This window comes from Cricetulus griseus, chromosome 4 (genome assembly GCF_003668045.3).
Source record: "Cricetulus griseus strain 17A/GY chromosome 4, alternate assembly CriGri-PICRH-1.0, whole genome shotgun sequence".
In the NCBI taxonomy this organism is placed as follows: domain Eukaryota; kingdom Metazoa; phylum Chordata; class Mammalia; order Rodentia; family Cricetidae; genus Cricetulus; species Cricetulus griseus.
In genome coordinates, this window is record NC_048597.1 from 197,251,018 (window position 1) to 197,395,196 (window position 144,179).

General features: G+C 40.9%; 2 protein-coding genes across 5 annotated transcripts; one reads left to right on the forward strand and one right to left on the reverse strand.

Annotated features, from left to right (window-relative positions):
• The first annotated feature begins 2,880 nt into the window (after positions 1 to 2,880).
• Mrap2 (melanocortin 2 receptor accessory protein 2) lies at positions 2,881 to 20,835 on the forward strand. Its single transcript, XM_035443477.1, has 3 exons — positions 2,881 to 3,013; positions 12,777 to 12,876; positions 20,442 to 20,835. The coding sequence occupies exons 1-3, from the start codon at positions 2,881 to 2,883 to the stop codon at positions 20,833 to 20,835; spliced, it is 627 nt and encodes a 208-aa protein (XP_035299368.1).
• Positions 20,836 to 23,366: 2,531 nt separating this feature from the next.
• Cep162 (centrosomal protein 162) lies at positions 23,367 to 86,298 on the reverse strand. Of its 4 annotated transcripts, none has more exons than XM_027410993.2 (27): positions 86,053 to 86,297; positions 84,700 to 84,816; positions 80,243 to 80,354; positions 77,380 to 77,538; positions 76,917 to 77,100; positions 75,447 to 75,514; positions 71,812 to 71,930; positions 70,284 to 70,314; positions 69,754 to 69,870; positions 63,671 to 63,862; positions 63,047 to 63,128; positions 59,463 to 59,745; positions 58,100 to 58,361; positions 53,254 to 53,384; positions 52,730 to 52,945; positions 52,125 to 52,265; positions 51,092 to 51,204; positions 49,052 to 49,157; positions 47,930 to 48,056; positions 46,823 to 46,986; positions 46,026 to 46,130; positions 43,788 to 44,000; positions 39,366 to 40,018; positions 37,149 to 37,290; positions 35,057 to 35,155; positions 30,647 to 30,781; positions 23,367 to 28,641 (listed from the first exon to the last, which is right to left on the reverse strand). In XM_027410993.2, the coding sequence occupies exons 2-27, from the start codon at positions 84,754 to 84,756 to the stop codon at positions 28,435 to 28,437; spliced, it is 4,218 nt and encodes a 1,405-aa protein (XP_027266794.1). In that variant the 5' UTR covers positions 84,757 to 84,816; positions 86,053 to 86,297; the 3' UTR covers positions 23,367 to 28,434. The 4 variants fall into 4 exon arrangements, with proteins under 4 accessions (XP_027266794.1, XP_027266795.1, XP_035299755.1 ...); XM_027410994.2 differs by having other exon boundaries at positions 28,435 to 28,641; positions 77,380 to 77,526; XM_035443864.1 differs by lacking the exons at positions 84,700 to 84,816; positions 86,053 to 86,297 and having other exon boundaries at positions 28,435 to 28,641; positions 77,380 to 77,516.
• Positions 86,299 to 144,179: the final 57,881 nt, after the last annotated feature.

The window sequence follows — 144,179 nt, forward strand, 5'->3', positions numbered from 1 at the left end:
CAAATCCTTTGGTTTTGTCCTTTGTATTTAAAGTAACACTTTCATGTGTGACTTTGTGAAATTAAAATAATTAAAACCTAGTGTGTTTTAAAGAAGTAAAGGTGGTAGGTGGAGGAAAAGGGTACTTGGAGTTTAAAGAGTGTGGTTGAGTCAGTGGCTATCTAGCTCATGGTTCTACCCAATAGGAAAACATAGAAAATATATGTTATAAATAGTAGGATGAGAAGGCCAATATTTATAAAAATCAATATCTTTTTGACATTTAGATATAGCGTAGGCATAAAGCCCAATCAGTTTTAAACACATCCCAATCTCTGAGTTTCCCAAGCAGTCCTTTTGATTAAATACAACCGCTTAAGTCAGTATTGTTACCTTGAGCAAATCAAAACAACTGTCCATCATTGAACACATCAGCCCTGTTTCATCTTTCACATTCCTCACGTGACTTACTCAGATCTTCAGAGCAAATGGGACATTTGAAATGTCTGTTTGTAAGCATACATCATTGCCTTGGTGACTGGGAACTGTGGATCTGGCTGGCTGGAGCCTGAGTCAGTCAAGGTTCTCTTGAGCTTTGTCTCAAGACATCTTAGCTTAGTTCCAGCTCATAGAAGCCCTTTAAAAAATGTCTTGTTACATCCTTGGAACATTATTTCTACTATTTTTTTCAATTTATTTTGTTTGTTAATATCATGAGACTTAGTAGCAGTAACAACTTAATTTGTCAGCCTATTAAAAAAAAGATTTCCCTTCCCCCAAATTAGGTTTGTAGCAAGAGCTGTAAGAGTGATGTTAATCTGCCTTGAATCATAGATTACTTATGCAGAAAGGCAAAAAAGCAGGTTGGTCATATTTCATGAAAACTACTTTTTTGAATAAAAAAATTACATTAAATCAAAACACAGAATTTGTGTTGTGAGGCACAAAAATACATAAAGCATGTTATAAAAATAAGTTATTATTGGAGGCAATTTTGGAAGTTTGAAATGTCTGTTTGTAAGCATACATGATGACATAAGCCTGGTGACTGTGGAGCTGGTGATCTGGAGTCTGGACCAGTCAGGGCAGCACACAGTTCCTGATACAGGAAACATTGGGAAAGGGTAATTTTCCATCAGAAAGAATTATCCTCTGAAAGTCTGGCCCCCTTTGGAGTCAGTCAGCCGAAAGGCAGCCGGTATCTGCTAAAAGCCACAGTGGGCAGAGGAGGTAGAAGCAACCAGAGAATGTGGTGAGAGGCAGGCTCCACAATGCAGTACCAACTTCTGGCATCAGTTAAATTTCTTGGCGTTGTGACAAAACACCCAACAAGAATAAGGTAAAGATGGAAATGGGACAGACACAGTGACAGGAGAAAGAAGCAGTTGCTCACGTTGCTCCCCCTGTCAGGAAGCAGAGGCAGATCAAGGCTGGGGCTTGGCTCTGTCTCCTTTCTACTCAGTCTGGAACCCCACCCATGGCCCGGCATCACCTACGTCGTGGATTTGTCTTCCCTCCTCAGTTAAGCCTGTCTGAAAGCATCATCACAGATATACCCAGAGTTTCGTTTCCATGGTGATACCAAATCCAGTCAAGTTGGTAAGATTAACCAGCACATGTAATGACTTTACATTATTTTGAGCTGACATGCAATGGGTAAATGAACACTTAACTTAGGTAAAGTTCAGCTTTCCTTTTAGTATATGGAGCCTTCTTCCCCATGTAAGAGCTGACATCTCGGTTTCTGCCTGTCTACCCATAGGGGAGTGAGGGACTTAATTCCTAACACTGGCAGGCATCTCTGGACCCCAGCACCTTATGCTTTGGACATTGTTGCATTGAATTCTCTGTGAGTCTCAGGTGTAGGCACAGGGAGGCAGGACTATGAAAGTAGAGATGCATGCCTTAGGGCAGAATGGTGGTGATGATTTTGTTTGGCTATCCCAGTGGCTCTACCCTAAAGTTGGCTGTGGGTGGCTCTGAGCTCCTGGCAGGCAGAAAAGGCAAATTTGAGAAAGTTCTTTTATAGACAGAAATGCGAAGGTGGAAATTGCCTAGGGAATCTTGATTTGGATTGGTGTTTTATCCAAAACGCCCCCTGCCCCTAAATGGCTTCTGTTTATCTGTTTGTCTGTGGGGCCCTGGTCTCTTCCTCCTGAGTCCCTGCCCTCAAGGGCAATCCCACTTGCTTTAGACACTTCATGGTAATTATACAGAGGCTGCACTCACCATCCTCCCAGATATACATTCTAACATCTCCCAAAGAAGATATTTAAATTAATCCCAATAAACAAACAAACAAAAAAGGTGTTAGGCAAATCCTGGAAGTATGGCTTACTTTAGGAATAAACAAAGGTGACGAGTGATCTCCTCTGAGGATTCCCCCACTGTGCAGTTGCTGTTGCCCACTTCCCCACTGAACATCTGCAACAGATGTATGTCTGCCCTGCTATCCATAAGTGCTGGAGACAGACATGCTGTCACTTCCGTTCTGACACTGATGTTACTTAGTCCACTCAGGACTAGGTGATGAAGCTGATGAAAAATCTTGGAGGTGTTGCCATAGTCTCTTCTTCCTCTCCCCCCTTCCACCTCCCAGAAGTTCACACTGGTTGCATGCCAAGCATTCAGTACAGTTCCTATGCCAAGCGTCTGGTACAGTTCACACACACACACACAAATGCAGAGTCTGCTCTCACATATGCTCTACACTAGTAGGGAATGAAAGGAAATAGTCACTAGGTTGTGTGAGGTCTAGGCAGCTGGTGACCCAGTTAAGAACTGGTTAAGAACTAGGGACTTTTGACCCTGAACTCTTGAATGCATCCACAATCAACTGGGGAACTGTCTATCTGTGAATGAACTGATGAGTTCCAAACTTCCTTTCTCCGTGTGTGCAGGATGGAGATGTCTGCCCAGAGGTTGATGTCTAACAAAACATCCCTGCAGTCAGCATCTAATTCTGATTACACCTGGGAATATGAGTACTATGAGATTGGACCAGTTTCCTTTGAAGGACTGAAGGCTCATAAATGTAAGTCTTGTGCTGCTCCCTGGGGTAACCATCCTATGTCTGTATTAACCTGTGAAATCCCTGTGACTGCTTTTTCCTAATATCCTATCTTCTTACAGAATGGTCTTGTATCTCTAAATACCCAGTACTCCTTCACATAGTCTCATTGATCTGGGGTGGTATGATACAAGGATGTTGGTAATTCTGATTTTCAAAGGACTTAAATGACAGGCCCTTGGTGGAAGAATGTGGATTAGTGTTTTAGCCTTACAGAGATTTTTTTAAAAGAAGACATTAACTATTCTAGCTCCCTCAAAGCCTCAGTATTTGAGTAACAACAAGAACAACAACAATAAAAATGTGTCTAGAAACAGGATCTAGGGCAATTGCATGAAGATTCTTCTTTTGTACTAGCCAGTAGTATCATTTATTTATTTTTTTCTTCATAAATTTTATTTAAATTGGACACAATTTTATACATTTTATGTAAATAGAAATGATTTTATACATTTTATTTAAATTAGAAACGATCCAATTTCCTTCTCCCTTCCATCCAAATCTGTCAAGTCATTTGGGACAGGGCCTCGGCACTCCCACTATGGCAATTCTTGTAACACAGTTTGTCCAACAAGCTTACACCTACTCTGAAAGGCCACACCTCCCAGTAGTGCCTCTCTAATGACCAAACAGTCAAATATGAGCCAGTGGAGGCCATTCCTGATCAAACCATCACACAGACACACCAGAAAGTCTCAATTTAACACCAAAGAAGACAGCCTTATATCCTAGTACATGGAATGCTCTAAATTCTGTGGGAACTCCTTTCACCATAAGATCAGGTGGTTGCAGCTGGGGCAGATTTACATACAGCTGGCAGGGAGGCACAGGCTAGAGTGACTGAAGTCTCATGTTCGAAGTCAAGTTAGATGATCCTACTCATCCCGTGGTTCTAGGAGGCTCTTATACTCAAGAGGACGGCATCCTAGGATACACATAGGAAGCCTAGTTTCAATTCCCTAGTGTCAATTCAATAATAAAATAAGTAAGTTCTAAAAGGATGTATCCCAACCTGTGGAAATAGGAAGTCGCAGGACAGCCATGAATTCTAGGTCATCTTTGGTGTACATAGTATTAGGCCAACCAGACTATAGGAAGATCCAGTCTCAAAAAAAATTAAAAAAAACCCAACAAACCCACCCCACCCCAAAAACATGTCAACTATGAGTCATCCTTCTTTCTAGCTTCTTTAACAGGAAGTACTAGAGGCATTTGCAAGCCCTCAAGATGGGCTGGAGCCAGTATATGGAAGAGTCCTGGCAACAACCAAAATGGACCATCTTATGGCCCTCAGGGGGATACTTGGAGTCCTAAAGTCAGGGTACAGGCAGAGTTGGAATGAGGGCATCACTTTGTTGGTATAAATGTGGGCTTCGGGCAGGATGCTGGTAGGGCCTTCTGGTGGTGTATTTTCCTTACTCTGGGATGGACTGGCATTGACTCCACCATGAAGTGACCACTGGCATTGAACTTGAGGTGACAACTTGAGGTGACTGCTGGTGTTGGGCTTGAGGTGACAGCTGATGATGGACTTGTGGTGACAGCTGATGATGGACTTGAGGTGACTGCTGGTGTTTGTCTTGAGGTGACAGCTGGTGTTGGACTTGAGGTAACTCAAGTGGGACTTGAGGTGACTGCTAGTATTGGACTTCAGGTAACTGGAGTAGGACTAGAGGTGACAGCTGGTGTTGGACCTGAAGTGACTGCTGACTTTGGGCTTGATGTGACAGCTGGTGTTGGACTTGAGGGAACTGAAATGGGACTAGTGGTGATGGCTGGTGTTGGACTTGAGGGAACTGGTGGTGTTGAACTCGAGATGATGGCAGATGTTGGAGTACAGGGGAAGGCTGATTTTGGAGTTGACATAACTGCTGCTGCTGGACTTGAGGGAACTGCAGGTATTGAACTCGAGGTGACAGCAGGTGTTGGAATACAGGTGATGGCTGACATTGGACTTGAGGTGATTGTTGAAATTGGAATCGAAGTAACTCCTAAAGCTGTAATTGACATTATCTGCTGGTGTTGCTCTTTGTCTTGGGGTGACTGCTGGTGTTGCTCTTTGTCTTGGGGTGACTGCTGGTGTTGCTCTCTGTCTTGGGGTGACTGCTGGTGTTGCTCTTGATCTTGGGGTGACTGCTAGTGTTGCTCTTGGTCTTGGGGTGACTGCTGGTGTTGCTCTTGGTCTTGGGGTGACTGCTGGTGTTGCTCTTGGTCTTGGGGTGACTGCTGGTGTTGCTCTTTGTCTTGGGGTGACTGCTGGTGTTGCTCTCTGTCTTGGGGTAGACTGCTGGTGTACTTGTTTCTGCTGAGTGTCACATTTGAGTTTCTCACATTTTGCTCATTGGTTCTTGAACCAAACCTTCACAACTGTGGGATCCAAAGTAAGTCCTGAAGCTCTTTCTTTAACACTGTCATTTGGATATAGGTTCTTTAAGAATTGCTTGTTCGGTACAGCCACTTGTTCCCGAGTGAATGTAGTTCGTGTCCTTTCTGGTTCTCACCTTTAATTCCAGCACAGTAGTTTCATTTATAAACCCAGTGGAAGGATGAGGAGATGGCTCAGCAGTGTAGAGCACTGGATGCTCTTCCAGAGGGCCCAGGTTTTATTCCCATCACCCACAAGACTGCTCACAACCATCTGTAACTCCAGTTCGAAGGGATATAATGCCCACTTCTGGCCTTCGTGGGCACTGTGCACACATGGTACAGGTAAACATGCAGGCTAAACACAATACACATAAAATACAAATAAATAAATATTTTAAAACATTTCACAGATCCCATTGGACTTCTGGATCCCTGAAGAGCAGTGTCCACAGAGCCCCATGAGAACAGCCTCCCATCGAATACCATTGGAGGTGTAGATATCAGTTGCAGTTCAGGAAATTGGGGTGATTAGTGATCTGCCACAAAGCAATGCAACTCTGTAAAAGGTTACTGTTGCTCTCTTCTCAGACTCAATGCTATCTGACTTACAGGAGGCATCCTTATTTTGGAAGGCAAAATTGATATAGGCAAGCACTGCCAACCACTCTGGGTCATGCTATAACTGGCCCAGTTGTTTCAAAATGTATACATAAATACTGCAAACATTTTAGACTCATTGCTAAGATTTATTGTTTTTTATTTATTTATGTATGTATCTATTTATTTAGTGTGTGTGTGTGTGTGTGTGTGTGTTTGTGTGTATAGTTCCTTAAAAGGCCAAAGAGGAGGTCAGTTCCTGTAGTTGGAGTTACAGGTGGTTGTGAGTTACCTGATCTGGGTGCTGGGAAATGAACCTAGGTCTGATGCAAGCACAGTGCTTGCTCTTAACTGCTGAGTCATCTCGACAGCCCTCCATTTTAGGCTCTTAACTGATCCAGACCAAGTGGTACATTGGGAAATGTGAGAGATCAGCATTGCAGGCACAATGTAGCACAGGCATCTTCCCTCCCTCCCTCCCTCCCTCCCTCCCTCCCTCCCTCCCTCGCTCCCTCCCTCCCTCCCTCCCTCCCTCCCTCCTTCCCTCCTTGGCAGCAGAGATACATGTACCCACCAGCAGTGCCCATTCCCCCTTCACTGCCAGGAGGACAATCTACTTCTCTTCCTTAAGCAAAGACATCAACTAAATCACATACCCTTCACACTTACAGTAATAACGAAATGCTTTTCTTCTTCCTTTGTTGACATCTGCTCAGTATTTATGGGGATGACGAGAAAGTGCATGAACCTCTTAGCATATGCTGCCATTAGTTATCTGAATAAGGGTCTTGGGGTCTGAGTATGAAATCACCTAAATCCACTAAGTTCTTTAATCTGTTGTTTTCAATGGGATAACCTCTAGGAAAGGACACTTGTCTGCTATGAATTTTGGTGAAAAGTGGAGAGACTGGCGGAGTGCCACGTTCCCTGTCATGGGAGCCTTTCCATCAGTGCAATGCCTGTCTGGTCCTGTCCCTTCTCCATGGTCTAAGGGGCTCCACGGACAGCCTTGCTGCTATAATTTTCATTGGCACATTTCCAGAGACAACCAAGGCAGCTCTCTTTTGAGAATTTTTTGTTTGTTATAGAAATGATTATTGTTTTAAAAAAGAATTTCCTACAGAAACCGAGGCCAAGCTATGGTACCTTGCATACAATTAATGAGAATGATTTTGTTTCAACACTAACATCATGAAAATACAAAAATGTCCAGGCACTCGCTGCTCAGTGTAAGAAATCTGACTCAAGTACAGGGCTCTTGGCACAGGAACCCGACAATACATGAGAGGAGACTGGAATATAAACAGATACGACTGCCCCCTTGATATACAGGAAAGTAAGACACCCCAGGAATGCCAATCATGGCAATGTGAGCATCTGTACATTCTTTCATTTTATTATTTTATTTATTTTATGTGTATTGATATTTTGTCTGCATGCATGTCTGTACATCAAGTGTGCCTATTGCCTGCAGAGACCAGAAGCAGGCATCAGGTCATCTGGGACTGGGGTTACAGATAATTGTGAGCCATCCTATGGGTACTGCAAGAACACTGTGTGCTCTCAGCCGCTGAGCCGTCTCTCCAGCTCCTGGACTTAAAAGAAACAGTAACCCTTTCTGACATGCCGTCTTACTGTGTGACATAGAAAGCTAGTATGGCAAACAGAATGGCCTCGGATCATTTTCAGAGGAAGGGTGTATTGTAGGTGAGAGTGGTCATTACAGTCAGCTCCCTTTATGTGTACCGCATTTGGCAAGAGCAGGTGCATCCTCAGATGGACTTCTTCAGCCTACACAAAATAACAAAACAAAATAAAAAAACCATGGTTGCTTCTTAGAGTAGAAATTACTCATTTGTGATGTCAGTATGTTTCCTGAGCACCTACGATGAATGGAATCATGTTAAGCGCTGGAGAGACAGCAGTGAGCAGAAAATCCAAAAGTACTTCTCACAGCTTGGATTTGTGGCACACCGTGGAAGGCCTTGCTGAAAGGGAAAGATCTGAGGGAAAGATCTGAAGGAATTGTGAGATTGAGCCATGCCTGAGGGAAGAACATGCCAGAAAGTGTTCCATGACCGGAATGAATTGGAGCATGCTAGAAAAAAAAGGAGATCATCCCTTATGCCAGGGGTGTGAACTCCATACAGAGCAGCAGAAGCCAAGTGCAGAACTGTCAAGGAGAGCAGGACAGGGGGAGGGACATAGAGATCGGGCTAAGACTATTATATTGGCTTTTCTCTAAAAAGTCAGATAAGGGCTTGAAACAGAGAAACAGCCTCTGCTTTAGGTTCTACTGGTGATCGAGATTAAGAGCAAAGACCAGTGAGGTACTCCTCTCCATAGCCTTTGATGTGCCAAGGTGCATGCCTTTCAGATGTTCATAAATGTGGGCTCTTTCCAGATTGTTCAGTGGCTTCACATGGGCTCAAGAGAACAGGCAAGATTGCTTTGATGTTTTGTGACCGGAGTAATTGGTGGAATGGAATTGACATTAACTGGGATAAAGACGTGTAAGGGAGAGATGTCAGGGAGGAACATCAGGGCTCAGGTTTGCACCTGTGAAATTAAGACACCTCCCAGACATCCAAGGAGACAAAGGGGGAAGGATGAAGGTGTAGATCTGAGAGTCATCAGCATTTAAATGCCTTTCAAGGCCAAGAGGCTGGTGAGTGAGTGTGATTGGGAAACTGGGGGTAGGGGGAGGGTCCTGTGTTTGAGTCCTAGGATACAATTAATGTCAGAAGGTAGGCATCTGTGTGACTTAGTGTCTGTTAACTTGACACACACTGGGGTCACCTGAGAACAGGGAACTTCAATTATTAAGGACTCTCTGCTATCAGATTTGGCCTGTGTGCAAGTCTGCAGGGCATTTTCTTGATTAGTGATTGATGTGGGAGGGGCCTAGTCATTGTGGGTGGTTCCACCCCTAGCAGGTGGTCTAGAGGAATAGAAGAAAGCTGGTTGCGCAAACTGGTAAGCAATGTTCCTCCTCTAAGGCTTCTGCATCAGTTTTTACCTCCAGGTTCTGACCTCCCTCCCTTGGCTTTCCCCTGATGATGGACTCCATGTAAGGTAAAATTAGCCCTCCCTTCCCCAGGGAAATGGAGTAATGCTGTTTTTGACTTGACTGTGTGTTTTGTTTTTGTTTTTTTGTTTTGTTTTGTTTTTTGTTTTTGTTTTGTTTGGGGTTTTTTTGTTTTGTTTTGTTTTGGTTTTTTGGAGGCAGGGAGGACTATGAGACAGGATTTTGGTGCTTTGGGCTGAAAAGCCACCGAATGCTCAGAGCTCAGTGAACTGTTGTGGGAAGGTGATTCTGCTCACAGTGCAGATGAAAGCAAGTCTGCGCTGGGAAGTTTCAGAAGGAACAAAGCTCTGCTGGGCTGTTTGTGAGATATATCTGAATTAAGACTAGAGAAGCAAAACCATTGTTTTACTGGGGAAATAGATGAATGTTTCACTGAGGAAATTTCTTAGCCCTATCTGAGAAATCAACTGTGATTGAGACTGGCTTCCTCAGGGTAAAATCTTCTGGGAACCCGGGAGGAGGTGGTGGCTCATGCCTTTAATCCCAGCATTCAGGGGGCAGAGGCATGCAGATCTCTGTGAGTTTGAGGTCAGTGTGGTCTATAGAGCGAGTGCCAGGATAGGCTCCAAAACTACACACAGAAACCCTGTCTTGAAAAACAAAAACAAAAACAAAACAAATCTTCTGGGAAGTATTTCCTCTGGGTCGACCCATGGAAGCTGTGGTCCAGAGGGCCCAAGGGAGTTCCAAGTTGGCACCTGAACTTGATAATATGTGAGTCTCCCACATGGTACTGGTTTTTAAAGGCGTCAAGTGATCAAGTAAAAGGGCCGAGGTTGCACTGTGGGACAGGGTTGGAGTCACCCCAAAGAGAGCCCAGGAGAGGCCACTGGTGAAGGTGTGGCCTCAGAAACAGTGGTGACTTCAGGATTTTAGAGATTGGAGTACCATGGAGTGCCACAGAGGGCGGCAGCAGTTTCCCTTCCTTCCCAGCATCCCTTCCTCCTTCTCTGCCCACTCCCTGCTTAGGAAAGTGGAAGCAAGCTGTGGACCAGTCCGCTGATCCCTATGGAAGCTGCTGTTGTGGGTTCTGAACAAAGAAACTGGGTACCAAGGCTTCCCTGGGAAAGCAGCTTTTAATTACGATGACCATCTTGGTCACACTCTTGTTACCAACAAAAACCCAGAGCAACAAATACAGTAAAATGGGTCCTTATATGACTTTTGTTTTCTGTCTCTCATATATGCAAACACATAATTTTATTGACCATTTTAAATCCTTAAGGTGGGAGTCTAAAGATGGCCTCAATGTAGAAGAGAGGGCTGCTCCAAGATGGACCAGCATCTCATTTAAACATTTTAGTAGAGTAAAAAACCTCAGGGCAGCTGCTCTGCTTGTCTTTAAAGGTCTTTAGGAAGGCTTATTGGGTAATGAGGGGGTTACAGTAGCGAGATGGTCAAGTTAAGGACATTGCTCAGCTCACAAGAGTATTTTCTTTTTCTGGCTCTCAGGGACCCCTAACCACACTGTCCTTAGGAGAGAGCTTCTTAGTAAACAGATTTGGAAACGTCACATATCATATTGGGATTGCATTCTAATTCTGGGACTGAAACATGACACTGGCATGTCGTTTTAGGTTGTGTTGGCAATGTTACTTTAACTAGTCAAAGATGTGTTCCACTTGTTTATGCTTGGAGTATTACTTTAACTATGTAAAGATGTGTTCCATTTGTTTATGCTACATTTGTTTAACTATGTAAAGATGTGTTGCTGTTTCACCTTGCCCTCCTAAGTCACCTGATTGGTCTAATAAAAAGCTGACTGGCCAATAGCTAGGGAGTAGAGGAATAGGTGGAGCTGGCAGGCAGAGAGAATAAGTGGGAGGAGAAATCTAGACTGGAGGAGTGAGAGAGAGGAGAGAACAAGGAAGAAAAAGAGGAACACACCTGGACCAGAAGCCAGGCAGCCGCCAGCCAGCCAAATGCAGAGGAAACAGGAAAGTAACATACAGAATGAAAGGTGAAAAGCCCTAAGGCAAAACGTAAATAAAAAAAAAAAAGATTGAAACAAGAATTAAGATAAGACAAAGCAGTCATAACAAGAAGTCTCCATGTCATGATTTGGGAGCTGGTTGGTAGCCCAAAAGAAAGCCTGTTACGGGAGAAGGGACTTACATGTGAAACAAGCTTGTTCCCTAACTAGAACTAATAAATAAATTAAAAAAAAAAAAAGAAAGCCTGTTTTAGGGTTTGCTCTTTCTATGAAGCAGGTGCTAAAATGCATGGGTAGAATTGAAGATAACCATACACCATTTTGTCACAGCACATAACCGGATAATTGAGACTTATAATTTCAAGTCAGCTGTGCTTGAATACATGGTTTTTTGGTGATTTGCTTTATGTCTTTTTATTACAGCGTTTGTGCGTGTGATGTGCGGGTGGGTGCACACACGTGCCTTGGTATTCGTGTAGAGGACAACTTGTGGAGTTGGTTCTCTCCTTCCAGATTTCATGGGTTCTGGGACACAAACCAGAACTCAGCAGCATTTCTCCACAAGTGCCTCCCCTCTCCAACCATCCTGAAGACATCTCCCCTCACCCACTTTACCTTTAGGCTTTATTTCCATTGTATTAAAAGGCAAGGTCTAAAGAAATTGCTGTTCTTTAGCACTTGGAATTAAGATACTAGGAAGGAGACATTAATTTTTGTCAACATTTTTAATCCAGAGTGCTAAATACACAGGGTGGGCCCTGCAGGGCAGACTTTGACCAGATTACAATGGTGAGAAATTCTGTTCAAGTGTTGCTGTGAGGAAGCTGTAGCCAGGAGCTAAAGCAAACTCGGCAAACAGAACACAATGTCCCTTAGTCCAAATGGGATTTAAAGTAGGAGTCAAGGAGACTAGGATGACCATGGTAATGATAAAAGCCAGCCCTGCGGGATACCTTCTCAGCTACTGACACCGAGTAAAGTGCTCTGAGAGGCACTTTCAACCTGCCAGTGTTGGCCAGCCTCAGCCTCAGCTGGGATAAAACTGCTTGTGCACAAAAGGAGCCAGGCAGGGAAAGCAGACAGTATTCATTTGTGGTGGTCAGGATGCCAGCTATATGTCCTTTCCAAGAGTGACCAATACCTGAATTGTATCAACATGAACATGAATAAGATGGAGTAGAGTCAACTCATTTTAAATATCTCTGAAAAAACAATCTAGTCCAGGGCAGCAGGTTTGAAGGTTGAAGCTTGGGAATGTTCATATTCAGGCATCTGTACTGGCCTGCCTTTGGAGTTCTGACAGGATATACCTTCAACTGCTGCCACTAAGAGAACCACCCGTGCCTGTTCACTGCGTTCCCTTTTGAAAGGAGCCCTGCCCACCTTCCGTCCCTCTTTCTTTCTCTCCCACTCTCTGTCTGCCCCCTTCTCTCTCTGCCTCTCTTTCCTCTCTCCTGCTCCATCCATAGAGGTGTTCTCCCTCCTCCCCTTTCCCTTTTTTACAATCCTTTCCCCCTAATAAAAACCCCCTCCACTTGAACTCTGTTGCATGGTGTCTTTCTCTCTGGAGCTGCTTTTTAAAATTACTACGGGGAAAACCTGTGACCTGTCTTCACACCCCTATTGTGATGGTTGACTGGCTTCTTGTTATATTCTGTGCACCCAGAAAGCTCCAAACCCTGAAATGTCTATACACTAATTCAAATCCTGGAAACACTAATTTCACTTTACCTGTCTTGCAGATTCCATTGTGATTGGATTCTGGGTTGGCCTTGCCGTCTTTGTGATCTTCATGTTTTTTGTGCTGACTTTGCTGACGAAGACAGGTGCCCCACACCAAGAGTAAGTGTGGGCTGATGTGTGGTTCATGTAGAACTAGACTGGGAACCAGGGATGGGGAGGTGGGCGGGGCATGGATTGCTACCCAGATCCAGGTCCTGTCTAGGAGAGATGGAACTTTGTCCCTTCTGCAAATCAGGCTTCTTGGCCCTTCCCTTCCACCTTCATGCTAATCCCAGATTTGATTTTTATATTGAAGTTAAGATCATTCCCTCCCTTTTCTGGGAAGGATTTCTGTGGAAGAAATTGGCTGCAAATGCTGGTGTGTCTACAGAGTTGAGCCTGGCAGCAGCACTCCCCTGCCTGAGTCTCACCGCTTGGTCTCTCCTGCCTGTTGTGGGTTCTTACTTCTATACTTCAACTATAACAAAGATTCCCAGTGAAAGGGAACTGTTCAGCCCATCACTCAGTTTGCTTGAGACTTCAGGAGCTAGAGAAACTAGATACAAAAGGGCAAATGCTGTTATTTTAAAGTATACGCTGACATTCGGGAAAATAAAAGCCACTAGAAATACTCATTTTCCCTCTCTCATCTTTCCCCTCTTCCTTTTCTTCATCCTCTTTCTCTCAAAAACAGCAACAACAAGAAAAACAAAACAAAACAACCTCCCCCCCCACACCTTTGCTTTTCATATTATTGTTCTAGGAAATCAAAACATATGGTGTGGTTTGTAATAGGAAGAAAGGACAAGGTTAAAACAAAGAAACCAACCAACCAAAAACAGATGGCAAGATAGATCAGATGTTAAGAGCATTGACTGTTCTTCCAAAAGACCCTGGTTTGATTGCCAGCACCCACATGGCAGCTCACAATTATCTGTAACTCTAGTTCAGGGGATATGATGCTTTCTTCTGGCTTCATTTGGCACCAGGCATACAGGTGGTGTACATACAAGCAGGCAAACCATTGTACATATACCTAGCTAGGCCACGAAATCTAGCTATTTGGCCAAACACTACTCTAGGTGTTTCTGTCCAGATATTTTTTTTTTAGATGAAGTTAATACTTGAATCTGCATACTTTAGGCTAGGGCTGGACAGATGGCCCTCCGGAAGGTGGGTGGGTTCAGCTGAGCACCTTTCTAGAATCACATTGACACCCAAAACAAGAATTCTTCCCTGAGTCTACAGCCTTTGGAGCTGACAGAGTATGAAAGAGACAATTCTTGAATGAAATTTCTCTACACACACACACAGAGAGAGAGAGAGAGAGAGAGAGAGAGAGAGAGAGAGAGAGAGAGAGAGAGAGAGAGGGACGAGAAGAGAAGCTAGGCACGAAGTGCGGACGAGAGAGAGAGAGACTAGGGACAGAGAGAGACCGAGAGTTTAGGGAGAGAGACGAGAGAAGAAGGGTAGGCGAGAGAGAAGAGCGAAGAGAGGAAGGAGAGAGAGAGCAGAGGGGACGGTGAGAGAGAGACGAGAGACGAGAGAGAGGAGAGAACGAGAGAGTAGAAGAGACGAGAGATGAGAAGACTGGAAGGAAAGGAAAGAGGGTGAGGGAAAAAGGCGAAGAAGGGCCAAGAGGAGAAAGTGCGCGAAGGTTTCTCTGGAGATTCCTTTCTAGCTCTACTTCTTTTTTTTTTTCTTTTTTTTTCTTTGGTTTTTTTTTTGGGTTTTTTTCGAGACAGGATTTCTCTGTGTAGCTTTGGAGCCTGTCCTGGCACTCACTCTGGAGACCAGGCTGGCCTCAAACTTAGAGAGATCCGCCTGCCTCTACCTCCCGAGTGCTGGGATTAAAGGTGTGCACCACCAACGCCCAGCGTCTAGTCTACTTTCTAAAGGAGTCATTCTGAACTGTGCTCAGAGACCAGGGCTCAACTGGGACCCTGCACACTTCTATCAAAGTGAAGGGGGACTGTTATTCACTCTCAGGAAGTAATGGATCCACCCAGAGCTACAGTCTAAATACTTCTTCACAAAGTCTGGGACCACGTTAAGACATGGCACTGGGCCGGGCAGTGGTGGCTCACGTCTTTAATCCCAGCACTTGGGAGGCAAAGGCGGGTGGATCTCTGTGAGTTCGAGGCCAGCCTGGTCTCAGAGCGAGTGCCAGGAGAGGCTCCAAAGCTACAGAGAAACCCTGTCTTGGAAAACAATCAAAAACAAACAAAAAAGCTGTGGCACTGGAAGGGACTCATTGGGCTAACTGGGTTATGGGACATCAGAGCCGGTGGGATGCTGGGATGTCAATCAAGCACAGCAGAGGCTGACTCTTCCTCAAGTGACATGACAGATTGGCAAAGGACAGACAGAGGCTTCTCCATTATGGCTGTCTCTAGCTAGGAAGTAGTGCCCATCATTTTCTGCTGGCTCTCATTGGTCAGAGCCAGCTGGGCCCACCTGCTGCCTTGGCAGGGAATGGTGCTGAGCTTCCTGTCTAAAGAGGAGAGCCAGGTGCCTGTGGGCATGGGGAAACAAAGGCTTGGAGGGAGAGATCTGGTATAAAGTTGGTGTCCTCTTTCTTGAAAGCTTTTAGGCCCCAGAAGCAGCTTTGATGGTGATAATTTCCCCTATGAAGTATTTTTCGTGTTAGCAGGGAAGCTCTTACCTGGATGTTGTCGAGACAGTGAAAAGTCATTTTGTCCTACTTATCAGCGGTGAGGCTGAGTGCTATCTTGGAGCATTATGGCCCATTAGCACACATCTTTCAGAGAGAGGTGGGTTAGGGTTAGAGAGGTCTCAGATTCATCTTTATGTTGGATATTTTGGACTTCATAAAAAAAAAAATCCAAGCCTCAGACATCCACCATAAATGGCCTCCTTTTTGTAGCCTTTGCTAAATGGCCCATATCCAGGGAGAGGCAGCTTTTATTTAAGGGTGAATACAGGCTTGCTCATGATCTTATGAAACGGGCAATGTCATTTTCTCTCAAATTGTAATTTAGCAGAATATGGCACTCACTACAGGATGGGGGTGTGTAACAAGAACAAGCATGAAAATGTCAGCGCTGGGAGTCATTGGTGCTGACCGAAGCCAAGACTAGCTGGCAGGGTGAGTGGTTGCTAAGGAACCCTGGGATCTCAAGATGCTATGACCACTGTCAACAGGTAGAAAAGCTGTGTTAGGTCCAACCCAGAAACATTTACCAAGTTGCCTTTGTTTTACCATCAATTTGGAGCTTTTACTAAGTGGGTAGTTACTGCTTGTCCAGGGCCATGCTGACAGGAATTTTAAAGGTAGACTTTTCCCTGCCCACACAGCCTGACATCTCCCTGCTAATCAGCAAAAGGTGTACATAGAAAGACTTCCACAGGAGTTGTGCCTGGCACCCCATCAGACTAATTTACACTGTGTATAAATTCTGGGTGCAGGCTGTGTCTCCATGAGTGGTGGTGTTATTTTCTCACAGAATTTCATTCTTAGGAAGATGTTTCTCAGTTTGTAAGAGGCTTATAAGAGCCCCAGGGAAGTGACTGCTGGAAATGGCAGGTGTCACCACTCTGCTCAGCCCAGTCCTTCCCTGAGTAGGTGAGGAGGGTAATTGATGTGTGGTGACTCAGGTTAGCAGCAAGCATTTCATTTGTAGGAAATCCGGGAAATTCTTCGGACTAACTCAGGGCATACCCTGTGTTGTCCTCTGAAGCAGAGAGGTGTATGTGGGGTCCATCTTCCAGACTTTATTTTTGTTTCTGTCACAAAAAGACAAATCTGGAGATGGCTGTGTGTCTCATAGTAGTCAGGGTTTCAGATAAGCCTGGAGATACAGTCTTGTGTTCTGTGTTTCATACAACATCCATTGAGGCCATGTCTTCCAAAGCCCTCTGAAGGACACAAATATTTAGCAATGTGCAAAAAGACCAGAGGCAAATGGCTCCCACAGAAGGCAGAAAAGCATGACCTGTGAGAGACCAGAAAATAATGGCAGGAGGTGGGTGGATGGACAGATGACTTCCTGTTGAGTCTTGGCATAGAGGCAGGGACCACATCAGGACAGAGGACTGCTGGATATTACAAACAGAGGGATAAAGAGGGGTAATCAGGTTCACTGTAGCTATACTTTGAGTGAGTGAGGGACTGCTGAGAGAGAGGGGACATGGGAAGGGATGAGGGTATTGAGGAGCAGGGTTTGGAATATCAGGCAGAGGGTGGTGGGGAGTTTAAAGTAGGTGAGCAGAATGAGAGGGAGACATGGTGAGTAAGGACAGTCATGGCATGGGTTAGAGAACTGTACAGGACCTTCTGGGAGTTGCAGTCTATGCTGGTGCTGATTAACCCCAGAGGGCTGGAGAATATAGTGAGAAGAAGCCAAGGCTTAGAACAGTAGGGTCTAGCCAGGGAAATGGGATGTTGGAGATGATTATAGAAATCCAAATTAAAAATAAAAAATACACATTCCAGCTGGGTGTTGGTGGTGCATACCTTTAATCCCAACACTCAGAGGCAGAGGCAGGTGGATCTCTGTGAGTCTGAGGCCAGCCTGGTCTACAGAGTGAGTTCTAGGACAGGCTCCAAAGCGACACAGAGAAACCCTGTCTTGAAAAACCAAATTAAATAAATGAATGAATGAATAATGCACATTCTCAAAACAATGAGAAAATGGGTACAGGTTTCTAGCAAAATAGTCTTTATTTCTCATACCTTAGGATGCTTTGGGAAGACTTTTAACACTCCAGCCAGATCTTGGCTTCAGAACAGTGCAGACTGGGTATGAACTGTCACAAATGAGGAACTGGGATTCCTGGGGATATTTTCTGGCAATACTCTTTGAGTGCTCTCTTTTCATGATGGTACCGGTCATTACTCCACCCTTTCAAGGTTCCAGTTCTGAGTCTTGTAATTTTCTATTTTCACAGGATAAGCAGAGCTATGGAAGAGTTGGCTGGTTTTAAACTTCTTTTTTAACTGCTTTTGTAGATGTTGTGAGCTTTAGGACGTCCCAAGTTTGGGAGTTAAAGTTGTATCTAGCCCTCCTCTGTCATGAGAGAATATACCTATGGAGTGGTAGCCAGGCCATCATAGGCACACATTTTATGACTCCAGTGATCATGTGTGTATTTTGTTCCTGAATCCTGAAGGCAGGGTGCAGCTGCAAGCTCTCCATTGCCTGGTAGAGGGCATCTTTTGATAGCCCCTGCATCAAGTACCTAAGAGTAATCCCAGGTCTGACTCAACAATGACCAAGCTGCTTTCAAGATTGGTACCTTCTATCATGCCAGTGTCAATTGTGACCTGTAGGCTGTATGTTACTGAGGATAGCTGTGCGTATGTCCCACAAGATTATAAACTTACTGAAAACATATTTTTTGTAACTTGAGGTTTTTTTTTAAATACTATGTTTTTTTAAAGATTTTATTTATATATTATGTATACAACATTCTGCTTCCATGTATATCTGTACACCAGAAGAGGGCACCAGATTTTATAATGGATGGTTGTAAGCCACCATGTGGTTGCTGTGAATTGAACTCAGGACCTCTGGAAGAGCAGTTGGTTCTCCTAACCGCTGAGCCATCTCTCCAGCCCCATAACTTTCGGTTTTTAATTAAAATTTGTTTGTGTTTATGTGTGTATATGTATGCCCTATATATGCAGGTGCCCACAGAGGCCAGAACAGGGTGCCAGACCCTTGGATCTGGAGTAACAGGTAGTCCTAAACACCCAGGTTCTCTGGAAGAACAGCCAGTGCTTGCTCTTGGCTGCTGTACCTCTCTCTAACCTGTAACCCAAAGTCCTCAAATGTGCACTTTGTGCACGGCAATGCTGTGTTATAACACTGAACATGACTGCAAGGTTTTCACCACCTACCTTGAGGTCCATTCACACTAATAAATAGCTGGAAGGTAGCCCACCACTACCGTGCAGTCTGATCCTGTGCAAGCACCCAGGCTGGCCAGTGTGGAGGGTGCAAAGTAACAGATGGTCTGTGCTTGCCAAGAATCCTGGGGAGGAAGCCCCATGGCAGACTCTTGAGCAGCTCCTACAGATGTTGGGAGCAAAGTCAAAGTGGTTACCTGTAGTCAAACACAGATAGAGGACAGACCCCCATGGGATTGATGGTTGGCCCTCTCATATCCCTGCCTCTGGAATTTATACTCAGTGTCAATCATCTCTCCCTTCAGATTCATCTGCTTCTGGTTATAGGCCTGAAGTTGAGCATGCCTTTATTTCCAGCCTGTAGCATCTGTAGAAGAGGTATCTTGCCAAGCCAAGATTTGCTTTAATTTCAGATCTCTTCCTAACTGATACATTCATTCATTCATTCAGCCAACAAAAAACATGCTGAGCAATTGGTATATACCTCCTGCTGTTCTTGGAACTGGGGATGTAGTGGGCAAGAAAGCATACAGTGCCTGCCCTGGAGAGATTACAACCTAAAGGAGGTGACAGAGAGTTAGAGACAGGCCTAACACAGAGGAAGATGAATGAGGAGAAGCACTCTGTCACTGGAGAGCGACTACCCCAGGTCATAAGATTCGGAAAAGGTTTCTTGCAGAGATGGATCCTAGATGACTCAGGAGGGACTGAGAGGAAGAAGGCAACTTGGCAGATACTGACAGGGCTCCTACCAGGAAGTGCTAGAGGCCCGTGCTGCATACTAGAGGTCTGTGATTTTGAACATCACTATAGCAATGATCATTGGGGATTCTATGAAAATGTGGATTATTGACTATCTCCAGAGATCCTAAAGGTTTGCAAGACAGGACTTTCTTTCTTCAGAAGCACCTAAACTGACTTTGATGTAAGGCTGGGAGATAGCCTACTTGCTCAAGTGATAGCCACACAAGTTTGAGGACCTGATTTTGGATCCCTAGAACCCACATAAAAACTGTGTGTGACAGTAATCCCAGCACTGGGAAGATGGAGGCAGGAAGGAGGATTCCTTGGTTCTTGCTGGGCTGCCAGTCTAAGCTGACTCAGTGAGCTGCAGATTCAGTGAGAGCCCCTGCTTCATAAAAGTCAAAAACAATACAGAAAACAAAACTAAAGCATAGAGATGATGAAAGACACTGAATATCAGCTTCAGTTCTCTGAATGTATCTGTCCACATATTCACACACACAAGCACACACATAAATGCCACATGTACATAAGCACAAAATAAAGATTAAAACTTCAGGAGAGCTAAGAATGCCTGGAGAGCCCCGGAGTGCTTACAGGATGCTGGGGAGTCCTGCACCCTCTCTGTCCTTGGGAAAATCCAGGGGCTTTCATCAGGAGGATTTTGCCTTGGAGTCCAGCTATTTATTAGTGTGAATGGACCTCATGGTAGGTGGTGAAAACCTTGCAGTCATGTTCAGTGTTATAACACAGCATTGCCGTGCACAAAGTGCACATTTGAGGACCTTGGGTTACAGGTTAGAGAGATGGTACAGCAGCCAAGAGCAAGCACTGGCTGTTCTTCCAGAGAACCTGGGTGCTTAGGACTACCTGTTACTCCAGATCCAAGGAGCCCTTCTGTGTTTAGAAGTGATGCATCTCACTTCTGGTGCTGGTCTGCATACACTTAAGGAACCCCCAGTAGTTGCTTCATGGGAATTTCCTGGCCATCCCTCCATGCAGGAAACCATGAACTTACAGGAAAGTGGACTGAGGATCTGTGTGTTGCCCTCTCCTCCTGTCTTTACAGCAATGCAGAGTCATCAGAGAAGAGATTCCGAATGAACAGCTTCGTGTCAGACTGTGGAAAGCCACTGGAGTCAGATAAGGTGTTTTCTCGTCAGGGCAATGAGGAGTCCAGGTCTCTCTTCCACTGTTACATCAATGAGGTGGAACACTTGGACAGGGTCAAAGTCTGCCACCAAACAACAGCGATTGACAGCGATGTCCAGCTCCAGGAAGCCATCAGAAGCAGTGGGAGGTCTGAGGAGGAGCTGAGCAGGTTTATGAAGTTTGACATCCCCAACTTCGTGAACACGGACCAGAATTCCTCCTTTGGGGATGATGATCTTCTGATTTCAGAACCAGCTGTTCTTCTAGAAAATAAGCCAGTTTCCCAGACCTCATGTATAGACCTGGACTGAGAAGCACTGTGGGCCTTTTCCTGAGGATGTGTTCTGTCTCTGAATAGCCAGACTCTCCCACCCCCAGTGTGTGTGTGTGTGTGTGTGTGTGTGTGTGTGTGTGTGTGTGTGTGTGTGTGTAGAGGGGAGGGAGAGAGAACAATGTTTAAAGTTGAAGGCCTAGGCTAGGGCTGGGACTTAGTGATAAAGGTATAGAGTTTGGAGATCCGGAAGGCACCATTCTCCCCCCCCCCCCCCCGGAGGTGCGGTGGTAGTGATTTTTTTTTATGCATTAAAAACCACACAATTACAGTATTAAAGCTTCCTTATTGAAAAATTTGGCTACATATGCAATTGCGATCCCCTGAGGTGAGGGTTAGGTCACTGCATCCTGATCTAGCCATTTGCCACCATTCTCTGCCTGTGACAAGCTGCTTTCCCTCTCTAGACTGCCATGGCTTTAAAGGTAATGTGGCATGTCTGGAGTAAACGACCCATCCCAGCTCTAGTATTCTGTGACTTTCAGACTTAGCATCCAAGATAAGCTAATGTATACATAAACAGTAGAAAGCAGAACATGGCGGCCTGGCTCTGATTGCAGGCTCTCTAGGTCTTGGTATTCTCCCTCCACTCAGTCCTTCACTAAGTCATATTTAGTTAGGGGACCTTTACAAGGATAACCAGGAGACTCTCACACTGGGACAGTGTTTCTGCTGAGTCATGCTGAGGCAGTTTGTTTGAGGAACTCCATCCATCTGAGCTCTAAACCTGGGACAGCTCTGACTCCAGTGAGTGCTCACAAGCACCTGAGCTCTCAAAACAAACAAGAAACAGTAAGGCAGATTGTCATCTGGCTGATGTGGGTCCCTCTGGGTTTCTCTGTGTTTGCATCGCCGTGGTCACACTGCTGAACTATTGGGCTTCAGAATGACACTATTTGCCATGCTGTCTCTCTGCTTGGCAGGTGTGTAGGTGTTGACTGCTTGGCTTGGAGCTGAGATGGTCAGTGGGTTGTGTGTACCCCGAAACATGTTGAGGATGGGGTAATGTTCATGTAAGCAACATGATGTTCATTTCGAAAAGGAGTCATCCCTACTTTGCTGATGTTGGGAACAGCTCAGTTTTGCACACAATGAGTTGTATGCATGGCCAACTGCTAATCTCTGGGTAGCATCGTAGTATATGAGTTTGTCCACCATTTGTCTTGCTTAAGTTGCAAAATAAATGCATTTATCGCACGGGAACTTCCTCTGGTTTGATTTTTACACGGGCAAGTTTTCATTTCTCTAAAATGCTATCCCATGTCTTCAATGTCTCTTGGTTTCTGAGAGTGTGTGCTGGCAATGTTGTCTCAGGGGTCCTAGACTCAGTCATACAGGAGCTTAGTTTGGGAATGACTCCACCCAAGTAAATTCCTTTCCCAAAATGTCTTTGAAGGGAAGTTCAGTTCTTGAAGAGACCAACACAAAGTAGAACAAATCAAGGACGATTTAGTATAATATAATTAAAGCCACTTTAATGAAACCTTACAGATACATGCTACCTTCATGTATATTTTTAAGCAACATAACAAGATTGATCTTATTAACTTGAAAGAGTGGTAACAATTTATTCAATTAATTATTCAATTTGTTCAATTAAATCATGGGCTATTACTTTTTTCCCCCTCCAGACAGGGTTTCTCTGTAGCTTTTGGAGGCTTTCCTGGAATTCATTCAGTAGATCAGGCTGTACTCAAACTCAGAGATTCGCCACCTGTCTCTGCCTCCGGAGTGCTGGAGTTAAAGGCATGCGCCACCACCACCTGGTGGGCTACTACTTAATAATGGTTGAAAGTATTTGAGATTATATTGTGAAGCTGATTAGCCAGATGAGGACTTGGAGTACTAAACAGTAGGAGGAATGTTCCTGATAGCATCATAATTTTAAGTACCAAATGTTAAGAACCATGAAAAGCCCAAGGCTTTACAACCTCTTACAAGTTAGCAATATTAGGCTCTTGTAACCTCATGGATTTCTGAGCAAGACCAAGAACTTCATATCAGCCAAGCAAATTTCAGGAGAATCACATAGATTTTGGTTGCTGAGTTAATTTTCCACTGCTGTTATAATCAGGGTGGACAGTGGCTTAAGGTAATACAAACTTCTTTATTTACCATCTTAGTATACAAATCTAAAACCAGCCCCAGACAGCTAAAAACAAAGTATTAACAGGGTTGTGTTTCACCTAGAAAAGCTGTGGTTTGGATTTGGGATGTCCTCCAAGGTCTCATGGTCCCCAACACAGCAATGACCAGAGGTGGGATTTTGGGAGGAGGTGACTGGATCATGAGAGCTATGAGCTCATTCATAGATTAATGGGACTAATGGAGGTCATAGAAACTTAGGAGGTAGAGAACCTGGTTGTTAGTATACTTGGGAAAGCTGGGTCTTATTGCTGGCCCGTCTATTCCCTGGTCACCATGAAGCGAGCATCCTCCTCTACCATACACTCCTGCTGTCAAGATGTGCCCAGAAAGGATGGAACCAAACCCATGGATTGAGGCCTCTGAAACCAAGAGCCAAAATATTCTTTTAATTTCTTTCATGTATTTTGCACAGCAAGGAAAAGTGGCTAACATAGGAGGCTCTGGGAAGAATCCATCATTTTGCCTTCATCAATTTCTACAGGTGGTTAATCTTTGGATTATGATCTCCTGTTACTATGACATCTTTCACCATCTGTCTCTGGCAACCCTGCTTTCCTGACAAGGAATCTGGTTTACTTCCATTGGATCACCAAGGATAACTTACTCCAAGTCTCCCCCTTCTTGATCTTGTCTGCTAAAGTCACTTTTGTCATGAAAAGTAACACAGGACCAGTTTCCAGAGATGAGGATGTGGATGTGTTGAAAGCCAGTAGCATTTCCTGTCTTCTTTGGCCAGTTCACCTCCATTTAAAATATAATTCTCAACATGCTAGAGTTTCAGTCCATAACAGTATCAACTCCAAGGTGCATATTGTCATTTTTTTTTAACCATCCCAGCCTATGTCAGTCCTGGGTAAAAAGTTATTTCTACCTGCAGACCTGTAGAACTAGAAAAATATTTTTGGTCCCTTGGTGTGAAAAGTCTGAGATACAGATTATAAAATTTCTGTTCATGGGTCACAGGTTCCAAAAAATTTCAAAATTTAGTGGAGAAACAATTCCACTAAGATTCAATGTAGCTTGACTATAATATCTGCTCACCTAAGAGCTAACCTAGCCTGATGTTGAGCTTCCAAGATCAGACGAGATAGGGCATATTCAGCAATAGACTGTAACATATTCTGAGCCTAAAACTCTACTTTTGGAATGGTTCTTTGTCCTTTGATCAGAGAATGTGGCATAAACTTAGTATTTACCATCCTGTTTCTTTGTGAATAATTTTACCTTGCTTTTTCTTTTCCACTTTAGCTTTATCCAGAGTCAATTTCCTGCATAATGTTAGGGCACTTAACATATTTGAAATTGTTTAGCTCATTGTTCAATTTTTCCAGCTTTTCAGTATTTGCTGTTGCTGCTGCACTTTCAGGAATAAGGGGATAATTATTTGCCAAAGTACTCAAACTCTAAATGGCTTGTGATGACAATGTGTGGCTGTAACTCAGGGACATTCCCTGTTATCACCATACTCTTGGAGCAATCAGGTCCTTAGTGGTATCAATACCATCTGGCTAGTAGTTCCTGCCTCTGAGCTACTGTGTTTCCAGCCCTGTTCTGGCCCTCCTTTGGGAGCAGTCACTACTGTGCTCCAGCTCTTAGAATCCTGCTGCTGTCTGAAATTTCGGTCATATCTTTCCCAGTGACGTACAGCTGCCTTTTGTGTAGCTTAAACTACTTAGACTGACTAGAATCAACAACATGGGTTTAGCATCACTGCATGAGAGACTGGGCCTTCCCACCATGCTCAGTGATGCCAGCTAACACTCTCACCTGGGTGATGATGCTCACTTGGGTGAGCAAAGACAAAGTCATGCTTCTGTTCTTCCTTACCACTCTCATTACTCCTGGTGGTATTATGAGAACCTACTTATTTGCATCACTCATTGGTCCTCAGAAAAGCGCCACGATTTAAAGGCTGCTTTATAATTAGAAGAGAAAAAGCACCCCCAGAATTTTGTCCTAAATAGAATCTTGGTTAATGGTTTGAGAAATCCAGAGCATTTTGATTTTAAATCCAGAATGGCATGCCTATAATTCCAGCACTTAGGAGGCTGAGACAGGAGGAATGCCAGGAGTTCAAAGCCACCCTAGATCACATAGCAAGATGCTGTTAAAAAAAAATCTTAGAAAACTTAGTAAACTTAATTTTATAGAACACTATAACAAAGTAGTCATTGCCTTGAAGCCACTTATTTCGGTGGCACTTTTGCAATGGGTTCTCTTGTAAAAGTCATAAAACTATTAGGAAGTTAGTCAGAAATTAGGCTTGAAAGTCATCCAGGATGACCTAGTCAAGCGTCTAATCAGTGCCTGGCCCCTATCTCATGTCCCTGGTAACATAATCAGTTTTGCAAGTGATAGGCCAAGGACTATACCTGCCTAAGGACAGAGTAGGATCACAATGCCACTTATAATATTAAGATACCATGTGGAAGGAAGGTGAAGGCAACAAGGGCTTTGCTGAGGCCCATTAGAAGGTTCTTTCCTCCTGGCCAAGCGTCACTGTTCTTACACATTCATACATATTTTTCTTGCTAACAATTGCTTTTGGTCAGAAGAACGGGATCTGAATTGTTTCTCAGGCCCCGAATGGAGACATGACTTTCTGAACCACCCTGGAGATTATAAGAATACTTTTGGACAGGAGGTTTTCTGGTAAAGAGCAAAGATGTACATTGTCCCTTCCTTTGGATTTACTCCAAAAGAGGCCATCAGTCATCAGGATGGAAAAAAAAAATGTCCCACAAGAAGCTGTCTGTTCCAAAAACTTAAAATAGCAGAAAGCCCACCAATAGTAGAAAGCTATGAAGGCTGGCAGTGGTCTCTTGGACCCTTGCAGCGTATTAATACAAGTGACAATTAGATGGTCACATTCTATCCCTAAACTTCTCCAATTTGCTACCAGTCGTTTTTGATCCATGTTTCAGCCAAACTATTAGGAGCCCTTTCTAATTCCTTGAAATACAGTAGCTCACCTAATCCAGTGCTGGGATTAGAACTCAGGTCTTTGTGCACACTAGATAAGCACTATTGAAACAGTTATATCCCCAATCTGATACGTTCTTTATTTAGAATGTTTACTTTGTGGATGTGTATTAGTATGCTTGGTCTGATTCAACTTAATGTCCCATCATAAGCATTTTTACAACAATCCCTTAGATTCTACTTGTATAAACTGGAAACCTACATGTCTTTGTGGGTTATAGTTCATATCTCACCTTTGGGAGCTTGTTGGAACTTAGGTCCACATATAGGTATAAAAGCAACCAAGGTTGGTGGCTCCGTCCCCAGGTACACAGCATTGTCTTGCTTTACACCTGCCTTAGGATAGGCCATTAATGTTTCAATCAATGTGGGGTAATCCCCTCTGGTGGTGAAAAGCTTCTATTGCCACTTCTGAATAGAGTCCATCAGCCTGGGGATGTGATGTATAGTTCAGTAAACCCAGTGCTTGGCTAGCATGCACACAGGGTTCAAATCCCAGCACTGGACCAGATGAGATCCTATCTCAAAACTAAAACACTACCATCAGCAACACAATCAGAAACAAAAAGCACTCACTGGAAGCCCACTTAGGTCATACACACTTGCAGTCCTAGCACTGAGGAGACTGAGGCAGGAGGATTTCAAGTTTGAGTTAAGCCTGGCCCACACAGCACAACTGTCTCAAAACAAAAAAGGGGCACTTATGGTGGATTGGATTCCCTGTACTGTCATAAGAGGAAAAAAAATCTCACTGGAATTTAGCAGCTCCACATCCCCAGCTCTGTCAGAGCCTTCACCCATGCCATCCCAAATTATAGGGTCACATTCTTTCCCAAGCAGCTCCTCATCCTATTATTAAAACTTTGTGTTCTATGCTCTTCACTACTCTCTCACTATCTTAAGCCATCTTAACCTCTAAATGTAGTTGCACCAATAAAGCCAGGATGCCTCCACTTTTGTTCTCGAGATGAAGCACAAGGGAAATAGACTTTAGGGACCACATAGTAGTGAATAGGGCAGGGCATCCATGGGCACACAGAAACAATGTGTTTGGACTTGGCTTACTAGTCAACACCAACCTTTTCTGCATGTTTCTCTTGAGTTTTAAAACCAGCTTTGTACTTTGAATGGCTCATATATAGAATCAGTCAAAAGGACAGGGGGTAGGGTGGGAAGCTATGTATTCAGAGGCATGCATACCCATAAACACAAAACACCTAAATATAAAATAAATTATTTGTATTATAACTCAAAAATCAAAAAAAAATACTTTTTTTACTCCCCTCTCAGAAAGAAAACACATTACAAAATGCTGGCATTAAGACAATAATTACACTTCCATATTTAACAGGTATTATATATACTTCACATCCTTTGATCATGAGATCACTAGACTCGCTCGCCCGTCCCTTATGAAACATTCTTCTTTGTAAGTATTACCCCAGAATTGCATTTACTGGCACATACAGCTTCAATGTAGGCCAAACCGAAATGTGCTATTAATGTAAAATGCAATCTAATGACTTAGTTCACAGTTTCTTTTTACATTAAAGTGGCTAAAAATTAAAATTTACGGTGCAACTCCTCTGCTGTCCTGGATGGCTGGGAGCACCCAGTGTAGATACTACGTGTGTCATGTCTCCATGGACAGCAGGCTCTCCAGCAAGGCGGACGGGGAGAGATATGAAGCAAACTGGCCGCAGCTTTGATTTACCGCTATGCCACACATTTCTGATCTGCTTTTAAAAATGGGATTGTAAAATAAGCTAGAGCTATTTTTATCATATTTTTATTCTTTCTAATGGACATAGTATTACTTTTTCAATAGAAAAGGTAAAACTTCTTATATCGTTTATAACTTAAGAGCTGCCAAAAATTAGGACTGTCATTTACTAGATCTGGCCTACAGTAATGGATACACCAAACTGTGCCATTAGCTGTCACTTTCCATCAGGCCCCAAAAAGCCCAAGAGAACAGAGGTTACAACTGTCATCGAAGTTACTGAAGAGGCTCTGCAGCCCAGGTGACAGCTGATGAGATGAAACTGTCCCCAGCACAGGGGCTCACATTCCTTTACCCTTCTCATGAGAAAGCTGATTTTCTGTCATATGGAAAATGAAAAGTTCATCTATAAGACGTGGCTGAGGATGAGCGATGCTTCCCTTCCACCGTAGTCTGGGAGCGAGCCCTTCTGCAGTTAGCCTTGCTAGTTGCGACATTACAGACCCTGCTCATCAGTCATCTCCAATGTGATCAGTTAATAGTTTTCAGTAAAACACACCATGACGTATGTTCTTTTCCTTGTTGGTCCAGGGCAGTTTATTCTGACAAAGTTACTCTGGTGCTGTTCACCCATGTCTGTGTGGTAGAACTTTATCTCTCAAAAGCTGTCCCGACAGTGGCACATTTTCATGTTTTCCGACGAGGTCGCTCAGATCCAAGTTCTGACTAAAACTCTGCTGTATTCACTTCATCTGCAAGAGCAACTGGAACAACCACCCCCTGTCGGTGCAGCTCCCGCAGGACGTCCAGGATGGAGTCCAGTTCTGTGCGGAACTTGTCCAGCTCCCGATTCTTCAGCTGTGCAAGTCTCTTCCACTTCTCAACTTCCTTGTTTTGCTCAGTTTCTACTACTTGGCGTGTTTGCTGTATTATCTGAAAATATGAAAATTTCACACTATTATTCTAATTCATAGTGGAAATGTGGGACATTTAACAGTTTTAAAGAGCAGAACAATACTGAGTAGATATACCCAGGGCTTCTTGTGGGAAACTCAGACCAACCAGAAAGCTTAATGTGTCTGTGTGTGTGTGTGTGTGTGCTGTGTGTGTGTGTGTGTGTCTGTGTGTGTGTGTGTGTGTGTCTGTGTGTGTGTGTGTGTGTGTGTGTGTGTCTGTGTGTGTGTGTGTGTGTGTCTGTGTGTGTGTGTGTCTGTGTGTGTGTGTCTGTGTGTGTGTGTGTGTGTGTGTGTCTGTGTGTGTGTGTGTGTGTGTGTCTGTGTGTGTGTGTGTGTCTGTGTGTGTGTCTGTGTGTGTGTGTGTGTGTGTGTGTCTGTGTGTGTGTGTGTGTCTGTGTGTGTCTGTGTGTGTGTGTCTGTGTGTGTGTGTGTGTGTGTCTGTGTGTGTGTGTGTGTGTGTCTGTGTGTGTGTGTGTGTTCTGTGTGTGTCTGTGTGTGTGTGTGTGTGTGTGTGTCTGTGTGTGTGTGTCTGTGTGTGTGTGTCTGTGTGTGTGTGTGTCTGTGTGTGTGTGTGTGTGTGTGTCTGTGTGTGTGTGTGTGTGTCTGTGTGTGTGTGTGTGTGTCTGTGTGTGTGTGTGTGCTGTGTGTGTGTGTGTGTGTGTGTGTGTGTCTGTGTGTGTGTGTGTGTGTGTGTGTCTGTGTGTGTGTGTGTGTCTGTGTGTGTGTGTGTGTGTGTGTGTCTGTGTGTGTCTGTGGTGTGTGTGTGTGTGTGTGTCTGTGTGTGTGTGTGTGTGTGTGTGTGTGTGTGTGTGTGTGTGTGTTCAAAGGTTTATGTACATTTCTCACTATCTGTTATGGACTGAATGTCACATCACCCCCCAAACCACATGCTGTAGCTCTAACCCTTGGTGTGGCTATATTTGGAGTGAGGAAATTAGGTTGTATTGATAGGGCCCTGAGCTGAAAGGATTAGTGTCCTCATAAGAAGAGACACACATCAGAGAGCTTCCTTGCCTCAAGAATGCAGCTTGCACACCAGGATGGCAGCCTCATTAGAAACCAGATCAGCCAGAGTCCTGCCTTCACCACAGTCTAATCCAGGAGACCCTTGTCGTGACCATGTGAGCCGGCTGACTGCTCTAGAGTAAAGCCAGTCCTAAAACATCACATCCTTTCTTTTAAATGCAGTAACCTGTTCTAGTGGTAGATATGCAATACATCAATGACCATCTTACTAATATAAATTTTATAAATATGTGAAATGATTTGAATATAGAATATTGTTCTCAGGGTACCTACTAATATAAAACTTAGTAGGTACCCTCAGTGTTTAAGGACACAATATGCTTTCTGTTTTAAAATATAAGGAAAATTAATATAAAGTATTTGGGATTTTAAGTTTTTTCTTCAAAACTACACTCTTTTTTTTTTTTTTTTTTTTTTTTTTTTGGGTTTTTCGAGACAGAGTTTCTCTGTGGCTTTGGAGGCTGTCCTGGAACTAGCTCTTGTAGACCAGGCTGGTCTCGAACTCAGAGATCCGCCTGCCTCTGCCTCCCAAGTGCTGGGATTAAAGGCGTGCACCACCACTGCCTGGCAAAACTACACTCTTAAGGAATTAAAAAGTCAATGGTAGTGGTTGCTGGAGAGGTGACTCTGGTTAAGAGCACTGGCTGCTCTTCCAGAGGTCCTGAGTTCAATTCCCAGCACCCACGTGGCGGCTCACAATTGTCTATAACTGTCACGTGGCGGCTCACAATCGTCTATAACTGTAGCCCCTATGGGATCCGATGTCTTTTTCTGGAGTGCAGACATACACACAGGCAGAGTATCCATATACATAAACTACAGAAAGACAGACAATGGGAACATGTGAAGAAGTGTTTGGTAGGGATGTAAAAGTGACAGCAACAGAAGGTGCTTAAGTAAAGGCTGCGGTAACGCACACACACCCCTGCTTTCTATTTAATGATTTAACCACTTACCTGCTGGAGTTCCTGCTCTCTCTGCTTGTGCCTCATTTCCATCTGCTTGATCTTCCTTTCTAAGCCCATGAAATGTTTCATCTCTGGTGTGTGGTTTTCTTTGGCTTCTTTCAATTCTTCCAAGAGCTTTGTAATCTATGATGGAAAAGCCAAAATCACAAGGAAAGGATTATTTTCAAATTGTATAAATTTCTCAAGTGGCACCCTGGATTCATCTAGAAACTAACAGCTTTCATTCTCGTGTCCAAGGGGTGAAGAGGCACCCTAGCTGAGCTGACCTCACAGTCTGACTGGCTCCAGATGTCTGGACCACCTTCCTTCCAGGGCTGTGTGGGTTCAAGTGAGGTGGGCGCTTTCCTCGGCTTCAAGGTGTTAGTGGCTGTGTTCAGGATTACAAGTACAGCTCAGCCATGCAGCACTGCAGTGTTCAATGCACGGGAAGAAGGCAGACATTTGGTTTGTAATTCTCTCATGACCCTATTCGCCTTTGTAGTTTTAGTTCTTTGCTCCCCAGATAAAGTTGCTTGTCACAGAACGGAGCAGAGGCAGGTGGGGAGGTGTCTGTCTTGGTTGACACTCTTTTGGGACCCCGGATGCAGAGGGTGAAAGGCACAGTCCTTGTCCTCATGGGCTTAGTTACAGCAGCACCTCTGTTTTCTCACCTCACAGAAAATGGAGCTATTGTTCTAGCACTAGGAATAAAATGGAGGGGCTTTGAGAGGCTTCCTTATGAGGGCTGGTGAAGCAATTAACTGCACTTTTCTCTCATAAAGTAAAAAATATCAGATCTGGTTCCACTAATTGCTGTATTAAAGGCAATAATAAGAAAATGAAGGTGGATAAATTAACAATTCAATCATGTTTTATATAAAATACCCACTGACTAATAATAACAAAACTAATCAATCTTACCTAAATTAGTAAGAAAAAAGGTGAATACTATATTAAATGAGAAACATTCTAATGACATCACAGTCACCACAGAAACATGTGGTCTGGAGCTGGAGTGATTTGCAGAAAACTTAGGGAGCGCCTAACTGCTGGGTATGAAGATGGTATATACTATATGATGATTACTAAACGTTATTTAGAAAAAAAGAAAAAACCCAGGCATGATGACTGAACAGAAAGCTGTTGGAGTTACAATCATATACAGAATGATCAAACATTTCAATTTCTGTAAACTCATTTTTGAGAGTGAGTCCTGAGGAATGAATCAGGTTTCCATGGATACTGGTGTATGCTGTACCTCTGAGCTACATCAGCAGCTTCTTATAAACTTTTCATGGGTGGAAAATGATTTTGTCATTCTAAGTCATTGCTGCCTTCTGCAACACCTGTAGCGCATTCCTGGTCTTTTGAAGCAAGCAAGTATATGAGAATTCTAACATGGCCAAGTGTCTGTAGGGTGGGAAAAAACTCTTAAGAGGTGGGTGGCAGGATTCCTAAGGCAGAAGCCACTGGCTTGAGTCTTAAAGTCAATGGACAAACAACAGTGAGTTAGTGCTAAAAACTTTCTAGATCCCAGCCTCAGCTTATTACATTTATATTTGTTTACTGTGATTCCACAAAATGTTAGAGGGCCACAAGAGCAGGGCTTTCCCTGCTTTGTTCTCAGTATTTCTAGAACTTAAATGTTTTTGCTACCGATGGGTCCAATGCTAGCATTTCTTTCTTATGCTGGCTGGGAACAAAGGTAAAGTTACTTCATTTTCTTGATAAAAACTTTACTTTTATAATGGAAAAAGCAGTACCCACTCCTTGGTTATGATTAGAATCAAATAAATTAATCCATGTACTTAGCATAGTTCATTCTGACCAAACAATACATACTTGTTTCTAGTATTGTCAATTTTGTTAAATGGCATAAGAAACAGCTAATGGAGCTATACATCGGCAGAAAAAAAAAATCTATTTAAATATACTCTTAGGTAAAAAGAGTTAAACTTTTAAAAATCATATGCATCCACACAAAAATGATTGCACCTCTATACTGTTTGCATTCCTGCCTGTGTGAATAAGAGAAGCTGTAGCAAAATATATTGTGGGGCTACAGCTGATTTACAGCTTGCTTTCTTATAGAATCCCGGACAAACATCCCAGGATGGAATGAACTGGGCCCTTGCCTGTCAATCACTAGTTAAGAAAATGCCCTGTAGACTTGCCTACAGCTTGATCTTATGGAGATATTGTCTCATTTGAGGTTCTCTCTTCTCAGATGGCCACAATTTGTATCAAGTTGACCTGAAACTATCAAGTACATGTAGACTCTATCATCACCCCATTTTACACCTGAGGAAGCAAAGGTACATATGCATTTAAGTTCACTTTCCAAGATGTCCTAGCTATGTTGTAGTAGAGCTGGAATTCAGGCTGGGCAGCCATGGGATGATGCAGTATAGAGGCCCCCATCATATACTGGCATGATGTTCTTAGATGTTTGAATTAACAATGCTTTTTGATAAATTATCAAGTCTCAGGTATGCTTTTTAACAAGACTATAACCTGGTTAACATTGACCTTGTTTTTTTGGCCCTGCAAACATGAACATACTATTTCCTTATATATTTGGTTGTGAGCCTAGTCTTTAATGGCTGAGCCATCTCTCTAGCCCAAATATACTATTTCCTGTCTCTGTTTGTTTTAAAAGCTTTATTTCAATTCTGTGAGAGCCTGTAAGCTTAGTGATTAAGGCTAACAAGGTTCTGTGTGCATCTTGAATACTGAAATGAAAGCATATGCATAGTTATTATTATTTTTTAGTCTTCCTAGAATCAGTGGGACCTTGGGCCAATAAACAGTGGTGGTTTTCCATAGAAGCCTGTGTCTAATGATATTGCTGCTGGTGACACAGCATGACTGTCAGTGTGCCTCTCTGATAACTGTGACACAGCAAACAGAACACGCTTTCTGTGCCTCATTTTCTATCTAAAGGCAGGATATGGAGTCTTATTAGTAACAGTTTGGCTCCCCTATCAGCCCAGAGAAGAAGATACCAGATGAATCTGAAATCAAATCTCACTCCAAAAGTCTTTTCCCATTTTTTCCTTCCCTCAGTTCCCTGCCTTTGGAACCCTGTGTCTTACTGTGTTCTTTGCTGAAGGCAGAATTCTAAGCCACTGCACAGCCACTTTCTACTGAGTTTTCTCCTGCTTGGTGAGCACTGTGAGGGTTAATCCACTGGTTTGCTTTTCTCAAATCTAATTAATCTGTTATTTGTTACAGGAGCCTGTCCCAACTAAGAATTCACAGAGCTGAGGAGCATTATTGTCTTTGACAGTTTCTAGGGACTCAGCGCTTTTTGGGACCTCAACTCTTCCTGGAACCTATGGGTGGGGTCCTAGGGAAAGTAGCAGCAGCTAGGATAACAGAGTTCCCACTAAAACCATTTCTTCCACATCTGCCTATCTCTGTATCTCTCTGGCCTTCACCGGGGCTGGCCTCAAACTCGTGCCTCAGTCTACAGAGTGCTAGGGTTACAGGCATGAGCCGCATGACTAGCTCCCAGATGAGAGAGAAAGGCACAGTCTTTTCTTGCCCCCTCCTTTACAAATTCCGATTATCAGGAGGAAACAATGTAAAACTCAGTTCTTGATAACTGTCTCTTCCAGATTTAGTTGCATGTGGACTTTGAGGCTCCCAGAGAGGCCACTGTTTTCATTGTTTTTTTGCCATCTGCTGGAAGAGACACATAGGTCGAGCACCCCCTGGGTCTTACAAGCCTTGCTGTTCAAGCCAGGGTACGGACTGGGGAGTGAACAGTTTTTACAAACAGACACATTTCCTCCTTTTTTCTCTATTCTGACAGCTTGGCTTTTGTGGCTAATGAGAACACTAGTTTCTGCTAGCTAGAGAGATAAATGTTGGCTTGTGTCTGACAGTTTACTAGAGGGGCTGGGACAGACATCCCCTCTCTCTGCTGGCTCTGGGTCACTAGGAGCCTTTGTCTTCTCTGTCTTTGTTGCTTGGTTGGTGCTGCCAAAGTCCCACCCAGGAATAGCTGTGACTGCATCTACAGGTCTGACTGGAGTCTGCCTACGTTCCTCAGTAACCTGAAACAATATCCCATAAATACCATTCTCACCAACTGTGTATACGTCAGGTCTTTGATGTCTCCACCATTTTGGGAAGGACTTTGGATCTTGAGGGGGCCACATTGTTAGCATTTATGCTTAGGAACCCTGTACTATACACAAGTTAAGCTACAAGACTTACTAGTTAAAGACATATGAAGGTTGATTGAATAAGTCACATTAAAACAGATTTCTAGACTGATTACTTTTTAGAAAGCAGACTTTACATTAAGTTACTAATGATTTTTGTATATGGACAGACTTCTATAATAAATATTAACATAATTGAAATCCCTAACAAAAACTTATTTAGTCTAATATTTCTGTTACTTTTTACCTGTTTCTGTAGGATTTCTTCTCGAACTTGAGAAACTGCAAGGGATTCTTGTTTACCCTGCAGCTCATTAACTTGACCTTGGAAATGTTTTATAAGTACCTAGGGAAAGATGACAAGTAGGGTTAGTGTACAGCCACACATCCCTGAAAGTGCCCAATCTTGTCTGAGCTTGGACGCTGAGCAGGGTCAGTGCTTGGGTGGGAGAAGGCTTTGGTTAATAAGGCTCCCCCTTGAATACTATGTAGATAATATAAGCCAACTCAAGACTGAAAACAGCCTTTAGAAGAAAATCTCTGTAAATTCAAAGTTTGGAAGTGGACAGTATTATCTTCATAATTTGTGACTAAGAAGGATACTAGGTTTTTAAATAAAGATATTAGTCATAATCTCTGAACTAAAAATGTCACATCATAATTTTAGACACAGGAATTTGGAATCCATGGACAGATTTCCATCAGGCATTCTAAGAACGTGTGGAATGCCTGGCTCTCTCCTCTGCGACATTTCACCTTCACTGTTCTAATGAGCAGGCAGCACTGACTTCCATGCAACTCTATCACATTTATCATCGCAGGAAAACACATTGTCTGTGTTACTATGGTATTTGAAGAACACTGTTCGCTCACTGTCCCAGACTATCCTTGAAAATCACTTGGTGCAATGCCAGCTGCCTTCTGACACTCAGTGAGGATCTGCAGGGCTACATTGGGTGGTATTCTGAAGAATCCTTTAGAAAAGCATTTAAAACACTTCTTACTACATTATGAGGATTGTCCTGACTTCCTTACCCTTCAGTTCCCACATGCTTCAACATGCACCTCTTCCTAATAGGGCACTTCTCAAAAGTCACAACAACATTTTTACATCTGATAATTCACAATGATTTAAAATACTTAACCTGTCCCTATTTAAATTTTCCTGCTTCTTTCTGTGCCTTTATTGTTCCCACCAACATGGTGAATGTTCCTAAGAAATGTGGCAAGCACCAACCCCACAAAATGAAACAGTACAAGAAGGGCAAGGATTCTTTGTATGCCCAGGAAAAGAAGCCCTATGACAGGAAACAGTGGCGATGGTGGGTAGACTAAGCCTATTTTCTGCAAAAAGGCTAAAACTACAAAGAAGATTGTGCTGAAATGTGAGGGTGTTGAGTCCAACCACAGATCTAAGAGGGTGCTAGCTAGTAAGAGATGCAAGCATTTTGAACTGGGAGGCGATAAGAAGAGAAAGGGCCAAGTGATCCAAGTTGTAAGCTGATCTTGTTATGAATACAATAAAATCATGAGCTTTTACTCGAAAAAGAAAAAAAAAATTCCCCAATGAAGGATTCCTTTGTAATTATAATGGTGGGAAGTGGCTACAGATGGGAGAGATGGTAGTGATTTCTTAAGGCCTCCCCTTAAGCTTGTCTTATGAAAAAATGAAAACCTCAGGAAGGATAAGGGCAAAATAAACACTCAGCCCTACTCACCACTGCTTACATTTCCCGTTTTTAACAAAAGTTCTATTTTCATCCTAATCGTACAGAAAACAGCCACAGGGTAGCTATTTTCAGATTGTCTGAGTAGATGTACCTGCTATCCAAGAAGAAAGCTGCTGATTGGCTGTCAGCATTCCCTGTCACAGCTGTTGGAAGGCTGTGATTCCCATGGGCTGGAGCTGTGTGTCTCTGTTCATTACTTTATCTCTAGTGCCTCACTGACTGGAGCATTTGTTCCATGATGAAAGGTAACAAACAGGAAGAATGCATGAGGATAACCACTTGTCACTGGGACTTGGGGTGGAGGGAGGTAGGTCAACATGCAAGTTCAGCTAGACACATACTTCAGCTATCTGTGACAGCCTATGTAGAGGAAGATCTGACAAAGGTAGGGACAAGTCTGTATAAATACTTATTTATAGGGCATAATTTTAAGGTAAAATGTTAAAAATATGGTACTGGTATCCCCTCTATATGTATAAAAAAAGTCAATAATTATTTTCCATTTGTATCCTCAACCTGCAAAACTGAAGTTAAAACATTTCTAAATGAAATTATGTTCTAAACAATAGTCTTAAAATACACTATTAGCATCTAAGAAGGACCAGCTACCTCTTGAGTGATTATTTTGCGATTCAGTTCAGCTACTTTGGAAGAGGAATTTTCTAGTGCATTCTGGCAAAGGATTTTCTCCATTTCCCTCTGATGAGATGCTTTGAGGGACGCGATGTGTGCTGCAGTGTCGTCCTTGACCCTGTGGAACAGACACGAGAGAACATGGAAAGTGGCTCTCACACCTCTAACTCAGGAAGCCTGGACAGTATTCAAAGCCCAGAAGAGAGGCAGCAAAGGTGAGCTACTACTGGCTGCACATCCGGTATTCAACAGAATGCTGGGAGCTCCTGTAACCACTCACTGGGTAACATTTTCCAGGTTTTGTAAGAGTAGCGCATTTAAGAAAAGTGACACATAGAGGTCACACCAAGGGTGCAGATCTGTAAATCGTCCAGCCTGAGATCAAGTCAAGCACAAATGGAGTTTAAATTTTGGGCCTTCCCCTCTCCTCTATCTGAAGCTATATTTTCTAAGGGACTCCAAGGTTCCAAAGCACCAATCTGAATTTTAAGCAAATGTCTTTTAAAGTACTCGCAGACTTCTCACTTAGGTTCTTGTTTGGATAGCCACAATTCTTAAAATTCTTAATGGTTTTTATTGGCAGCTCACCAATATTTGGGCATGCAAATGATTATAGGGACAGTTGTGATAGACTGTGAGAATACAATAATTTGATTGTGATCCTCAGACACAGAATTATTTGCTTCATTTGGATGGTACATGTGATGATATGCTTGTCTTGGTGACAAAGTGCATGCATTACAGGCAGTTAAGTAAGTGGTGTGGCTACATATCGCTGCTGCTAAAACTAACATGCCAACCTACAAATGACAGACAGGCATCAGTTGCTTATTTACTATTTCTCCAAGGAAGCAGTATAGTTAGCATTCTAGGAAATGGATTAAAACCAAAATCACTCATAATGTAACTCAGTTAAAGTAAAGGACAGCCCAAATCCGGGACTAGGAAGACTCTTAGTATCAGAGAAACAGACCGATATAAGAAAAAACTTAAAATTTTCCTACAAGAAACTGGAAACAATAAACCTGAATTTTAAAGTATTTCTAAGAAAGAATAGTAACTAGATTCAGTACTGGAGAAACCAGTTTCATGGTGCTGCCATACTGACTTAGTTAACAACACTGCTGTCAATCGATCAATAAAATAAGCATTGTGGGTGCTACTCCCATGGTCATCCTGCTGAGTGAAATAAGGTAGTTTCAGGCATGGGCATGCAAACAGTGCAATCTTCTCTGTTCTTTGGGAGCTACAAGGCGGGTGATGCTTAATGCTTATGTAGGAGTTGTGGGTCGGACGGAGTAAGCAATTTTCTGAGATATGCCAACCAATGTTTTGTGAAAGAAGCAGAACTTCAAACACAACTGAGCAAGAGGCACAGAGAATAATATGAGAGTGGCCATGGATTTGAAATGCTAGGCAGAGAAATTTAGAAATTGAAGGAAGTTGGGAGTTACTAAAGGAAACAATGACCAGATGACTATGAGAACATTTAAAAAATATACATCACACACACACACATACACACACACACACAAGTACGTACATACGTAATGTTAGATACAGAAAGAAGGGTGGTATGGGGGAACATTTATAGGCACTATCCTATAGACAATGAACTCAAGCAATAAAGGAGATAGATAAAACTGACTGGCAGTTGGAATTAGCATTTAGCAATCATGGGCAGCGATGGGAGCCTGGGGGGGAGGGAAGAACTAGCTTATGAGTAGAGAGAGGAAACTTGCCAGTCACCCCAAAGACATGGCATGGAGGCTCAAGTCATCAGGATCTGGTGCTTCAGCAGGTAGAGGAGCCTCACTGAAAATCCTGTCTTCACATATTACTACTACCACTACATACACACAATATAATATTTTTTAAGACCAGTCCAATGTATCCTAAGCTGGCCTGTAACTTGCTACGTAGCTGAGAATGACTTTGGACTTAGGATCCTCCAGCTTCTACCATGTGTTTGTGTGTTAGGAGGACATGGATGGACTACCCACCCTGTTTCTGTGGTGCTGGGATCAAACTCAGGGTTCCACATACACTAGGTAAGCATTCTAGCAATTGATCAACTATAGTTTCTTATGTTATAGATGTGTTTCAAGGTCAAGTTACAGAGAAAATACACCATATAGTTAAAAAAAAAAACCTGTTTGTGTTCCCATGTTTATGAACAATTTAACCTTTTACCTTTTCATGGAGTTTTCAAATTGGTATACTGCTGCTTCAGAGTCCATCTTCAGCTTATTCCTCTCTAGAATCAATCCCTCTAGTTCTTTTCTCAATCTGTAGTTTTCTTGTAAAACCTCTGAAACATGGGAATCAGTGAAGGTGTGTGGGTGGTACAGTTTGGCATCTAGGGTTCCAGAGAAGGAGTTTGCATTCCCTCTACTGGGGTGTAGAACTTCTTTCTTCACCTGTTTGGCAGATGTTTCCTCTCTGCTCCTGGGGCCCTGCCTAGACAGCATCATTCTTCTCTCCTTCTGGAGCCTCTCCACAGTTTTCGAAAGGTCCTGTATCTCTCTCCCCTTTGCCGCCAGTTCTTCGTTGAGTCTTGCCAGCTTTGCTTTAGCATGCGCCTGCTCTACCTGGAATTCTAGGGACTGGAGGTCCTGATCCTCTCTGTCATTTTTCTTGTGTTCTAACGCAGCATTCTGATGTTTGAGATCACTGATTTCAGCTTCTAGCTTTCTTACAGTGACCTCATGGGCTTCCTTTATTTCCCCAAGTTCTGTCTCAAGTGCCTTAAGTCTGGCTGAGCTGTTGCGCTGGTTCTGTGGAGCTTCCTTCAGTCTGTGGGCAAGCAGCTGCTCCTGCTCCTCCAGCCGCTGTTCGTACTGGATCTGAGGAAAGAATTCAGGTCCCGTCAAAGCCCATTAAGCACGCCATTACTTCCAGAAACCCTGCATTTTACTATGCGCATATAGTCCTCTATCCAAACACTCACATATTTCTTTGCAAATCAGATGTACTGAGGTCTTATTCTCTGAAGGGTGAAACTATATCATTTATTAGATAATACGTGTGCTTATGCAGTCCTTGGGTAGTTAAAATTTTAAAGTTTAAGAGCTGTGCATGGTGGCACATGCCTGCAACCCCAGAACTTGAAAAGGTGGAGGCAGGAGGATCAGGAGTTTAAGGTCTGTCTACATAGTGAGTTCAAGGTCAGCCTGAGTTGATGAGGCACTGTCTCAAAAAGAAAAAAATAGTTGAGGCTTACTAAAGTAATAGTATTGATACTTCATACTGTTAAACTAATTAAATTAATGTCAGTCTATGATGCTGCTTCTCCAGGCAAGCTGTCATACCCTGAGGATAAACACATAAAGCAACTGGAGGGACTGAAGTGTTTGAGAAACACTTGATCCTCCTAGTATTTACAATTAGTGGCTAATTGTTTAAAAAAGTTATTAAATATCTGGTCTGGATATTTAATGTGATCACACAGAAATGGTTCTAGGGGAATCAACAAACGTGGATGTGCATGGTGCTGGGCTGTAGCTCAGTGGTAGAGCACCTGGCTAGTACACTTGAAGCCCTGAGTCTAACCCCAGGACTACCACTTAAAAGGGATGGTGGTGGTATGCACACATGCATATAGAAGACAGAGACGTGAGTTGGGACAAGAGGACCCCGATGGAGCTGGAGTGAACACTTTGATTCATTTCTGTCCCACAGAAGAATGGAAAATCCAGGAATTAAGAAATTCCTGGGCTAGGATGCTCTTCAGGAACCCATCCCACCTCCAAGGTGGCGCCTAGATGAACATCAGTGGAAATATTTCAATAATGGCAGTGTCTTCTCTCCTTTGCTTCTGAAATACAGCAGAGGTGTTTTAATCTATTTTCCTCTGACCCTAACACTGACAGGAGTGCATAAAGATATCTTGTACAGAACTTCAAATCTTTCAAGAATGGAACTGAAGAAGATAGAAAGATCTCCCATACTCACGGATCAGTAGGATTAACATAGTAAAAATCTTACCAAAAGCAATCTACAGATTCAATGCCATCCCCATTAAAATCCAACACAATTCTTTACAGACCTTGAAAGAACAATAATTTCATATGGAAAAACAAAAAAACCCAGGGTGGTGTAGGGGAAGCTGTAGCCACGCCTTCTTAGGGGCTGGCTACAAGAATACCTAAGGGCTTGTGAGGGCGTGGTCAGAATGAGTAGGGGGACTGCGTTTTCGGTTTCAGTTTCTCTTTGCTTCTTGCTGTACAGACTACCACCGGCTGGCTGGTTCGCTCTGTAAGTAAGGCTTTTCCCTATTAAATACCCTTATATTTCTACCTGACTCCGTATTGGTAATTACCTACTATAGGGTGGATAAAACAATCATGTACAATAAAAGAACTCCTGGAGGTATCACCACCCCTGACTTCAAGCTGTACTACAGAGCTATAGTAATAAAAACTGCTTGGTATTGGCTTAAAAACAGACATTGGGTCAATGGAATTGAAATGAAGATCTAGATGTAAATCCACACACCTTTGGACACCTGATTTTCAACAAAGAAGCCAAAATTATACAATGGGGGGGAAAAAATCTTCAACAAATGATACTGGCATAAGTGGATGTCAGCATGTAGAAGAATGCAAACAGACCCATATCTATCACCCTGCACAACTCAAGTTCAAGCAGTTCAAAGACCTTGACATACATCCAAATACACTGAACCTGATAGAAGAGAAAGTAGAAAATAATCTTGAATACATTGGCAGAGGAGACAACTTCCTGAAAAGAACACCAATAACATAGGCACTAAGATCAACAATTAATAAATGGGACCTCATGAAATTGAAAACTTTCTATAATGCAAAGGATACTGTCAACAGGACAAAATGGCAGCCTACAGAATGGGAAAAGACCTTCACCAACCCCACATCTGACAGAGGGCTTATTTCCAAATTTTATAAAGGACTCAAGAAACTAGATATCAACAAACCAAATAATCTAATTTAAAAATGGGGTATAGATCTAAGCAGAGAATTCTCAACAGAAGAATCTCATATGGCTGAGAAACACTTACGGAGATGTTTAACATCCTTAGTCATCAGGGAAATGCAAATCAAAATGACTCTGAGATTCCATCTTATACCTATCAGAATGGCTAAGATCAAAAACACAGTGATATCCCAGGCTGGAGAGGATGTGGAGCAAGGGGAACACTCCTACATTGGTAGTGGGAGTGCAAACTTATACAGCCACTTTGGAAATCAATATGTTGATTTCTCAGAAAACTGTGAATCAATATACCATAAGACCCAGCTATACCACTCTTGGGTATATACCCAAAGGATGCTCAATCATACCAGAAGAACACTTGCTCAACTATGTTCATAGCAACTTTACTTGTAAAAGCCAGAACCTGAAAACAACCTAGATGCCCCTTAACCAATGAATGGATAAAGAAAATATGGCACATTTATAAATGGAGTACTACTCAGCTGTTAAAAACAAGGCAAATGGTGGAACCAGAAAAAAATCATCCCAAGTGAGGTAACCCAGACCAAGAAAGACTAACATGTTATGTACTCATTTATAAGTGGATATTAGCTGTAAAATAAAGAATAACTATGCTACAATCCGCAGATCCAGAGAGACTAGGTAACAAGGAGGGCTCATGGGGGAATCCTGGATCTCCCTGGGAAGGGAAATAGAGATTTTGTGAGTAGACTAAGGGTGGGTGGGGATGGAGGGAGAGAATACTTGAAAAATACTAAAGGGAGAGGGGGGTACATTTCAGGGCCAGGTAAAACCCTGGAGCAAAGGAATTTGCTAGGAATCTATAAGGATGAAGCCAGCTAAGACCCCTGGCAATAGCGGACACATAGCCTCAACTGCCCATCTCCTGTGACCAGATTGGTGCTTAGCCCAATAGTCATAAGAGAGGGTTCATCTAGCAATTGATGGTAACAGATACAGACTCACAGCCAAACATTAGGTTGGAGTTTGGAGAATCCTGCAGAAGAGGGGGAGAAAGGATTGTAGGAGCCAAAGGGGTCAATGACACCACAAGAAAACTCGAAGAATCAGTAACCTGGGTTCAAAGGGACTGACAGAGACTGAACTGATAACCAGGGAACCTGCATGGGACTGACCTAGGCACTCTGCATATATGTGACAATTCTACAGCTTGGCCCTCTTCTGGGGCTGTCTCTGACTTTTTTGCTGACTTTGGGACCTTCTTCTCATACTGGGATGCCTTGTTCAGCCTTAATACATGGGGAGGTGCTTAGTCTTACTGCAACTTTATATGCCAAGTTCTGATACTCATGGGAGACCTGCCCTTTCCTAAACAGAAAGGGAGGAGTGGATTGGGGGATGGAAACAGGAGTAAGGGTGGGGGGTGAGGGCCTGGGAGGAGAAGAGGGAGGGGAAACTGGCCAGGATGTAAAATATATTTATTAAAAAAACATATCTTGTGCTTGATTATTCTGTCTGAAATAGAAGGGAGAAGGGAGTTGCTGACAGTTCAAGAAGACACGATGGACCTAGACTTCTTTTATATGGAATTGCACTGGTGGGCAAGGATGCTCAGAGCTGTTAAAGTGAGGGCTGGGAACGACCTGCTCCCTTGCACCACCTCTGCTACCTTGCACTTGCCTTCATTTTCTGAAACTGCTGCTCCATGGTGCGCAGGCTTTTCTTTGCTTCTTCATCTTTGCCCTCCAGATCAGCTTCTAGCTTTTTTATCCTTCTTTCCATAAATTCCACTGTGTTTCTATCTGCGGAATCACCAGCTGCTGAGGCAGCCAGTATCAAGGCAGGTAAGGAGTTGGGGTATCTTCTCTTCAGAATCCCTTCCATTTCTTTAACCTATGAAAATGTGTTAAATATATGTAAGTTGACAAATATACATAAATAGGCAGTTTACTATCTAAGCTTAGATGGTCATGTCAAGGATGGTTACATCCTACCGCCATGCTGGATCAAAGGCACAGGAGTGCCGCCATTTCACAAGATTACCCTCTTAACATCTAATTAACCTTATGGGCATCTCTCACAGCCACTCAAAGCACACCTCCAGTCTGTCTGGAGTAGAGCGTTCTTGTTCTGCCCATGGACCCCTCTGTGTCACTGCACTTCTAGAACCCACTGCACAGAGAAGGCAATGCACTACCGCAGAGCGGACACAGACTGTCCTAAGCATCTCCCTGCCAAGGACACGTGACATTACACTTTAAAAGAAAATTACATGTATGGGTGTTTTCTCCGAGCACCATGTGCATGCAATACATACAGGGGTCAGAAGAAGGCATTGTACCCTCTGGGACTGCAGACACAGACAGCTGTGAGCTGCCACGTGGGTACTGGGAATCGAATCTGGGTCCTGAGCAAGAATGGCGAGTACTCTGAATTGCAGAGCCATTTCTCCCTCTCCTAAAATGACCTTCTTAAAATGTTCATAAAAGGCAGTTTTCACTCAGTCTAAAAACTAATGACATGTTTTCAGACTTTTCTGTAAGACAGTGCTGTGCTCCAGTGCACAGAAACTGCAGCTATCCCTCAGGAGGAGTCTTAGGAGATAGGATTTTTTCACTGGTGTCTGGGGTTTATGGACTGGGCTTATTGGCTAGACGCCAGTAAACACAAGGCTTCCTTCTGTTTCTGCTCCCTCCAGAGCTGGTATGACAGGCATATGCTTCTGGAGGCCCTAAGGATTGCACTCGCCTCTACATGTTTGCATAGCAAGCACTTCAATGACCGAGCCATCTCCATAGCCCCACTATCTGAAGTCTTATTAAGCATACCTTTTCTCTCCTCCCCACACATCCAGTTTGACATGGTCTCTCTTTAGGAGATCATCTAATGGACTTACTCCTTTGTCTCTGTCCCCTCCCAGGTCTGAACAGCTGTTTCTACACTGGGCAACATGGACCCTAAGCCCTGAAGACAATCCAAGAACAATCTCACACTACACTCACTTTAAAATATTTCTCACTCTTCAAGCCACTTTTGTCCTGATCTTTTCTTGGCTCTTTAACCAAATTCCTATGTCATACCTCTTAATATCAGAAAAAGTCCTGTAAAAGTAACAAAGTTGAATTTTTACTTCCTCATAAAACCATTCAGCTCTGTGATGACCTCACAGTCTTGGACTTGTGATGAAATAATAGCTGTCTAAGTGCCAGGAGGCTATTACACAAGTCCTGTTCCCTCATCAAAGGCTGGAAAATCACACCTTAATATTTAGCTAGGAATATAAATGCTACATAGAATGCTTTAAAAATAAAAGGAAATTTTCTGTATTCCTGCACAACTACTTCAATAAAAAAAAAATTCTTCACCTTGAGAAGCTCCACAGTAAGAGTTTAATAAATCTCCTTGCTACAGTGACACTGAAATGAACACTTGTGGTGCCCAGCGGTGAGCAAGGCTCAGGATGATTGTGCACAGTGTTTTGTAACATTTCCCAAGTGTTAGAGGCACATTCCAGATTCTAGGATCTTTCTTCATGTACTCCCTTCCCACCTATTTTTTTTTTTTTTGGGTCAGGATATGGGCTAATCTGAAAGAAGAAAAAAGGTTTTGCTGTATTTCTGAGATTGCCCTGAATTCCTGGGTTCGGGTGATCCTACTGCCTCAGCAGGAATTAAAACTCACTACCCAATTATTTCAAATTTTCTGCTTCTGTCTTCCTAAAAGTTTTCTAGAGCGGGGAGGCAAAAGGATCTCTCATCAATAGGTCTCCATCTTCCAATTGAGAGCCTCAGCCTGCAGATGTGAGCCCTGGGTCATGCCATCTTACACACTTCATTGCCGGCACTTTAAGGATATCTGGAATAATTCAGTCTGGATACATTAAAAGTGCTCCACTCAAAATTCCTCTGGGACACTTACCTGCCGCTCCAGATCCTGAATTCTTTTGGCATCCAGAGCTCTTTCCTTCGAGCGTAACCTCTGCTGAGTGGTTGGGCTCCCGGACTCAGTTTTCAGTTTTTCAATCTGTCCACAAAGGAGGCAAGAAGTGTATTGGCAACATCAGGAAAGCTCATAGGTGGGGGATGATAATGTTAACTCATCAATAACTCTGTAACAGACACTGATTGAGCTAGTCCTTTGTTCCAAGTGTCTCCAGGGGCAGTACTGGAGGCTGAAGATTCGGGAAAACAAGACAATCTGGGTCTTCGTACTTATAGAGTCAGATGGTTGATAGGCTAAGAGAATCACTTTACAGAGAGACAAGCGCTAGCAACCAAACAGAAGTGTGAAGGAGTGAAAGAAAAGCAGGGTTGGGGAGGAAGTTCTAAGGGTAGACACCTGAGCTGAGTTTTGACAAGGACAAGGCAGCTGTGTGGAGGGAGCGAGTCAGCTCACTGAGTGGAGCAGAGCAGGTGCTGAGTCAGGCCCCTATGGGTCAGGCCATACGGTCCCTACAGGCTGTGATGAGTAGCTGGCGTTTATCTACAGTCTATCTAAAAAGACTAATCATCTGAACTCAAACCAAAAGCCAAACTGGCTATAAATTCAGGCTTTAAGAGTAAGGGTTTCAGAGCTAGGGGTGTAGTGCCATGGCAGAGCAAGTTCAAGGCCCTGGACTCATCTCCAGTACAGGCGACAAAACACAAACATAAGGGAGCAGTGACAGAGTGACACAGGAGTGACAGCCTAGCAAGAGGGCTCATGCACAAAGGCACCTCCAGTTTCAGCTTCTCAGCTTCTTCATTGGCCTCTCGGAGGCGAGCCGCATCCTTGTCTAGAAGCTCCTGATTCTCGGCGTACCACTGTAACCGCTTCTGCAGACGACTGACTTCTTGTTTATGTGTTTCTTCTAAAATTTTTATTTCATATAATTTTTCACCTAGACAATAAAATAACTCAGCAACCTCGTAATAATTTTTAAAAATATAGAAATCACAAAATTCCAACACTTTAAATAAAAAACAATGTCTACTTAATGAAAACATCTAGAAATATGTGATTTTTTCCCCACTAATATATTATGAAAATCAAGTTGTTTCCAGGGGAAAAATAGATTCAAGGAATGTTTATAGTTAAATAAAAAAATGGCATACATTTACAAGTGGCTTAGTTAACAACAAATTTACATGAAAAATGTTTTTGAACTTGTTTTAGAAAAACCTTTTACTCTCCTCCTTTAGAGATAAGGGAAGGGAACATTGCTTTATGTGCAGTTAAGAATGGCTTCTTTGCTCAGCTTCACACTGAAGCCGAGGCGCTGTAGATGGAAGTTCTGCTGCCCTGACTAGCTACCCAGCAATGTGCCGAAGGCGCATACCTGAGCCTCTCTCTATTCCTTTACTTCCGAATCTCACTGTCTGGGCCTGGCTCCAACACCTTTCTTCTCCAAAACTCTTGGTGTTTGTTTGTTACCCCCCCCCCAATAAATTCTGTTCATTCTTATCTTTCTCCCTGAATTTTTCCTCGTGGGCACCATGTCATGTTTCTTTTCACCCCTATACAATATAATACAGGGTTGCATGTTCATGTGGCAAATCCTTCCGAGCATGTTCAGCCCTGACTTCAGGGCCAGGCTAACACCACAGGACTTTAAACTGCTCAACACGAAGCTATGAGTTCAATTAATGCCTGAGTCTCCCTTGATGCTGCAACTGTTCTAATTAAAATAAGAAGTATGCATCACTTTATCACTAATTTTAAAATGTTTCAAAGGTTACAGGTTCCCTACAGGATAAGTATTTTAATGATACCATTCAGTTTCTATTACTTGGTTTCATGGTTGGAACCATCAGAGAACTGAGAATGGTCTTAGCCGTGCTAACCTGTGGCATAAGCAATCTGATCTTTGGCTTGGTCCCTTTCTTTCTTCACTTTTTCCAAGTCCACTTCAAGAGCTTGTTTGTCTTGCTTCAGTCTTTTGATGTCTTCCATCAGATGGTTTTTCTCTTTCTTGATATTTGAAGGAATATAAAAGTGGGTTACTTCCAAACACAATAAATAAATCATGGGATATTCTCTCCTCTCAATCCATCAAAAATACAGCTGTGATGTTTCCCCAATCTCAGGTCACATTTTATCTAAAAGGAACAGAGGGTGCTCTACCTGTGAACCATTAACTTCCCACAGTCTCTAACACTGGTTCCAGTCTTCTCAGCATCACACTGGAGATTCCCACTCTAATATCCTAATGTGTTCTTTTCCAAGCCCCTTGCCTGGACTGCTTCGGTACCCTCTCATCTAAGCATTCTCCCTCTCAGCGCCTACGCTGGTTCTCACAGCAGTCAGCAGGATTAGCCACACTCCTCCAGCTGAAGCCTCTGCTGGTTCTTCTCTTAGGGTGAACCCTAAATTAACCATGACTTTGAGGGTCACATAACCCAGCCATGACTCTGACTGAGCACACTTATATTAATCTTCTGTTCACTATAGCTACAGAGGTCTCTTTGCTGTTCTGTGAACGTCCCCTACCCCTAGAGCACGCCTACCTAAAGGGTCTGTCAGGTATCCCTCTGCTGGGTAGGTAGCTTGCTCCTTCCTGTCATGACTGCTCAAAAGGAGACCCAGGAAGACCTTGCCTGACCATGTTCTCTGAAAAGACAAGCTTTCCCCTGACTAGCACTCATCGATACTTGATACTTGACCTATTACCTTTTTATCTAAAAGCAGGGTTTTGTTGTTGTTGTTGTTGTTTTGTTTTTAAAAGGCAGATTTCCACTATGTTGTAATCCTGGCTGGCCTAGAACTTGCTAGGTAGATCAGGCTGGTCTCCACCTCACAGAGGTCTACCTGCCTCTGCCTTCCACGTACTGGGATTAAAGGCGTGCGCCACCAGTGCCTGGCTAAAATATGTTTTATTTATATATTTATTACAAACAGATTTTTTTTTTACACATACTGGAATGTCTATGACATTCCTTAATAGTTTAAATCCTTATCCCGCTTACCTGCACCACCCGTAATTCTGCTAGCAGATCTGTAAAACTCTGGTTTTTGGTGGGTTCTGCATTTTCAACTGCTTGAGACAGGAAACGATTTTTGTGCACCTGTTCTCTGATTTTGGGGGGAAAAAAGACTTTAAAAAACAAGGTACTCCTTTTAATACAAAATACTCTAATGAACTCACACTATGTGTATTACCACAGAGAAAAAAGCATTAGTCTAAAGAAGAAAGTAGGGACATGTTAAAGAAAAGTAGATTTGAGGGAAACACTTAGACTTTTCACTTTGGAAGAGCAGAAAATGAAGATACTTGTTTTAATTAAAATTTGAAAACATTTGCTTCTAATTCACAGAGCACACGAAGCGCTACTGTTTCTGTAGAGCTTTTTGCGTACTCCTGGTCTCACTGCCGACTCTTGTTCTAACACACACAAAGCCCAATTTTATACACAGAAACAAAACCACAAACATATCTGGACCGCAGACTCAAATTTTAGGTATTTTTCCAGAAATTTCTATAAAATAATATAGTCCTAATGTTCTAAATAAATTCTTTAAAAAATTATCTAAGTTAATTATTTTACCATGGAAGTTCTCTTAGTTTGGGATTTTGTAGTAGTTCTTTCTAGAAGACAGGTGGTAAAAATGTAGTGTTTTTGAAGTTATGTTTATTTATCATTGTCTGACACACAGTCTAAGCCAGTTTCTAAGTTGCTACATGACTGAAGATGGCCTTGAACTTCCAAGCCTCCTGCCTCCCTCCAGAGTCCTGCGACTACAGGCATGTACACTAGCCCTACTGTATGTGGTACTAGGGACTGACCCCAGACCTCATCAACTGAGTCACATCTCCAGTTAAGACAGGGTTTTTGCCAGAAACCCTTACGAGAAGTGTTTTGAAAGAAGATGTAAGTATTTTCAAGCAGGGGATCAATACACCTGGCTTTGGGGCCACACTGACCTGGAGAAAGGAGCATTAAAATTCTCTCTCTCTCTCTCTCTCTCTCTCTCTCTCTCTCTCTCTCTCTCTCTCTCTCCTCTTTCTCTCTCCCTTGCACTGCTCACCAATCTGTACAGCTGTCACTTCTGTCTACTACAGGGTGTATATTTTTCTATTTTACATGAAAGGTCAGTATATGCTAAAGGCTACACTTTTCATGTTATGAGCTATCTTAAAAAAGAGAGCCTGTTATTAAATATGGTTAGCATTCATGACATTCCTAGTCAACAAAACTTCTGGTAACTTCTGGCCAGTGACTGGCCATTTATGTGGAACAATGCACTAAATAGTCATTACCCAGTGGAAGACAGTGCCCTCCCTCATGCGTGCACTTTGTAGGTTTGGTGTTTATTCTTCCGACAGTAAGGTAATGACCCAGGGTCTAGCATATGAGTAAGCAGTCTGTGGTGTTCACTGTTCTATAGAGAGTACTGGATAGTAACAACTCATAGGTGACCTCCCCCCAAACCCTGAACAATTGGCTTCAGCCAAAACCACAGGCTCTGACCTATAATATGTTCTGTCTACTCTCTAGAGCTCCCTGACAGCGTCAGGGTAAAGCCAGGTCCCGCCTGAGGTCATACTCTCTGCATCCTCTCACTTTCCTCCTTGTTTCTTTTTCTCTTTTTCTAGAATTCTGATTTCTTTTGCTCTTTCCAAAGCTATCCCACAGTTATTCTGTTTCTACAGAACCTAAGGCCAAACTGATACTGTAGTTTTTATGTTTTACTTTTGCATTATTAATCAAACCATTGATTAGAGAATAGTTATCTACTGACAAAGACAAGTGCTCTATTTTCGGTTTCTTGAAAGCAATGTCAAACTCACATATGGGTATGTTGTAAATACTGGAATTTATACTAGCTCTCAATTACTAAGAGAAAAATTCTCTAGATATGCAATATAAGAGTTATAAGACTGGAAATCAGTGTACAAAGGAAAACAGACACATGTAATGGTATTTACCATTCCTAGAAAAAAATGTTAACAATATGCTTAGAAATTGTTAAGTATATTTAAGTGTCAGAAATTTAAGAGAACTTACTTTAAAGAGGCTAACTCACTAAATAAATTCTGATTTTCCTTAAACATTCGCTCTTCATTTTTCTTATTTTGTTCCTGGAGATCTTTTACTTGATTATACAACCTTTCATTTTCCTTTTTAAAAACAGAAAAATGATTTTTAAGTTAAAAGTTAGCAGCACTTAAAACATAAAATGGAATATTAGTAAATAAACCAATTAAGTGGTCTTTAAAATTTTCTTAGATTTTAATTTTATAAAATTCTTTTTCCATATCTTTTATTATCTTAGAAGGCAACTTCTCTACACACAACTCTTTCTAAAATGCTAAAAATGCTTACTTGGAAAAAAGTTCTAAAATTCCCCCAAACTGGAGTCTACTGTCAGTGTAATACACTGAATCTTACCAGAGTAAATGCAAAAGGGAGAGTGGAGAAGCCTCTCACCTACATGGTGGGCTAGGGGTGAGAAAACCCAGCAGGACTATATACGCAATTCTGGTTTAGGCCAAAAGGAAAAAAAAATCATTTCTAAGAAACATGGCTATTAAAATAGCATGCAACAATTTCTGACTACCATGTGCCAGGTGAGGAGGCTGGTTTGTACTGTTGTATTCTGAATTTCACTATTCCCTTGTGTTATTATCTCTACTCATAAAGAAAGAGGGGTGAGAGGGTTACATATGGCTCCACAGTAGGTGTTAGGTTAAGACTTAAAATCAGGTTTTTATTTGAGTTCAGAATTGATTCTCTTAGCTACTTTAATCTGGCTAATAAGAAATGTGCAGGCCAACTGGGCAAGACAGTGCATGCCTGTACCCAGCACTTGGGAGGCGGATCACAACCTTGAGGCCCATTTGGACTACAGAGTGAGTTCCAGGGCATAAGAGAAAGGAGGGAAGGAGGGGGAAGGGGGAAAAGGTGGGGAAAGAAAACTAGTCATATTACCTTGCTTATATATGCATGTTAAATGACCACAGCAGTATTTTAATATACCTTACTTTTATAATTAAAGCATCAAAACCAAAGTCATCAGAGGCTGAAGAACTGCCCACACCTGCTGGTATCCTTGAAGAAGTGTCTCTTGTTCTTCTATTTCTTTTTGGATTTGTTTCAGCTTTTCTCCAGTAATGGGATCGGATGTTTCTCCAAGCTGTAGCCATCTCTGTTTTCTGCTTGTTTCTTCAAAGCTACTTAACTTTAAGAAAATGGAGAAAACGTTTTATTTGAATAGGGAAATGAAGAGAAAACAGCCTCCATTACTGATCATCCTGGGAAGTGCTTGTGACCATGGTCACGTCAACACAGCAACTTCCTGGTGAGAGAAGAACTCACGAACATTGCAGTGACTCTCTGTTTCTATACCTTCTACTGCATTTCCTGATAAAACCATTGTTTCTCTGATGGCCATAATGAACTCAATGATTTGTTTTTAAAAGAACAGCTGACACAGGCAAATCATCAAAGAGCCTTGTTTGATTTTCCCATGGTTCAGCTCACTCTGGAGAGAACCAAGAACCCAAGTCTGTAGTGTATGTGGCAAATCGAACAGCTCCAGGTACCAAGAAAATAAGGAATTTAGTAAGAGGCATAGCTGTTTGCTTGTTTGTTGGCTTGTTTTTTAACAGACAGGAAGGAAAAACAGAACAGTGCATTTGGTACCTTGGTCTGAAGAATGTAATTTTCTTGGTTCAGTTTGAAGAGCTCTCCTTCCTGCTGTCTCTTCAGGGTTTCCAGTGTGTTCTCCAGCTCCCTCTCCTTTTCTGAGAATGTGACTTTAATTTGCTCAATTAGGGCTTGTGCACCTCTCCACTTTTCTTCTGCTTCCTGAGCTCTCTTCAACATCAGCAATTCTTTCTCTCCATTTCCTGGAGGCTCCTTTCCAAAAGAAGCATGCGTTCATTACATGAGTTGTATGGTAAAGACCAGAACACAAACCAGAAAACAGACTGGCCATGACACAGGAATAATGATCTATTACCAGTAAGTAATAGAATCCAGTAAGAGAAATCAGTAAGTGATGTGAATAAGGAAAAGAAATTTCGTATTTTATCTGTACACATTTATCGACTTCAATTGTGGTATTTTCTTACAGTATGTAATTATTACATACTCTTTATAATCTAGTTTTAAAATGATTTTAACATATAAAAATTATAAATATTAATACAAACTGCAATACCTACAGTCTGAAACTGGACAGAGGAATCAGCTGTGGGATCTTCAGGCTGCTTAGGTGTAGTTAGGCTACCTTCACTTTGCGGGGATGGTCTATTCAAAGCTGCAGGCTTGATGAGTTTTGTTCCAGATAATATTTCTAAATATTATAGACAAGAGAAGAAAGCATCATAAAAGGAAGGTTGAATGTGCATTCAGAAACGACGGACAATAAATATGAGGACAGCAGCAATGTGGAGGTAAAATGTAGATCACTACACAGGCTGTGGCACCCACAACACACCACAACACAGTCCTTTCATTATGGCACTGCAACCCAGCAGCCACCCACAATCAGCATCTACAGATGGAGCTAAATGAGTATAAGGAGACTGAAGCAGGGTAACTTCAAGACTTTACCACCTTTGAACAAGTCATTCTCTAAGAGGGTCACAATAAGGATGTCCACATGATGAGTCAGAAAGAGCAGCTGATAAGTATGAAGAATGTTAGTTCAGAGTCACTGTCTTGAGCACACTTTGGATACTCAGTGTGCAGCATCAATGGAGCCATGTACATCATGGGTTAACCCAAGTCTGATTTCAAAGATGATTCAATAGCATCATCTAACAAATTAGAAAAGAATGTCTCTCTCTCTCTCTCTCTCTCTCTCTCTCTCTCTCTCTCTTCTCTCACACACACACACACACACACACACACACACACACACACACACACACACACACACATTTGGTCTCGTTTTCTGCTTTTACAGTAACTTCTAAACTCCAAAGACGAAGTAATTCTGAGGCCAGTGTACTATTCAGTTAGCAACAGGCAGTGTAGGGAGATGCTTCTGTGGAATCGTAAAGCCCACATTCAAATGTGACAGGCTCTGAACATCCCACCAACATTGTCCAGCTGCCTTAAAGGTAAATAAGTAACTTCAAATTTTGTGGTTTGTTTTCTTTAAACAATGATTTCCTCAAGATTTGCTTAAATGTATTTTTAAATTAAAAATATCATCATATATTTGGAAAATACAGAAAAGCTAAAAGAAGAAATAATTCAATACTTCCTCACAGAAAGGTTCATTTCTATCCTTTCTGTAGGCACATATAAAGGTTCTCCTTACAGCCATCATCATACTTAGTGTGTTTCATGTATGTTTCTAAAGAAATGTCTTAAAGCATTCATAAAAAGATTGAATCATTGCAGATACAACATGTGATCTCTTTCAATCACTGGCAGGTTATACTGTGACCAAGGGCTAGGTGTGTCCTGCCAGCACATGCCTGTTAGGACCACACAGCTAAAAACAGGTGGTTTTGTGTATATAAGTTTAGCCTACCAGTCTTTTTACAACAGAACTTCCATTCCTGAATCTTTTTTTTTCTATATGTATGAGTGCTTATGGAATGTCTATCTGTGCACAAGGTTTGTGTCTGGTGCCCAAAGTGGCCAGAAGGGGACACTGAATCCTCTGGTACTGGAAGAAAAGACAGTTGTGAGCCACCAAATGGGTGCTAGCAACTGAACCAAGTCCTCTGAAAGATATCTAAGAAATAAAAATTTCTTCATATGAAATGAAATTCAAACTGAAAAACACTGCAGAATTAAAACCCTAAAGCCCTCTTTGAAGAAACAATGCATTAGTAACATTCAATCAAAAAGAAAAAAACCAAAATAATTCTACATTGGAGCCACTATCATTAACAGACATTCAATTTCCTTAATAACCAGAAGCAGGAACTAAATCTCCAAACTGAGGGACATATGATTGTAAGCGAAAATATACCTTGAAACAGCAAAACCACTGGTTGGGTGGCATGGGGAAGAAGATTATATTACTTCATATTTCCCAGAAGGGAAACAAGGGATTGGTGATACATAAAATTGACAATAAAGCCAGGAAACAACAATATGGCTTTAGCAATCTCTCAGAGGTTATCAAAATCTATTTTCTTAGAACATGCAATTTTTAAGGATGAAGTTTATCTCCTTGGAGATTTAATAACCCTACATCTAGTATATTTAAAAAGAACTTGTAGGGACAGGGGAGAAACACTGGCTGTTCTTTCAGAGGACCCAGGTTTGATGCTTAATGCCCACTTGGTGGCACACAAATGTCTGTAATTCCAGTTCTGGGAGGGCCTATGCCCTCTTCTGGCCCCTCATTTGCCAGGCATGCAAATGGTACACAATATACACATGCAGGTAAAACACCCATATGAATAAAGTAAGTTAAAAAGTTAAAAAAAATAAAAAGAACTTATGAAGTGTGATCTCATTTTTTTATAAACTGATTTTTAGGTGAGTATACGAACTAATAGATTTTATCTGACATTTCCAGATATTACTCTTAGAAAACATTTAAGCCATTTATCTACTTCTACTCTCCACCCACCCACCCACCCATCCATCCATTTTATTTCTCTCATTTAAGACACACACAGGGAAAAGCCTGACTCAGTGCTCAGCATGGCACCAGTATTCCTTGTTAATTTTCCTTTTTCTTATTTTCCCCTATTTTTAAATTTGAACTCATCATGAGCAAGTTTTCTTCTCATAACAGTATTATTTTACAAATGAAAACATAAACACTAAATGCTAAATAAAAGGTAACTAGAATAAAAAGGCAGTCCCCACATGGCAGGTCTGCTAGCCACTAACCTCCACTTTCTCCCCACTAACAGCACCTAATTCTGTAACTGATAGCAATGTGCTTAGCTCAACATATTAGCTCCCCCAAACAGCATGCTTTAGTATAAAAATGAGTAATGTATTTTGATTGATAGTCAAAAACACTGTAAGATTTTGAGATATTGAAAAACAAGTTTAGAATATTAGTTAACTTTACTCATAAACATGCTGCCTTCATCTATCAACCCATCATTGACATTGATCCTTTCTCAATCACTGTGACACTTCTGTACTCATTTGCAATGAATTCAACATACCAGGCCCTTGCAACCCCTCAACGTTCCTTCCCCCTTAGCTTCTCACTTGTACTGCATGATCTGGGTTCCCATCACCAATCATGCAATGGCCTTCTAACCTCCAATTTAGTAATCTCTTGGATGCTTACTTCTCCCCTTCTTCCCCTTTTCACTGCTAGCTAACGGCACGGTGTTGATTTCCAAGAAGACCAAAGCAAACCTATAGAAGGAACATCCACATCCCTCCCACATCTGTCCAGCTCCTAGCCTGTGCTCTCTTCCTGTCCTCCACATTTCCCAGAACTCAGAGCTGTCCACATTCCTAGCTAATGCAGTCTACTGTGCACCATCATAGTTCTTCTAAGCCGAGGATTCTGCCCAGGCAATTTTTCCCTCTATCTACTACACCGTGCATCCTTTTTCTTCCCATTCAATCCTTCTTAATGACATGCAAACATTTAGTCACTTCAGCTACTGAGAGCAAAGCCATGTTTCTTTTTTAAAAATTTAAAATGATTTATTCATTTATGTATTTTTGTGTATGAGTGTTTGTCTGCATGTACATCCACACACCAGAAGAGGGCGTCGGATTCCATTATAGAAGTTGTGAGCTGCCTTGTGAATGCTGGGACCTGAACTCAGGAACAGCCAAGGCTCTTGACTGCTAAGCCATCTCTCCTGCCCTTCTTTTTTTTAATTTAAAAATACTAATTTATTACTGTGTGGATATAATATGTGCATGATATGTATGGAGGTGTAGAGGCCAGAGGACAGCCTTGAGGAGTTGGTTCTATCCTTCACCTTCATGTGGGTTCCAGGATTAACTCAGGTTGCCAGGCTGCAGTGGCAAATGTCTTAACCAACAGTGCTAGGGTGGTGGCCCCAAAGTGTCTCTTAGCTCCTCCTCCCCTCAAGTCAGCTCCTGCTCCAACTCTATCTTTCACAGAAACTGCCCCCCAGAAGTTCCTAGACTGAAGGTTTTGTCAGGGTTCTCCCACCTCATTCTTCCTGCTTTGTTTGCAGTTTGTCCTGTCTGATCTGCTAGTGAACCTGTTTGTTTACCCTCTAGTTATCCTGTCACAGCTTCAGTTGTCAAAAGACACAAATTTAAGGGTCAAATGGGAAGAAGGAACCTCAATTGAAGAACTGACTCCAACAGACTGGTCTGTGGATAGCATGTCTGTGGGGCATTTTCTTAACTGATAATTCAAGCAGGAGGGTCTACTGTGGGTGGTGCAACCCCTAAGCAGCAGGACCTGGGATGTATAAGAAAGGTAGCTGAAAAATCTAGGGCAACCAACTCAGTTCAGCATCCCCCTGTAGTTTCTGCTTCAAGCCCCTGCCTTGGCTTTCCACAATGATAGACTGTCGCCTATAAGACAAATTCTTTCTTCCCAAGTTGCTTTTAGATATGGTGTTGTATTGTAACAACAGAAAGGTAACAAGAACATCCTCATGCTCAGTAAGTGTTACTGCTTTGAAAAATGTGTCTTCTGCTCATTAATAAGTTCTCATATGGGATCTTGAGTCTATACTTCCTCTTGAATGCCAGACTTTCAATCTAACTGCCCTCTCTTCATAGCTACTTGTCAATCAAAATAGTCATCTCAAAGTCATAATCTCTCTTCCTTCCAACCCAAAATTTACCTCGATTTTTCTCACCTCAGCGAGTGGCAGTTCCAGTCCTTCAGTTGCTTGGAACAAAAAACTGCAGTGACCCAAACCAGATTTTTATATTATCAGTTCTCCTTTTAAACACATTTCCATCAGTTACCTTTCAGGGTCTTCATTGCCACTATCCTGGGTCAAAAGCTATAAACTACACTTACCCTAAGAAGAATATACAGTTCTCTAACATTCTCCTCCACAAAAAACAAAGAAAATGAAATAATGAGTTAAATGTATCAAATTTATCTTGAAGAGAATGTATTCTTACCCTTTTTCCTAAACTGATTTGAGGTGGGAATGGATCTCACATTTTTACTTTTTGTATTGTCCTTTGAAGTTTTCTTTTCAAGAGCAGAAAATAACTGAAGTGACGAAGTGGGCTTGCCGTACCCTGAGCTCCGAGCTGACATGTACAGTCCACTCTGCGGCTTTCTCTTAAGCAAAGGAGGTGCACTTCTGGCCTTCTTGTATGGAACCTGTTTACCAGTTACAGGCCCCTCTTCCCCAGCACTGAGCTGAGTCCTGGAAGTCTGTATACAACAAGAACAAACTCTTTAGTATCAGAATGAAACACTACTGTTGCTGTTAATGAAAATTTAACACATGGCAAGACTGTGATTGGCAAATAATGAGGTTTGTGAAGTAACACAGTAACAATAAAATGATACAGCACATTGCCTTACTCCACAAAAATGAGATGCTTTATAGCAAATACAAAATTAGAAAGTAAAAATAGAATGCTGGAACCATGGAACTATAAAGCACAAAGACAAAAGCAGAGAAAGAAGGAACAATGACATGCATATTTTGTCACAGTTGCTAATCACAATCCTATAAAATGCCAACTCTCCTATGGTGCAGACTATGAGAAAGATGAGCTATGAGCAACGAAGTGATGAGACTATTTTCTGAAACTATCCAAGTCTTAATCTAGTTACTAAAAGGAAAGAGAAAGGAAAGAAAAGGCAAGAGGAAATGGTTATTGTGCTATGCTCATAGATCAGTGCCTAGCCCAACTGTGATCAGAGAGGTGTCATCCAGCAACCTATGGGAGCAGAGGGAGAGAGGGTTGCAGGGGCCACTGTCAAGAACACCACAAAGAAATGGCCCACAGAACCAACTAACTAGGGCTCAGAGAGACTGAAGAGACATTCAGGGAACCTGCATGGGTCTGACCTTGGTCCTCTGCATGTATGTTGTTGTTGTATAGCTAGGTGTTCTTGTGGGACTCTTAACAGCGAGATTAGGAATGTCTCTGACTCTTTTGTCTGCTTGTGGCACCCTTTTCCTCCTACTGGATTATCTTGTCCAGCCCCGATATGAATATTTGTGCCTAGATTTATTGTAACTTGTTATGCTGTGTCTGCTTGATATCCTTGGGATATCCTCCTCTTTTTCTGAAGAGAAATGGAGAAGGAGTGGATCTGAGGGAGAGAAGTAGGGGAGGGGCTTGGAAGAGTAGGGAGGGAAAACTGTAGCTGGGATGTAATGTATGAGAGAAGAGTAAAAGAAAATAAAAAGAAAGGGAATGCTATGGTGGTACTCCGAACTTGGAGACTGGAAGTTTTGGTAATAAGTGCTACCCACAGATGACATCATCGGCCCCACTAGCTTAAGCACATACTTCTTACCTGATTAGTTTTGTCATCCTGAGGTAATAGTGAAGGGTTAACAGTTGTTTTTTTCTTCAAAATCTCTAGGTACATTTTGTCCAAACGCTCTTCCATAGCAGTTGCTGCTGGACAGCCACCACCCATAATCTCACCCTCTGTCTTGTGTAAAGTCACATTCTCATCGTGTTTGTAGGGAAACTGGTTCACGTGAGTGGGGTCTTGAGACACAGTGTTTGTGTTCATTTTATGGAGTAAAGAGCTCACAGATTCCCCTTCCTTACTGTCAGCTGCTTTCTTAAGGCTACAGAACAAAGTAGAGCACAGTATGTAGCATAATTCCTCAAGTTCCTCAGTAGTATCCACCCACATTTGCACAGACACATGAGCTGTAACTATTTAAATGATGTTACAATGTTAAACACGTCAAACACTACACTACACTACACTACCAGTTAGCCTAGGACACCCACATGTTATCATGTAACTGCTTATACTTTTTCTGTTCATTTGAGGCAGGGTCGTATGTAGCCGAGGCTGGCTTCTAACTCACATTTTAGTAGAGGATGATCCTGAACTCCCGATCCTCCTGCCTCCAACTCTAAGTGCTGAGATTATAAGCATGCACAATTGTGCTTGACTAATTTCAGATAATTTTAATGCAGCAAATAATTTTTGCCCACAATTTCTTATTAAGTCAACATGCATTTGTTTTTGTTATGGTTTTTTCAACACAGGGTTTCTCTGTGTAACAGCCCTGGCTGTTCTAGAACTTGTTCTGTGGACCAGGCTGGCCTTGAACTCAGAGATCCACCTGCTTCTGCCTCCCTAGTTCTGGGATTACAGGCATACAGCAACATGTCTGGCTACATCATTTTTTTTTTTAATTAGGGAACTGTATCTCCAGGGAATGTCTTATATTTGGTTAAACACCAGTACACCATAAGAACTCTAAAAATATGAATATCTTATGATTTGTGATTGAAGAACAGTTTAAGAGGCTACCATTTTTATGCTATGCAGACAAGCTACTCAGTAAATGCTGGAAACTTCTAACCCAGTGGGAAGTACATCAGCTTCTTCTCTGTTCACAGCAGCAGCAGATACTGTCTAGATGCTAATCCAAGTGTTTCCTGTTCTTGCTGGGTACCAACTAAGCCACATTTCCCTGACATTAGTTCTTGCCATCATAATGTAAGCAATAGCATAGATGGGCTCTAAGTGCCAGGAAACCGATGGCAGAGGCTACAGAGTGGCGTTTTAGTGCAAAACACTTGCTAATCTGCCACTTCCAATTTCATATGAGCCTGACCACATGCCACACCTGGAACAGTAAGAGGAATAAGTGGCTGGAGAGGACATAATGACACTAAGTGCTGGCTGCTTTCAGCAAGATATTACAAGAAACTGGTTGAACTCGGGACAGAATGGCTCTTCTGGAGAACTGACAAGGAATACTTAGAAACTGAAAACCTATTGGCTTTACTCTTCACATCTAGACATCAGCAATAGGGCTCACTTTGGAAAGATGGTACGAGAAATAGAACTTCATTAAATTTCTCAATTGAAAGAACACTGAATGTTTCTCATAAGGGCTATAGATTGTGTTCATCACATGGGGTTACTGTTCCAGGAGTGTCAAGAACCAAACACCTCAAGTAGGTTTAACATTTTATCTAGCAAAGAAGTTTGAATCTAGTTGCTGGCACATGGAGCTGACTGGAGCCAAACAGACCAGAAGGCCGCTCGCTGGTCAATAATCTTGTTCAAAAGCAAATCAAATCAAAGCAGAACAACTCCCCAGAGCCAGAAAATGGGTGTATTAAAACTACCTGCAGGCAGGGAGTAGACTGAGAAAAAAGTGTGTCACCCAACACGGCATGCCCCCCTCACAAGACCCACTGTGGCTTGGCTGACGGTGATAACCTTAGATAAGTCCTTCAAGGAACAGGAGCAGCAGCTATCCAGGGCAGTATATTCATAAGTAGTTCTAATCTGGGCAATCCCATTATTTAAGGTTTTTACAAGGTCCTTCCGGTCTTTTTTAAGTGGCAATACTGACTGCTCTATTTCCCTCAGACTTTCCATTTATGAACACAGCCAGTTCCATTATTGTACACTGCCCACAGTAAAGAAGCACACTGACTTTCTATTCATTCATTTGCTGGTAGAGAATCACACCCAAACTGGAAAGGGCCAGGCTTCACTTAGATATTATGGCCTTTCAGATGGTGAGAGCTCTAAATAGGACTTTGTGTAAAGAAAAATGACAGCCATCGGCAATCTGGTTATTAAGAGGGTACTAATTAGACACTACCAAACTAATATGCTTTTCTTTCTAGGCACACAAGCAAATCACACTTTCCACCTTCCTTCAGTTGGTTTCCTAAGACTTAGTTCTGACTGACAGAATGAAAGCTAAAGTGACAGGCCACTTCTCTACTGGCTGGGTGACACTACAGCCTCAAAGCTACAGCTGATGACTGAAGCACTGGGCACTGAATGCCTACATAGAGCAGAGCCCATGCCAGCCTCACTGACCCATGTGTGAGTGAGAAATAATTGTCTGATGGTCTACTACTAGGACTTCAAGGACTATGTTATAGCAGTTTAAGTTGCTAAAGGTTTAAATGTGCTAACAATGGCATTATTGACACTCTGAAATGACTGTTCCTTGGATTATGTAAGTATATTTGTCTTCAGTTTTTTTTGTGCGTGTGTTTATTCTACAATTTTTCTTATGACATATGTATTTGACATAAAATTTACAATTTTAACCACTGTAAGTGTACATTTCAGTGATAAAATCTATTTATAATGTTGAACAAACTTTACTGCCATCTATCACCATACTGATTTTGTGAAACTGAAACTCTACAAGCATCAAAGAACACCCTCCCCGACAACCCCCACCAAGCAAGCCACTGACAATTCTATTGCTGCAGCTCCTACCTTTCTTCTTTTTATTCTATGATATTCTACTATTCCATGTAGTTCAAACATGCAGGAACATTTGGTGTTTGTCTCTGACTTACTTCCCTTAGCACAACATCTGTGGGCTGGATAGTTTCATATCAATCTGACACAACCTTCCTCTTCTGAGGAGAGAGCCTCAAATGAGAAAATGCCTCCATAAGATGGGGCTGCAGGTAATTCTGTAGGGTATTTTCTTAACTAATGATTGATAGGGGAGGGCCCAACCCATTGTGGGTGGGGCCATGTCTGGGCTGGTGGTTCTATAAAAAAGCAGGCTGAGCAAGCCATGTAAGTAGCACCCCTCCATGGCCTCTGTATTAGCTCATGCCTAGCTCAAGTTCCTGTCCTGCTTGAGTTCCTGTCCTGACTTCCTTCCATAATGAACAATGATGTGGAAGTGTAAGCCAAATAAACTTGTTCCTCCCCAAGTTGCTTTTGGTCATGATAAATATAAAAAAAGAGCAGAGGCTCACAGGTAGACACACGCTAGCCTGTATTTTTCATTAATCATTTACTAGGAATGGTTCCACAGAACAGATGGTTATAATTTCCGAGACAAAACAACTGAAACAGTAAACACGACTCAACTAAGTAACCATCCTGCACAGGGCATTGCTCAAACCTCATACCTGATGGGCGGCAAGTCAAAGCCACTGACCCCGTAGGAGTCTATCCTGATGGGTTTCATCAGCTCCTCTACTGTGGGCAGATCTAAAAGGAGAGAAAAGTTTGATTAGAAACCAAAACATTGCCTAAATTGCTTAAATTACACACGGAGTATCACAAAAATCAAAAATTTCTCTACTTCATACAGTTAACAAAATGGCATGCACAATAAATGAAGTTTGCATGACAAAATTGTACCAGGAACCCTTTCTTTGAATTTATAAAATACAACTCCATTATCTATACTCAGAACTCACACTTACACTTGTTATGTGATTTAGTTTTTAAATCTCAAAATACTAGTTTCTACTAAAAACCATTAATACCCATATACATGTACACCAAATTTGTTGCTCAATTTGGTTAAGGCACATTAGAAGGTGAGCTGTTTTCTGCGTTTAGCTCTAACTTTGGTGGGGTTTCATTTGATCATGCCCTTTATAGTCAAACACTGAGAAGTCATCACCACAGCAAACTGTATGCAAAATATACTTCAATGAACACTATTTAAGGAGGGTAAATAGTAGAGACATTCTGTCCATTCATTATCCACCCATCATCTTTCTGCTAAAGCTGTCAGCCTTTACCAGATTCTGTGGTAGAGATGTTCTTTGAAGACTCTTCATTTTCTTGAAGATGATCTTTTACTGAGCTCTTGGCATTTGCCACGGTGCTAGCCTCAATTCTTGGTTTGCCCGTGTCTCCCAGAGAATGAGCTATGTGACAGTAAGCCTGATGCAGGGCTTCTGTGTCACCACTGCTCTGTCCATAAGAAACACCTGTTGAAATAAATGTAATTCCTAGGCATCACAATGTGACAGGCACAGGAGGAAGATGAAACATAGTCTCTTAGGAATGGTGAATGGTGAACACAGCGCAAGACAACGGCAGTATTACAAAAGCAGAGTCTAGCAGGAACCTGGGTAGGCTATCAGTATGAAGTCATAGCAAGTCAAGGCAGTCCTAATGTGGTAACTGTCAACTCTGATTTTACCAGGCACTGCCTCCTCATGGTCTTTAACCAGCCTCTCGGTGCTGGGTAAAACTGTTCTCACACTTCCTAAATGGATACAAGGATGCTGTCCTTGCCTTACCACACCCATTCTCACTCTGCTATGTGGTAATGTCAGTCTGTAATGGTTCTATGACAAGCATGCTCCTCCGACTTTGCAAAGCACCAAGTGTTCTACCATCTTGTTGAAGCTGCTGTGACTGAAAGTTGTTTCTTGATGGCCAAGCCCAGTCATGTGTCCTTCTGAGCTTGTGAGACATCTGACATTATCCTCTACCTGGTCATTGTTTCTTTTATACCTTTTCTTCTCCTTGTAATTCCTGCCACTCTAGTCAGTGCTTTTTCATTTTTTATCAATGGCCCATCAAGTGGTTTACCTCCAGTACTCTTTTAAAACCCTCTGAATACTGTTTGGTGGTGCATGCCTTTATTTCCAGCACTTGGGAGGCAGAGGCAAGCGATCTCTTTGAGTTCAAGGCCAGCCTGATCTACAGAGTGAGTTTCAGGACAGGTTCCAAAGCTACAGAGAAACCCTGTCTCAAAAAACAAAACAAAAAAACCCAATAATAATAATAGTAATAAAATAAATCCAATTCTACTCTTTCTCCTCCCCTCCATCTTTGTTTTAAAATATTATCATTATAACTATTATTGGATGTATATGGTGTGCACATACAAATACAAATTATACAGTGGAAGTTAAAGGATAACACTGGAGTTGGTTCTGTCTACCTATGTTGGTTCTACAGATTGAGTCACCAGGCTTGCATGGCAAAGTACCTTTGCCCACTAAGCCATCTCTCTGACTCTTCCCTTTCTTTTTGGAGAAAGGGTCTCATGTAGTCCAGGCTGGCCTTGAGCTTGTTATACAGCTGAAGATGACTCTGAACTTCTGATCAAGTGTTAGAATTAAAGGAATGAACCATCACACTTGTCTTACAAAGTACTGGAGACTGAACTCAGGGCCTTGTGAATATCAAACAAGCATGCTAACAAGCCAAACTGTATATGTACCCCCAGCTAATTTCATCTAGCCCCTTAATCTTATCTATAGGCCTGCTTCAGTATTTTCAAATCTACATTTGTGTCATCACTTTTCTGAACACAAACTCTCTAAAAGACATCTGCATTGTCTTGTAAAGTCAATCAGACAATACACTTCCAACTAAATTCGTTATATTCCTCACCAGTATTTCCTATTCTTAGCTAATGGTACCATTATTTATTTACTCAGTCACCCAGAACAGAAAGCTTGATGTTACCTCTTATTCTTCCTGCCCTAATACCTTCCTCTCAACAGCTGACTATTTGGGGAAAACTAATGAGAATAATGACCAAATACTTTTATGAACATTTTCTTAATATTTTACAGTTTTAACTATGGATTTTCAAAACTAAAGAATAAGCCACAGAATGGGAAAAATATAGAGTGGTCAGTCTCCTCTTTTGACATCTATGATTAACACTTAAAATAAAACGGTTCACAAACACCCACACAAAAAGCTTAGCCAGGTGTTGGTGGCACACACCTTTAATTCTGGTACTTGGGAGGCAGAGGCAGGTGGATCTCTGTGATTTCTAGGCCAGTCTGGCCTACAGAGTGAGTTCCAGGACATCCAAAGCAACACACAGAGAAACCCTGTCCCAAAACAAAACAAAATAAAAAACCACAAACCAAACAAAAATCAAACAACTCCCCCTCAATGGCTTATATAACCTCATGTTCTATACACAACAGAAACTATACAGAGCACAGCTTGTAAGGGATTTTTTTCCCATACTCAATGTTGTTATGGGATATTTTGATTGCACTCTCACACTCCAGAGACTGCCAATGAAGTTTACCTTAAATCAAAAGGTGGAGCTAGCTACTATCTGATCAAAATTAGTCATAGAGGTTTTGGAGGAGCCAGGACAGATAGATACAGGAAGTAGTAGAGAGGGGCTTAGAAAGATTCTCTGATTATTGGATTAAGGAGAGGGAGAGAGAGAGAAGAAGGGAGAGGGTTGGATGGAGGGAAGTCACTGGTCGCTTCTCCACTGCTTCTCTGATCAATCAGGTTTTTACCCTGATAGTTGACTCCCAGGCTTTTATTGATTAAAAAAAATAATTAGATAAATGCTTCAAAATGCAGGAGGAGATGAGTGTCATGGAGGTATCTGTAGTGATGCCCTACAGCGAGGCTTCTTTCTAACGCTCCAGGTCACCAAGACTATTTGGAACACATATAGTAAAGAATAAACATCTTAAAGAGACAAAAGTCTACAAGTGGAGGACACTACTAGAGCAGAGTCTCCTCCTACAGTCAAAGAGCAGGGTTCTTTGAAGATGATCGGAGGGAAAGGTCTGTTCCGCTGTCTTTTATGTAGCAGAGAAGCTGCCCCCACCCCCCCTACAGTCACACCCACTAGGGAACAACTCAGGAAATAATTGTTATAAAAAAAAGAAAGGGTATAAAGCACTTCCTTTTTTTCTATAAAAACAGGAGGTTACTGAGTGAGCTGCTGAATACACTACAGAATAACCTGAACACTGAGAGGATGGCCCAGCAGCACTCAACATATATGCCCAGTTTAGTATGTGTAACCTGCCAGAAGGGGAGCAGTGGTTCTCAACCTCTGCTTTAAGACCCCTCTAGGGTCGAACCACCTGTTCACAGGGGTCATATATGGAATATCCTGCATATCAGATATTTACATTACAATTAACAACAGTAGCAAAATTAGAGTTATGAAGTGGCAACAAAATAATTTTATGGATGGGGGTCACCACGACATGAGGAGCTATGTTAAAGGGTCACAGCATTGGGAAGGTTGAGAACCACTGTCTTAGATCAGCGAAGAACTACATGTGTGGAAAATGAAATGACTAAATGTTAGGAACTAGAGATACCAAGTAAAGCTGTTGGAAATGGAACAGGGAAAGGTCCTTTGTCAATTCAAAGCACATTAAAAGCCATCCCACAATCATGCAAATGACCTTTCTTCATGAATGTTATGTAAGTCAGAAGGCTTAGTTCTCTGCCTTACACTGAAAAGGCAAGGATTCCATGTAGTTACTTCATACAAGTCCAAAGCTTCCTATGCTTTCAACTATAGAAAGTCATCAACTGTCACTTTCAGAGAAAAGGCCTCACCTCACAGGATAACTATTCCAGCTATGCATCCATGACACAATAATGTGACTCTGTTTGGTGTGAATGAAATGAGTGAAAACAATCCAGCCTTATATTAGGGAAACCTCACTTTCATATTTACTAACATACAGCCTAGCACAAAGAATTTCATGATGCTAATAAAAGATCCCTTTGAATTACTTTTAATTTAAAAGTAATTTATGTATTATGTGTGTGTGTGTGTGTGTGTGTGTGTGTGTGTGTGTGTGTGTGTGTGTGTGTGTGTGTATGTGTGTGTATTTGTGTCAGGTGTATGCCACAGCTTGTATATAGAGGTCAAAGGACAACTCTATGGAGTCAGTTACCTCCTTTCACATTTACATGGATTCTGAGGATCGAACCCAGGTTTTCAAGTTTGCACAGCAAGAACTTTTACCTCTGGGCCATCTCACTGAGCCATGATCTCCCATTTTTAACAATGCACTATGCTGTATCCTCATTAGCTGACCCTTACAAGGCCTCATTTTAAAGACGAGGAAATAGGATAAAGTCATTAGTTGTCACAGAGCACATAAGCAGAGCTGGGAACATGAACACAAGTCTATGTAACAAAGTCACACTGCACGGCCAGTAAACGACTAAAAGAATCACTTTTAGAATAAAAAACATTTAAACAGGAAATGACAGATGTATTATTACTTTGAGTAATGTACTTTTGGTTTCTGAGTTTTTTTTTTTTTTTTTTTTTTTTTTTTTTTTATAGCCCATGGCAGTGGTTTTCCTAATGCTTTATAACATCAGTGTTCCAGAGACAATCGTAAATCCCACAGATGTTTGGTTGAAATTCTGCTTTGAAACTTAAAATTGTAATAAAGGCCAATTTGCACAATCAAGTGAGCCACTTCCATAATTCTGCAGTACTCTGCAGAAATCATGTAATAACGTCTGCCTTCTTCACTTGTTCCATGAACATCTTAACACTCTTCTGATGATGCCCCCCCCCACCCAACACAAACCTAGAGTATGCTGGACCAGAAAAGCTGTAGTTCTACCCTCATCTGTTAAAAGTGTTCATGACTGCTTACCAAAAATTTCAAGGAGACAGACTGTGCTAGCATGGAGGTAAGACTATGAGATGTGCTCTGCAAACATGTCATCATGGTAGACACTCGGGTGTGTGTACCAGAACTATGTCTTGATGAAATGTCTATCTTTGAAGTATTTTTTTCTATTGTTTTGAGAGCTGGTCTTTTTAAAATTAAAAAAAAAATTACTATTTGTGTGTATGTGTACATGCCATGGTGCATGTGAGGTCAGAGGACAATCTGCTTGTGTCGTTCCCACTCCCCTTTCTATCGTGTGGGTCTGGGGATTGAACTCAGGTAGTTAGCAGCAAATACCCTTTGGCAGCAAATACCCTTATTTGCCAGCTCAAAGATGGGGTCTTGTTATATAGCCCAGGTTGACCTTAAATTTGCCATCCTCCAGCCTATTGAATGCTGGGATTACAAGCATGTAGCACCACACCCAGAAATTTTTTATTTTCCATTTGAAGAGGAAAACTACATGAAACAAGTCTAGACAGTAATGATCCTTGGATGATGTTGAACAAGATAATGTAGTTTAAGCCTTCCTTTTTGATTTAGATGCTGATTACATGGGCATGTTTGGTGTTTAAAAATTCATCAAGCCAGGCACCAATGAGATGGCTCAGTGGGTGAAAGCTTTGTTATACAGGCATTAATATCTGAGTTTGATCCTCAGAACCTACAGTGGAAGAGGTTGAACTTCTGAAAGTTGAACTATGACAACATGTGTGCCATGTCATTCATGCCCCAGGAGATCCACATCATATACACATACACACAATACAAAAATAAGTAAAGAAAAAGTGCAATGATCTACACACCAAGACACGGGAGCTTTTCTGCAACAAGAAAACAATTAGTATAAATAAATACAAGATGCTTAGAGTGGGTTTGTGATTTCTACTGTTTTTATCCAAGTGTCTCAGTTTACCTGACCAATATTAATGGGTACTCTGAACTCCCAAAGCAAGACAGTTAAGGATGTTCCTATTGGCAATTATCCATGTGGGAAATCAAGAATATAATATATTCTACATCAAAACAAAATATGCTGCCTGGCACAATCCTTATTTCTTGGAAGATCCAATTGGCAATGATGGTTCTATTGCTTTACAGTTTGAAAGGGCATTATCATAAAATTGTTACAAGCTCTAAGGAAAATAGTTCAGAATTAAGGGTGTGATCTAGCCTCTACCTAAGGAGGGAGCTACGTTAAACACAGCAGAGACCCATGTCCATTTCACCTACACATGGTGAACTGAACAGAAAACTGTGGATAGGCACAACTACTTAATCCTCACCTACAATGCTCCCCTTGTATTGACAGCCTATTCAACCTATGAGATTAAATGTCTTTAATAGTTATTTCATGGATTTTTTTTTTCTACAAATGAAGCCAGTTAGCCACAGAGCATTCTATAGTTAGAGAAAAGTCAAGTTTTCAAATACATTACCTGTCCCTGTTAGTTCACCACCAGTCACTTCGGGGAGGGCCTTTGCTTCAGGGGTTGCTTTACTTTGATCAGCCAGGTTGACATCCTCAACAGAGTCTAAAGAATCGAGCAGCACAACTGCAGGAACATGAACAGCACAGAAGGAGTGTAGGAAACTGTGTGACTCTGGACCAATAAAATTAGGCACAAGCAATGCTAAGAGGTAAACATTTACATATGAGTGTTGTTAGTGTACAATCAGATGTGCGTTACCACATGCATGATTTTAATGTACGTACAAGGTAACAGGCAAACATAAATGTGTATATGTACCTATACATTTATTTAGAAGGTAAAATGCCTCAGAAAAATGGAAGAGGAAATATTTCAAATGTAACAGGATGGGGTCAAGATAGGCATAAAGGACAAATGACTGGGCAAAGTTCTGAATTTTAATTCCTTAGAGAGACATTCAAAATAAAGACATTTTATTCAAAATTATTTAGATAAGATTTTTAAACAGTCTAAATTACTTGCCAATTAATATTTACCATTAGCCAGCATGCCAGTTTTCTCTTCCTCCTAAGTTAAAAGAAAAAATTACATGTTTTGAAAGCAAAATTATATAAAATAACCACAGTTCTGAGAAGCAGGAGCTACGAGAAGATCAGGAGCCATGTTTTCTAGGTTCCTTCACCTACACTTGTCTGAGCCCCAGCTGTGCAGAACTTGTACCTGTCTCTTCTAAACCTGGGCAATTACCAAAACTATTTTAGGCCTTAAGAAGCTTTGCCTAAAGTACCTAGAGGCCACCAGCTCATCTACTGTGCTGTCTCTTTTTAAAAATTCAGTCTTTTTTTTTTTAAATATCAAAGTAACAGGGCTATGTGACACAATTACATAGTCTACAATTATAACATTATCAATCAATTAATTGTTCAAAAAATAATTACCAAATATACATCCAATTCCACATTTTCTCTACCATTTGAAGGATATAACTACAGTACAGACAGGCATGCAACCAATGACAGGAGAGATGCAGGTCTTCAATACTAAGGTTTTAAGGAGCACCATCCTTGACTCCCTTCTTGGCTAGGCCAAGTGCAGGGTCTCCTACAGTAACAAGTTTAGTTTTTTATTATTTTGATTCTTACTCAGCTCTTCTGGGAGAGCTCCACATTATTATGCAGAGCACACCTTCTTGATGAACAGTAATATCATGCTCTTTATTAATTTTCATTAAATATTGGGATCACCAAATTTCAAACATAAATACCATGAGTTTCTAAAGATGTCATGAGGACACATTAATTTTTGCATTAATTTAAAAATTAAGTTGCTTCTTGCAGTCTGAGTAACATATATATATTTATATATGTGTGTGTGTGTGTGTGTGTGTGTGTGTGTGTGTGTACTCAAGGAAATGTATTAAATAATTTAAAAAAAACAAAGCATTTATGTATAACCTCAAATTGCTTCTATTTAGAGAAACTATGGTTTTATATAAGCTTTAAACATCTTGTCCTAACAGTCCCCCCTCAAAACTGTCCAGCTCATGACCAAAATAATAAATAGTAATGATCCCATTAACTACTATTACATAGCTTAAATGACAGTAGTACACAGGTATTGGTATTATTTAATGGTAGCCCTAAGTACACACTGGGAAGAACTGAGGGATGACAGGATTACAGAGCAGCAGACTGGATGTGAACGGAGCAGTGTGATTCCTTATCGTAAGCACATGAGTTCCAGATACAAACTCTGCTACTCTTAGCAATCCTGCTATTTACTGCTTCCACAAGGTCAAGTCTTACAATGATGCCAGTCCATAGCCCAACTGAAAAGTAGCAACAACATTTAATTGTATTCAATTGCTAATGCTTACTTAAGGAAATTATACAGCAAAGGCCATCCTACATAGAAGCATCAACTATGATGACTGTTTAATTTCCACGAACACCCTGAGACTTTGCGTTAACAATGAGCAGGGCTATGGAGAACTCTGTACCTTAAGTTTTCACATGGCGAGTTAGTGAAGTGGCCAGAAGCAGTTGAAGGACAACGGATATATACCTGTGCGGGTACATGCGCTCTTCCTGACTCAGAGTTTTCTGCGGGATGGGTCTCTTCCTTTTCAGTAATCAAAGGCGCATCGACATCCTCTGCATCTTCAAAATCATCACTGTATGTTTCTGAAGGAAGTTATTGTTAGAAACAGAAGGATCACATTGTCAAAGTGAAATATCAAGAAAGGAGTACTGGCTTAGAAAGAAGATGTTTGTGAACAACCCACTTAGGTATTAGCATGATGGTACTTCTCAGATCTTTTCCCTTCCCTTCCCTTCCCTTCCCTTCCCTTAGCTGCTACTGCTTCTTTCTTCTCCCGTCTCCTCTCCCTCCCCCTCCTCCTTGAGACCATCTCGGGTTTATTTTATTTTCCATACTTTGACATGTCCCTTACATAAAAACTGACCCTATATGACTTCTGCTGTTCTTCATTCCTGGACAATTCTTGGTGTGAAGCTCCTAGACTCTATATATCTTAGTGTCTTTGCAGGGGGAGAAAAAGGCATCTTCCAGTTAACTGATCTCATCAGTCTACTCATGGGGCAGGTGGGGCAGGAGTGATACAGTCAACATCTCTTTCATCAATTTTTAAGGTGTTTATTATTTTTCAATCAAGAGACTGACTGAGATCAGTGGGCTAAAGGAGAGGAACCCTTCTTCAGAATGCAAAGGGGTGCAGTGTGGGTATACAGAGATAGTATGTAGAAGTAGTGCTTAACAGTATGACCTGGAACAGAGGCCTAGATCTTTACCCCTCTACTTCCAGCTTCAGAATGATGGTCCATCACAAAACCCCTGGTCTTACTTTTCTCCCCTGTAGAGATGGCAACAGCACTTATTTCAATGAACACTGAGATCTGAGAACTAAACAGTATTTAAGGGGTACTTCATATATAACATGGACAATCTAAGGGCCAAATATGATGTGTAATAGTACTGATTGGCACTATTATAGCTAGTTTTGCTTAATCTACATTAAAAGTTAAAGAAGCCACAAATCACTTTTTTTATTTCTTTTTTCTCTTTGCAGTACGGAAATGAACCTGGACATGCCAAGCAAAGTACTCACTCAGCCCCTCCTTCTAAATTGGGAAAATTGCTAATGTACATTATTCCAAACTACACTTTAATGTTTTCATTTAGTAACTGAACAAATTATAGGAAAATATTACCATATAACATATAAATGACCAGGCTTTTTCCTAGGAATCTGTCATGAATAGAGTTGGTGTGAAATAAGAAGGAAATGTCACTAGTAAGTGACACAGAAATGAAAGGAAACAGCACAGGGAAGGAAAACAACATGACAGAGATTTCAGAAATATCAAGGTGAATTAAGCTGACATAAAAATGAAGAGGCAAACCAAAGAGGTGGTCATTTCTGAGAACCATCTGGGTCAGTACCCAGTGTCGCCAACACAGCTACACTGAGAGTGCTGACCTGTTGTATATTACACATTCAAAATATCCTCCATGCTTAACTTCAAAATTATAATTTTCAAAACAAGAATGTGTTCATTAAAATTCAGATAAAGTAAACCATAGACAATTAAAGTCTAAATGCTCATTTGCCATCCTTTATTGGCAAATTTATCTGTAAACTCTGAGTACAATGCAATCTGAAAATTCTCCTCTGTCATGCCAGAATTGAAGGAACTGAATTTAAATTCCATTGTGAACAATCAGACAAAATTGGCAGTGCAATGCCAGAGGAGCTGCAGTCAGCAATGGTATTTTTGGAGTATAGCTCACTAGTTAGCACAGCTAGATGAAGACACCCCCCACCCACAAGAGGCAAAGACCTGGGGAGCGGTCTCCAGAATGCCTTGCTTCTACTTTGCCTTCTCCTGCTTGCTGCTATCGTGTTCTTACTGTATTTGGCATGGTGTGATTATTATGTGAAAGAATCCCACTGTATCTAGTCTAGTGTGATTGTTTCATGGGAAAATTCCCACTCTTCACTGGGCAGTTTACACGCAAATCATAACGAACATGATATTTATAGAGCAATAACACTTAGAGATGTGAGATGTGCTGAGGCTGGAAAATGAAAACAAGTTAGTTTCATGCATTATAGACACATGAATTCTGCCTGTGGAAAAATAGGCTGATAACAAAAGAAGGTAATTAATTATGTCCCTACACCCAAGGTTAGGTCTGAGTTCCATGGTCATGTAGCTTACAGAATTAATCTCAGGTTTTGGTGTGCACCTTACAAAAACAAAGTTGTGAAAGGAAATTAAATGACCCCACTGTGTGTAAGGAAAAAAAGAAAAATAGATTGTTAGCTAGACCACTTGAGTAAGTTTTGTATTGTAGAAATAGGACCGAAATTGGCTACCCTGAAACCACACACAAAGGTACAAAGGAACTGGCTGAAATACACTTGCCTTGCTTAAAACTGTGTTAATCAACAATAATAAAACAATCATTGTTTTGAAGTGAAGGTATTATAGTGGGAAAATGAACACATAGAAAAATGTGTAACTACACATGGGCTTCTAAGAGAAATATGTAACTTGTGACCATAATGTGGTTTCCTCCTATGTAAAGATTTTAATTTGTTTTTGGAAAATCTGTAACTTGCAGTTGTGAGGTGACTTCTTTCTTGCATAGAGATTTTTGTCTTAGATAGTATAAAAGAGTTAGGAGAAAGTGAAGATAAGAAAAGCATTAAGTTTCCCTCCTCAGAGAAGTCTTCTCTGTGTTTATATCGCCGAGAGCTCCACATCTCCTCTCCCGTGTCTGTGGCCTGTTGGAGCTGAACTCCGCACAAAATATAGAAAGTAATTGTTTTTAGACTCCCAATAACTGGCAGGGAAAAAGGTAATTCCAAAGAAATGTAAACAAATGAGATATGAGCTCCATAATCACTGAAGGTGAATACATTTTTGGAGTATGGGGGAAGGTGCGTCAGTTTCAATGAGTTCTGAGAGGCCAAGATATGCAGAAGTTGCGGGGCAGTAATGAGGTATGGGCACATACAGGCAGAAAGAGCTCCAGAAGAAATCTGCATGGGTCCCTGGGGATGAGGGTCCTTCTGAGTTATTAGTAAATACTAAACCCTTAATGTGAAGGTTGTGTTGAGAACTGGGTAACTATAGCTTGGACAGTCCCCTCTGGTGACACAGGCAGGGAGAATTTTTATCCCCAGCCCCTGTGAGTGGAAAGCCCTCAGTGATCACCGTGGAATATTACAAGAAACCTCAGGAGGGAATGCCCCAGGATAGCAGACGAGTGATACCCACAGTGGCTGTTCCAGACACCCCTAAGTGAAAGAGAAGTGCCTCAGGCTGATCAAGTTGCAGGACTGACTGTCTACCAGAACAGACATTTTTTAAAGAAGAAAATGAAATCAAAGAAGAGAGAAAGTACTGTTTCCTGGACCACACACTGGAGATCTTAGTTTTGCCTTTGGATTCCCCACCATCTTCACACAAAACTTTCCCACTAGCTTCGACATGTGAGGCAGCAGTTCCCCTTAGTAATTCCTTAGTTCCTGAGATAATACCACACCGTACACTCTGCACTGTACACTCTGCTGCTCGAAGCACTTTCTAAGACAATGTGGTTTCACCTTTTCAGGACTGTTCTTATCAATGGCTGTACTGTACGCTGCATTATCTTTTCAGTAAGGTTACCTGGCAGTCCCTCATGCTCTGACTCACTCTCATGTCCATCTTCAGCTGGTTCTGTGTTAGCCAGATAGCTGGAAAAACATTTAACATGCAACACCACAGGTTAATGTATATCCAGGCAATTTATGCTGCATTATTTGCTTCAAATTTCCTAAAATTATGTTTTCTCAAGTGCCATTGTTCTACCAAATTTTTACCAAATCTAAAAATTAGGGTGATAGAAGGAAAATGTTTTGAAAACAAAAGATCCTTAAAGCCCCAAACTAACTTGAGGCTGAACAAACAGTCAAAAGAAATGCCATTTTTCTTAGCTACAAACACAATTTTCTATGTATGTGCTTTAATATGAACACACAGCATCCCGTGAGCCAGGCACCTCTTCTTCACTAGAGATTAGGAATTATAAGCTATGAGGAGGATTGAGCAAACTTTACAGGAAAGCCAAAACAACAACAAAACCCCACAAAATGAGATTAGCATTTATATGTCAATAAGCAATGTAACTCTTAATGGAAACTGAAAAGGGAGGGGCCTGCAGTGGTTTGGATGATAATGGTCCCTCTAGGTTCAGATATTTGAACACCTGTTCCTCAGTTGGTGGAACTGCTTGGGAAATATCAGAAAACATGTGGCCATGTTGGAAAAGATAAGTTTGAAAAGTTGAAAAAGTGTAAGTAGGGTGGTCATTAAGGTTTCAAAATCCCAGCATTTACAGTTAGCTTTCCCTGCCTGATACCTGTAGATCTAGATGTGAGCTTTTAGGTATCCTGCTGCCTGTTGCCAGGCCTTTACTCCACCATCATGGACTCTAACCTCTGAAATATTAAGCCCATGTAAACTCTTGCTTTTATAAGTTACCTTGGTCGTGGTTTTTCATCATAGCAATAGAAAAGTAACTAGAATAGGGCCTTAAGCCAGGTATTGGTATAGTTGTGAGAAATAAAATCCATTGTTTCTGACTGAAGACTCTTGTTAACCATCACTATCTACAATGCTGGAAGTACACTATAGCCTCAGAACCCCACAGCCCATGAAAGTCCAGGTACTACTTCATCTGCTGAGACTCGGCTCTAGTTATCCATATGCCATGATTCTCCCAACTCTTCCATTCTACTTTTGTGTTCTTAAGATCCTAGACAAGAACACAACCTGATTTTCATTTATGAGAAGAAAAACAGCTATTTGGATAACTAAATTAAAGAAATTTAAGACCTTAAAAAAGACTAGAGAATGGCAATGGTCTACTCTGCTCTAGAGAGTGGCCAGCTCAGTCAACTGGAATTTCTAGATAAATGAGGTCTCTGATAACCAACAGTCACCATGCACAAAGGTAAGACACAAACCAAACTTGTCTTTGCTTCTTTAAAAAAAAAAAAAATGGATGGGATCTGTTACATGTTTATCTACATGGATTCATACACACATAGAAGTATTGAAAAGTAAAAAAAAAATAATGTTTTTTATTGTACTTACCTATGTAAAGCTCTGAATTGTGTGGAGTCATCAGAATCCAGTTCTTGATTTAATTTGGAATAATCAATAGAAGATGTCAAGCCTTTTTCAAGTCTGGCAAAGAACTGCTCTTTTTCTTCTTGTTCTTCTAGTGTGTCCAAGCCCAACCCCAGGGTACTATGATGGAGCTCAGAAAGGACTAATTCTACATAGAAATAAATAAACATATTTTGTTAACATGTACAACTTTGATAAAATTAAGCAATGCTTCTGTTGATGTTGTGTAGGAACCCCCACCCATCAAGCAGATCTACAAAAGGCTGGAAGGTGGATGTTGTCTCTGAATTGCGATTCTGATTCTCTGGGGAGATACACTATCTGTCTGTATGATCTGCGATGGAAGCTGTGCAGTAGCTGGGTCCACTGCTACAAAAGTCTCTCAAGAACAGTAGCTGTGACTTCCCGACTCACATCCCCTTCTCACCATTGGCTTCTAAGCTGTCAACACTTAAGATGGAGGTTCCACTGCTCTTAAGAAATTGAGCTTTTTCAGCAGACTCCTCTTCTGTGTCCATAATGGGCTGAGAAGTCTTCTTTGTCTTCAAATAGCTCACATTTGTTCTAAGCAGTTCTAGGAACAAGTCTTTATGAGTTGGTATTCATATTTATATTCAGGTAGTCATATTCAGGGAGGATATGAACCAGCACACAAAACTCAAGACAGGGAGAGTAGGTTCAAGGACAAATACAAGGGCTAGACAAATTTCTTGTAAATATCATTTTAAAAAAACACCAGAACATCTCTGAAGTCATCATTTCTCAAACACTGGGAAAGTTTCACACCAGGGTATGTGTAATATTTTTGGAGAGGCGAGGCTATCATAGTCTCTAACAACATTTTTGAGTGTCCCATTTTCTCTGAAACTAAATTATAATGGAGACACTAAATGTATTTCATGATGGATTTGTGTCATAGCCTCTGCTATCAACCTGACAAAAAGCCTCAGGCTCCAGAATCAAGTTCTTTTCTGGCTTTATGTGGATAATGGTCTTGCTAAATCACACAGCAATTTCCACCCAGTTGTACAAAGTCAAGATCAATCCCAGATCCCGCAGATGACTGAGTGCAAACCACAGCTGGGGTGCTGCTGTGGTAACTTCTCACTCTGGCTCTAAAGCTGAACTCAATAGATGGGACCCAGACCAACAACAGAAACTCACAGATAACTTAGTTACTGACCAGCAAAAGAATTCCAGTTTCACTAACTAGGCAGAACCCTTTAGCCTTATGATAACTAGAAAAACAAACAAACAAACAAACACCCCACAAAACAATCCATATTCCATGAGAATTTGCTCAGTTTTTATGTTTAGTGGTAGCTATTCAAGACTGGTAATGAATGAACCCCTCTCCTTAGGATGGGGATACAGGTCTCTCAGAAGCTCTTTCAATCTGTGGCAGGACTCCCATCTTGTGAGTATCATAGCGCCTGATACACAGAATGCACTTTAAACTCACTAAATGCTTGTGACTGGGAATGGGTAGGCTACACTCTGGGTAGAGTGTAGCAGAACTCTGGTGTGCTAGTGAAGTCTAAAGGGTTTGTGCTTCACCTAGTTCTGCCTGGTTCTTTTATTACCTGCAACTACTTTGGACTAACACTTTCTTAGAAACAACTGATGATTTTAGTTGTTATAGGCAAGTGTTTCTGTTCCAGGAGCTATTCTTTCCTTTTGGAACATTTTAATATTTCTGCTCTGATTTAGTACCTTCTAGGCAAAAGGCTTCGATGCTAAGTCAGTTCCAAATCTTTGGCAATAGTTTCCAAAGTACTTCTATCTTATATCTTTTTTGAACACTAATGGGAAAAATGAGTCTAGAAAAGAATTCTTTACAGGCATACTTAATTGTTGTATGGTTTGAGGAATTCATGAAAAGTCACCTTGAAGTTTCCACTGAGAAATTCCTTTAATGTATTGTAGTTAAAAACAAATAAATAACATCATTATCAACAACAACAAAACCTAAAGAGCACTGTGAAATCTATGCTAACACAGGAAAAGAAGTGCTTTCCATCCACACACAGCTCCCAAGTCCAGGAGTGTCTGTCACACAATGTGGAGGTGCTCTGTGGTGTTCTGAGCTCAAAAGAGAAAACACTAGTAACGGGAAGCTGGCAGAGTTACTGCAGGACCGTGTAAAGTAGTGACATGAGCCTTACCGGACAAGGAAGTTGAGAGGAAGGCCTATGAGAGTAGGGAAGCAAGGGCTAAGCAAGGCACAGAGGCTGGGATGCAAATGTGTTTCTAGAAGACAGAATAACCAAGTGTGTGGCCAGATCACATGAGAGGAGGGCTACCATCAGCTTATGTAGAACCTCAACTGTCACTTGAGAGAAGTCAGGCTCAATATTTTTTTTTTTTTTTTTTTTTTTTTTTTTTTTTCCGAGACAGGGTTTCTCTGTGTAGCTTTGGAGCCTATCCTGGCACTCGCTGTGGAGACCAGGCTGGCCTCAAACTCACAGAGATCTGCTGGCCTCTGCCTCCTGAGTGCTGGGACTAAAGGCGTGCACCACCAACGCCCGGCCAGGCTCAATATTGTGGGGTAAAAATGAAAAGAAAAACAAACCCAATAACAATAACAACAACAAAAGCCACAGGTAAAATCTTCCCCTCAACTGGAGAAGCAGAAATACTATTAGTCAACAAAATTGTGCATAACCCTGACCCACAAGTACTGAGAACATAGTTGTAGTCATAGTTCTTTACAGCTGTGGCAGCAGCATAAACAGAAGGCTACGTCATACACAGTGTGACTTGCTTCAAGTCACAGACAGCATTCCATATAATGCACACCTATTATATTAAAGTAAGCAACACTTAGAGTCACATTGCATTTGTAAAACATGACTAGAAACATCCTGGGGAAAGTATAAACACATGCCAAAGAAGACAAATGCATGTGTTATAGTTGAAGCAATAAATTATTGCTTTTTATTACTTGTTAGCAGACTGTGATTCCAAATTTTACTTATTTGTCAGTGTGGTTACATGAATATAGTGGCAGATTATTTAACCACCTAAAGTTTATTTATATCCTATACAAGACATGTAAATATGCAAACATACTTGACTAATCTCTTTAGTTTAAATGATCTCAATGCAAAGTAATGCAAAAAGATATTCTCAATTACATAATGGATAACAAAGTAGAATAATATGAAAATCAACTCAAACCTCAGTTTTCTTTACAGTTTAATAATGCAGTAACTGCAGAATTAAAACTCTTGACTGACCTCTTGTGGTCAAATGATTTAAAACAACAACAAAAAATTAGCAGGCTTTACCATCATCAAAATCATCTTCAGTTATCCACCAAGGCACTGTGTCTTTCTTCTTCATTTCTTTCTTAGGTTGTTTAGATGTTTTGTTTGAACTTTCAAAAGAATCATCTGAAAGCTGAATTAGATACAAATTGATAAATTTTAAAATACATTTCAAATTATAAAATCCCAGATATAACATATTTTTCTCTCACAGTTCAATTGTCACATGAACAATAGTCTAAGAAATAATGTGCAAATTCCATTTCCAGACACAGGTGGCCAAGCTTCAAAATCAAGCATATATCTTTGAATACTGATTTCATCTCTAGAATAAAACAAGTAAGGTACCATACTCACTCATATATGGATTTTAGACAAAGGATTACCAGCCTACAATCCACACTGCCAGAGAAGCTAGTAAACAAGGAGGACCCTAAGAGAGACATACATGGTCCCCTGGAGAAGGGGAAAGGGACAAGTTCTCCTGAGCAAATTGAGAGCATTGGGGGAAGGGAGAGAGAACTAGGAGAATGAAAGGGGAGAAGAGGAGGGCTGAGGAGGACATGATGGGGCAGGGAAGTTGAGCTGGGAGAAGAACAGAAGAGAGCAAGATAAGAGATAATAAAATAGAGGGAGACATTATAGGTTTAAAGAGAAATCAGGCACTAGGGAAATGTCTGGAGAGCTTCAAAGATGACACCAACTAACAATCTAAGCAACAGAGAAGAGGCTACCTTAACTGTCCTCTCCTGATAATGAGATTAATGACTAATTCATATGCCATCATATAGCCTTCACCCAGCAGCTGGTGGAAGTAGAAGCAGACACCCACAGCTAAACCTTGAACTGAACTGAAATCCAGATGCAGAGAAGGAGGACGGATGAGCAAAGGGGTCCATACCAGGCTGATGAAACCCACAGAAACAGCTGACCTGAACAACGGGGAGCCCTTGGTCCCCAGACTGATGGCTGGGAAACCAGCATGGAACTGATCTAAACTCCATGAATGTGGGTGTCAGTGAGGAGACCTTGGAAATCTATGGGGCCTCAGTACTTATCCCTAGCATAGGAATGGACTCTGGGAGCCCATCCCACATGGAGGGATACTCCCTGAGCCAAGACACAAGGGGATGGGCCTAGGCCCTATTCCAAAGGATATGACAGACTTTGAAGACCCACCTACAGAAGGCCTCACCCTTTCTGGGGAGCAGATAGGGAATGGGATAGGTAGGGTATTAGTTGAGGGGGGCAGGGGAGGAAGGGAGGGAGAGGGACCTGGGATTGGCATGTAAAATAATAATCTTTCTAATTAAAATTAAAAAAAAAAAAAAAAGAAAATGGCCTAAAGGGAGTGGCACTACTAGGAGGTGTGGCCTTGTTGGAAGAAGTGTATCACTGGGGGTGAGCTCTCAGGTTTCAAACGCTCAAGCCAGGGCCTGTATCATTCTCTCTTCCTGCTCTCAGCTACCTCTCCAGCACTATGTCTTCCTGAATGGCACCATACTTCCTGCCACAATGATAATGGACTAAAACTCTGAAACTGCAAGCCAGCTCCAACTAAATGTTTTCCTTTATAAGAGTTGCAGTGGTCATGGTGTCTCTTCACAATAATAAAAACCCTAAGATAGGCACAACAACAAAATATGAAAATATGATCAACATACTTGCTTATAAAACAAAGGATAAAATCCTATATTCTGGGCATTTTCGAGGGTCTAAGAACAAGGGACAATTTAGCAAACTTATTACAATGGCTCTAGAATCCAGAGTCTAGAGTCTGAATGGGTGGAGATGTGACCACAGAAATTAATATTTTGCCCTAAATATTAACCAAAATGTCTGTATTCATCCCTTTCTACTCATTAGTTATTATTTTTACTAAAATTCTGAATCTCTTTTTCTAACCCCCTCCCCCATCTAGCCAACAATGTAGCCTCCCTCTTCTGAGAACACAGAACTAAACATCCCCCTTCTCCTTATCTGGCCTCTAAGCTCTCATTCTGTGAGGCCCTTCTCCCCACTTCAGAGACACCATTCTTTTCCTGTGCTCTCGTGAACCTGCAGCAGCGTCCTCCTTAGCAACCCACTCAACTCTCTAGAATTACCTCCTTAGTTTCCTCTCCTCCCACTTTGCTGATAACCTAGCAAATAGTACCTGGAGCAACTGTGGGTTAAGGGAGGAACACTGGAGTGAGGGGATACAGGATGAGTTCCACATCTCTACTCTCTTGTACTCTACCTAGCTTTTTCCCTTTACACAGCAATTCTTGTATTAACTTCCCAGTCCCATAAAATGTGGTTTCATCCCAAACGGTTTCCTCTGGGACTGGAAAGCTTTCTAAATGCCTGCTGAAAAGAAAATGTGATCAGTCCCCCGCTGACCACATTATGGAAACCTCCTGAAATGCTCTACCTATGAATTGGGGAGCATCCTTCTACTAGGTTCCTTTTCACTTCTGTGCCCCCCACACAGCTAGTTAACAGTTAGGGGCTCCTGAGCCCACTCCTTCAACGTTGAGATTTCTCCTAGACTAAGTTCTTCATCCATTTTCATTTTTATTCTACTACCCACCTTCCCCGACGCCACAGGAAGAAATCATGTTTATCACATGCCTTCCCAGTGTCAGGATCTGTACCTGGTTTATCTCACTTAATCTTTAAACAACCTTGCAGAGATTGCTAATGAGGAACTGAAACCCAGAGGGAAACACTGCCTCAGTTACAACTGATAAGGGTGATACCAAGTGATACCAAATTAACTGAGGACTCCCCCTAGGTCCCTCTCCTTCTCACTACTTCATACAGTCATCCAATTAGGATGATATCAGAGTGACTATCTAAACTTCCAAGATGACATATTTTCACCTGCCAAACAGAAATGGTATCTCAACAGCTTGATAGAGTTTCAATTTTTAAAATGTTTAAAAAGAATTCACTGTCTTCCAGGAAGAAAACGGGGAAGGTAGAAGGAAAAAAGAAAAGAAAAGAAAACAAAACCAAAAACCGGCTTTATTTCAATCTGAATTTCTGGTATCTCTACCACTTTCCAGTTTGTCTTTAAACATTGCCACAACATTGAAACATTCTATTTCTTGCCCTCTGCCCCTGTTTCTCTGTCTACACACAGGGATAGAACCATTGCTCATTCAGATCTGTGGCAAAGATCAGAAAGACAAAAGATGAGGACCCACTCTCCAATACATTGGAGGTGTTCTGCCTCTTAAAATCTTCTACACTACTTCCCAGGTTATTGCCACTAAACAAAAACAAAAGGCCTGGCCCCTCAGATAGTATCGGTATTTAGGAAAGATAATGAAAATTAGACCCTTCATAAATTAATATGCTGTTAGTGGGAATAATAGCATATGACACAGCAATTTCACTTCTAGGCAAATATTCAGAAGAAATTAACATACATCCACACTCAAAGTTGCATGATCATTTACAGCAGCAGTATCACAACTATCCAAATTGGAAGGATCTCAAATGTCTGTTAACTGAAAACTTTTTTTGTTTTGTTTTGTTTTTTTGTTGTTGTTGTTTTGTTTTTTGAGACAGGGTTTCTCTGTGTAGCTTTGGAGCCTATCCTGGCACTCGCTCTGGAGACCAGGCTGGCCTCGAACTCACAGAGATCCACCTGCCTCTGCCTCCTGAGTGCTGGGATTAAAGGTGTGCGCCACCAACACCCGGCAACTGAAAACTTAATAAGCAAGATTCACTTATCCACAGAAAGGCAACATACTCACTAAAATGATATGATACCAAGACATGCTGTAACATAGATGAACCTTGAAAACACACTATGTAAAAGAAGCCAGACTTCAAAGACCACACACACTGCATAGTTCCATTTCTACGAATATCTGTAACAGCCAACTTGGGTACAAAAAAGCAATTTAGTGGTTGCCTAAGCTTGGGGAAGGACAAGGAGTTGAGAGTTAAAGGATAAGGGGTTTCTTTTCAGGAATGCATTCTATAACTGACTATGGTGAAGGTTATGTAATTCTAAAATAGTCATCATAACACATTTTAAATGGGTGAGTTGTATGTTTTGTGAATATCACTGAAGAAATCTATCTTTAAAAAATTGGGTTTAACTAATCTCCTAAAATCAGATACTGAAGCATCACATCTTTGTACAATATGTTTGTTCAACAATTTATCATAATGATCAAGGGAGTTGGCACGCTGAAAAACCATGATTTTCTGTGTCTATGTGTGTCTGCACATGCTTGTCACCTGAATGTTAATGTCATTGGGAACTGCTGGGATAGATTAGGTGCGATGATGGCACTGAGCTAACAGGTGCCAGCATTTGAAATGAGATGGAACCAAGGGCTGCGGGTATCTTCTGTAGGTGGGAGTTGAGGGAATGTGCTTGCTGGTGGGGTGGTTGTGTTTCAGATGGAAGCACTTAAGGATGGGACTTATGAGACAACTTCACAATAATAAAGCTTTAGAAGAAGGCTTGAACTTACCTCCTTCATAAATTGTTCAAATTCTTCATCAAGCTCTTCTTTGGAAAAGTGAAACATAGTCAGTAATTTTCACTTCACAAAGAAAGCATCCTAAAAGTCTTTAAGGCACTGGAAACACTGCATGACGAAAACAGAAAGAAAAAAAATAAAACCACCTCTTGAGGAAATCATCATTAAAACAATACTACATTAAATGTCAGAAAAATCTTATCCAGACAGTATATAATCACAATTGTGATATGCTAGTGAAGTCCTAATTCACTGAAGCAAACTGACTTGAGAAAGTAGCTTGTGAGGTCCATAATTACATTTCATCCAATAGTAAAGAGGTGGGCTCCAAGGTATTTTCCACTGTATATGTATTTGTCTCTGCTAATAGCTCTGAGAAACCAGGTCCTCACAAAGACTGTTAAAAAAAAAAAGAAAAGAAAAGAAAGAAAGAAGTGGAGACAGCACTTTTTTCTTTTCATTTTTTTTTTTTTTGCACTTTTTTTCTTGTAAAGCACAGGAAAGTTTGTGCTGCTTGATTAAGTCAGTTTTTTTTCAAATTAATGGTTTTGTAAAATAGATTTCCTACAAGCAGGGATGTTTCCAGACATAAACAAAGTAAATTTATAACACTCAGAATGCAATAAAGAATTTAGTGGTGCATACCTGAAATCCCTACAATAAGGGGACAGAAGGCTCTCTAGTTCGAGGCCAGCCTGGGCCCCATGTAGCCCCAGTTCCAGGTCAGTCTGAGCTACGCGGTGCTACTCTGTCTTAGAACACCCCAAATAAGCACAAATACCCGTGAAAGTTAATGATATGTGCTAATCATTATGAATTGTTTCTTTTGAAGCAAAGGTAGGCCAACATACACAATGCCCTGAACATCTTGAGTGTGATACAGCCAAGTTGCAGCTCCAAGCTCAACTCTTTCCCTTCGGTGAGACCATCCATCTTCAGTTCTGTCCTAATGTCCGGATCTAACTCCCTGGGGCAGCACAAAACCCTGGTTGCTTTTTTCTAAGGGACGGGAGCGGGAGGACTCGAGTCTATAATATCCCCTCCAACCTGCAGGGCAACACCTAATGCCTTTATTTGCATTTTTGACCAAAAGGTCCCAGGGTCAGGATAAGGGGTTGCACAAGAAGCTTGGTCTGAGGCGGACCCCACGAAGGGCCCTCAGTCCAGTGGTGTCCAGGTTGCAAGAAGCGCAGACTTGGGGGGCTGGAGCGAAGCAAAGACGCGTCCGACTTGCAGTCTGGACAGAGCAGCGGAGTAATGCACAAATACAAGTTTGGGGACCCGGCCTGGGGTACAACCTGGAAACACCGACAGGGTCGCAGGCGGCGACAGCACCTCACCTACCTGCTACCGGGAGCCCGCGCTTTCCCGGAAAGTCCCGGCAGGCTAGTTGTTGTCAAGGCAACATACGACAGTCACGTGACCCTGACGGCCACGTGACACAGGCAAGCAGCCAGACCAGTTGCCAGTCTCCCGGTGGCTTTGTAGGTGGGACAGAAACACCAGGCTCCGTAGGGTGCCACAGTCGGAAAGGGACGTGGGCACGGTCGTCCCGCTTTTCCTTCGCTCCCTGAACACCCGGGCGCAGCAAACCTGACGCAAGCGCACAATCCGGAGCCAGCGCGTGGCTTTCTGGGAGTTGTAGTTTAATCCGCCGGTGCTGTTCTTTCGACAGAGGGCTGCTCCTCTTTCCAAAGTCGTTGCCACCCTTTGCATTTGAACGCTCTTTTCTAGGTTGAACGTTTTAAAAACGATTTACTAGCTTGGATTTTCTTCACGTAGCAAGCCATGTGTGGGTGTTGTGAGAGACACACAAACCTAGTAGAAGTAATTCTAGTGTTAGGAGATGAGAGGTCCGCCACCTAGTGGACAAGCGTTTGAAAATACGCCATACCGAGATTCTCAGCCAGGCGCCACACTTGCACAGCAGTGACGGTTTTGCTGGTATCCCAGCAAAAGCTCTCTTCTACCGTGACTTGCTTGAGTTTTTGCGCTCTCTTTCTCCGTTCCCTCTCCCCACTCCCTTTCTTTCACTCTCTCGATACATATACACACAGACACGCTCTGCATCTCAGAGGGCACCGTTTAGGAATCTAAGTAAAATCTTCAAACAGTAGAGGTGTTTACCTCTCTCTGGTAGACATAATTCTGTACCTCCTTTCTATTTCCAAAACTTTCTAAAAATTCTGAACATTTTACTCAACAATATGTACTGCCGTCCAAGTGTGTACAAGCCAGAAGCTTTCCTATAAAAATATAGTAGAAATCTGTTTTAAGCTACCATTTATTGAGCACTTGGTGGGTGCTTCCCGCGCATTATTAAATTCTTACAATTGGCAGGCCAATTTCATTCAGTTTATGGTTTTCTTGAGTGCATATTGAGTGAACACAGTCCCCATCCTGTGTATATTGGTACTGTGAAACAGACAAGTAGCCCAGACAATTGCTAAAGGTAACAAACACTTCATGTAGACAAATCAAGAAAGTCTGGGGACTTTTCCACCCGAGGTCTAATTTCAGTATCATTCAACATACAGTTATTTTACCATTAACTGAGCATTCAGCCAGTAATTGAATGATTTGTACTAATAGATTCTGCCCCTCCTGCTGAATAAGACGACCATCAGATCTTGTTCTGATTCTGAAATCAGCAACCTTCACCATTTCACCGAGACTTTCCTGGAGGTTTGAATCACTGAAACGCCTACTGTGGTAGTCTGAATGTAATTGGCCCCCATAACCTTATAGGCAGTGGCACTGTTAGTCAGTGTGGCTTTGTTGGAGTGGAAATGGCCTTGTTGGAGGAAGCGCGTCACTGTGGGGCAGGCTTTGAGGTTTCCTCTGCTTAGATACTGCCCAGTGTCCCAGTCCATTTCCTGTTGCCTGCCAGATGCAGGATTCTCAGCTACTCCTCCAGCAAGCACCATGTCTGCCTGTATGTGGCCGTGCTCCCTGTGGTGATGATAATGGGCTGAACCCCTGAAACTGTAACCCAGCACCTCAATTCAATGTTTTCTTTATTAGAGTTGCTGTGGTCATGGCATCTCTTCACAGCAATAAAAACACTAAGACACTCCCCAAGTCTCAAGAACAACTTTAGTCCATTGCAAACCCATAGTTGTCGTACCTACCCCAGTCCTTCCTTCCTTCCTTTATTGATTCATCCTCTGATAGCACACAGCCATTATGAGAAGATGCCCTTGTCTGTCTCTCAGAATGGATTTCATGAGACTGTAATTTCTTCATTCTTTTCTCACTAAATCTGTGAGCCATGTCTGTCTGCACCATCCTGACCCACCTTTATCTATTTCAGTGACTCTCCTTTCCATCTTCCAACATATGACTTGGAGCTTCACCAGTTCTTACTGACCTTAAGCCTTAATGGCGATTGTCATGTCTCACTCTAGCTGTCGGTGGGAGTTAAAACATGCGGTGGGATCCTCTCTCTAAAATGCCACTTTCAAAATACTCATGTTGTTCTGTAGTCACCCGTTGTTGGGTGTTCTCTTTTCTCCAATCAGTCTACTCCAGGGAATTATTTTCACCTTATCCCTCTTTTGTTAGATTTTCCAATTTAGCGTCCACTCACACCAGGCTACTAAGACAATTCTTGGTGGTACCACTAATTTTATCAGAGTGTTGCTAGGTTGATGTAAAAGGGTTTCTACTACATAACTTTAGTTGATATCAAACTCCTGTTTGTTCTTGTTCTAAATTTCCTTTTGAGCTCTAGTGTTCTATATATGATTGATTACCCAATACACACACACACACACACACACACACACACACACACACACACACACACTCACATGATATTATAGAAACATCCTAATGCAATGGAGGCCTTGCTATTTGTATGTGTGTATGCCTGTTCACCCCTCATGGGAGAACCCATGTGCACATGCATTTGGAGGCCAGAGGTTGATTGTTGAATGTCTTCCTCAACCTCTCTCTCTCTCTCTCTCTCTCTCTCTCTCTCTCTCTCTCTCTCTCTCTCTCTCTCACCCAAACTTACTGATTTGACTAGTCTAGCTGTCCAGCTTGCTCTGAGGATTTCCTATCTCTGCCTTCTTGAGTGGTGGGATTACAGGCAGGTTGCCACTCCCACCTAGCCTTCACATGGCGCTGGGGATCTCCACTCTGGTCCTCATGCTTTCACCACAAGAACTTTACACACTGAGTCCCCTCAGCCGCAGAAGCCTGCTTTTAGTCTCTTTCTATACCTATTTCTGTACCTATGTCTCTTTCTAGTTATACTCCCCATTGCACTATGTGGTACAGCCTGTAATTACTTGACAGAAATCTCGAAGTTTTCTCTTCCCTATACGTAATTGATAATATCAGTACTACTTTCAAACACGTCTCCTTTCTATTTGCTTTTGTAAGTCTTAACTGCAGATGTCTTGACCCAAAACATTATTTACTGAACTACTTTCCTAGCCTCCTACTTTGTCAGTTGTCCTCTAGACTATTGTTTGTTGCAGTGTCATGTCTTATTCTTTTGGCTCTTTAGTCTTTTGGACTCTTTTGGCGGACCCACCACCCAGCTCCCCCCAAAAGAATCACACACAGAGTATTATTATTACTTATAAATGCCCAGTCTTGGCTTGATTCTTGCCACTTTTTCTTATCTTAAATTATCCAGACTACTTTTTGCCTCTGGGCTTTTTCCTTTGCTTACTTCTGAATATCTTTCACTCTTACTTCATGGCTGGCTGGGTGGCTGGCACCTGATGTCCTCTTCTTGCTCTCTCTCATTCCTGGATCCTCAGATCCTCTTCTCCCACATTTCTCCTCCTATTTATTCTCTCTGCCTGCCAGCCCTGCCTATTTCTCTCTCCTGCCTTGCTATTGGCCATTCAGCTCCTTATCAGACCATCAGGTGTTTTAGATAGGAACAGTAACACAGCTTCGTAGAGTTAAATGCAACATAAACAAAAGTAACACACCTTAACATAATATTCCCCAAGAGTCTATATAATTTAAGAGGTCATTGTTTGACAATGTAAATTAGGTTAGTTCTTTATTCTGAATCCTTCAATGATTTCTTATTGAACTTAACCAAACTTCTATGAACATCTATAAGGCCCTGTATGATGCATTTGGTGTGATCTACCTATATAGCCTCATCCCATTTGCATTCACTAAAGCTGACACAATTATTTGAAGCTCAGTTGTTTTATTTAGTCCTTTTATTAGATTAATATTCTACTAATAGTTTTGTAGAGGTAATAATTACAGTTTTGATGTAGAGGATGTATAATGAATGTCACTGTGTCTGCAGAAGGAATAGCCATTGTTTTGAACCAAGATCTGACCCTAAACATTTTTATAAGGCTCAATTGTTTGCCACACTGAATTATATGGTATACCAATCAGTAAGCTTTTGGTATCCTGTCTTTAGACTTTATTATTTTTTAGTTATGTTTTGAGAGTTTTGTGCTAGCCATGGCTGCATACATTTTTACACTACTCAATTTTTCAGACTACATTTTAAAGTAGGCAATATTTACTTCACTTAAGAGAAGCTAATATTTAAATAACAAATTTCTGAAGTTCACATAACTAAAAAGAAGCATATCTAAGATTCCAGCTCTGACATACTGACTAAAAGATGCCTAATTTTAAATACTGAATAATTCCAATTCTCAGGGTAAACATATATCTAATGAAAATGTCTATGAAATGGAAAAGTAAGTAGGCAATACCAGTACCATTTAGTATAGATCAAAGATTCCTACATTTATAGTTTTTCATAGTTGTTACAGATTGCATATTGCTTTTTTGCATGAGTGATTCCTGGACTGCTGTGAACTTTGATATATATTGTATTTGTTTAGCTCCAAGTTGAGGCTCATAGGGATGAGAACTATATCCCACAATAGCCCTCATTTCATTTTCTAACAGCAACTGTACAGTGTTGGAACGGGGTCAGCATCTACAGCATAGCTGCAGCTGAAACCTGAAGCGTCAGAGGGATGCAGACCAAGGGCATCCCGGGATTGGATTTAGTTATACAACAGTTAAATTTAGTTATACAATAGTTAAATTTAACAAAATCTTGTTTCTTTACCTCTTCTTCAGATGTGGGTTCCCTTTACTTGGGTAGGTAATAGAAAAGACACTGAAAGCTTTGTGTTATTCTGGTCACAAGAAAATTGAGTTTAAAGGCCATATAGTGCTGTTTTTATTTGTTTATTGTTACTGTTTACTTTTTTCCATTTGTCCATAGCCTGATTGCTTTAATTAAAAATTTTCTTAATTCTTTTGCATATGAAGATTAGTGTTCAAAGTTTTAGCTGATGCTATAATTTTCCCTAAGAAAAATAAAAATAATTATCCATAATAGAATTTTGAGAAATTGTGTAGTCATCTTTGTAATGATTTAAATGTTTTTGAAACACAGGCAGATGCTCTTTCCCCAGGGAATGCAGAGCTGCCAGTATACAATTATATTGTAACGACATGGATGATGATTTGGTTATGAAACTTTAAAAAATAATTCTTCAGTAATCCTGTAAATGGCCACTGGGGGTGCCAGTAACCATAACAATTTGATTACATTTTTTAAAAAGGATAACTAACATGGCTTTATATTCATTATATAAATGAAAAATTACAAAGTTGATAAGTTTGGGCTTCATCAAGTTAAAAAGGTGTCATTTTATGAAATCCCTTATAAGAGGATGAAAAGATAGGATAAGATAAAGAGAAAGTATTTCAATATTAAAATATAGAGAGAACCCTCCAGGCTCAATGGTTAAAAATAAAATATGAAAATAGAGCAAAATCAGGAACAGGCATTTCATGAAAGAGGCTATGAGATTGGCAATTGCTACTTTGATTTCTGTGATAAACACCATGACCTAAAGCAAGTTGGGGAAACAAAGGGTTTGTATACCTTACACTCAATATCACAGTCCATCATTGAAGAAAGTTAAGGCAGGAGCCCAAGTGGGAACCTGGGGGCCTCCAAGCAGAGGCCTTGGAGCAACGTTGTTTATTGGCTTGCGTCCTCCGGCTTGCTCAGCTGCCTTTCCAATGTATAGACTTCAAACATATCGTATTCACAGTCTTGTTGGCCTCATCTTTTTCTCACACCACTGCTGTTGGGATCAACCTTGGACCAGCTTCACATGTTGTAACACAACCTCATGATTACCTTGAGTTCTCATGTGGATCTTCTTTTCTGTTCCCTGGGGCTCCTCTCATCCTGGAGAGAGCCCATACATCTCTTAGAAATGCATAGGTCTAAGCCTCTGTGGGCCCGCTCTTAATCATTGTGGTTGGGGCTAATGAATGAATGTTTACCGGTTCAACCTGGAGGTTGGCAGTATTGATGAGAATTCATAAGACTTCTCAGGATATCCAGTGTGATTCAGAACCAGTTGTTCCTAGCACTTCCGGAAGAGCACACTTTTGTATTTGCCCGTCTCCCTCCAATTCCCTGTGCCACTTGACAACTCATACCCAAGTGATTACTTCTATTTACATCTATGTCTTATGTTCTACTTGAGGAACCCTGGGAAAAATAAATAATATTATTAATAGACTTAGCCAAGAGACAGATTTTTATGATGGGATTTGGGAGCTGGGTAGCTCACCATTTACATGGCAATGAAGAAACCACTGTGATGGATAATGGGGTGGTAACAACGAGCAGCATGCAGTTATGAAAATTCTCACTTGATATGGTTGGTAGAGCAGAGACACGTGGATAGAAAGAGAAGGACTAACTCATATACTCACTGTTTTACTTGAATGGTATGGTGCTGATGGTAACTATCATAGCTAGACTAGGTGCCTTTAAATGAAAATGACCAGCCTATGTCAGTTAAAATCAATGTAAGGAACACTATAAAAACCAAGGCCTTATAAGACATTTTGGGGTATCATTTTCTGCAGCTGCAATACAGTGTGGTGAAAGTCCATCCTGGTCTAATTGTAAGAGGGACACAATTGCAAAGGATACTGAAGATATATGGTCTCATTTAATTTCTTAAGTCACAGCCATAATGGACAATCATAGACCCTTGATTATGCAACATTTGGTAATGCTGAACTTGCAGATTTCCCTGAATTACTCACAGTTTCACATTCTTCTCACTAAGGACTCATTCTCTGCTTGCCTGGAGACTTTGAACAGACCTATGGCATCATGGGGGAAAGCACACAAGGTGATATTTGTCATTTTCCAGGTCTCTCGTGCCACCATTCATTGCCCTTGGCCAGGAACTCCATCCAGGTCTCAAAATACCTGGTAAAGGAAATTCTCCCCCCAGGAGGAAATGGTTTCTTGGGATTTCAGGTACTAGATTACATACCAGAGGAACATGTGTAGGAATGGATGTTAAAAGTGTTAGCCAATGGGAGAAATATAATAGTCTGGGAGAAATATGATAGGATGGGTAAAGAATGATTTATTGACATTCATAGATTCATGACTTAGATTTCAATATCCTATCAAAGACACTTCAAAATAGACATAATATTCTGCCAGAAAGTTTCTTGAAACCTATGTGACAATGACCAATAGAAAAGCAAGAGAGAAGGAGATGCTGAAATTACTTCAATCCAGTATTAAGGGTGACCTGAAAGGGCTCAGAGAGACAATGAACAGAAGCATGACAGACTTGGAATAGACAATAATTAAATGACTTGGTTGTGGGATGTCTAGGACTTCTCACCTGTGTTTCCTGAGTGGACCCAAGGGGAGTTCTTTGCAGAGAAGAGAATGTCAACATTTAAGTGTTTTGGTGATGTCTGTCTTCCACAGGTCAAAGTTTTTGATGGAAAATGATCCTATGGAACTCCTTAGTACCAGTTGAGTTTTAGGATTCCTGAATGGCAATTTAGGCATAGGCATATAGTTCTAACTATAATATCAGGCAAAAGTCTATCAGAGAAATCAGGCTTCCTTGATCTTCATAAACCTGTAGTGATGACTGAAGATCATGTTATTCTGAAGGATGAGCTAGCTAGTGATCATTAGGGGAGTGTGTGTGTGTGTGTGTGTGTGTGTGTGTGTGTGTGTGTGTGTGTAAGAGAGAGACAGAGACAGACACAGAGACACAAAAACACAGAGAGACAGAGTAACATTAACTATCACAATGGAAAATCCAGGCTAATGCGTTGTTTATAGATCTGTATGATTTTACAGACCCAGATCACATCAGTTAAAGGGAAGATGAATGGCTATGAGTGAGTGCTAATATCAGAAGATCTCTCTTTCTTTCCACAAGGAGGCCATTTGCCAAGCTAATATCACACTGAGGATAGGATGTTAGATCTTTTCAAAACTCTTTGATAAGGAGTCTGAACAGACACTGAAGATAAGGACAAGAAAAGCCATCATGGCTTTTGATGTGAGTGAGGCCATATGGATGTTATGTAAAATTAAAGTTCAAGTCCAAGTTCAGTTATGTCTTACAAAGGCCATAAATGGGTCTTTGGTCCACCCTGTGATCTTAAGGGAATAATTGGGATGTATACAATTTACAGGTGCACGGTTTAACTGGAAAAACTCTTTGGATCCTGTATCTGTACAAACATTGTCTCAGGAAGGGATGAATACAGGTTCCCAAAATGCCCCATCACAATGCAAATGAAGTGGTTTTATGGTAAGTAATGACTGTGAATAGGCAGTTGCAGTTATGCAACCATAACCTGGTAAGAAGGATTGTTTGGGTCACTCTACCAAGCAATGGAAGACCAGAAGAATGCTGGCCAAAGGTGAGAGACATTAGAATAGATAATGGAAGAAAGAGATGATGGTGCCAGTAATACCTTAGAACCATCAAGAGCAGAAGGGCTGATGGCTAATGTTACAAACCTTTTGCAGAGCTCATGGCTGACCAATCCCATACAGGAGTCTCTATGATAGATTGGACTTAATGAGCAGAAAAAGGTGAATCAAAGAAGTACACAGAGTTTATTGTCTCAGACGCCACTCTGTCCATCACAAGTCTCCCCAGCTTCATGCAACAATCACTTTCACAATTGATTCTCACAAACTTTGGCCAGCTGCCCTTAAGTGTAATTGGAAAATGCTTCACCTATGGCCAGAGTGGAGGCTTTGTTCCCCGGAAGTTTTGACATTCACTATAGAATGTCCATTGAACTAATATACACATTGCAACTGACGAAATTAGTCAAAGTCCCAGGGCCACTTTCACCCATGGTGGTGAAAAGGGAAAATTAATAAAAGTCTAAAACCTGGACTCCAAAGCCCAAATAGAAAAACTCGTAAGCTTCTCTGAGTTCCCAAAAGGCAGCCCAACAGATAAGGTTAAACAAAGGTGCACAGGACTCAAAGCCTTAACCAGATATTGAACCCTAGAGCTGTGTCCACATTCCTCTGGTCCAAAGAGGATAGTTATCAATTGTAGAAGTCCCCAGCCCAGGAGATAATAACAAACTCATTTCCTGTGCAGCATCCTTGCCTGAAATTGCACCTTGCCTGAAACATACAACCATTGTCCTGTCCTGTGTAACCACTGAAGTTTTGTAATCTTGGGGCTTCCAGCCTTACAATTTTCCCTTATGAAAACACCCCTCAGTAGAAAGTGGGTACTCCATTTGTTCCCGAACAAATGGGGTCCTTGCTGCAGCTCACATCCTCGAGTCAATAAAGAAACCTTTGTCCTTGCATTCAGTGAGTCATCACCTTGTCGGCGGGTTCTTTTGGGGTTCTACAATCTGGGCACAACAATGGGTGGCAGTAATGAAGAAATGATCCTCTCCACAGCTCCCGGAGTTTCATTAAGCCTTTACAGAAGACATGCAATAATGGCATGGTTTTGCCGCAGCAAGTGTCATTTGACAATGCGTTCTTATCTCAGCATTTTCTTCCTTCCTGATTTACTTCCTGTCTTTTCATTGTTCCTGGGATTATAGCCTCTGGGATTACAGTCCTGGATAAATTAAATGAGGGGGAGTTTTTTTGGGCTGGGGGGGGAGAGAAACCCAGGCTTTAGCAGTAATCTTACTAAGTTGAGATAATACATAAGCTCAAATAATTCAATTCTTAATATGTAGTCATACTTCATTACTGTTATTTATGCACACATAGCTATAGGCAGTGATTATTCTACATATCTATATTTTAATTTATACATTGTAGTTTATAGTCATAGTGGGTTATAAGCTACTATATTATTAAAATATCCATTCTGTTACCTTCAGGCACATACCTTGACAAGGGGATATCCCTAATTATTCAGTGATATGGAAGTAATATTGGGCAATTTCAAACTACTATAAAGTATGGAAGAAGGCCTCCTATTTGAAGCCTGTAGGTTAACAGAAAAAAAAAGTCTATATTTACAAATGGCTCTACTCTACTGAGTGTTATGAGAAAAGCTTTGCCCCAGTCGATGGCATCCATATACCTAAAGAGTCTGGGATATTATGGTGGAGGTTCCACCCAAGCCCCCTCCCCCATCTCCCTCCAAACCCTACTGCAGCTCAGAAAGCCCACCAAATGATGGCTCCTCCCTCAGAGATGCTCAAGACCACTCCCACAGGGTATTTAAACTGTCCTGCAGAGAACAGACTCAGGAGCAGTTTCCCTTTCCCATCTCCTCTCTGGGGGGCTGGAAGACCACCAGGGAGCATTGCATCCATTAAAAGTTTCTACACCCCCATAAGCCTCTCTGCCAATACAGCAATCCAAATCAGACCAAATCAAACCAAATTAGAAAAAGCCCACGTTTCATGGATACAATGCTCGAGGGTGGCCTTCCACCCCTCCACCCCCCCAGAGGAGCTGGGAAAGAGAGACTGAAAACCAGGAGTCTGTTCTTTGGGGGATGGTTTAAGTACCCTGTGGGAGTGGTATTACGATTAAAGTCTCTTTATTCAAGAAGACACCAGGGCAAAACACAGGCCAGAGCTAGGTTATAGAACCCAGCAAGCAGGGCCAGAACAAAAGGGCCCGGGTCCCCACGTGCAGCACCTTAAGAAGCTCCCCCGGCTTTCCTTCACCACACCCTTATGGGCGAGTCCCGGGTCCACCTGGTACCTGTCCCAGGACTATTGGGCGGGGCTAGGGTGTCTCCCTACAGAGTGGTCTTGAGCATCTCTGGGGGAGGGGCCATTATTTGGTGAGCTTTCTGAGCTGCAGTAGGGTTGGGAGGGAGTTGGGGGAGGGGACTTGGGTGGAACCTCCACCATAACATCCCAGACTCATTAGCTATATGGATGCCAGTAACTGGGTTGAAGCTTCCACCTTAACACTGAGGTAAATGGGATTTGAGGAACTTTTGTTGGTAGTGTTTATAATGTCACATCCCATTTTTACATCAGAGGTCATGAAAGGACAATGCAGAGTAAAAAGTTGAAGTTTTGTGAGAAAGAAACTGAAGCTAAAACTGTAGTTTTTAAAAGAAACATCACAACATGATGCCATTTGTAAACAAAGACTTGTTTTTTGGAACGGGGTTATCTATTTGTTATGAGAACATCAGCTGGTTTTGGACAATGCGTATTCACTTTTATTTTGAAGAACAACATTTAAAATAAAAACTATCAGTAACTACTTGGATTGGAAACATAAGCATTTGGATTAAAAACAAATTTATAACTTAATTTCAGTTGGTATTGTAATTCTATAATGGAAAAAAATATTTTCTTGAAAATAAGAAGCAAGTAAGTAAAGTTAATGCTTAGGAGTATTTTTGAATACATTTCTTAGTGTACTTCATGAAGAGTGGCAAAATGTATCTCAAACTTTTCATTGGACAAACTGATGTTGTAAAATGTATTATCTTATTTATAATAAATTTAATTTAAAGACCTTTTATTTTTAATTAATTTATTTTCATTTTATGTGCATTGGTGCATTGGTGTTTTGTCTGCATGTGTGTCTGTGTGAGGGTATTGGGTTCCCTAGAACTGGAGTTACAGACAGTTGTGAGCTGCCACATGGGTACTAGGAATTGAACCCAGGTCCTCTGTTAGAGCAGTCTGTGCTCTTAACCACTGAGCAATCTCACCAGCCCCTAGAATTCTTTATTGATAAGTATTTTGGTTAAATTATAGGCAACATATACTTCATGAGATTCATGGGTATGAATTAAATATTTATAATAAAGTTTTGTGAAGTAATGATGTCCTCTCTAAATGTAACCAGATGTAGGAGTTTGAAGTTGTAGCAAAAAGGGTGTTAGGTGCCTCTTTTTCTTTTGCTTTAGATAAATTATTAGAACTATGAAAGCCCAAGCAATTTAAAATAATTTGCACTTTTTAAAAATCATAAGGTCATTCATTGGTGCTGATTTTTGTTATACAATAATTTAAAACATTATGATGATGATTATTAGAATAGTCTGTTCTGTCTCCAAAGATACTGTATTCAAAGATACTGTGGTACATGGTGTAAGCCACAAACATCCTACTGTGTGATTCCACTCTTATGAAGTACATGTAGTAGACACAGAACAGAGTGGTGATTCCTGAGTACTGGAATGGGGGAGAGTATAAAGTTGTTAAAGAATGTAGACTTTCAGCTTTGCAAAAGCAAATGATTTCTGAAGATCAATTGCACAGCTGTGTAAATGTTCTTGCTATGAAACGGCAAACTTAAAAATAGTCAATATGGCAAGCACTAGCTGAAATATATTTTAATTCATTAAAAAACTGCTGAACAGGGACTGGGGGCATGGTTTAGTGATTAGGAGCACTTGCTGTTCTTCCCAAGGATCTGGGCCATTTCCAAGCACCCACATGGTGGTTTCCAACTACTGATCTGTAGTTCTATTTCTAGGATAGAAGATGTTCTCTTCTGGCTTCCTCAGGTACAACACACACACACACACACACACACACACACACACACAGAGAGAGAGAGAGAGACGAGAGAGAGAGAGAGAGAGAGAGAGAGAGAGAGAGTATAAATACATGCATTCAGACAAAACAGTCATACATAAAAATAAATAAATAAATCTAAAACCAAAACCAAGCAAACTCTATGAGTACTTTGGCATATGATAGAATATTGGGCAACCAGAACCCTTTGTCTGGAGTTGAAAGATTGTTTTTACTCTCTGTGATGCTGCTTGTATTTCTCAGCAGCAATGGTTCTGTTTAGTCTGGCTCTGCCCATCCTAAGGAGCCACCAGTGGACATAAGAGCTCCTGGAGAGCTGAGGGCTGGTTGAAAGCAATTATGTTTGATCTAGAAAAGATATTTAGAATGAAATTTGAAGCCATTCCAAACTCATGGATTCAGCAGGCAGATTACCATCTATACCATACTGTTGTGGGCTCTGAATATCCAAAAACACAAAGAAATTTTGAGCAAAACCATGTACCTACTTACACATTGTACACAAAGGTACTTTTTGTGAAGTATACCTCGTAGTGAATGTGGAATCAACGATTTGATAACTACCACTATTACTATTGTTTTCTTCTAATAAGGGCTATAAAAGACTTTTTAATGTTTATGTCTTGAAATCCCAGGAAGCTTCAGGGGTATCAAGAAGCCTTAATAACAACTCAGAGATAAGCATGTTGACTAAACAGATGAAATTCATTTTTTTCATTCATTTATTTAGCTTATAAATAAAGTCATGCACAATTATGATACACAATACAGTGTGTTAACAATGGCATGGCTAAATTAAATCAATTAACATGTTATATCACACATATTCATCATTTTTGTTTTGAGAACACTTAAAGTATACTATCTCACAACTTTTAAAATATAGCATATTGTTATCAACCATATTTATCATGCTCTCAGTAGACCTCAAGACTTCACAGAGTCCATGCCTCTTGTCCAACTGCAGTTTTATATCCTCAAACCTATCTTTTCCCCATTGTTAAAAACCCACATTGAAGCCTAATAGCCACAATTCTGCTCTCTGTTCCCATAAGTTCATCATTTCTAGGTTACACATAAAATTGAAATTGTGTGACATTTGTCTTCCAGTGTGTCACTTTTTTTTTTTTTGGCAAGCATATAACTTTACTACTTACTAAAGATGAAATCAAATTTGCATGCACCAGGTGAGCACTCACTGAAACACCTTGGATTCATCACATCAGATGAAATTCATTTTTATGGACTATTTTCTTAAACAGTCAAAACTTAGCCATCACAAACATCCATGTGGTAATCTCCCCACCCTAAGTTCCGTCCTCTTCCTCCAGTCAGCTCTGTCTTACTGGGCTTACTATCCAAGACCACAATTCTCAGATCTGGGCCGCCTTCATCTTGCTCCTAGGGACAGCTTTCTCATATCTGGAGTCCCTCTCTTTGCCTCAGATGGGTATGGTAGGAGAGCAAATAAACTCCTGTCAAGATCTAGAATTGAAAAATCCCAGCTGGAGGCTTCATCATTTTAATTCATGGCCTTTTCTTGATAGTAACAACTGTTCTTAATTCTTTGGGTATTTACAAAATAGTTTTAGAACTCTTCTGCTTGTACCTGCTTGATTTTTTAGTTTTTATAGAGTCCATCAATTTTGACATTAAAAGCATGGTTTTAGACATGAAAGAAGATTCTCCCTACACAAATGTTGTGTTCAGTTGGTTGAAAATGTTTTGCTCAGCTATTTGTTTGTAGTTATGCAGTCAATTTTAACAGAAAAAGTATAAATAAATATTTCATATGGATTGGGAGAAAATTTGAATTTTTTTCCATGAAGTCTTTGAAGAACTACTTTAAGTAGAAAGGCAAAGCACACATATGTTCTCTAGCCACCATATAAATCTTACTGATGAAAAACAAGGTTTCTTTAAAATAAGGAAATATACAGAGACTTGTTTCCACAATTCCAGCAAACCTTTCATCAGTGCTTCTAACAAGTTCCAAAATGAATTTCATCTCTCTCCTTCCCTTGCCCGGAGCAGGAGGTTTTAATGAGCAATGGAATGGTTCTCGGGGTGACAGTCAAAGGAAGGAAAGTCCTGAGTAATCCACCACTCACATTATCCCATATCCACAGCAATGGCTGTGAGACATCACTGACTGTTAGAGGGAAAGTGTCAGAAGGAGCTGGAGAGCAGCTTAGAGACCCATGGAGACAGCTCAGTCCATAAGGGACTTGGTGTGTAGGCACAAGGACCTGAGTTCAACCCCTAGCACTCATGTAAATACCCAGGTGCAGTAGCATGTTCTTATAATTCCAATGCTGGGGAGGTAGAGACAAAAGGATCTCCAGGGCTCAAAGGCCAGTCAACCTAACTAAACTGCTGAGCCGCAGGTCCCACTAAGAGACACTGTGCCAAAATATAAGGTCACGAGGAATGACACCCAAAGTTTATGCATACAAATGTGAACATATACATAGATTAAACAGTTAAAAGAACCATTCAGTTTGGGGTCATTCTGTGCTCACACCAGTCTCCAGAAACCTGACTCTTGAAGTTGGAGACAACACTTTATTACTTCTATCTCAGGTAGAAAAATTATTTCTTTTTATTCAAAATTTTGTTGATGCATCTATTTAACTTCTGTTTTTCTTCATTTCTTTTTCTTATCAGATCAGGAACTCTTTCAGGTTAGTATTGTGTTATTAATTCTTGTATTTCACCAGTGTTTTTTATAAGAAGAATTTTGTTGGAACTGTTGTTGACTTCATTGTCTGTTGGTCTAATTTTTATTATTTGATAGATTAAATTATAAATGCACATTCTTACATCTTGACCAAATGTCTTATTTATGGATGAATCCTTCCATTTCTCCCTCTGTCCTTTACTACTTTCCAACTGTTTTGTGGTTAGGTGGAGACTTTGATCTTTGAGAGTTTGAGCTGCATTATTGCTTGGTAGGTGCAATGACACTTTGGTCCAGTATCACTCTCCCTAGTTTCAATATTAGCAGTGATGGCTGTCTAAGGAAGAACAATGAGAGATGAAAGAATCATGAGATCTATTTTACCTGCACAGCAGTTGCATAGGTCTTTGAACCCATGAGGTCTCTTGATTTCCAAGATCTAATAAATATATGAATAAAGTTGATTCTTTTACTCTAAGCAATACTACAGCAATGGTAAGATTCTTTCATTTCGGGCCTCAATCCTGAAGAACGTGGTAATTTTTTTTTTTTTAAATCTTACTAATTTTCTCCTACTCTTGTAGAGAGTTCCTGGGAGCTAATAGGATAACTGTGGTGATGGCCTTGAAGCTAAGGTCCTTGTGTCTTTGAAGAAGGTTCTTCATGTCATGATTTCCTTATAAGTGACTGTAACTTGAATGAAGAAAGCAAATTTCTTTGTCAGATTAATTTCTTTCCTTTCATTCCAGGAAGTGTGATTTGGCAAAGCACCTGTTCTGAAAAGCTATTTTGCACATGAAGGATTAAGTGGGAAGGCCTGAGAGGCCCAATTGCTGCCTGCTGTAGAGCTTCAACCTTTTACACAGGTCAGGGGCAGGGGGCAGGGGGCCAGGGGGAGGGCAGGTTGACAGAGTAGGGGGCAATTGGCAAGAGCTCACAGGAAATGGAATAGAAACAGGACCAGGTTAGGTCCTGTTTCTAGTATCTGAATGTCAGAAAAATGTTTTATAATTCTGGCTCAGATCAGCACCGTTTTAAGTCCTGAATAGTAATCTGAGTTATGGAAACTTTAGGTAAAAGATGCAAGATTTATGCTCCACCCCCCACACACCCCCACCCCCACAAGCAAGAGAGATGTCAATACTTCATTTTTCTTTAAAATAGAATAAAAACACTGAGATTTTGATATTTAGAAGTGGTTTCAGAATCTTGACATTCTATTTTATTTATCCTTAAATAGTTTCCATTTTTTTAAAAAAAAATCTATTAAAAACTACTACAAAAAGAGAAAAAAGAAACGCAATCATTAATTAACATTGCAAACTTGAACCCTGGTTTTGAAACTCACTTCTTTGTGTAACTCTATGAGGAAGCCAATGGTGGATTCAGAGGAAAAGCCTCTTTAGGGAGGGGGTCATCTGTGGTTTAACTATAGACACAGACATCATTTTGTAGAGCTTGGACATGTCACTATCATGAATCTGCTTTGTTTGAACCTAAACATTTAGTGGGTTTGTTTTGGTACCAGTAGTGACAGACAAGCCACCAGTGATATGGGCTGTCATGGAGGATTAAGTAGAAAGGGCTGAGAGCTCCCAGCACTGCCTGTTGCAGAGGCCACAGCCTGGTAGATGATGCCAGTAAGTTGGCAGGAACCCTCAGGAAATGGAATGCAAGCCAGTTAGGAGCAGGCTACCAGGAACAGTAGCTTCTTGAACTTCAGAGGACTGAATAGTGTTGGCTCAAATCAACATCCTTTTAAAACACTATATACAGAACTTATAGTGTTCTGCATTCATCTTATATTATTTAGTGATGGCAACTTTTCAAGAGAAGAAAGGCTATTTTTCTCTTTCAAAAAGTTCCCCAGGCTTTATGAAATGAAATCTTAGAATGAGCAGAATTTCAAATATTAAATTTAGAATTATAATTTAAATTTTGTTAAATATGTATGTAGAATGTCACAGAAAAATGCAAGACTCTCTAAGCTTGGAAACCATATTTAATTTATTTGTATTTTATCATGTTTTTTATAGCTATCTCTATTGAACATGGAACCTTTTATGAAGCTTGAACAACAAAAATACTTAGACTAGAATAAAAGTCACTAGTGTATAGATAAACCTTAGTTAACAATGTATCATTCTTAATTGAGAATTATTTTTGAAAGCATACATTATTAGAGACAAAATTAATAAAAATAGATGAAAATTAAACTTTCCAATTTTATTTCTACTTAAATTCACTTATTTAAAACATATTTTCTTCATTTTTAAATTGTGTGAGCATGTGTGTGTGTGATTGTGTGTGGATGTGAGCAGGTGTCCACACAGTGCAGAAGAGGATATGGGATCCCTTTGAGGTACTTGACAATGGATTCTAGGAACAGAACTCAGGTCCTCTGCAGGAGCGGTACATGGTTTTAACTGCTGAGCCATTTATCCAGCCACTTAAATTCTCTCATAATCATTAAGAGAATGATAACATTTCCTGAGATGTTCAACCAATAGGACTGCACTAATATTTATGCCTACTGCTTGGATATATCATAGATGTGAGGGTTTTATATTTTTAAACTTCAGAATAAGGAATTATAGGTAATTTATAAAGTTTTAGGATACATGAAAATAGAGTAAGTTATTTATGTTAGTGATGAAGATTACATGTGGTGGGAAGAATCTAAAGTAGTAACAGCCTATAATGAAATAAATACACAGATGAGAATGGTGAAGATATCAACTGGGGATTGTAGCAAAATTCTTCCCAGTGTTTCTTTATCTAGGTCATAAAGTGGAGACCCGAGTATTTTAATTTTGGTGTGTTGGGTCTAATTCAGGAGTCTCCATGCACTAAAGTAAACAATATACCTTAATAGTTTCATAGATATACCATCTGCATCTCCATCAGTAGGACACAGTTGGACAGACTGAGCCAGAATATATGCCATATAAAGTTTCTCAGAACACCACCTTCAGAAATGCTGTAATAAATTTCTAGGCCTTGATGCCAACACTTTACAGGCACGTGGATGAAAGCTGTAATTTGTACAAGAAAGCAGTAGTGTATGTCTGTAAAAGAGAGATAACATGGACCGCACGGGAGAGCAATCACATTGCCTCTGAATTTAGGCAAAATTATTGTTCACACAGTCTTCCAATTTCAATGGTTGTATCATTCCAGTTCCAATGTCAGATATTTCAGTCCAATTTTATTTTAGCAAGTTTGGAACCTATAGGGAGAGTAAGTACCGAGCTCACCATTTATTAAGTGTCTAGAACCTTCTAAGAGATCCTGACCATTCCCAATCCTGTGAGTTGAAGAATCATACTGCTTAAAAGTCTTCCTCCTAAGAACAATGAACGGATCTGAGAAAGGCAGTGCATACGCCGGTACTTAGGATCAATGGATTTGATATCAATCTGAGCTACACAGTTAAAGCGCTTACTTATATTGTTCTACTGTTAAATAAGACTGGGAATCAGAATTCAAGGTGAAAACGGTCAAGTGGCAGAGAAGTGACCAGTGACTTGCTCTCTTTCTCCTTCTTCAATCCCAAAAGGGCCCGTGAATCTTTCTAAACTCCTCCCTACTACTTCCGGTGTCTCTTTATATGTCTTGTATCCTCCAAAACCTCTATGGCTAATTCTGGTCAGTTCGAAGCTAGCTCCACCTAGCTTATTCATGATAAACTTTATTGGCAGTCTCAGGAGTGCCAGATGATCAAAATATCCCACAACACACAGCAAGTTCCAAGCCAGCCTGGGATACACAGAAGTACTATGCCTCCAAAATACAAAACCTAAACACCAAAAAGTAAAAACAAGCAAACGAACAACAACAACAACAAAAACCAAACCAACCAAACAAACATACAAAAAAGTAGCCTCTAAGACCAATGAACATAATTCACAAATGCTGTTTGGTATCTCTTGGTTGATATTAATAACATAAAATATATTTAGCCTTTCATCATTATTTGTTACCATAAATGTTTCCGCCAAAAGCCTCCGAGCCCCACCGCCACATGTGGGCTTTATGCCAGCCGCCCTCCCGAGTTAGGGCCCAAATGAATACTATTCCCAGAATCCTCTTTGACTCCTAGTCCTGTCTAACTTGCTGTTTCATTGGCCAAAAAGAACTTTATTAAACAATCAATAAGATAAACATACACAGAAGTACTTCCCCCATCAATTATTGATAAAACTTTTTTCCTTTTATTGATAACAGCTTTTTTCTCATATAATATATCCTGATTATAGTTTCTCATCCCTCTACTTCTCCCAGTACCCCCATCTCCTCTCCCCTCCAGATCCACTCCCTTTCTGTCTCTTATTAGAAAAGAACAGGCGTCTAAGAGATAACAACAAACGTGACAAAAATTATAATAAGATGAAGTAAAAACTACCATACCAAAGTTGGGCACGACAACCCAAAAGGAGGAAAAGAATCCTCAAAACAGCAAAAGAGTCAGAGACCCACTGGTTCTCACATGCAGGAATCCCATAAAAATACTAAGCTAACAGCTATAATATATACATAGAGGACCTGGTATAGACCCACGGAGGTCTTGTAGTGGCTGTGTGTTGCCTGTTTTTCTGGCCTGTTCAGTTGGTGTGTTCATAGGGAATGCCTGCTGGTGTTGGAGGCTGGGTGACTGGGATGAGTTGGGGGAGAGAAACTTGGAGAAGGACTTTGTGATGCACTGAGGATGGTGTCAAAGAGGAAAGGGAGACCACGACAGGTTTCCTGCTTCAGAGCTGGTGATGAGACTTGGGGATTTGGATTTCAGGAACAGTAGGAGAGGTGTGGGTCTGTCTTAAGCCTACTTGTTGCCCTGGGAAGAGCTGCCCTTGGGTTGCCCAGGGGTGCCTGCTAGAGTTGGGGGCTGGGAGGTAGGTAGGAGGGGGATGGTCTGTGGGATCCACAATAGGTGTGGGGACAGGTGATGGAAGACTGCAGCAGTATTTTGTTACAGAAATAGGGATGGGACTAGGGGATTGGGTCTTTATTATTGATAAAAGTTCAGTGTTTGCCATATAGTTTATTATCTTGAGAAGCTTGAAAGCCATATACACCCTGAAAATAATAACATGCTCATGTTGTTAGACTGGATAACTGTTTTTGTTATATATAATTTTATTATGTCAAAGTTAAAACCTTCCTTTTTAATTAAGCAAAAGGGGGAAATGCTGTGGAATAATCCTTCTGTATATTGTGAAGATGTGTTGCCCTCATTGTTAATAAAAAGCTGGTATATAACTAGACAGGAATTTTGGGGCAGAGAGAATACTGGGAAGGAGGGAAGAGTCAGAGTTAGAGGAGATGCCATGAGATACAGAGTGAGCAGGATGGAAAGTACGTAGATGAGGTAAATGAGCCTTGGGGCAGTATGTAGATGAATAGAAATGGGTTAATTTAAGGTACAAGAGCTAGCCTAAAAACAAGCCTAAGCTATCTGCTGAGCATTTATAAGTAATATTAAGGCTTTGTGTGGTTATTTGGGAACTGGCTGGCAAGAGAGAAAAGTCCATTCACACAGACCCTCTGTGTATGTTCCATCTTTTCTTTGGGAAAAAGGTTATGCTGTTTTTCTCTTTGGATAACCCTCTCTCTCTATTTACACCCCCCCACCACCTATGTTTTAGTTTGATTTCTCAACCTTAATGAAATTTCTGTGAGATACTCAGAATATATCCTGTCACAAATTATTTTCCTACTATTTCAACAATATTTCTTTCAATTACAAACATTGTATGGATCAATAGATGTTCATATTTGAGTTGAAAGGTTCAAGGGTAGACGCCTTGGTAATATTCTCTACGTTGAAGTTTTAAAATGAATGAATTATATGATTATATATGTGCTTAAGAATTCTTGTGCTTGAACTGAGCTTGGTTAGGAAGATGGGAATGGTGATAAGAAGTCCACTTTGGAGGTAACCTTGATGGTCCAGCAAGAAATATGAAGGTTTTTAGAAGAACGGGGTATTGAGAAAGAGAGAGGAAAGGTCAATTCATGAGCTTGTCTAGAAGAAACTGTATTGGTCTTGGTGACACGTGAGATGGGGTATAGAGAGACATTGATTAAAACTTGAAGATTTATAGTTTGGATAAATGTGTAGATAGATAAGTAGAAGGATGATATAGCTACTGACCACATAATCCAGCATGTTTTACGTCTTCTGAGTTGCTGTTTGTAAGGAGCAGTTGGAGAAGTTCAATGTGTAGGTATATATGGATAACGGAAATTTGAGCATCTTTGAGAGTAGCAGAGAGCCAGTTTCAGAAAACCCTCAACGCTGCCAGTTAGCAACCACTCTCAAAGCTACTCTGACATTTTTAGCATCCATTCTAAAGTATTTTGTATAACCCAAGAATTTCCATTTTAACTCAAGAAAGAGGTACTATAGTTCAGTTTTGTTAAGCAGCTGATTAGTTTTTCAAATGACACATTTCATGGGGCCATGAGTTATCAAACACTAGAAAATGAATGTGCTTTTGTTGAAACAGGTAGACTCCTTTATACATGCACAGAAAAACCGCCCTGTATCCATCAACACGTAGAACTAAAGCATGCAAATAAAAAGAAACAGGAATAGAAACCCAGAATATGCCTGCTGACCTCACCCCTGGATCCAAGTTAGCCCTTAAGCATCTCCTAAAATGTCTAAGATTCCAAGTATAAAATATCCTCTACCTACCCAGCAAATCCACACATCTCCATTCAGTATAGCCATCAATCCCTTCCCTGTGCTCATCAGTGGAACTTTTGTGTCCTTCCTCTGATACCTTTGTTCACACTTGTCTCTGATGGACTTCTCCATATGTGAATGGATGTTTTATACAAGAAATGCATACAAAGACTTTTGAATGTGTGCCGTTGTTTAATATGTCTGGGGGACTCTTCTGTTTATTATGGAGATTAAGTATTCAAAATATTCATGTAAGAATCCACTTCGAAGTGACTTGAGTCACATAAAATAAAATATTAGATGTTATAGAATATTATTTTAAGATGTGTTACGTTTGTTTATACTGTGGAATATTTGTTTAGTGATGTGAAGATGTGTTGCATTCTCTCATGTTGCATTTGTTTAACTCTGTAAACACGTGTTGCTTTGCCTGCCTAAAACACTTGTTTGGTCTAATAAGGAACTGAACGGCCAATAGTTAGGCAGGAGAAAGGATCGACAAGGATGGCAGACAGAGAGAATAAATAGGAGGAGAAATCTGGGACGAGAAGATAGAGGAGTGAAAAAAGGAGAAGGAGAGGCCAGCCACCAGGGGACAGCCACAATCTACACAGCAAGCCATGGAGTAAGAAATAAGGAAAGATATACAGAATAGAGAAAGGTAAAAGCCCACAGGCAAAAGCTGTATGGGATAATTTAAGTTAAGAAAAGCTGGCTATAAACTAGCCAAGCTGAGTCCAGGCATTTATAAGTAAGAATAAGTCTCCATGCATTTTTTTGGAAACTGGGTGGTGGGTCCCCAAAGACAAAGATTTAAAAAAACAACTACAATTAGTTATATATGTATCATCAATGAATATATTATTAGAAATAATATGTAATTCATATTATATACATTAAATATGCTATTATAAATAATAAATAAAGTATATTTTAAATAATACATATATTAGCATATATGTATACACTATTTTATTATCAAATCTAGACCCATGAAAATACTTTTACAAAAGCAATCATTTTTTAAAAATGCCCAAAACATCTAATGTGGTTGAGAAAAATGTGTATGCTTTAAAATATTCTTTTTTCTTTCAGCAAAAGAAGCTTTTGGAATAAAAAGAAACACTAAAGCTACTGGAGCAGGAAGGAGAATGGAGATATTGATCATTTTTATTTTTTTTAGCCAATGCCAATGCTTGTGGCCTTTTTGTACCTCAGGCTCTTCTTCTTCAAAGGATTTCCTGCTCCTCCCTAATCTATTCAGCCTTTCTTCATTTCAAACAAAATTCTGCCTGGAATAGCTATAGAGTAACAGAGGGATTCAGTTTTGCAGGAAAAGGACTCCAGATTTCTGTTTCAACCCTTGCAAAGTTTTACATTGGAAAGCCATATTATTAGCAAGGAGCAAAGTGAAATGTGGCCAATGTTCACAGAAAATATTGGTGTATTTCATATTTCTCACCAAAACTATCACGGGAATGAAACCATGTCCACTGTGTCTATTCACCTATTCATTCTTTCATCATTTGAGTATTTTGCAAGTACCTACTGTGTATTGGTGGGTCTTGGAGGACAGTTAAGACTGTTTCAGGGACTATCCTTGCCCTTGCACAGATTAAAGATGGTCAGAACTGGAAAAATGTTTACAAAACCACGGAGAGCTCAGAATCTCTATCAAAGCTTTTGTGAATCAGCTTGGGAAATTTCATTTCTTTTCCCGTGCACTGACAGTCTTGCTCATTGTTCTCCCATTAAAGTCATTTTTATTATCCCAATGTACCGATTGGGACTTAGTGTAGATATGAGGAAATAGTTGGCAAGTGGATATTTATGCCTTATGCATGTGTGGGGGTGAGTGTCAAAGCTCAGTGTGTTTATTATGTACAGTTGAACTGGGAGGTGGGGTTATTGCATACAAATAAACAAGGAGGCAGGGTTAGACACAGCTGAACAAAGAGGCAGGTTTAGCTGATCTCAGTAGTAGTTAACACTGTAGGGGAGCAATCTTCAGACCGTAGATGTCTGGGCATGATGGACATTTTCTGCATACACTGTCAACATTCTCTCTAGAAAGAGGGGAATACTTTGCTACCCCTCTGAGCCTCCCCCACTCTGGGTTTTGCCACTCCCATGGGTCTGACGAATTAGAGTCCTTTACATGGCTATGCTCATGTCAAACAATACACATTTACCAAGAACTCCGTTCACTCCCTACAGGGGGTTATTACTGCCATACTTATAATGTCTTATTAAAATTTCCAAGTAACATCTCAATGCTTTCAATTATTATTAAAAATGATGCTATTTAATATTATCTTGGAGTGTCTCTCCTCTTTTTTATTGCTTAGTTTTGTTAGACAGGATTACCATAGTCAGTGAGGCAGAGAAAGCAGGTCCAACAATGTTTGTTTGTTCCTTTCAATCCAGTCAGGAACTCTTAACTTCACAAAAGTATAACTGGGAATATGGCTAAATATTTATTTTCATAACCTCTAGCTTCACATACTAGTTCAGAACTGGAATTTTACCATCTTTTCTGATGTCCTAGCAGAGTTAACAGTACAAACTCCACTCCCTTCCTTCCCCCTCTTTTAACTTTTCCTCCTGACTCAGTCTCTTTCATTTTTATGGCTCTAAACAATAAAACACATGAAAAAGCAAAGCTAGATATGTTTTATCTTCCATGTATGACAGATGTTCCCTCACCATGTTTCATGGGCATAAACCATCTTCAGAGCACCCAGGGATGGAATTCCCAGCCAGCAGATGCTCGTGCAGTGAATCTTGCTTGTGTTGATTAGCAAATCCTTCAGAATGAGTCTTAGGGGCACACACCATTCAAGTTTATCTGCTGGGTTCTACATTACATAGGAAAAAGAACTTTTGTGAGACTAAAACTCAGGAAGTGGTTCTAGATGGCAATAATGATCCTTCAGGCAGAGGCCGTTCATTCCATTGGTGTCATTTAAGCCTAGCTTTTCTTTTTGGGGGGCAGGGGAACTTAGCTCATATATGGGGAACACCTTTTCTTCCAAGTCTAATGACTCAACTAGCATGATCCATGAGTAATTCTATTTTTAAGATTGTCATTGAAGCATAAGTGCCAATATGGATACTTTGAAAAAGACTTGTTTGTATTCATGTGCACATGTATATGCTTGTGTAAAGGTATGCCGCCGAGGGTGCTGGTACTCAAGAGAGCCAGATGAGAGTGCCAGGTCTCCTGGAGTTGGAGTTACAGGTGGTTGTCAGGCATGGACATGGATACTAGGAACTGAATTCTGGTCCTCTGGAAAATCAGGAAGCACCCTTAACGGTTGAATCACCTCCCCAGCCCCTTAATACAGATAACTTTAATGGATGAAAGTAAGGAAAATAGATCACATGTGAGCATGAACCATGCTGGGGCTCCAGCCACACAGGCTGATATGAGCTACCAGTTTTCACAGAGCAGAGAGAGCCTCTTGTCGATTAAGCTCAATTCCATCTCCTGATGATACTGGCAGATAGAACAGCTTTGCCTTTCAGATCTCCACTCAGTTATTTTTAGTTCTTCTGAAGCCTGGGAAATCAGAAATATAACCTCCTTGCAAAGTCCAAGTGGGCCAACCCTAGCAGGGCCTCTGAATCCGATTAGATAAAACAACAAAGAAATTCTGTTGGGGCAGAGGCAGGAAGAGCCAAGGTGGGTGGCAATCTGCTGAACTCAGGGGAAATGGAGCCTCAAAGAATTCAAAAGTGGGTGAAAAAAATAACATAAGCAATAGACAACTTTCCCACATCTCAGATCACTCTCTAAATACAGCTAGAAAAAATTTCCCCACGCGAAACTTTTTTTTAATTCCCGAAGTATAATAAACAGTATGTGAATGTATGTTTACTCTCAGCACCACACTGAGAGAGATTCTCTCTCTAGTAGCATTTATCCTCCATACTAAGCAATTTTCATTTCTCTTATGGGCTCAGGGGTAAAGTGGGACACACTTTGTTATAAAAATGGTTATTTGTTTAAAAATTCCCAATATAATATTGGAGTAACGAACTACAAGCTTTTCCCTTAGTGAAGATGGAAGAGAACCATGGGAATAAACCCATGGGCTGACACACACAATCCCCTCCCCCAGTTAAGAAAGAAAATCCATTCCTGTTTGGCTGCTTGATTTTGAGAACAGAATACTAGATTTCTGTTTGGCCGGTACTAGGCACAGTCAAACTAAGAAAGTGCGAGTAGGCAGTGTACTGACAATTGTCGTCTGTGGCTTTTGACAGCACTTATACAACAGGACGCATCTCCAGCATCATCACATTGTAAAAGAAAACAAATAAAAAGCGCCCCAGGTACTGAAATACAAGACAGTGGACATCTGGCATCTTTGTTGCTTTGGAAGTCGCTGGAATATACTGTGTTCCAGTCACACTGTTTAAGACATGGGGATTGTCTTACACGTCATATTCATTTGATAACTTGGAAATCACTCCAAATTCTTGCCCATTTCCTCCAACATTGACAGCTTTCATGTTTAAATTTGTTGTGAAACTGCAAAGTGGTAAAAAATCTAAGCAGGTTTTTAATTTGTTTCTTAGATCTGGGCAAAGTTAACCCCACTAATGCTTTCCTTCTTCCCCAAAACATGCAAATTCTTTAATCTGCTAGGAGAAGCTGAGAGGCATGGCAGCAGATGTGAGAGAAGGTTCCAGTAGGGGAACTGTGTGGTTCTTGGGCCAGGCAACCCTGCAGGCTGCAGGTATGCTGGGGATACAGGAGTGATGGAGAGGTAGGCTCAGCCAGCATCTCAGCACACTTGTGATGCTCTCAGGTTTCACTTGTAGGTACCTGGGCCTCTTTGGGATGTTCCTTGGAGGCATTGCTGGCTCTGGTGCACAGTCCCAATTCTGTAGCAGCGGAGGGTTCTATGAGCAGCAGAGGGTTCTACGAACATCAGAATTAAAGAGCACCTTCTTTCCCTCAAATCCAACAAACCTGTGAGCACCCCTGACAGGGCGTAGTGGTAGAGACAGACACACTTTCTGGCTTCCTTGTCAGAAAAATCTTCCCATACCTCTCCTGAAGCAAGCCTGCTTTAAACAGTTCTCTGGAGCCTCCCTGAGTGATGTCAAATGGGAAAGAGACTTGATACTTGCTTTGCACCACAGTTGAGGTTTGTCAACCTTGAAGCCAGCCTGGGATCAGAGAGGCCTAGTGGGCAGTTAACTTCTGTCTTTCTGCTTCTTGGAATGTAACAACTCCTAATGACACTGGGAAACCTCTGTTATGGGAACACTCAGGATTTTACACCAAACTCTCATTATTTTCCCTAAAAAAAAAAAACAAACCAAAACAAAAAAAACCCAACTTGGATAAATGTATGATTATTTGCTGGGAGATATGTGATATTGACTGTATGAACACCTGCCTCTACAGAGGCATTATCTGGCTGACAACTGTTTTGTTTGAAGTATCATCATGTATTGCTGGCCAGGTCAGCTATTTGCAGAGTCTCTGAAGCCCTAATCCAAAACAGAAGGCATAGAACTCATTCCAAACACTGCAAGAACTTCGTAATTAAAACTTCTCAACAAAGCATTAAGAATGACTATGTGGCTGTCTACTACCAACTGATGGGACAATGGAAAAGTCACAGCTTTCTAGCTATCCCCATCTTTGAGATTAAAAAAATAATCGCTTTGGGGGGAAGAAGTTTTAAGATTATGAATCGTTTACACATAGGATCTTTATGCCCTTCTGAGGAGTTTGAGATAGATGCTTTACAAGCCACATCCTCCCCGCCCCCTCCCATTAGTCAAGGCCTTTGTTAAAGGATACAGACTGGGAGATGGCTTCTCACAAGAACAACAGACAATCCCGACCGCATGCAGCGGAGTGACGTACAAATGTGCTTCATAAAGCCCTCGTATCGTTAGATAGCACTCTTTAAATCACCATATGGTTGTCAGGCTTTTCTGTTTAAAGGGCCAGAGACTCATCACCGGAGGATTCTGAAGTGGAGGAGACAGTCTGTCAGTGCCCTGGGAGCCAGAGCAGCTGAGTGTTTGAAGTCATCCAGCCACCCACATAGTGCCAAATGTGCCACCGTGGAACTGGCTGTGCAAGTGCTAAACAAGAGGGCAGAGAATATGACACCTGTCCTTCTATTTACTGCCTTTCTTTAAGCATCTCTCCTACTAATCATCTTGTGGCCGCAATCAGTTCAAGAAATAAACACTGGCAGAGAGGCAAGTCTACAAGTCTGACGGAGTGCTCCAAGTGCTCAAGCCTCTCTCCAAAGTGTGCCTTGAAAATAATACCCAGATTAAACCCCTTGAGCCTGGCTGCTCCCTTTGTTGTGAGCTGTTTCAAAGTAGGCATTTCCTTAAGACAATAAGAAACTAAAGCCTTCTAAATGCAATTCCTGAAATTTGTTGTGTGTTTATTAGAATTGCTAGAATCTTGACTGGCATATTCTGGGATATTTTCATTGTTAAGAAATTCTTTTTAAGTTCTTGGTTTTGACTTAGAGGACTGTATAAATGGCATTTTGGAATGTCCCTATTTAGGGGGTGTTAAAAGGCAGGTGAAAGGGGGATTATTTGTTAGAAAAGCCTTTTGCAGTCTGACAACAATTTAACTCCAGTAGAGTGGAAGCATACAAGGAAATTCTCCCTTGAAAATTCATATGAGAGCAAGTCTTTAAAATTTCAGGCTTGTCCTTTTACTAGTATACATGCTACTAGGGTTGTAAAGCTGGTACGAAGTTCTCGTGAGCACCACAGCAACACAATGATTGACTCATCTCTGGGTTTGGATTACATGTGTGGGACTGTGTTTTGGATGGAGCACTCTGGAATAGCAACACTCCGTCAAAAACACAGTGGCACACCTGTGGCCCAAATGGCTCAATAAGGCAAAACATATGACATCAAAATGCTGGCAGTCATACTAAAAAGAAAGGGAAAGAAAAAAAAATGCCTAAGCTGTGGCAGTGGCGAGGCAGCACAAAGCCAATAATGCACATGAAAAATGGAGCATTTTACATATGCTGTGCAGGACATGATTTATCTGTTATTTAGCCCCTGCTCATAAGCCATGTTTGCTCTGCCTGATGTTGACATGAACATCACATGCACAGTGTGTGAAAAGTTGCACAGATGGATGTTCTAGCCTAAAAATTCAATTATCATCACCAATTATACAATGAGAAGTGACTGTTACTTGTATTTCCAAAGGCCCCCAAAAATGCCACCAAGAAATAACAAAGGGGCTTTGAATGGGCTTTTCAGTGGCACCTTAATAGTGCAGAATAAATAGATGTTGCCATTTTAAGAGAGGAAGGCATAAATTACTATTTAATATTAAAAGGGAAAATCTTTATCATTGTTTTTCTTACCTAGTTCTCTTAGAGCAACATAATACTACCAATTTGATTGTGTGTTCATGTAGTTTGCTTTCTGTAAATGGAATTTTAAATATTGTAATGGAGACTAATCTGTTTGCATGGTTCTGTTTGTTTGTTTTGTTGCTTGTAGTAGGCTCATGCATACACAAGACTTCTGTTAGAGAAAACTCTTTACTCCCTTCAAAAACACTGAGTTTTAGTGACTGAATCTGAAGGTTTGTTCATTGAAACTTACCTTATTTTCCTGGTGTTCACTGGGACAAATTCATCTTGGTTTGCTTCTGACGTGGATACTATGACAGCACTGAGCCCTTTGGGAATATCCCCATGTCATTGTTTCTACAAAGAACAGTTCTCTGCGGAGCTGCAATGGACTTTGAGTCATCAGCTGTCACCCATGTTCTTTGCATGACACCTCACACAGCAGCTCCAGTTGCCAATGCTTCCCCTGTGCTCAAACTCAGGAGTGAAGGTGACAATAGAGAGAGGCAACTATGCTTTTTTTGTGACTGGTAGCACATGTACAGTGTTATTTAGATGGAAGTGAGTTAGCACTAAAAACCTACTGCTTTCTCTGTGGAAATATCACAAGGGAGGTGATTATTAAAAACTGTGTGGGGCTGGAGAAATGTCTCAGCTGTTAAAAGCACTTATTACTACTCTTGCAGTGGATCCAATTCAGGTCCCAGCAACTACAGTTCCAGGAGATCCAGTGCCCTCTTCTGGCCTCTGAGAGCACTAGAGGCACTCACATGGTGCACATACATACACAAAGGCAAAACATTAAGATATGTAAGTTGAAGATAAATCTAGAGATGCTAACCACTTTCTGTTGGACACCTGGAAGTCCCATGCACAGCACCTGAATTGGAAGTTTGGTGGCACCATATCCTTTATTGAGACACATGCTCTGACAACTGAGAGCTGGGAAAATCAAGAGAATTAGAGGAAATAAATTGAGAGTTGAGTTCCCTAAATCCTGAGGTCTGGTTGCTCCTGGAATTATTTTCATGGTAGTATGCACAACTGCATTTTCTCCTCTTCAAGATAACCTGGCTACAGGATGAAAATTGCTGTTATGAAAACACCACATAAATTTTTCATTGGATGACCAAACTTTTTTTAAACACTAATTGAGATGAGATTTTGAAGAAGTACCCAGATACGTTTCGGCTAAGATTGTCAGATTTTTCTATTACATATAATTGATCCCAAAATGATACTCTCCTTGTGTATTTTCTGCCTCTGCTTTTGTTGTCCTAGAAAATGTGTGTATTCAACATATGCTAACACTATTTAGAAAATATAGACATTGTACAAAATATTCAGGGCATGTAAAAAGTTTTGAGATCACTACATCTCTGTTTTAAGTTTCTTTTTCCATTTATTTGGTTGGTTGGTTGGTTGCATCTTTGTGTGTGTGCATATGCTCTCCCATGCTACAGCATGTCTACAGATGCCAGAGAATAACTTTCAGGAGTCAGTTCTCTCACTCAACCGTGTGTATTCTGGGGAGTAAGCTCAGGTAGTCAGGCTTTGGTGGCATGTACCCTTGCTCACTGAGTCAACTCACTGACCCCAGGTGCACTAAACATTCTTAATTTGACCACAGGACAGTAGGGAAAAATAGTTTTTCCTGTGCCCGGTGTATAGGAAAAATATAAGGGAAATTGAACTGCTGTTTTTGAGCCTCCATTTTACTGCAATGTTCTGTTTGTTATTTTCTGTGCCCTTTACTGGATGTTTAGGAGGGTCTCCCCAGGATCATATTCTGTTGTTGGTATTTACCAGCCAAGGAAACAGAGGCCAGCAGATTTTTATCTTGGCCCCAGACTTCTTCCCTATATGTTTTGTTATCTTACTTAGTATTTGTAGTATTCTACAACTTAGGTGTAAGCATCCCTTTATATGCATGAGAGCTCTTAAGGCCCAGAGATTCAGTAATTTGTCCAATGTCACGTGGTGGAGATGCTCTGGTCGAGTTCTGGTGGTGCCATAATCCAGTCCTGGGACAAGTGATGCCCAAGATCCTTATGCTTCCTCATTGTGAGAAGTACGATTTTGCCATGATGCTAAGTCAGTGCCTTTGGAGCGTATGTCCTGCAAGTAAGGAGCTGGGAATTGTCTGGAGCTGGGACTATGACCAGGCAGTGGGGTGGGAGTACTGGGTCTGCCCTGACCTCATTCTGGACACATGGTTTGAATTGGCCTCCTTACCCATGCTGCAAGGTCAGTGCTCAGAGTCAACTGAGAAGTTCAAAGTGCTGTGCTTCCCAGAGTGGACATGCATCTTCAGACGGGCTCTCTGTGGAAAGCCTGCTGGGACCTCCACATAGCACACATATTTGTAATACCTCTTCATGCCTCAGGCTACAAGGGTGCTTTGTAGTGAGAGCCTAGTTCATTTTAGAATCCCATCTGGTCTTTGGTGGAGCACATTGGAGAAAGTGAACTATAGATTAACCCTCAAGCTAGAAAATATTTTCACGGTTCCCATTTCTATAAGGTCACAGGGTGTATGAGAATAGAATGTTTCACAGGAAGTTACACCCCTCACTCTCAGAATTTTCCTTTTCTCTAGTTCTAACCGTATCTCTTCAGATCTGGGGCAAATATGATTAAACTATAAGCAAGGACCAGTGCAGAAAATACCACGTGGTTCTTGTGTAACAAAATTTCACTAGTTGCCTTTAGAAAACAATATTTCTATCTTATGGAATTTCTTATCAATGTGGGGGTCATAATGATCAAGCTCATTAAATACAATCTATTAGGACTATTCATTTTGTTTTGTAAATACAAATGTATCTGTTGCCAAATGATTATCATAAGCTTTCATTGTTTTTCAAATGCATGGGCACTAGATGGTTTCTGCCTGCAGTTGTCTTTCTTAGGAGAAATTCTCTCATTAATTGACTGTCTTTTGCAACATTATGTACCTTTAACTTCATGTTGAGTCCAGCAAAAGTATAAGAGTTTTTAATTATTGGGAAACTGATATCATCATCATAGAGGACCATGAACTTGCCTTGGTCAGTCCTGAAGTCCTTTAGGGAAGAAATGCTTAACCTTGACCTTACTGTGCATCTATAGACTCTAAGGTCCATAAACCCCAGAAACTGGCCACAATTGTGGAGGAAAGGAACAAAATCCATCAGCATCTGTGACTTCAAAATAGAGATGATTGAGAGATACATGATGCTCCTTTTGTGTTACCATTTTCCTTTCATCAAAAATTATTGGTATCTGTCAAATGACAGAAAAGAACACAATGATCAAGAAATTCATATACAAATTCCCTTTAAAGATGTTTCTCTTATGAATATTCTACCCTTTTTGCCTGCAGAGGGTGCTGTACATCAATATGGAAATGGCCACTTCTTTTTGATGTCCAAAGATTACAAGATAAAATTCTGAGTATACTTAAAATAAGGATGTAGAACGATAGACTCCTTCAGCTATATCTTAACATGTGATGTAGCACACTCAATAATATTTCTATAGAAAAATTCAAATGATTCACAAAGCATTCATAAATAGATTCTGCTGTGATTTGGATATGGCTCATCCTTCGTGGGTTCACACAACAGAAGCTTGTTTCTCTTTATGGTGACATTATGATGGAGTAGAATCTCTAAGAGGTAGGGCCTACCAAGGATAAACCCACCATACTGATTTTGCTAAATGGACATGGTATCAAACTGCCCTCTACATTCACATCTCCGCACTCGCAGATTTGTGGAGCTCTCATCAGAGAAGTTTCTTTTGCTGTGGATGTTGGTTAACACAGGAACTCACAACCAGCCAAAGTATAGAAAGTGTGTCAGTGGAGCGCTCAGCCACACATAGGACATCTGTGACATGTACCTCCTACATAAGGTTCAAGGATCACTGTGGAAGAAGGGGTAGAAATATTCTCAGAGCCAGAGGAAGAGGAGGACCAGAGGGAAATGTGTCTTTTGGATATGACAGGATTACTACAATTACAAATTCACAGCACCTGTGTTTGCTTACCCAAGAATGACAGACGATCAAGCCAGTCAATATTCTAATATGGATAAAAGTGGAGCTCAAAAGCCCCCACACTTGTGGAGCTTTTGACAATTGATGGCTTCTTAGGAAAGAAGAGTTAGATTGGTGTGGCCCCTGGTAGGTGGACCATGCTTCAGTTGATGGACACATACTCAGAAGTCAATGGGAGCACAAACTGGACTTGTTTTGTTTTGAGACAGGGTCTCCTCTAACCCAGGCTGGCCTAGAACTCACTATACAGCTGAGGATGATCCTGAACTCGTGATCTCTCGGACTCTACCTCCTGATTGCTTTGGTAACCCTGGAAGGTTGTAAGGAAGAACCCAACATTAAAGAGGCATTTGTAGTTAAATAAGCACAATTGTTTTGTTTCAGGGAATCAATTAATCCATTAGCAGAAGATCTGTGCATAAAAATAGTGATTCTGTTCTGGCACTAGGGAAATGTCTAGAGATCTACAAAGTTGACCCCAACTAACAATCTAAGCAATAGTTGAGAGGCTACCTTAAATGGCCTTCTCCAATAATGAGATTGATGACTACCTTATATGCCATCCTAGTGTCTTCATCCAGTAGCTGATGGAAGCAGACACAGATACCCACAGATAAACACTGAGCTGAACTCTGGAATCCAGTTGTGGAGAGGGAGGAGTGATGAACAAAGGGGTTAAGACAAGGCTGGAGAAACCCACAGAAACAGCTGACCTGAACAAGGGGTTGCTCATGGACCCCAGACTGATAGCTGGGAAACCAGCATAGACTGACTGTTCCAGACTCCCTGAATGAGGATGCCAGTTTGGAGGTCTGGACAATCTATGGGGCCACTAGTAGTGGATCAGTATTTACCCCTAGTACACAAATGGACTTTGGGAGCCCTCTCCACAGAGGGATACTCTCTCAGCTTAGACACACTGGTAAGGTTCTAGGCCCTGCTCCAAATGATATGACAGAATTTGAAGATTCCTCATGGAAGATCTCACCCTCCCTGGGGAGCAGAAAGGGATTGGGACAGGGGGTCAGTGGGGAGGAGGAGAGGAGGGGAGGGAGAGGGAACTGAGATTGACATGTAAAAGAAGCTTGTTTGTAATTTAAATAAAAAAAAGAATAGTGATTCTGGCATTGTGGTGTATGATGGTGATCAGAACTTTGGAGCAGAGCACACACTTCTGATCACTAATCCTTGTATTCTTTCTCAATAGACTCATTTTTATAAGAGGTGATTTCTAAGCAATTGGTAAGTATGAAAAGGAAGGAGTATGACTTGAATAATTTTAATGATTGTCATGAACAGTCTAATATCTAATAATAATGATGATATTAGAGCTAAAATCTAATGTCTAGTAATAATGATAATATTAGATAATATTATTAAGATAATATCAAGCTTTTAGTCCAGAGCAGGCATTGTACTTATTTAGATGGATTCATGTTAATATATGTTAAGTTATTTTACAGATGAGGCTATGAAGGTCAGAGAGGTTCAATAACTTCTGGAAGATGACACCGCTGACACATGATCCAGGCAGGATGGGGCCAGAGGTCATTTTGAATCTAATACCAGTATGCTTTACACCACCTTCCGCAATGAAGTTTTTTCCACAAGACACTGTTTGAGGGACAGAGTAGTTTTCCTTTGAACAACAGTGTCATCATCCTATTGTAGCCATCTTTCTGATTTTCTTTCTCAGGATTAAAATACTTCTTCCAGACATAACGTGACTCTTTGTGCACACATTCATGTGTGTGTGCACACGGGTGTGCGTATTAATGCCATAGGTCAATGTCAGGTGATTTCCTTATTTTTGAGACTGGGTTACTTCCAAAGTCAGAATGTTCCTTAGCTGATTTTCATTTTGAAGCAAGACACCTGTGTTCTGATAACCAAAGTCAGATCTGACTTTGGATTCTGCTTTTGGATTAACTTCTAGAAGATGCTGTTTGCTCCTCATTCCTAAGATTTCCAGCTATCCTACCTTTGGTATGTCTTAACTGAAAACACTTCAGAAACTCTCAACTTTGTCAGAACAGTAGAAGCATCTTGGAATCTCAGAAATTATTGCTGTGATGATCAGAAATGGATTTGTTGGCTCCTGTATGAAACAGACACTTCCATAGGCAATGTAAAAATGAAATTCAGATTAGCCCAGCAAACGTCAAGTCCAGGCACAACGGCGATGGACTCTGGGCTTTTTAATCACATTAATTTGTTGGTTATAGGAGTGTCACAAGATGTAGTTAAATTGTGAGGTCAGATTCCCCCTTAATTTTGATATATGAAAATAAAACTCAATATAAGTTATTGCTGGATCCTGGAGCACATTATTATAATTATTGGGTCTTTGATTATGTAAGATGATCTGGCCCTTTTTTGGAGCATCTATTTGATTAAGTATTTTAGGAGAATATTGTTTTGATTAAGTTAAATTCAGCTATAGTATATATTTCTGTCAACATGTACATGATATTCAAAGTTTAACTTCAACAAATGAAGAGAAAGTTTCTGCTTTTGGTAACATCTTTATTAATAGTATTTATTCTTATGTCTCATCTAAAGTGAAGACTTCATGGAAAAATAACAGTAAATGAAACTCTGGGACATAGGTAAAAAATTAACATTATATTGTGTGGACAGGATAGTAATGAGACAAAGACATTTTGCCTGGGCTTTCATGGAAGAAAGGAAATCAGACATGAATTACAGAAAACTTGGGAACCAACAAAATACTCATTGGACAAGTAAATCATACACAGGCCTGCTGCCCAGGACTGCCAGGTCTACTGTCCTAGACTCCTGAGATATAATAAGGAATTGGGTTTCAGAAACTTGCAGATGTGTGGGAAGGGCGATTTTGTAGATAGAATTCCAGCAGGGGGTGGTCAGGGAGGAGAGGAAGGGATGTGTAAATGGTATGCAGTGTGAAAACTCTAAGTAGACGTTTTCATTAAGTCTCTCCCCTCAGAGCTCAGGGAACCTTGCAGATGAGGAAGCAGAAGGAATCTAAGAGTCAGAGGGGACACCAGGAGAACGAGGCCCTCTGAATCAGCTAAGCAAGGCTCATATGAACTCACAGAGGCAGAAGCATCAAGCACAGGGCTGGTACAGGTTTTGTTTGGTGTTTTATGGAACTCCTGAGTGTATGAAGGGATGGGTCTCTGATTTTTGTGCCTTCTCTTGGGCTCTTTCCCTTTTGTTGGTTTGCCTTGTCCAACTTTGCTGTGATAGTCTTTATTTTGTCTTATTATATTTTATTTTGGTATGTTTTGTTGTTATCTTTTAGAAGCCTGTTTTTTTTTTTTTTTTCTAATGAGAGACAGAAAGGAAGTGGATCCAGATGGGAGGGGAGATGGGGAGAAAGTGGCAGAAGCAGAGGGAAAGGAAACTGTAATTAGGATATAGTGTATTAGAAATGAATCTATTTTCAATAAAAGGGGGAAATAAGGGACATAGGACTGGCCACACTTTATTACACATTTGTATTGTTCTTCATGATTTCCAAGCACTTTCATATGAATGTCTTATAGATTTCTGGGTTTGAGGTGGAACTATCATTAAGGAAGACACTTTCTCAAGATCATTCCCCTCCAAGTCCATGCCCTGTTCTTTCTCTCTGCAAATCTGCTGTTTCCCATGGCATCACCTCCTCTTCATACATCTTAACTATACCATGGATGCTAGAACATGAGAGAATCTTAATTTTTTTATTTCCCTTCAAAAATTAAATACTCAGGCATGTTGGGTAGGAACAAAAATTTCACTTCTTGATGACTTCTGTAATCCCTGCACAGTGTTAAGTTGGCCAGCACATTTTTCCAGCATTAAAAGCTAATGACTAAAACCTCTGCCAATCAATACTTACTCTGTCTGACAAGTACAATTTGTCTTATTTTTTAAATATTATTAAAAAAAACCCTTTTCATGGCTAAAGGTTAAAGCCTGTCTCACTGGCTTCCCTTAAAAACATGTTTTCCAACATATGCTCTCTGTGTTATTATAACAAATAAAAACATTATTAAGAGCCCTGGGTAAGCTTTTTCCTTTAGATAAGTGCTGTGCTACCAGAACATATGACATCATATTTGGCTCCAGTCTTTGGAAATGGAGCAGTATAAAAGATGACAGGTTCTTGCAGCCACATCACAACAGGGATGACGTTTGAAATGAGACTGACCAAGTTTGAGGAAATGACTATTTTTTTAAATTGAACATTTATCACGACACTTCAGAGTTAATCTCGGGAACCAGGGCAAGTATGAATGAGGTAATATTTATACATGTTATGGATAAGATAACCAAGGGTGGGGTGTGCATTTCCAAGCTAATGTATACCTACGGTTGTAAGCTGGATGGCTGGAAACTGCTGTGTGATAGAAAAACAGCCTTGAGAACATGCTGTGGGTGGAGAGAGAGCAGCTACAGTAGATGTTTAAGTGTTTCTGAACTGGGCATGAAGAGAGGTGGTGGGGAAAGAGGCAGGCTGGAGCCCACCAAGACAATGATTAGGGTACAGATATAGGAAGTAACTCACACTCCACTCCAGGCACAGCACAGAAATGACATGAGAAGTGCTTACAGCTAAAACTTTGCTAAGCACGATATTGGATGATAATGGCTAGCTCAATGCTGGCCACGTGCATACTGGAGTGTGAGAAGAGACTGTAACCCTGACTTCATTCCTCACTACCCACACGTTCTTACGATTTCAGAAATGTCTAGAGGTCTCCTGTGGACCCACTTTGCTTAATTCTGTGGCTTTAAGAAGGGGAAAGAAGCTGGGCGTTGGTGGTGCACGCCTTTAATCCCAGCACTCGGGAGGCAGAGGCAGGCAGATCTCTGTTAGTTCGAGGCCAGCCTGGTCTCCAGAGTGAGTGCCGGGCTAAGCTCCAAAGCTACACAGAGAAACCCTGACTTGAAAAACCAAAAAGAAAAAAAAAGGGGCTGGGGGGGGGAGAAAGTATCATGTAGGATGTGTTGACTGAAACACACCATTAATTTATGTCGTCTTTATAGAAAGCACTTTTAAAGTGTGCCAAAGCATTTTAAGTGTTTCAACAACATGCTTCTGTAAGAATGGAGATGTGCAGCTCCATAGACATGGCATCACGCACACAAAAAAAAATCATAGTAATTTACAGGGCCTCACGGATCCTGAAATTGTATTGCAACGAGGCTTGTTCAGAACTCATAGCAACTGTGTTTTGTGCCTGGGCCACAGATCAGGGTCAACATGGTTTCCATGATCTGAAGTCTTGGCTAACAGAAGACTTGAGTTTTATAGAGGGCCTCAATTTTTGGATCTCTCTTATTCCTACCCAACAGATTCCAGATTTACAAGCTTTGAGAAGGAAAAAAAGGGGAGCATATTTGTTTCTCTCTCACTGGTGTAGGGTTCCAGATGGGATTAGAAATGATTATTGCCTGAGAAGAAACACTGGTGTATGTGTCTCAGCCTTGTGCTTAGAGCTACAAAACTGGCAAATAGTTCATTGAACACATAAACTAATAAAGTATTTCAGAACTTGCTTACACCCCATTGCATTCTTTTTTTTTTTTTCAGGGTTTTTTATTTGAATTAGAAACAAGATTGTTTTACATGACAATCCCAGTTCCCTTCTCCCTCCCCTTCTCCCCTACCACCCCCCCAACCAAAACCCTACCTATCACATATCCTTTCTTCTGTTTTTCCCCTGACTCAACCTTTCTGCTCCCTCATGACCTCTGCATCCTTCCTCTTCTTCCCTTCTCATTCTCGTAGCTCCCTCCCCACTCTTCCCATGCTCTCAATTTGCTCAGGGGATCGTGACCCTTTCCCCTTCTCCAGGGGACCATGTATGTCTCTCTAAGGGTCCTCCTTGTTTACTAGCTTCTCTGGCAGTGTGGATTGTAGGCTGGTAATCCTTTACTCTATGTCTAAAATCCACATATGAGTGAGTACATATCATGCTTGTCTTTTTGTGATTGGGTTACCTCGCTCAGAATGGTTTCTTCTAGTTCCATCAATTTTCCTGCAAATTTCAAGATTCCATTGTTTTTTTTTTTTTTCACTGAGTAGTACTCCATTGTGTAAATGTACCACATTTTCTCTATCCATTCTTTGGTTGAGGGGCATCTGGGCTGCTTCCAGTTTCTGGCTATTACAAATAGTGCTGCTATGAACATCATTGAACAGATGTCCTTGTATGAATGTGCTTCTTTTGGGTATATACCTAAGAGTGGAATTGCTGGATCTTGTGGTAGACTGATTCCCATTTTTTGAGGAGTCGCCATACTGATTTCCAAAGTGGCTGTACAAGTTGGCACTCCCACCAGCAGTGGAGGAGTGTTCCCCTTTCTCCACATCCTCTCCAGCATGAACTGTCATTGGTGTTTTTGATTTTGGCCATTCTGACAGGAGTAAGATGGTATCTCAGAGTTGTTTTGATTTGCATTTCCCTGATGGCTAAGGATGTTGAACACTTTCTCATGTGTCTTTCAGCCATTTTAGATTCCTCTATTGAGAATTGTCTATTTAGTTCTGTACCCCATTTTTTAATTGGATTGTTTGGTGTTTTGGAGAATAGCTTCTTGAGTTCTTTGTATATTTTGGAGATCAGCCCTCTGTCAGATGTGGGGTTGGTGAATATCTTTTCCCAGTCTGTGGGCTGCCGTTTTGTCTTGCTGACTGTGTCCTTTGCCTTACAGAAGCTTCTCAGTTTCAGGAGGTCCCATTTATCAATTGTTGACCTCAGTGTCTGTGCTACTGGTGTAATGTTCAGGAATCAGTCTCCTGTATCAATTAATTCAAGGGTATTTCTACTTTGTCTTCTAATAGGGTTAGTGTGGCTGGGTTTATGTTGAGGTCTTTGATCCATTTTGACTTAAGTTTTGTGCATGGCGATAGGCTTGGGTCTATCTGTAGTCTTCTACATGTCTGCATCCAGTTACACCAGCACCATTTGTAGAAGATGTTCTCTTTGTTCCAGTTTTGAAGCATTTGGATTGTTTGTCAAAAATCAGGTGTTCGTAGGTGTGTGGGTTAATATCAGGGTTTTCAACCCATCACTTTCGTATTAGACTTTGCCAGATGCAACACTAAGAACCAATCACCCGATTTTCTGTTCACTTCAAAAATTTCTTTAGAGAATATCTTAGTCACTGTTCTATTGCTGTGAAGAGACATTACGATGAAGGCAACTCTTGAAAAGAATTTAATTGTGGGGTTGCTTATAGTTTCAGGGGGTCAGCCCATTATCATCATGGCAGGATATGGTAGGACTCAAGGCTACTGAGCTGTAAAAGAAGATTCAGACCAGACAAGCAGCTTGGGAGAAGCAGAAAACAGCCAAGCTTCCTGGAAGAGGTTTAGAATGATTAGATCACCAGGAAGGCTGTGCAGTGTGCTCCAGGGTCCTGACTTCTGTGAGCTGTTATGCATGCTGGGGTGGGCTTTGGCGATGCATCTGTCTTTGAGTCATTTCTGTTAGTAATCCCTCACTCATAAACCTGGAAGTAACTCAATAAAACTCAGGGGTTCACCAAGTTGGACTTTGATGGTATCTGTATGTTGACCTGTTGTGGGATCCCTATTTGGGGTGAGTAGACACATGTTTTGCTTCCTAAGGAAATGTCACACAACAGTATGGTGACACTTATGGCATTGGAACATTAGCTGAGAGCTAGACCTATATCCTGATCTGCAGACAGAGAGAGCAACACTGAGCCTAGAGCAGGCTTTTTGAAACCTCACCCCCGGCCCCAAGTGACACACTTCTTCCAACAAGGCCACACCTCTCAATCCAAATCTTTCTCAAATTGTACCATTCAAATATATGGGCCAATTGGGGTATTCTTATTCATATTACTACAGAGAATTAGACTGGTGAGATTCCCATGTCTGGTTCTTTCTGTGGACATACCCATGGCTTCCTATGGATGAGTGAGTTGTGTATGGCTTTCTTAACCACCCTCATTCAGGATTATGTCTGAATCAACACTACACTAAGTATCTGCAATTCAAGGCATAGTGGTAGATCCTCCATGATGCAATGATGGTTGAGATTCATCTTCTGACCTGAAAATATCTATAGTCAGAATCATAGACACATTGACAAGTCCTGGCACCACATTCCAACTCTTGCTCTAAGAGAAACAGTGCAGGAGGCAGACATGCCTTTGCTGTCCAGTGTACAGCAGGTCATCAGATCCAGGCCTTGTATTTTCCTGACCTACAGAACATCTTTAACTTCCTGGTTTCCATATGTGAACAGTTAGGTGGTTGACAGTCACTTTGTAGGGATGTTGTCAATGAAACAGAATTTTACATAAAAGTGCCCATCACTGTGCCTAATGCATACAGGGATTTTGAAGACATGCTTCTTTCTATCCCCAAAAAGTTAGCAAAAGAACTGAACTGAAGTGATATGGGCATGTTCTGTTAGTACATGGTCTTTGAGAGAGATATTTAAAAAATAGACAAAGTTGATTCATCTTGGTGACTTGAAGAACACTGTTGAGGATGACAAGCTAACAAAGGCAGAAGGAAGGAGTTGTATAAAGTTTTATACAGAGGATTATGTAATTCAATAATTGGATACACACACAGGGGAGCTTTGTATAGGAATGGGTTTAGACACAGATGCTGTAGGGGTTCTAAACGTAATGAGGAATTTTTCTGTGAACCAAAGGTGCCAGCTAGAATGATGTGTGGCATCTGGGCGAATGCTGACCAGCCACAGTCTATTCTTTGGGTGGCAGGGGGACCAATGTCATGAGATTGGTTAGGACCATTTTAGAGTCTTGAAGGTTTATACTGCTGTGGCACACAGCAAGGAGAAGATCCCTTAGACACAAATCCTCATTGTTTGGTCAGCCCCTGCAGAGAGTGTGTTTAATGACTACTGAGTGAGTGAATGTGGGTGGCACACAAAAGGGGGAAATGACAAAAGGCAAATACAATAGAGCAAAGAGTAAGCGAAAGTGGGAGAAGAAAATGAAGAGCATGGAAGGTAGCAAAGGATGAGAGGGATGGTTTGGAAGAGATTGGGCTCATTCCCAAGAGGGCATGCAACCTGTCGCCCCTGAACAGCTAGATTAACACTCCCCTTTCTTTTTGCTTTAGACTGAAGCCCTCACGCAATACACTGCCCTCAATAAATAATGACTGATGAGGACAGTGATGATATGTGCTCTTTATCCGGACCATTCTCAGTTTGTTAATCTGTGACAAGTCAGTTGTTTGTGCTACTGGAATGTATTTTTACCTCTGAAGCAGTGTAACAGTGGTTAAGTTCTCAAACTACTTCACAAAACACTGTTGTATCTACAATGTATCAGAATTATAGTGCTAATGTATTGTAGAATAGCAATTCCTTATAGTCATATTATATACTTCATGATGGTTTGCAAAATGCTTTTGCATACAGTTTGAAAGATGGAACATATCTGCATAATAAATTTTCCATGGAAAAATGTGTTCCAAGTTACAAATGCAGAGGTCAGTTACACACCCTCTGCTCACTTCTTATCCCAGTGAAAACACTTGGCTTCCAGGGAGGAGAGGCTCCTACATTGCCCATCCCAGACGCTGTCACTTCAGGAAAATATCTACCTGGGGAAGAGGAAGTGGAAAGTTCAGGTTGTGCAGGAGGGCTCTTGGTGAGCTGCCCATCCCAGATGACAGTCAGAGGGTGATTTGCATGTTCATCTTGCTGTCTAGCAGCTGGTAACCTTATGGATGTCTCCCTGTATGCTGAAGGAGGATAATGATATCTGTCTCATGAGGTTCTCCACAGTGGTTGAGATGACAACATAAGAAGGAACATGAGGCACAGTGTGTGTAGAATGAGTGCTCAGATCTTCCTTCCACCCTCTTAACCACCCACAACTCAACTCACAAGGGGAGTGGAACCAAGGTCAGCTTGTGTGTTAGTACCCAATTGATAGTCCCCCACTGACTCAGTTGCTCAGCAGAGTGGAAGTCACGCTTGCTCACAGTCACATGAATTCCTACAGGCAATCTTCCTGGGACAGAGTTTCTAGGGTGCCCAACACCTCCATTTTTACAGCTCTGCCTGTCTTCACATCCCATCATCAAGCTGGTGGCAGGGGGGATGGAGGGCATGTATTGCTATGGGACTGATGGGGAGGCTTTATGGGTCTGGCCTGGAAGGGGCTCCTGTCACTTATTCTTTAGCATTATGTGGCTGCAAGTGATTAAAAACTCTAGCCTTGCTGCTGTCCGGGAAGAAAAGGAAACAGTTTGGATGGCCAGCTAACAGGATTCGTTAACACTATCAGGTAGCTGATTGCTGGTACAAAAGATCCTTTAGTGCGGTGGTTCTTAACCTGTGGGTCGATGACTCCTTTGGGGGTTGCAAATCCCCTTTAGGGGGTTGCAAATCCGAGATCCTGCATCAGAGATATTTATGTTATGAGCCAAGACTGTAGCAAAATTACAGTTATGAAGTAGCAATGAAATAATTTCATGGTTGGGGGTCACCACAACGTGAGGATCTGTATTGAGGAATCACAGCAGTAGGAAGGTTGAGAACGACTGCTTTAAGTGTCTCTGAATCAAGAGTTTAAAAAGATGCCAAACTTAGTAACAAGCCAATCTCAGCTATTTTAATATGCTACTATGACCTAAAGACACAATAGTCTTCGGGTAATAATATATAGCATTTAAATACCACTTTAAGATCTATTTTCATTAATGTGTATGAGTGGTTTGCCTGTGTGTATATGGGTGCACCATGTATATGCCTGATGCCTGGGGAAGCCAGATTCCTGGAACTAGAGTTACAGGTAATGTGAGCCATCCTGTGGGTGCTCAGACTCAAACCTGAGTACTCTGTAAGAACAGCTAGTGCTCTTTAACTGCTGAGCCACCTCTCCAGCCCTGGGACTCTGATCTAATATTGTGAAGACAGTGGGATATTTGTAATTTACGTCTGAAAAACAGTTGATAAATCATGTGGATTCTTAATGCTTTCTCCATGGGCTAGGCTCTCTTACACCTTTCCCAAACTAGCATGTATTACTGTGTTTTCAGCTTGGCTCAGGCTTTCTGGGCCTTGGGCATCCATGTCTGAGCAAGGGGAATAGTGAATGTTTGCCTGTGAGACTGAAGTATTTGGATGATTAGTTCTAACAAACAGGAAGAATCCTAAGTTGTTTTATGGTTGTTCAATGAATGATTAATGCACATATGAAGAATGCAGGTATTGTATCAGTCTTTAGCTTCTACAGCAGAGGGAGAATGATTATATGATATTGAACAATGATTCTTATAGATGAGTATGGCTCAGATACCTTCTTCTACAACCTGAAATGAACTGTGGCGATGCCCAGAAAACCTGACTGACATGGCGATTCATGCAAGTTCCTGCAATGCTGATGGTGGGAGGCAAATGATAAGTCAGGAAAGAAAGGCACAAAAACTTACCATTCTCACATGCCATAACTATTGAAAACACAAGATAATTCATATCATGGCTTGCCAAACACAACTGGGTTCCCAAATACTGTCATGATTAACCTAAGGTTCACTTGTCTAGCTTAAGTTTTACCTTAAAAAATCTATTTATTTTGATCACATATAAATGGGATAATGATGAATGTAAGAGGCAGTGACATTCAGGTATGAGCATAACAGGTAAACAATGTATCTGAATTTGCCACGATTTGGCTCAGATTATAAGAGGCCTTTCAACTTGGTCTCAGGGTTTTAAATTAAAACATCAAGTCAGTTTATACATCTGGCCTTATTTGGTGGTTTTCTAACTTGCCAATGTTATACCTTAAATGTACTTATATTCATCATAGTTCAAAATAGTCACATCATTAAATAATCACTTTTGAAAAAAAAACAAAACAGGTTCTTAGAAATGGTGGACACACCCACTCTAGTTTTCGTTGTCAAGTAGTGAGCTGGCTGGGTGTGTTGGAGTGGGAGGCATAGGAAGAAGCCAAAATCTGAATTTGTGGCACCTCACTCCTGGTGCGTTCCATGTGATTTTCTCTACCATTGGCAAAGAGAAGATGGAGACACATGTGGCCACACTGTCACACTATCCTGCCAGCTGCAAACCTCATCACGGTTCCTGTGAAACATTTCCACAGATCAGGTTTCTGCCAGGGAAGACTTTAACAATCCCCTGCTCCACTTTCAACCGACAACAATTAGTATTAGCAAATGGCCCAGGCCACTGCCTGGGTTACATATGATTTCTATTCAAAAGAGACAAACTTTTACTCAAACCAGATCCACATGCTGAACACTCCAGCTCTCCTCTAAGGTATAATGAAGTTGAGACAGTCTCTATCTTTCATTTAAATAAATAAAAAAATCACTCTCACATTTGAAATCGAGTTGGCTGTTTTCCCTCGTCGGAGTTAACCATCTGGGAGTTTAGTAAGGGGAACTTTTGGGATACCATGCTTAGTCCAGGAGGTAGGGAGGACAGTCACTATCCTTTTGTCCTTTTGAGCCTCACTCTTCATGTGGTCAACTTTTTTTTCCAAATGTTTTCACAGCAGTCTTTTTTTCTTCTTTGTTTCGCATAACACGTGGTGAATACGTTAAATTCTTAATACATTTCACAGCCAAAATTTGTTCTCTGAGACTGTGCGTGACAAAAGCTCTTGACTGAGGATAAATAGCAAAGAGTCTGTGCTCTTTTTTTTTTTTTTTTTTTTTTTTGACTGTGGCATTCTTGTTGATACTACTTCCCTGCTTTCTAAGATAAGGTATTCTTTAGGAAGACAGGGATCTGTTCCCATTCAGGTGTTTTCAGAGCTTTAGGATTGCCCAGGTGTTTTCAGAGCTTTAGGATTGCCCCTCAGAGTGACTACAACCACGTGTTTGTGAGTCTTATAAATTCTTCTCAGGTGAGTTAAAATGTACGTCTTAATGGCATCTGTGGACCTAGCCATACATAGGGTTGTTTTCCTTGTGGGTACAAGCCAATTGTTATCAGTTAGTTAGCAGGCCTGTTGACAGCAATAGTCTTATTCTGACAATTGCTTCTATGTACTCCCTTTGGTTTCAAAAGTCATAGGTAATTCAGGTGGTCGCTATGGAATTGAAGGTAGCCGGAAAGAACGTTTCATTTCACTGATAAGACAACTGCAGTGCAGAGGGATAAGATGCTATTCTCAAGCCCAACTGTGCCAGAGTGGAGAGGGTATAAGTGAAATGTACTTCCTGCCTTTAAGATTATTAATCCTTTTCCCATGCTGCAATAGACATACTGAGCCTTTGAGTAATTCTTTTTATGTGATAGAGACGATTTTCAGGAAACACTGCATGATCATAAACTGCTCATGGTTTCCCAGTTAGTTTATTGTTAGTTTAATAAAGATTCTTTTTCCAAGCCGCAAATAAATGTGTATATAGAAGTAATATATATTCTCAAAACTCTAGTTATGAGGATTACCTTTTTTTTTGCTATTTTATACATGTAAACTAAAGAAAATATTTTAAATACACTCAGATATTTTAATATTAAGTGAAATTTCAACAGCAGCAGTCAGTTTGGCAGTAATTTTCTTGAGACGAAAGAAAGTAACATCAGATGTGAATTCCATGGAGCTGGAAGCCTCTGTCGTGGCTTTGTAATGTGTTAGCTTGGTACAGCTGAACTGCAGGTTTCACAGGCCTCTTTCTCATACACAGGCCACAGCAAGGAGCTTAGAACAGGGGAATGCCAGGGAAGCAGTGATGCTTTTTGTGGCTCACTATACCATTGCCTGTCTCCTGATCCCTTCCAGCATCTGATGAAGTTTGGCTTGAAATTGTTTCCCCTCCCTGCCCCACCTTCCTCCTTCAATTTCTCTGATACCTTGGCCTCATCAGCAGGCACCTATTTAAGCTTCTCCTGACACGCTAACATTGTGATAATCATGCAGCTTCAAGCACTTCAACATCCTGCAGTCCCTGTTTGACAAGTATTTCACTGGGAAAAAAAAAATCAAGCTGTCTACAAGTCTACCTTCATTTTTAGAAGGGAATCCATTTCTTTGCCACTTTCAGGAGAACCTTACCCATTCTTTGGCTTAAGATTTCCCTCCTCTGTCTCCAGTGTTAGCCATGGTTCTTTCCTGTAGTTCAAGGATCTGGCCCTCACCTTTCTGCCTTCTTCTTCTATGTTCAAGGAGCCTGTCTATATGGGATCCATGGACAGGATAGACTCCAATCTTATGGTCAGATGATTTCAGTGAAAACCAATTCATACAAGCAAATGGTTCAGGCCACAGCCTGGGACTACATATGATTTTTATCCAAAGAGGACAAATTTACTCAAATCAGACCCACATGCTGAACACATGAGCTCCCTCTTATGTATAATGAGGTTGAGACAGTTTCTATCTTTCATGGAAATAAAAATCACTCTCATGTTTGAAACCAACCTGACTGTTTCCAATTCCATCTGATGTCCTAACTCCATTTCACGACATGTGGAACATATTTTCAGGTCTCAGGGACTGGGCATCTTTGGGAGTTGTGATTCTACCTACCACAGTACCTTTGTAATCAAGGACAGAGGCAATGGGAGCTGACCTGGACATCAGTCCTGTTTGGGGAAGCTAGCTTGTTCTTGCAGTTCAGTGAGTTTAGTTCCTTTTCACTGTTATCTGTCTGCCTTTTCTGATTGTCCATCCTTTGCTCTTCAAGGTCCAACATCATATTGCAAACATCAGCCTGTCAAAGACAGTTTCATCAGCTCCCATTGTTGCTTAAGGCTAAGTCACTGTAACAAATACCTCTCTACATGTATATATCTATGAATCAATGAATCTATCATTTATTATCTATCTATCTATCTATCTATCTATCTATCTATCTATCTATCTAGTCTATAGTCTGTCTAATCTATCTATTTCATCTATCTACTTATCTTCTGTATATCTACCTGTCATCTCTCATAATACTCACTGGCTCTGTCTCTCTGGTTTGAGCTCTAACTGTGACAGTGTACAGTTCTATTTTACTCTAATGTTCTGACTGTTGGAAGGCAGAGTGAGGTCACTCTGAGCATAAGGTCTATGCTCAGAATCATTTTAGCTGTAGGGCCATCCCTCCCTTGACTCCAACATTCCCTCTTTTCAAATTGCCTTGTTCAGAATAAGTCACATGGACACACATAATTTCCAGGAGGTAGGATGTTTGAGATGTTGTCCTTGTGTTATAGGAAATAAAGAGTTGACACTGATGAATGTTAGTAATGTATGGCATGAGAGGGGTAGGAGAGAAATATGTGGAGAAGATGGACATGGGGGGCATTGGCTGGAAGATAAAAGGAGTGGGTCCTAAAATGAGATCTGCCTGGTTCTCCTCTTTCAGTCCCAGCCAAAGGCAAGTTGCCAAGTTAACACCTTTGATCCAATTCTTTGTCCTGATGAGGCAAATTTTATACTACCAAGGCTATGATGCTAGCATGATTGCTACAGAAAGGTAAATTGAGGGGAGATTTCCATATAAATATTTTTCTTGATTTTCTCTTGCAAAATCTAGGTTGCACTATGAAAATAATAATGGATATTATGTGATTGAACACCTTAATATAAAAACACATTACTCACAGGCAAATAATACATTCCTTTACGTACATGTGTTAAGCAAATAGAGAATCATGGGAAATGAGTTTGAACAGCTTTGGGTGTGGAAAAACAGACAACTGGTTTTCATTAAGCAATGAAGTTCTTTGTGAAAGAGGTGGGATTTAAGGCTTCTTTGTAATACATTAAGGGGGAAAAATACACCCTGCAAATCTAGGAGAAACATGTAGATTGTTTCCTCTTTCCATTTCCCTCCTCCCATCTGACCGTAAGTGGAATGTAGTGGCAGCTTTGCAAGCGCAATCAAATCACAAAGGCAGTTTGGAAAGCACAGTAGTGTATGTGTAGTCAAAAATTCCAATGTGTAATTGGTATAGACAGGTCTTTCCCATGAAGCTCACAGGGAAACACTGGCGGTTACTCAGGATTGCCTGGAAATTTGAGAGTCTGGAGAGATGTGGAAGTTTGGTGGATGCCCACCCTTTGCTGATTGGAAAGAACATGGCCAATTTATCTTCTTGTCTAACTTCATTCAGAAATTCTGCATTTGCTCATCAGCTGGTGTGATGAGGTGGCTGCCAGTAGAGTCCCTCGAAGAGTCCTTGTTTAACCACCCACATCCTGGCCCTTTCCCACTGTCCCACTGGGTCCCCATTGTGACTCAGAAGGAGTGTGTAAACTAAGTTGGCTATCCACATCAGGGCACATTCTTGGACCGCGGGTGTCTAGACCATTTCCTTAACACAGTGAAGGCTCGTGGGTCTTTTTATGGAACAATTACTGGAGCATTAAATTGCAAGCAGTGGCTTCTTCAGCAGATTCCTCCCCAGTTTCCACAGTGTGAGGAAGCTGTCTTCTCCACAGACCAGCCAGGTTGTTAATGTGTCTGTCCCCATCAGTTTGAAACACATTCTCCTGAAGAAATAGATGTCCTTTACCCCTCACCTACTTTCTCTCCAGAAAGGAGGCGAGTAACTCCAATTCCATGTGCCTCAATTTCTTTTTAAAAAAGAGAAAATTATAAAATGGAAAGGGCACCTAATGAGTTACAGTGGCAAAGTATGTGTTAAGAGCAGTTGAAAAATCAGAAATAAATGGGAGGAACACAAATCTGTTAAATAAAATGGCAAGATAATGTGTTCCTTTTGCTGCCTGAAGCTATGGTTCATTTAAAGAAATCTTTAAGATATTTTCTATTGGTATATGCTAATTATCCATAATAATGGGTTTAGCCACAACATTTTTATACATGTGTCTAATACATTTTCACCATCTCCCTTTCTTCCCCTGCCCCTCCCACCAGCCCCTTCCTCTTCCCAATTATGTGGCTCATTTTATATCTGGTTTGGGAATGCTTACCTTCCCCCAAATGACCAAAATCCCAACCCACACTTTCCCCCGTTGCTTTTATGATTTCCTTTGCTTAGCTTGTTACCCCAGCTATAACTTTCTGTTGTATAGGTCTTAAGAAAGGCATTGTACTGATATTCTCAACATCTCTCATTTAATCCTCTTTCAATTAACTTCCAAAATGCCTTTACCAATTCTGTCTTCTTTGAAACATATGGGTCTATTTCTGGCAACTTCACTTTGCTAGTAGTGGGATGTTTCAGTTGCAATACTTCTTCATTGTGTTTGATATTTGATATATCAAGAAAGGCAAGTCTTGATTACTTCTTTAGATATGAACTTAGCATCAATTGATATTCATTAAGGAATCCAATTTGTTTCTGATTATGGAATATTTGTACTTATAGATTTATCTGGGACAATTGTCAATTTTGCACATTTGGATCCTTCCATGTACAAACAAAGTCTCTCTGAATCTTTATTTGCATCATCCCATTTTTCTCAGTTGTTACATAGTCAACTTTAAAACAAAACAAAACAAGAAAATCAAAGTGAAAGACCTCTAGGATCTTAGAATGTAGTCAAATCTCAGATTCTTTGGTGATAATTATTCTAGAAGATGCCAAATTATTAAATGCACTCGTTTGAAAAGTGACAAATTAAGATATTTAGTTTGATCATTTTAATACACAAACTCGTTGCTCAGACAAAAACTGCTTGTTACTAGACAGTAAGTGTTGACTGGTATTTCCAAGCCTGTCAGTTTTTGTTCCCAGGTCATAGCATTTCTCCTTATAGCCAGTAGGGGGTGCTCCTGCAGCAACGGGCCCTCTTACCAATATGGAATCCTAACAGTTTGAGCCCTATTGGTTTATAAATTATCAGCTGCAGTTCTCACACGTTCTAACAGTCTCACATCTGTGGGCATTTTATGTAAAAGACAAAGTAATGGGAGAAGGTGAGATCTTCAAAGTGTCTTGTAATGGAAGAAGGCCTGTATTACAAACACACAGAAGGCAGGGGGATTGCAGCAAGTTGTATTTGGGCTAAGAGTAGAGCCTCTGCTCTTAGGGGCTGCTCCTTTGGGCCCTTGTGCCAGCAGGCTGTTTTGTGAGCTGTTAGTTTCCTGATCTCAGTCCTTTAGGGGCAACATTTTAAAAGAGGTGCTTTAAATGAGGGAGATGAACTCGGGAGAGCAGTAAGGTTGGAGCTGTGGAAAGAAACCCATCTGGTTGCAGATAACGCTATGGGAAATGATAAATCCCACGAACTGGCTTTGGAGCAGTGGCTTCAAGTGCCCATGGTGCGGATGCTCAGTATGGTGTTCCTTCAATCTCGCCTTTCTTGCTTATGTTTCAGAGTCATCTGCACTGGGGTCTCTTAGTAAATGTCCCACTGTGTGCCATTCACTGGGGACTTGTTTATGGCTCCCTCATGGTCCAGCAGCATAAGGGAAGAGTTGCCTTGGTTGTATTTGTGACAAAATAGTCTTCTGTTCAATAGATTCGGGAAAAAAGAAAGAAGGGAGGGAACAAGGAAAGACAGAAAAGGGGAAGGAGGGAAGGAGGGAGGGGGGAGGGAGGAGGGAGGGGGAGAAGGAGAGAAGTGGGAGGAGAGGGAAAGGAGGAGTAGGGATGCAATGGAGGGAGAATGTAAGAAAGTTCAGGGGTAATCTGTTTTCAATCCCCCCCCGTCGTGACAGAGTTTCTCTGTGTAACAGTCATGGGTGTCCTAGAACTCACTCTGTAGGCCAGGCTGGCGTTGAACTCACCTGTCAGAGATCCACCTGTCTCTGCCTCCAGAGAGTCAAGCTAATTTTTAAAAGGAATCCAGAATCTGGAACCACAGTAACAAAATTCACACAGAATTTTACTGGGCATTACCCAGTGGCAACAATAATAACAAAAAGCAATTGGTTTCTAATACAGTTAGTAGTAATACATGTAGCAGTGAGCATACGACGTAACCTGTAGGCAGACATTTCTGTTCCACCAGCCAGTTCCAAAATAACCATGCTGAGACTTATTAATTATAAATGCTTGGCCTATGCTTAGACTTGTTTTTAATTAGCTCCTATAACTTAAATTAACCCATATCTTTTATCTATACTCTGCCACTGGGCTTGTTAACTTTTCTCAGTATGGCAAATTCATCTCCTTCACTCCAAATCTCCTCACAAATCTGAGACTCCTGCTTCTCTTCCATGCTCTATTTTTGTCTGTGCGTCCTGCCTAACCTCTAACTGTCCAGCTATCAGCCAGCCAGTTTCTTTATTAAACCAATCACAGTGACAAATATTCACATAGTATAAAGGAATATTACACATTTCCCCATTTTTGTCTAATTAAAAAGGAAAGTTTTAACTTTAACATAGTAAAATTACATACAACAAAAAACAGTTATCAAGTGAGAATTACCGTTACAATATCTAGTCCATTTGTATATACAATTGGCAAATTTAGAGAAAATGCTATCTTTGTGAGTCTAAAGTTTTATACCTAATTTATCTTTTTATTATAACTAAGAAAAACTTTAAGTTTCATTATTTAGTCTTTAACTCCATCAGAGACCTCAGAAGGGTGTAATGTTATCTAATGACAGGGACTTCTGGCTGCCTGGACAGCCACCCAAAGTTCTTCTGATCTTTGACTTATGGGCCTAGTATATTTGACAGACATTTTTGAGAAGCAGGAAATTTTGAAGGACTTTCTACCTTGTCTTGGCAAAGTTTGGCAGTCACTTTATTTTTTCCATCCTAATAGTTCAGTTTGGACAGTATACTGTCAAAAACTGAGTCAAGGACAGTTTTTTTCCAAATGGCTAGCTTTTTCCATAAAGAAAACAAACTCCATATGGAGTTTTTTTTTTAATGCCAACCATCCTCTTTTGAGATACATTGGTGCTGTCAGGAGCAGACATGTCTCACTGTCACAAAAAGACTTAGATTATTAAAAATATTAAATGCCATATTCTGAAAAAAAGCCATATTCTGTAGGTCTTTGAAGTGTTTGAAGACCATCTATCTAAATACATCTGTGTATGAGCTTAGAAACATATCTGACTATGTTTGACTATTATAAAAAGTTTGACTATTATAGATGACTATTAATCTGTATTTCTTAATTACATTTTAAATGAGCTATATAAACACAATACCTCAAACAAGAGTAGAAACATGCATATAGTATAACAAAATTAACTTTAAAACCAAAATCAATGCCGACATAAAATATTTTGAGATTAATAGTTTTTTTAATTAAAGTAGATATGGTAATATATTATTTATGATTTATTAAAGCTTGCCTGAGGATTCAGAAAGCAAAGCCAGCTTCAAGGTATAGAGATCAGGCAGTGGTGATACACACATTTAATCCCAGGACTGGGGATTAAGAGGCAGATGGATCTCTGAGTCCAAGACCACCTTGGGCTACTGGAGAGTGAATCAGAGCTTGTGCCTTTAATCCCAGGATTTGAGAGGTATAAAAGGTTGAGGCATTAAGTCTTAGAATTAGTCTGTAGTCTCGCTGAGGAGAGCATAACAGTCTGAGTGAAATCTGAGGAGCAGTGAAGTTGGGAGCAGTTTGAGGGTTGCCCTTTTAGTCTGAGCTGAAGTAGAGGTGAGAGCTAGTGGCTACTTTGTTTCTCTGATATTCAGCTTGAAGCTTGAACCCCAATATCAGTCTTTGGGTCTTTTATTTATTGTGTTACAAAAAGATTCAATAATCTACCATTTTATTTCTATATCATATCCCCCTTTTTCTTTTAGAAAGAAACATTTTGAATTTTACTTTTTTGTTTAGCTTTTTTTGCTGACTCTGATCGATAACAACTTTTAATCAGCCCCCCTAAACAATGACAAAAACTTATAATCCATTGAATAACCAAATCCACCCATACTCCATCTCTTGGAAATGTTAGTGTCATTTTCTAGACTACATCCTATAGTCTGTGGGTGTTGGTGTCTTTGGGGAAACCTTGAGAAAATCAGGATAATTGTTAGGTTTTGGTTGGAGTAGTTTGTGAGGCTAGACCACCTCAATTGATAGCCTTGAAACTGTTGCAAATGCAGAATTCTGAGGAACTATAACAGAGGCCTTTTGAGATGCTGGGTCACCTGGGTCATCCATTTTTATTGGTGTCTGATCTCCATGTTCTGAAAATATATAAACTTTAAAAAGTAACATACATTTGTATATTAATACAAGTATAGACTGTATGTTGTATACAGTTAGCCAAAGATGATTTTTTTGTTTTATGTTTGAGCAGGTAAAATATATATTATATATTTTGTAGTTTTTCTAGGTTTATTCCTTTATATCTGTAGCCAGGATTTTCAGGGGCTCTTCTCTCATTAAACTTGATCCATATTAACCTGGGATGAATTCATAGTCTCTCATTTTCTTGTGGAAATAAAAGCATAATCTCTTCCCCAAAGTAGCATATCTTTTGACTTCCATTTTGAAGTGAAGACATTTCAAAAATACATAGCTTGGTTAAACCCAGCAGTTTTCATAATCCAATGTGTCTTCGCATCTGTCGTTCCTTCTTTAGCAACCAGAAAATCTAAAGACAACACAATAACATAAAGGATCTAGACTCTCTGTGTATTTCCACCCTTATGTGGCTTGTCATCATCATCATCATCATCATTAACTTTGCTCCCTTTTAAAGGACTTTATTACTTTTAAATTATTTTTTTATTCTATGACTATATATATCCTCTTTTCTCTCCCAAGCCTGTGTATATTTCTAAACACACTATAACATGTTTAGAGGTTTTCTTTTTTCCATCTGGATCTCTCTTTACTGAGTGTCTGCATTGTTTTTAGATTGCATGAGACACATCTTAAAATGCTATGTTAGTCACTAGCATGGCTCAGCTTAGTGCATGCATTGGCAGCTGGCTCCTCCCCACTTGGCTCCCTGAGAGCCTAGCTTCATGATGGAGGTATCAGGGAACCATGTTTACCTCCCCAACTCTGGGGAACTTTCTCAGGTGCTTATCCAGAAACTGTGTTTGACTCTGTTTTTGTGTGCTTAGAATCTTTTTTTTAAGCTTTCTTAGGTCTTGTGTAGAAATTCCAGCCCCACGTTGGAATACCATTTGTAGGCAGACTTTTCTTTCTCACCAGTCAGTTCCCAAATAGCCATACTTAGACTTATTATTAATTATAATTGCTTGGTTGGTAGCTTATACCTGTTTTTAACTAACTCTTCTCATTTAAATTAACCCATATCTCTTATCTACGGTCTGCTACATGGCTAGTCACCTTTTCCCAGTATGGCAAGTACATCTCCTTCTCTCCATGTCTCCTTGCAATTCTGAAGCTGCTCCCTATTTCTATTTCAAGCTCTCTTTTTGTCTGTGAGTCCACGTAACCTCAACCTATCCAGCTATTTTCTAATAAGCTTCTTTATTAAACAAATCACAATGACATATATTCACACAGTGTAAAGTAATATTCCATAGTAACCATCACCACCATTGGACACTTAGAAATTCCTGTTTTACTACATAAGGATAAAGGGTTCTTATAATTAATGAGGTTCTGTATGGAAGCATGGTAATGAAACCTACTTTGTACAATTACTTTGTGCTAACGGAAGTTCCAAATATAGTGTTTATGATACAATTTTATTTAAATTGTATGTTCTGCTGAAATCCAGATACTGCAATACCTGCTCACAATTAGTTCCTGGCTTCTAGAACAGAACTTTGTCTACCACTTCTCTTCCCTTGTGACTTAACAAAGCAAAGCATCAAGTATTTGTTAATTGTGTTTCCACTCCAGCAATAGTACTTGCTTTATCTTTAAACAGCTGCGAATCAAGTTACTTTGGGAGCCTTCATTACTCTTGGCAATTCATTATTCACTATTCTTACCTATACGAATTGTTCTCTGAATATCTATGGGTGAGACAGTGTTGTGTTGAGTGGAAAAATGTTTTTCCCCTTGGAGTATTTTATTTTTAAATTAAAGTATAATTACACAATTTTCCCTTCCCAACCCCTCCCATATCCCTATCTTTTCCCCTTCTCAAATTTATGACCCCACTTTCTTTAATTGTTATTATTACAAATGCATAAATATATAAATACAACCTGCCTACTTCAGTGATGACCACTTGGTATTGGATAATCAAGTGAGGGGCTCACTCTAGGGAAGTGTGTTGGTTTGAAAGAAAATGGCCCCCAAAGGAAGTGGCACCATTAGGAGGTGTGGCTTTGTTGGAGGAAGTGTGTCACTGTGGAGATGGGCTTGAGGTTGCTTTTTTCAAACTTCACTCAGTGTGAGTCAGCTGACTTCCTGTTGCCTTCAAGATGTAGGACTCTCAGCTCCAGCACCACATCTGCCTTCATGCTGCATGTTCCCTTTCATGGCCATATGGAATGAACTTCTGAAACTGTAAGCAAGCTACCCTCAATTAAACGTTTTCTTTGTAAGAGTTGCCATGGTCATTGTGTCTCTTCACAGCAATAAAAACTCTAACTAAGACAGGAAGGCTAATTCTCCCACTGTCAGCATGCCTTAATCACCAGTAGTTCTTTGTTTAGGGGTGAGACCCCACTATAATACTTCCCCTTTCTATTGGCATGTCTATTGATGTTGTCTTTGTTTAGGTCTTATTTAGGCAGCTATGTTACTGAGATATCATGGATGTAGCTTCCCTGTCATTTCTAGGAGACACAATATCACAACTGTTTCCTGTTCTCTGGCTCTTACAATCTTTCCACCCATTCTTTCATGATATAGAATAACTTTTTCAGATATTCCCACTAAAAACATATTTGGAGTCTGGCGAGATGGCTTAGTGGGTAAAAAGCACTTGCTGTGCAAATCCAAGTTTGATTCCCAGAACCCACGTAAAAAGCTAGAGGTGGTAGCATGCACCTGTAATTCAAAGGTGAGATAGACAGGAGAATCTTCTGGAAGTTTTCCTGGAGTATGTTGTGATGAGATACTCTGCCTCAACAATGTGGAAGACTAGAACAGATTCCCGAAAGTGGTTGTCCTGTAATCTTTATATGAGAGCCCTGACACATTCTCTCTCTCTCTCTCTCTCTCTCTCTCTCTCTCTCTCTCTCTCTCTCTCTCATACACACATATTAATTTCAGTGTATTTATTAATTTTAAGAACAATTAAAAAACTGATCAACATGGTCATCAGTTCCTTTGTATATCCTTGATTTCATATTGCCTATTTAGTTTTAAATATGAGAATTCCTGAGCATTTGATGGTCATTCATGAGGAAGCAGAGGCCTATGGAGACTTCTCTGAGGTCTATAAATTTAGACCTTTTCTTTTATCCACTAAGTTTTAAGGACTATCCATGGGACCACAATGCTTGGATGTGATATTGATGCATTGTTTAATTAATGTGGTATATATTGTTTACATTATGGTGTTAAAATTTATTTAAATCACACACAAGTATAATTGTCTGCTTTCTGTCTTTAGAATGATGAAATGAATATAAAACAAGAAAGCAAATTTATTACATTTATTAAATAAAAAAAATCAGTCCACATTTGTTGAAGGTAGGCTTCTAAGGTTAAGCTTGTTCCTAAATCATACTTTGAGGGTTGAAATTCCACCTTTGTCTTTTGGAGTTGGGGGACATTCAGACATGAACATTTCTAAGCTTTAGTCCTCTTCTCTAGACTATTCTATAAGATAATTATGTAACGCTGCCAGGGAGAGTTAATAAGGTAATCCACATAAAGCAACTGGCACAGTGCCTACCACATGGTGAGTTCTCAGTAAGTGGTACCCATTATAGTCCCACCATTATGCTAGGCTCAGGGGATAACAAGAAAAGTTTAAGATGCTATTTTTTTTACTTGCACAATATTTTACCTATTATATTGAAAATATGGGCTCTATTCAGCAGATTAGAACATGATTAATTTAAAATATTCCCACCTATAAAGCTTACCTTGAATGTACACATATAAAT

Excerpts from the sequence above, each read along its gene's own strand:
- Mrap2 (XM_035443477.1), top strand. The coding sequence starts at position 2,881 with ATGGAGATGTCTGCCCAGAGGTTGATGTCTAACAAAACATCCCTGCAG. Across the intron at positions 3,014-12,776 it reads AGGACTGAAGGCTCATAAAT|ATTCCATTGTGATTGGATTC; the intron begins GTAAGTCTTGTG and ends CCTGTCTTGCAG. Across the intron at positions 12,877-20,441 it reads ACAGGTGCCCCACACCAAGA|CAATGCAGAGTCATCAGAGA; the intron begins GTAAGTGTGGGC and ends CTGTCTTTACAG.
- Cep162 (XM_027410993.2), bottom strand. The coding sequence starts at position 84,756 with ATGTTTCACTTTTCCAAAGAAGAGCTTGATGAAGAATTTGAACAATTT. Across the intron at positions 63,129-63,670 it reads CATCTCTACCACAGAATCTG|ATCTGCCCACAGTAGAGGAG; the intron begins GTAAAGGCTGAC and ends CTCTCCTTTTAG. Across the intron at positions 35,156-37,148 it reads GCAAAATAATCACTCAAGAG|GTACTTATAAAACATTTCCA; the intron begins GTAGCTGGTCCT and ends ATCTTTCCCTAG.